The sequence below is a fragment of the Chaetodon trifascialis genome, chromosome 23 (assembly GCF_039877785.1).
Source record: "Chaetodon trifascialis isolate fChaTrf1 chromosome 23, fChaTrf1.hap1, whole genome shotgun sequence".
In the NCBI taxonomy this organism is placed as follows: Eukaryota; Metazoa; Chordata; class Actinopteri; order Chaetodontiformes; family Chaetodontidae; genus Chaetodon; species Chaetodon trifascialis.
The window spans coordinates 8,429,993-8,552,078 of record NC_092078.1 but is presented as its reverse complement, the minus strand read 5'-3'; the positions used below and the strand labels follow the sequence as shown (position 1 = coordinate 8,552,078).

The 122,086-nt window shown below is 46.0% G+C and overlaps 11 protein-coding genes across 20 annotated transcripts; 7 read left to right on the top strand and 4 right to left on the bottom strand.

The window, feature by feature from the left end:
* Nucleotides 1–2,504: 2,504 nt before the first annotated feature.
* zbtb4 (zinc finger and BTB domain containing 4) lies at nucleotides 2,505–24,657 on the top strand. Of its 5 annotated transcripts, none has more exons than XM_070993836.1 (2): nucleotides 2,505–2,669; nucleotides 17,846–24,657. In XM_070993836.1, exon 2 carries the CDS (start codon nucleotides 17,862–17,864, stop codon nucleotides 23,400–23,402), a length of 5,541 nt encoding a protein of 1,846 aa, XP_070849937.1. In that variant the 5' UTR covers nucleotides 2,505–2,669; nucleotides 17,846–17,861; the 3' UTR covers nucleotides 23,403–24,657. The 5 variants fall into 5 exon arrangements, with proteins under 5 accessions (XP_070849937.1, XP_070849936.1, XP_070849934.1 ...); XM_070993835.1 differs by lacking the exon at nucleotides 2,505–2,669 and adding an exon at nucleotides 7,726–7,856; XM_070993833.1 differs by lacking the exon at nucleotides 2,505–2,669 and adding an exon at nucleotides 11,786–12,024.
* Nucleotides 24,658–27,797: 3,140 nt separating this feature from the next.
* On the top strand, nucleotides 27,798–32,429 carry shbg (sex hormone-binding globulin). The gene is made up of 8 exons (XM_070993838.1): nucleotides 27,798–28,462; nucleotides 29,263–29,360; nucleotides 29,727–29,916; nucleotides 30,150–30,311; nucleotides 30,791–30,947; nucleotides 31,163–31,299; nucleotides 31,484–31,694; nucleotides 31,935–32,429. The coding sequence occupies exons 1-8, from the start codon at nucleotides 28,361–28,363 to the stop codon at nucleotides 32,066–32,068; spliced, it is 1,191 nt and encodes a 396-aa protein (XP_070849939.1). The 5' UTR covers nucleotides 27,798–28,360; the 3' UTR covers nucleotides 32,069–32,429.
* A 1,044-nt stretch (nucleotides 32,430–33,473) lies between these two features.
* neurl4 (neuralized E3 ubiquitin protein ligase 4) lies at nucleotides 33,474–50,488 on the top strand. Of its 2 annotated transcripts, none has more exons than XM_070992682.1 (29): nucleotides 33,474–33,659; nucleotides 38,566–39,070; nucleotides 39,167–39,232; nucleotides 39,315–39,811; nucleotides 40,060–40,171; nucleotides 40,263–40,351; nucleotides 40,443–40,515; nucleotides 40,824–41,097; nucleotides 41,287–41,468; nucleotides 41,558–41,643; nucleotides 41,744–41,906; nucleotides 42,006–42,216; nucleotides 42,867–42,943; nucleotides 43,062–43,140; nucleotides 43,433–43,602; nucleotides 43,714–43,842; nucleotides 44,473–44,618; nucleotides 44,780–44,998; nucleotides 45,530–45,628; nucleotides 45,729–45,881; nucleotides 45,965–46,132; nucleotides 46,278–46,436; nucleotides 46,596–46,775; nucleotides 47,010–47,103; nucleotides 47,187–47,294; nucleotides 47,391–47,535; nucleotides 47,893–48,005; nucleotides 48,120–48,279; nucleotides 48,400–50,488. In XM_070992682.1, exons 1-29 carry the CDS (start codon nucleotides 33,495–33,497, stop codon nucleotides 48,602–48,604), a joined length of 4,827 nt encoding a protein of 1,608 aa, XP_070848783.1. In that variant the 5' UTR covers nucleotides 33,474–33,494; the 3' UTR covers nucleotides 48,605–50,488. The 2 variants fall into 2 exon arrangements, with proteins under 2 accessions (XP_070848783.1, XP_070848784.1); XM_070992683.1 differs by having other exon boundaries at nucleotides 33,495–33,659; nucleotides 44,476–44,618.
* Nucleotides 50,489–50,491: 3 nt separating this feature from the next.
* hdlbpb (high density lipoprotein binding protein b) lies at nucleotides 50,492–67,845 on the bottom strand. The gene is made up of 28 exons (XM_070992684.1): nucleotides 67,748–67,845; nucleotides 65,638–65,717; nucleotides 63,909–64,010; nucleotides 63,487–63,638; nucleotides 63,148–63,363; nucleotides 61,304–61,510; nucleotides 60,889–61,104; nucleotides 59,706–59,912; nucleotides 59,064–59,171; nucleotides 58,681–58,785; nucleotides 58,155–58,233; nucleotides 57,745–57,884; nucleotides 57,561–57,665; nucleotides 57,341–57,454; nucleotides 57,174–57,260; nucleotides 56,904–57,035; nucleotides 56,453–56,671; nucleotides 56,109–56,330; nucleotides 55,791–56,009; nucleotides 55,331–55,472; nucleotides 55,079–55,206; nucleotides 54,887–54,991; nucleotides 54,651–54,785; nucleotides 54,404–54,547; nucleotides 54,119–54,298; nucleotides 53,911–54,027; nucleotides 53,521–53,679; nucleotides 50,492–53,417 (listed from the first exon to the last, which is right to left on the bottom strand). Exons 3-28 carry the CDS (start codon nucleotides 63,982–63,984, stop codon nucleotides 53,325–53,327), a joined length of 3,807 nt encoding a protein of 1,268 aa, XP_070848785.1. The 5' UTR covers nucleotides 63,985–64,010; nucleotides 65,638–65,717; nucleotides 67,748–67,845; the 3' UTR covers nucleotides 50,492–53,324.
* Nucleotides 67,846–70,642: 2,797 nt separating this feature from the next.
* arhgef15b (Rho guanine nucleotide exchange factor 15b) lies at nucleotides 70,643–84,211 on the top strand. The gene is made up of 16 exons (XM_070992953.1): nucleotides 70,643–70,934; nucleotides 74,790–75,302; nucleotides 76,707–77,696; nucleotides 77,806–77,854; nucleotides 78,248–78,300; nucleotides 78,862–79,136; nucleotides 79,664–79,824; nucleotides 80,065–80,217; nucleotides 81,061–81,190; nucleotides 81,807–81,881; nucleotides 82,137–82,229; nucleotides 82,312–82,466; nucleotides 82,750–82,920; nucleotides 83,049–83,134; nucleotides 83,218–83,322; nucleotides 83,693–84,211. Exons 2-16 carry the CDS (start codon nucleotides 74,891–74,893, stop codon nucleotides 83,854–83,856), a joined length of 3,072 nt encoding a protein of 1,023 aa, XP_070849054.1. The 5' UTR covers nucleotides 70,643–70,934; nucleotides 74,790–74,890; the 3' UTR covers nucleotides 83,857–84,211.
* Nucleotides 84,212–85,076: 865 nt separating this feature from the next.
* LOC139351795 (uncharacterized) lies at nucleotides 85,077–92,093 on the bottom strand. Its single transcript, XM_070993799.1, has 20 exons — nucleotides 92,015–92,093; nucleotides 91,698–91,825; nucleotides 91,466–91,606; nucleotides 91,328–91,396; nucleotides 91,068–91,238; nucleotides 90,896–90,992; nucleotides 90,601–90,809; nucleotides 90,134–90,284; nucleotides 89,858–90,066; nucleotides 89,641–89,761; nucleotides 89,351–89,556; nucleotides 89,148–89,265; nucleotides 88,871–89,043; nucleotides 88,634–88,728; nucleotides 88,435–88,553; nucleotides 88,271–88,347; nucleotides 86,951–87,071; nucleotides 86,782–86,870; nucleotides 85,562–85,949; nucleotides 85,077–85,210 (listed from the first exon to the last, which is right to left on the bottom strand). Exons 1-20 carry the CDS (start codon nucleotides 92,091–92,093, stop codon nucleotides 85,077–85,079), a joined length of 2,895 nt encoding a protein of 964 aa, XP_070849900.1.
* Nucleotides 92,094–92,908: 815 nt separating this feature from the next.
* Nucleotides 92,909–97,179, top strand: LOC139351794 (uncharacterized). The gene is made up of 17 exons (XM_070993798.1): nucleotides 92,909–92,958; nucleotides 93,037–93,126; nucleotides 93,436–93,563; nucleotides 93,692–93,832; nucleotides 93,903–94,244; nucleotides 94,377–94,473; nucleotides 94,561–94,786; nucleotides 94,935–95,137; nucleotides 95,206–95,414; nucleotides 95,527–95,644; nucleotides 95,723–95,928; nucleotides 96,033–96,150; nucleotides 96,232–96,404; nucleotides 96,487–96,584; nucleotides 96,662–96,780; nucleotides 96,858–97,013; nucleotides 97,087–97,179. Exons 1-17 carry the CDS (start codon nucleotides 92,922–92,924, stop codon nucleotides 97,140–97,142), a joined length of 2,517 nt encoding a protein of 838 aa, XP_070849899.1. The 5' UTR covers nucleotides 92,909–92,921; the 3' UTR covers nucleotides 97,143–97,179.
* Nucleotides 97,180–97,779: 600 nt separating this feature from the next.
* On the bottom strand, nucleotides 97,780–102,225 carry LOC139351793 (uncharacterized). The gene is made up of 17 exons (XM_070993797.1): nucleotides 102,142–102,225; nucleotides 101,930–102,054; nucleotides 101,707–101,850; nucleotides 101,434–101,484; nucleotides 101,143–101,307; nucleotides 100,952–101,048; nucleotides 100,649–100,866; nucleotides 100,319–100,472; nucleotides 99,762–99,988; nucleotides 99,570–99,687; nucleotides 99,169–99,383; nucleotides 98,773–98,890; nucleotides 98,510–98,679; nucleotides 98,334–98,431; nucleotides 98,145–98,257; nucleotides 98,020–98,067; nucleotides 97,780–97,869 (listed from the first exon to the last, which is right to left on the bottom strand). The coding sequence occupies exons 1-16, from the start codon at nucleotides 102,161–102,163 to the stop codon at nucleotides 98,042–98,044; spliced, it is 2,061 nt and encodes a 686-aa protein (XP_070849898.1). The 5' UTR covers nucleotides 102,164–102,225; the 3' UTR covers nucleotides 97,780–97,869; nucleotides 98,020–98,041.
* Nucleotides 102,226–105,070: 2,845 nt separating this feature from the next.
* Nucleotides 105,071–105,878, top strand: sst5 (somatostatin 5). Its single transcript, XM_070993492.1, has 2 exons — nucleotides 105,071–105,287; nucleotides 105,446–105,878. Exons 1-2 carry the CDS (start codon nucleotides 105,162–105,164, stop codon nucleotides 105,626–105,628), a joined length of 309 nt encoding a protein of 102 aa, XP_070849593.1. The 5' UTR covers nucleotides 105,071–105,161; the 3' UTR covers nucleotides 105,629–105,878.
* A 1,212-nt stretch (nucleotides 105,879–107,090) lies between these two features.
* On the bottom strand, nucleotides 107,091–113,783 carry trip6 (thyroid hormone receptor interactor 6). 4 transcript variants are annotated; one of them, XM_070993540.1, is made up of 11 exons: nucleotides 113,541–113,587; nucleotides 113,173–113,219; nucleotides 111,007–111,244; nucleotides 110,307–110,410; nucleotides 110,093–110,206; nucleotides 109,408–109,986; nucleotides 109,179–109,275; nucleotides 108,899–109,068; nucleotides 108,589–108,767; nucleotides 108,367–108,487; nucleotides 107,091–108,177 (listed from the first exon to the last, which is right to left on the bottom strand). In XM_070993540.1, exons 3-11 carry the CDS (start codon nucleotides 111,233–111,235, stop codon nucleotides 108,046–108,048), a joined length of 1,725 nt encoding a protein of 574 aa, XP_070849641.1. In that variant the 5' UTR covers nucleotides 111,236–111,244; nucleotides 113,173–113,219; nucleotides 113,541–113,587; the 3' UTR covers nucleotides 107,091–108,045. The 4 variants fall into 4 exon arrangements, with proteins under 4 accessions (XP_070849641.1, XP_070849640.1, XP_070849643.1 ...); XM_070993539.1 differs by lacking the exon at nucleotides 113,541–113,587 and adding an exon at nucleotides 113,707–113,783 and having other exon boundaries at nucleotides 107,097–108,177; XM_070993542.1 differs by lacking the exon at nucleotides 113,541–113,587 and adding an exon at nucleotides 113,707–113,783 and having other exon boundaries at nucleotides 107,097–108,177; nucleotides 109,179–109,272.
* Nucleotides 113,784–116,909: 3,126 nt separating this feature from the next.
* On the top strand, nucleotides 116,910–121,883 carry bcl6b (BCL6B transcription repressor). Of its 2 annotated transcripts, none has more exons than XM_070992850.1 (12): nucleotides 116,910–117,009; nucleotides 117,374–117,451; nucleotides 117,563–117,789; nucleotides 118,161–118,409; nucleotides 118,551–118,685; nucleotides 118,862–119,054; nucleotides 119,259–119,461; nucleotides 119,558–119,664; nucleotides 119,746–119,889; nucleotides 119,970–120,100; nucleotides 120,534–120,671; nucleotides 120,801–121,883. In XM_070992850.1, exons 3-12 carry the CDS (start codon nucleotides 117,569–117,571, stop codon nucleotides 120,939–120,941), a joined length of 1,662 nt encoding a protein of 553 aa, XP_070848951.1. In that variant the 5' UTR covers nucleotides 116,910–117,009; nucleotides 117,374–117,451; nucleotides 117,563–117,568; the 3' UTR covers nucleotides 120,942–121,883. The 2 variants fall into 2 exon arrangements, with proteins under 2 accessions (XP_070848951.1, XP_070848952.1); XM_070992851.1 differs by having other exon boundaries at nucleotides 116,934–117,009; nucleotides 119,791–119,889; nucleotides 120,801–121,075.
* Nucleotides 121,884–122,086: the final 203 nt, after the last annotated feature.

The following is a 122,086-nucleotide window of genomic DNA, read 5'->3' as shown; positions in this document are numbered from 1 at the left end:
TGTGAATTTCTTCCCTCAGAGCAAAAATAAAAAAAATCTCTGTTCTCCCGTTCGTCTCGCTCTTGATCAGCCTGGGCTCTAAGAAAAGAGGCTGAGGTCTGAGGCCTGTTAACACCTTTGATTAAACAGGGGGAAATTGTCGAAATACGTGATATTTTCATGTTGAAACACTGTATAAGGGATTATTTTCGAGCTATTTTAGAAAAAACATTGACTTCTAGGTTTTTCGCCGTCTGCATTTTTGGATCTCTGGGACTTTGTTGAGAACCTCGGACTCGCCTGCAAGGGATGGCCGGCAAGTGGACTGGATTTTCCGAAAGCCCAATAGGAAAGTGTGGGGGAAGCCTTCAGCGGTCATTTAATGCTCGTTTTTCAACAGTTTTGGACTATTTTTACATTTTCGTGTTATGTGTGTATTTTCTGTTTAGTGATACTGTTCAGCTGTTCTCACGATTTTTAGAATTTTCTTAAAATGTGAAATGTGTCGTAGGCCACGTTTCGAAAGGAGTCTGAAATGCGGCGGTTTTGGCGGTTAAGTACCATTAGTTCGCCGTTCATTTAATTGGTGTTTACCAGGAATTATTCTATAGTCTGATGATTACGAGTCTTTTACTAGCTATACGATTACATTTTTTAAACGCCGACGTACAAATTCGGCTTTCTTAGCGTTACAGTTGCTGACATGGCTAGCTTAACGAAGGAGTACTTAATCGACAGCGACGGTATGTTCCCTGCTGTTTGTATTATTTTACACGTCCTCAATATATATTGCGTGCAGTTAATGCTGAAAAATATGACAGTATAGAATGTGTTTAACTAGTATTACACTGTGAAGATGTCTTTACGTATAGTAGCCTGAAGGTTTAGTCTTGTACAGAGCATTACGGGACAAAACGTTCAGCTAGCTGCGTACGAGTTAATCATTAGCCAATTAAAGCTCTGGTTTAGCCAGCCAACTTCTGTCTTACTGTTAATGCGCTAGTATACGAGTGTTGTTACCAATGGTTACGGGATATGTATTGAACGGTATAAAATACTTTTGATAGCTGAAATTAAATGCTATTTTAGCTAGCATAACTGAATGCCATTAGCGCCCAACATGGCGGTGTTTGACGATATGCTTCTTGTTGTGAGCGAGAAAGATGGAGTCTGGAATATTCTTGTTGGCTAACTTGACCGGTGAAATAGCTGCGCATTTATAAAAAATAATGGCCTGCTTCGGGTGTAATGAAGGGATGGCTAAGTGAACGTTTCATCTCACTTGTTTTAATGTGATATGGTAGAAAGTGTTGAAAGTACTTGGAAGTTTGCTAGCCGGTATTTTAGTGGTCTTGACTCCTCGTCGGCGTCGAAGTTGAAGCCATTTTGCTAGCTAAGTACGTGCATATTAGTATGTTACTGGAAGGATAAGCTTGCTGTTTTATCAGTAACCTGTTCGTACGGCAGATTTAACTATGATTATGACAGTGGAGACCTTCCACCCTTTTACTCAGTCTTTTAATTACTTAAAGTTTAGGTGTGTTAGTTAAAGTGTTAATCCTGTCTTCAGAGACTAGGAAGTGCCATTAGCTTGTTACACAATAGATTTATCCGGTTAGCTCTTGTTAGTAGTACCCAAGGGAAGAGAACAAGCAACGTCTGGTTTGGTATTAATCTAAATGTCGAAAGGCAGCTTGTTACAGTGTTAATGTGCGGTCCTTTTTTAAGAGCTCACCATCGTCCCTTTCAAGCTCTGTTGTGGTTTTTGCATAAGGTGCTGTAATATGTTGCTGTTGACCCTTTATGGATATTTTTTCTTAATACGTTAAAAGAAGTGGAAGTAAAAGCTGGACAGTGGTTTGACCGCTTCTCAATATCTGAGAGTTATGATTGCATAATCTCAATTTGATGTAGTGTTTTGTACATGTAATGACTATGTAACAGTGCTCAATACTTCTTGTTAACCATTTTTGTATAAATAAAGACACTGAACCAATGTGATGGACTGTGGGATTGTTTTATTATTTTGTAATTAAACAAAGTCATTTTTACATTGAACATGTGAAGTCATCTTGAGATGTTACATTTATGTTAAGTGGGACATCTTGGTGTTAATGTGCTGCTACCATCATGAACATGCCCCTTTGCCATCATCTCTCTTGGCAGGTCCAGTAGAGGAAGGCATCATTGCAGCCCTGAAGCAAGGATATATGCCACATCTGCAGTATCCTTATGGAGTGAAACCCTGTTCCGTTTTGAACTTGCTCTGTTTTAACAAACCGAGGGCGAAAAAAAAAAACGTCCATGCCACGTTTGAAATGCACAGAAGAATGTGACAGTAAATCACTTTGTTCAGCATGTGCCATGCAATACCACGACTATACAAAGGATTCATTATTGACCAGCTGGCTCCCTCCTCTGGCTCATATTGGGAATGATCAGGGTTGCAGAGCCATTGCACAATCACATTTTCAATGCGGAAGTGAGTCCCACAAGGCTATCAGACGTGCTCCATCTACTGCTCCAAGGAGGTCAGTGCAACGAGGCCTGATGGTGTCAGCTCCGTGGTTTGATGGTAATCGTCCAAATGTATTTGACGATTGTTGCAGCACTGTTTTTAAGGCATCACCACAAAATGTTAGTGGTATCAACGAATTGCCCCCCGTTTCCTGACAATTGGAGGATTTCAAGTAAGATTTCTACTCATCGATATGGGGTCTGCCTGTAAATGTAGCACAGTGGCTAAAGTGGCTAAATTCTCTTAAACACCATAATGTATATATGTAATAATTACAGTTACGAAATACTTTGCAACTTTCAATTTTGCATGGAAAACGTTTTGTTTTTTGGATAACTTGGTATAAAGTTGCGCAAATTGGCTCCTTGACCAATTACAGGGTCCATCATTTTATGTCCTTGCTGGTGTGACATCCACTGTTGACTTACCTTCTGATATGTTTAGATAAGTCATATTTTAAATTCGAATTGATTCTAGATGATAAGGTTTTAAATCGAGGCTGATGAAGTACCCCGATGACGTCAGGTCTTGCTAAAGAACAGCTGATTGTTTTGGTACTTTCTGCATGGACTGTATGGGTGTCTAAAGGTTTTTCACAGTTGTTCTTTTAGAGTAGGCCTCACAATGACCTATGTTTGTTAAAAAGAGCATAATTGGCAATAACCTTTTGTTCCTAACTTAGACATGGATATATTCATATATACATGAAGCAGCATGTGTTTGCATTCATTCCCGGAAGGGGTGAGGATTCATGTATCTAGGGGGAGCTCTTGTCTGGTGCCTGACAGTGTTTTCAGGGGCTGGTGGGGAGTTGGGGAAGGGGGGAGCTTGGTAGCACAATAAAGTAGGCGAAAGAGGAGGGTGGGAGAGACAGGAGCAGATGCAAAGCATGGTGGGAGGAGCAGACTTTATTTTTGTTATTTATCTGATTTCCAATCAAAGCCTAAATTATAATTGTCCAATAGAAAAACCGCAACCTCATTAGGTGTTTCAGCCAGTGAGCCGTTACACCTGACGTTCAATTCACCCAAAAATTTCTAAAACAATTCTGTCACTGTGAATGTGGATAAGTTTGTCAAAAAAAAAAAAAAAAAACAACAACTGAGAACCAAGGCAACATGCTTGCAAGCTGTGACACTTCTTTGGATAAAATATCCCTGCAGACCATAAAATGGAGACATTGTGGACTTTAGCAATACCCATATCAGATTCTGGCCTCTCATTACTGTATAAATAACCAGTGCCGCTCTGCAGTATCCGCCTAATGTGCACCGTCATAAAATAGACAAAAACCTGCTTTGATATCGCTCTAATCATGGCAGATTTGTGTGTAGTTCTTGCAGGCAAAATGAGAGAGAATCAAGTCATTATCAGAATGAGAATTAATCGGTGTCAGGCTGTATTTCCCCTTAAGTTATGCACCAGGATGTTGTTTTGTAATAAAAATGGGTGACGCAGCGTTGGAGGCATGCTCTCTCTGAGAACCCTTTGGAACAGGCCGGCCCATTTCTGTCCGCTAGAGAATGTCCTGTTCTTTGGGTGTTTGTTTTGGCTCATGTCAGCCCCTGCCAAGCGTCTTCATCTTTCTTTTATCCTTCCTTTTATCATCCACACACCCTTTCAGACCTTCCAAATTCTCATCTCCTCTCTTTTACACAGGATTCTTTGTAGGCAGCTCATTTGTGGAGAGCAGACGGGAGTAGGAATGTTAAGTCAGCTAGTATTTGACTCAGAGGATACACCAGAGTTTTGCAGGAGATCTACGTTTTGTTAAGGTTCTTTCAGTCTCTTCCTGGAACTATCTGGGTGCTAAATTAATTGCTCTTGATCCCACCTCGCGTTGCAATCGGCTTAGTGCTAATCTGGGGTTCTCGTCAGCGCAGCCAAGTCTCGCCCGGGCAGTGCTGCTGCACCGAGCTGTCCACTGCTCTTTCTCCCAAGGTTTTGACCTCTGGCACAGTCTTTCAGGTTCCCCTTTTGCCATACGCCCTATTTTTTCCACTATCATTCGCCTCTCACTCATTGTCAAGCTGGCTGGAGGTTTCATCTTTTTCGTTGTGAATCAACTTTGCCTACCTCCTCTCTGTGTACAGTCTTCCCTTGTAGTCACATGATCGCTTTTGCTCCCTCACACGACCGTCTCCTAAATCGTCTGAACCTCCCACTTGCACTCAAACCTTCTCTTACATTTTCTCTCCCATCTTCCCTCCCTTGCTGCTGCATTTCCTCCAGCCGTCTCTCTTTTAGACTCGGAGATGGCCACATGCTGCCTGCAGTGGCTCTCTCCTGGCCCTACCGCTCGCCCTGCCTCTTTTCTTACTTTTTTGTGTTCAGTTTCTCTGCCGCGCTGCTGTTTTGTTTCCCCTGGCATGATGCCATTGCCTCTGACCATCTGCCTCACTTTCTTCTTTCTCTGTTCACTTTCTACTGCTCTCCTTTTCATTTTCTTCTGATGCCACTGCAGCCATTAGTGATTTATTATTTAAATATTTGATCACAGGATCGGTTTACCTCATGTTGTCATTGCTCAGGGACCCTTTGTATCGCTCTCTTTCTTTCTCTTTGCATGACTTTCTCAGCTCCCCGTCTTTCCGGGAGGCTGTGATTGAAGTGCCTGTGTGCTATTTAAAGAGGCGTGCAGAAAAGCAGGGTTGTTTACAGTGCCCTCAAAATACAGGCTGTCTAGAAACAGGAAGTACCATCGCCCCGAAGCGCAGCAGCACACAGCGTCAGCCAACATGCAGCCACTTCCTCCTCCTCCTCCTCATGGCTGAACGCAGGCTCCGGCAAAACAACCCTCACGCTTATCAGAGAATTATGCACCCCTCCCCTCCGCTGCCTGTCCTCCTGAATGGCGCACATACACAGCAGGCTTTTCACCCCTCCACCATGTCCTATCTTGCTTTCTTCCATTCTCTTGTGCCTACAGCCCCCCTCCCTCCCTCCGACCGTCTCTCTTCGCCAGTACAGCATGCCTGAGTAGCTGCCTGGAGATGAAGGAGCTAATTAATTTGATTTAGCCGTCCTCTCGCTCTGGCAGTGGAAAAACCAGCCGTCCGTCCGCCCCCCCCCTTCTCCTCCTCCACACCGTATCAGGCACCCCTCCCAGATGATTTTCCACCTATCCCTTCCAGTCTCCTTTGGCAATGTCCACACTCCGAAACCCTCTTCTCCTTTGCTTTTTTTCTTTCCTGTTACACAACCATATTCAGAGGTTTATATGCGTATCAAACTGATTGTAAATTGCGTGCCAACTGTAACGCTTGCGTGTGGCCTACACCCATCTAATTCCTGTTTTTAGTATTTTATCTCTTCTCTGTGCCCATGGACAGTTTGTGTGACTCAGCAGTGTTCCGCTGCTCACACAAACATGCTTGTTATAGCTCAGTGCGCCTGCTTCACGGATCTGAAGCAGGCCTGTCAGACTCCGGTTGATGAAACCCCATTTCTGTCATTTGATACTCTGATGAATCCGCCCATTGGGTTGTATTAGACAAATCTAGCATAACTATATAACTATCCAACATCACTTGTCAACGTAAGTCCATGAATCCTTTCTGTGCTTTCATCCTCTATATGGACATACTCTGAACTTAGCAGTGTGTAGGCTGTGGAAGTCTGCTCAGGATAGCCTCTATGCGATGTGTGTGTTTTAGACCTTTGGCGTTGTCTTGCAGGCAAGGGGTGGTGCAATGATGAACTCGCTAACCTCTCTTCTGAAACCGAAAAAGCTTCGCCTCTACTGTAACTCAAAAAGCGTTTGTGACGCGACAGCATTTTATAGAAGAGCTTGGTCCATTTGAATAATATTTATTACTGTAGAGGTAAAATGATCCAGTAACTCGCAAGAATGAAAGCAAAGACTTCGGTAATTCTGTAGATAAGCACAGCTTATTATAACAGAAATATGATTTGTGCTGCATGCTTTTAATCTGACAACCCCTCAGATTTGGGGGTCCCTAAAACGTGGTTGGCTGTCATTTGCCTTTCATAAAACTGTATCGAAACTGCTGTAAAAACACAAATCTTAGCAGCCTGTCAAGGTGTTAGAAAACGTTTAGTTTTACTTGCTTGGTTGCTACCGTTGAAGTTATTTAGCTTGGAGTATCAAATCTGATTTAGCTTGAAATAGTAATTGCGCGCTTCACTTTTTGGGACAGAAAGGCATTGTTGCAGTGACCTCTGGGTTGAAAGTTACAGCTCTGCTGCAGTTCTGATCATGTGATTTGACGTGTTTCCACAGAAGAAAGGATGTCCGGACAGAGCTCGAATATTTAAATTTTTATTACATTTTTACTGGCTCGGTCGAAATCCTCTTCATCTGGGCCAAGCCGAAGGCTGGTTGCCTCAAATCTCCTCTAGCGTTTTATTAGATGGGTTTTGTACACCCTGTGATGCATCAGGAAAAGATTTTGACCTTTTACTGGAAAAGTAAAAGTTGTGATTTTCTTAGAAAAATATATAAAAATGCAAGTTTGACATATCTGGCACGTAACACTACACAGTGGGGTAACACAGCAATACACCAGGGACCCAAGACAGGAACACAGAAACGCATGTCATCCAACTTTAAATGGAGCATATTTACTTAATAAATTTACTACATGACTCATCTGGCAGAGATGAGCATTGTTTCTGTTATCATGTAGAATTTTGATAGACAAGTGGTTATATAATAGGAATTTTACATTGCTCAAAAGATATATATTCGGGGATATCAACTTTTATTTTGGCCGGTCTTCTTAAAACATCACGTCTCTGCGCTAAGATATGTGAAAGAAGAGGAGGGTTTGTGAGTTTTCTATGGTTTATCGGCATTTAGCGCGGTGTTTTGCTGAAGGGCTCAATAGTCTGAGGAAGCACGATTTATTTGAAATGTCACTTCTGCTGTGAAAGTTCTTCATATGGGAGCTGTTTGCTGGATTTTCTGTTCCATAATGTTGGATCACTGCCCTGACATTTGTTTTTGTAAACAGCAGAGAAGTGTTAGCCGAGGACATGCTCCAACACGCTCATCTCTCCCTACTTCAAAGGAGGTATCATCAAATTACTCAGTGTACCACCCCTGTGTCTGTAAGACAATGCTGAGGGCTCAAGCACCCTGTCAGCTGTGTGCGTGTGCGGCCACAAATGTAAACATTTGTCATGCTTATCTGTACATGTGCTTGCAAAAGATTTATGTGCTGTGGTCTTATTCTACCTCTCCGTCCTCACATTTCTGTGCACAGGCCTCAGAAACAGGAATCGCTGTGTCGTCCTTGTGAAGCCACCGCTTCCTCTTTAAGAAACCACTGACATTTGAACTCCTCAAACGTTTGACTTCCCACTTTGATCTCAGCCCAAGTCAGCTGGAGAGCAGGTCAGTCATCCCTTGTTTGAGCTCACTGTGGATGTTTATGAACCCTTGAGCACGTCCCAGGTTATATTCACACACACGCATCAGCAGGAATTCAGCCGGGATTTAAGAATTATAAAGAGCTGACTCATGCGCTGTTACCAATCATGTCGCTGTTGTCTTTATACTGTATTTTTTATGAGCTCACAATCTAGCAAATGAAAGCCAAACTGAAGATCTGATACTTGATATGCATGGCAAACAGCGCTTGTATTGAATTTAACACACGCAGGACTCTACCAAGCCGCTGCAGGTGTGACTCTGCATTTTGGGAACTGACAGCGACAGTGAACTTTCGCCGCCTTGTCAGATAGAAGACCACTCAGTCAGCTTTTTCACTGAGGTTTATGTAGTAGGTCCATGTGGGGTCATTGAAATCGGAAATTAAAGTTTTAAAAGGATTTTTCATTGCATGCAAACATTTTTTTTTAATCTAAAAGGCATTGTGTGTCTCCTTATAGCGCCTATATTTTTATTTTTTAATATGCTGCCGTTGTATTCCTGGCTTGTTTCTGCTGCCCCACTGTGGACCAAAAAATCAATTCTTGCTGTTTTAAGGCCGGACAGACACGTTGAACGAATCACTACCTCATGAGACATCTGCAGAAAGATTACTTAAATGTTTTGAAATGTGCGCCGCTCACATCGGCCCGCCGTCGCCTTCTCCTCTTTTATTGGCGCTTCGCTACAGCACATTAACGCTGTCAACTGCCCTCCACAGACGGCAGAAATGTGTTTCACTTTACCCCCATCGTGTGTGCATATGTGTCCTCATGCACACGCAGTACAAGGGCGCACTTATGAAAACATCGCTCCGACAGCGCTGCCAGCGAGCAAACACTCCGTAGGGTATCTTTAACTGCACCAATTACTTAACGGTGTGTGTATGTGCGTGTGATTTATGTGATCGTTATGCGTGTTGTCCTTCCTTGAAAAGGTTTTGAGGAAATTTTTATTGTTTTGTTCTTTAAATAGTCGATTGTGCGCTTGAAAAAAAATTGTTTTAGTCTGCTGAGTAAAGATATTTACGCCAGAATGTTGATTAAATCCTCACAAAGGCCTCAGACTGGATTGAACACTGATCTGGACGCTCACTTTTTCTCTCGTTGGATCGCGGTTAAATATTGAAGGTCTTGGTGAGCTAATGGTTTAAATTTTCCACCAAGATGGCTTCCTTAGCTCCTCCATCTTTGTGTATTCAGATGTGTGTGTCGCTTGGCAGCACAGCATGAAAAGCTATGATCACGTTTGGCCAAACATCCATGAAAAGGGACGGCTGGACGGCGGGGGTGCCTCTGAATACAGAGTTTGTGGCCGGCTGCAGCCACGGGACAATGCCAGCACACATGTGTGGACCGAGCGGCCACACTCCTGACACACACACACACGCACACACTATTGTCTTTTCAAACGGGCAATCTGCTTCACAGACACGGCCCTCGTCTCTTTTGCTGCGTCTTTTCTCTCAGACATGTAACCTCTAGCTTCCATTTTGCCGTCCTGTCCCGAAGCCACTCGCAAACCGCTGTCATGTGTCTCGTCCTCAAACACCCAGCGCGCTTTGGAAACGTGCGAGAGAGAGGACGCGGGGGGAGAAAAAAAAAAGAAAAAAAAAAGTTCATCCAACTCCGAGAGCCAGAGAGGTCACAGGAACAACACCCAATCCCAGAGCGGTTCCCATGGAGACAAGTGTGGCAGCGTACAATGAGGGTGAGAGAGAGTGATGAAAGAGAGGGAGAGAGGGAAAGGGCAGGGGAAGAGTAGGAGGAGGGCGGGTTGTTGGCGTCAAGGTTCAGTTGGTGGGTACTGGGGGGAGTCAGGGGGGTAGCAGCTCCGCTCAAAAGGACAGTGGGAAGTATGATGTTGTTGTAGCATAACAGTCCTGGAACATTCTTCCACCCCTCCTCTCATTTTTTCTGCCCTCTTGTTCCAGCTGATAGAATCCTGATCTAAGGTGACCGAGTGGCTCATGGCCGACGCAGGGAGAACAGAGATATGTGGAATTTCCACTGACCGTGACGTGCGCGGCCGAGAGCAGCCATGACGAGCGGGGTCGCTGTTGTGAGGCATTGTGCGTGGATACGGGTGAATCAGAAGCGATTTCCAGCTGCGGGCCTCGATGGTGGGCGCCGTTGTTTTGGTCGGGAGGGGGAGGCGGCGTTTTAGTTGCGCCGCACAACAAAACAGGTGCTTGTCACCAGGAGTTTTAGTTTAGCCGCCTCTGTCAGACACCAATACACACGCTGACCCAAAAGCAGTTAATTGACATGACCGGCATCGCCGCCGATAGCGCTTGAACCCTTTTAGCTGAGGGCACGGACAATCGAAGAGTGTCCCTGCCGCAGTTTCTGTCCCCGTCTGTCCACCTTTACCCCCTTTTCTCTTTTAGAGAGGCACTCCACTGGTATTTCACATGAAGATCAGTTTACCCATCACGGGGAGTAGTACTCAGCCTTTGAAACCAGCGGTATAATGTCTGGAGGGAGCTTTCTGAAGTCCACGAAAATGAGATCCTGTTCTGGCTGCCGTTTTGGGACCAGTGGTAGAGGGCTCACGCGCAAAAGTTGATCCTCAGGTCCGTTTCACCACACAAGCTCAGATTTGTAGCATTAGGTAATGTACTCTCTTGAATTCTGACACCTTTCAAACGGCATACACCGCACCCATGCAAGAGCCCTGTGCGCCATCTGCAAGGGACACTCATTTGTGTAATGCGATGCCACCACCATTTGCGATATGTGTGGAGGCAGTTTTCCCAAATTACCTTCATGAAATGGGCCACTGGCTCAACTTTGTCCTGCAACCAAAGGCACGGCATTGAGCGAAGTGCCATGCTGGGTAATCAAATATGGTAGATAACTGTTTACTTTGCAATTGTCAAGATGATGAGTTGTAAAAACATTGTTTATAGTGCTATAAACCACTCTGGCCTTCCAAGGCATGGATTCATCGCTCAGACCAGGCGTCCCGACTCGTATTTGCTTCACCGGTACTTGAAGGAATACGCCTTCACCAACGCTGCCTGTTTCGTTGTTTTGGATCTGAACGCCCTTTAGGGTCATAGTACCAAGCAACTGGAGTTTGAAAGATATGGGCGTTTGACCGGCAGGGAGAGTGCAATGAAACATGCTATCAAGTTGCATCATGGGATGTAGGATCCAGTGTTTTTGGCGGTCGACCCATATTATCTCGGCCTGTCCTGCGTCGATTTTGACCATTCTTTTTTTAATCTGTCTCTCATAAGTCCCTGAAAACACATCGGACTGTGGCGCTAAATCGCTGGAGTACCCCTTTAATGCCTCCATTTTTCCCTCAACTTGTTTCACTGAGTGCTCCCATCCGCCATTTGACTAGCGCCAGTTTGTCCTCCTTCTGTCTCACTTTCTCGCTGTCTCCCTCGCTCCCTCGCCTCTCACTCCCTGTCCGTGCGTCTGTCCGTGCGTCCTTGTGCCCAGGTTTTTTGAGTTGGCGTGGTTCCTGTTTGTTTTCAGCCATTTTGGGGACTTGCAGTGCTCGTAACAAACTGCTTAAATGGCGTCCTCTTGCTTGCTCTCCCACTCTGTCTCCCTCTGCCTCTCCCTCCCTCTCCCTATCGCTCGGCTTTGTGTATATAAAGTAGTGTGAGTGTGTGTGTGCATGTGTGTGTGTGCATGTGTGTGTGTGCATGTGTGTGTGGAGAGAGAGAGAGAGGGAGAGAGGGAACAACCCTTCCAAATAAAAAGAAGATTGGATTCAGTGGGGGGGTTGATTTTGGGGGGGGGTGCATGCAGGGGGGGGGATTCACTTGCTGGAAAAAAAGAGCAAAAACACTAAGAATCGTGTGTCAGAAAACTGGAGAGAGAGAGGAGAGAGAGAGCAAGAAAGGGGGAGTGAGTGAGAGCAAGTTCGAGTGTGAGAATCGCTCCTGCCCTCTGTCTTCACACACTGCTGCCTGTATGTGTGTGTGTGTGTGTGTGTGCGCACCGCCTCTCCCTGCGCTCACTCTCTCTCTCTCCCTCTCTCTCTCTCTCTCACACACACTCAGACGTGCGCATACACAGACCAAGGGGGAGAGAGAGAGAGGGAGAGGGAGAGAGGGAGTGTGAGGGGAGAGAACACATCGCAGCAGAGATGCAGCAGGAGGTTTTCCGAGGTACGTTCTCTTGTATGCTTGCCTTCCTGAGAGACAGCCAGAGAGAATAAGAGGAAGAGAGGCTGAATTCTGTTGTTTCCCTGCTTGTTTTTCTGCTTCACTCCGCTGCTGTGGCGGCGGTCGCTCCGCGCGTGAAGAGGAGGAAAAGGTTTTTATTTTACTGTGCGTGTGCTGGGGCGTGAGTGTTGGTGGGTGTGCGCATTTATGCAGTGTGTGTGCGTGTGTTTGTGGAAGCATATTTATGTGTGTGTGTGTGTGTGTCTGTGCTGGGTCTGTGTATGTGTGTGCCTGTGTGTGTGTGTGTGTGTGTGTGTGTGTGCGTGTGCCAGTAACAGGCCTTGTCTCCCTCATCCTCCCCTCTGTTGCTGGCGCACCACGCAGTTCTTTTTCAAGAGCGATGACTCGTTTTGAGATTGTGATGAAACTTTTAATTTATCGAAGCCTCTTGCGTCTCTGTGATTCACCGCAGACTGGGGGGGGGGGGGGGGGGGGACGTCCAGCACACGTCAGAACAGATGTGAGCTTTGTTGTTGGGGTCTTAACGCGGTGGGCCAGTCTACCACCCCTTGCCCATCAACTTGCTACAAACACCAGAGGAAGTGTTTTGAGGGAAAAACTTGTACGTAGGCGACAGTAAACATCTCTAGTTCCAGCGACTGGTTCCGTCTCTTATTTCGGTTGTGGGCCGCCCAGTTTGTCCTCCATTTTACCAGCCTGTTGTTGTGCTGGAGCTTGGCTCTCGTAGAGCAGCAGAGGGCATATTGATGTCACCAACCCCGTTGTGGCTGCTCTAAGCCTTACTTTTTTTTTTTTCCAAAACAACAGAGCATCTGCTGCCAACTACTCCACATTCCTGCTTTTCATGGATGCCAAGCCAAGCCCCTGCACTCAATGTATGGAATATATGATCCACCCTGCCACAGGGGCAGGGGTCATAGGTCAGGCAATAGGAAGCGTAGGTTCTCGCTGCTCTGCAGTGTCTCACAGATGATGTTGTCATAGCTGTAGCAGCGGTTTTATTTTGGTCATTTGTGTTTTTGGGTCACACATGAGATAAATCCTGTCTGCTGTGTTTGTCTTCGGGCCTTTTTCTGCCCTGGGCGTAAAAGCGCTCGCGTGCAAGTTTTGCGGACTGCAAGTCAGGTGGATTTGTTGATTATGTCGTTTTTTTTTTTTAATGCCACAAACATAAAGGATGTGGACACGTTCAGGAAGCTGGTGCAGCACTTCATCTTCTCTAAGCCGACGTATACTTGCAGTTTATGGTGACTGTGGTAGCGTGCCGCTCTGCCTCGGCCGTGCTAATACTTTCAAATGCTTCTTGGTTGTTTGAGACTGAGAACTCCGATGGGCCTTTCACACCCCCTTCAACGGGGACTGCCTGTGAAATTGAAAATGATTTTGGGGAAATTACCTCAAAAAGGTCACCGGTGTAGTGTTACTGCTCTCCAGGGGTACTTTTTTGCCCTCACCGTTTCCTAATGCCTCCCGTGATTCTGTTGCAGCGAGCAGAATTATGGGAATTACGTGCTGGGCTGAGAGCTAACAGAGCGTGGAGAGTATGGCGTTTTAGACATGGGCAGGTTCGCTGGTGCGTGGAGCGGCATGCGAAAACACCACAATACGACAGTTTACGCGTGGGGAGGGGGAGACGAGGGGGCATGCAGTCAGTCATGCTGAGGGGGATCTGAAAGACAAGGAAACCATGAAATGTGAACATAGGAGAGACATGTTTGAAGTTACCCCCAGCTCCCCCCGCTCACACCACCACAACCACCTCCACTCAACCACTCCCCGACCCATACCGACTTCCCTTACCTCCTCCCTCCCTCTCTCTATCCCATCTGGCTGGCTCCACCACGCTCTCTTGGCCGGGGGGTTGTGGAGAGTTCAGTAGCTGCTCTTGCTAACGATGCCCCCCTCCCACCCACTCACACACACCCTCATATTCGCACACATACACCCCTCTCTTCACAGACCAACTGCTGCTCTGATAGTCGGGCCCCCCTGGCCCCTCACTAGGGAGAAAGCCCAACCGACACCTTCCTCTTCCCACATGCTCCTTGCCACTGGCTCACCGGCTGGAACACCGAGGCCCCCCACATTCTGCCTCGCAGCACTCCCCTTACCCCCCGATGCCGAAACATCACTGCTAAACATATTGCTAAGGATTATGGTTTAGAACTACCTCGTTCTTATTGTTGTAGTTATGGCTGCTATCCAATCAGTAATAATAACGTTGCCTACCTAATTGCTGAGATCTGCGAATGCGTGAAAAGAAAGCGCGAGGAAGAAGCACACCGAACAAAGACTAACTTCCTGGTTCAGCTTTGACCTGCGCTACTTAAGGCTCCAGTGTACTCCGTCAGGATGCTGTAGCTTTGTGCAAACATGGCTTTCCTGTGCAATCAGCGATTATCAACATCGCGGGTGTACGCAACGTCAGTTTCGTCTCAAAATAAAGTGATCTAGATCATCTGCGTTGTTCTACTGTCTCCAGATCTCAGAAACTACTTTGGTGAGCGCAGTGATGGCCAGAAGTATGAAAATAAGGCTCAAGCTGTAATCAACCAGAATGGTCCTTTAATGGTGAGAGCGCTGGATAAACAGAGATGACTTGATTTTAAGCTGTACTCTATTAAATGAATTTTAATGAGGCCTCAGTACAAATGCTAGCTGTTTACATCCATATTAAATTCTGAAAGTAATTTAAGTGGCACTAAAACGGTATTAAAAATGTAGTTTGCTATGATCAGACTTTTAATCGTCAATTAAAGGACATATTGGACCAAACAGCTAAAAACTGTTTATTGTAGTGCCAAATGGAGTTTCAGTACGCATGCATTTTCTCTTTGAAGCACACAGCATCGCAAGACTTGTGGTTCAATTTTTAGGAAATTCCTTTGAGATGGAAGATGGCAAAAAGAAAACAAAACAAACACGCATTGAATGCTAACGGTTATTTGTCTGTCAGCACAAGTGCCAGTTTCAGTAGGGAATAAACAGATTGCTCAACGGCTGGTTCAAGGTCTTGAGCTGGCGTACCAGCCAGTCTCCTCTGCCGTCGTGCCTTATGTTATGCAAGGCCACTTTAGCAGTAATGTTCCTAGTGACTGTCCAAATTCAGTGGATTACCAACTGATGGTTTCCAAGGTCATAAAGTCATCCATGTTTTGCAGATGCTAGTGGCAAAGTATCTCGGAGTCAAATAGTAAAACTTCTGCTCTTTTGAGTTGGGCCCAAAATTCAAGCAGACAGTATGTTAGAATTAATGAGCCAAATAGCACTTTTAAGCTATTAGTAATAAGTGAATTGGTTCTAAAAGTCAAACTGCGCTGTGAGAGGGAGAGCGATCTGCAAGTTTGTGCTGTTTCTAATGATTTAACGTTCAAGAATGCGAGAATTAAATTCCCCGAATCAAAAGCCAACAGTGTTTGCTTTCGCCTCACATTTGTCAGTCGATGTGGAATACGCTTTGAATCAGTGTGCAGCTTAAAGTGTGCCTCCGTTCCCTTCCCTCAGCGAAGAGCGCCTGTCATTATAAGAGAGCCAATGCGTTTCGTATCATGCATTTTATGTTAACGTGAGTCTAGTTAGTAATTTGTCCTGCACCAGCCGAGCGCCCGTTCGTGCTGTGCGGTTTTGTAGTGCCACAAGCGTAAATAGATGAACACTTCATAGGCTGACCAACATGTTTGTTTGTGCAGAACATCCTGTTGCAGAGAGGTGTGGGAACAGGGTTGCTGTTTATTTTGATTTTGCTTTAGGGTCCTGTTCACATTCATGGTCACATTTATTTGTGTACCCATAAGTTGTACAGAAGGATGTATGTGTGTTTAGGTACAATTAAGAAAAAGCTAAAAGTGTTTTTCTGCACGCCCTGTGCTTTTGCGCACACATCTCTGTGTGTATGCGTAAATCCGGTACATTTGAAGCGTGTTAAAAGCTGCCTGTCACAGTCAGACAGCGTGTCGTGCAGGCTCTGCTTGTGCAGCGGCTGTGTGCGTCACAGAGAGATAAAGAAAAAGAGCGAGGGGGCGTCATACGCATTTTCCTGTCCGCGGCGCAAGCATCAGATGAGATGGTGAAATTTTTAGCCTTAGCGCTGTCTCTCAGCGTGTCCGCCCACTTGTAGCAGACTGCCTCTCGCCATAAGGGATTTCCTGCACAACAGCTATCGCTCGGCAAATGTGAGTGACAATGACGGCCTGTTTCAATACAGAGCAGCAAAATATGACAAGCCTGGCGAGACGGTATTGTGCATCATGTTCTTAGACGTAGCTCATCATGAATAGGCACGAACTGGCTTGTTTTCCCCCAGACAACAAAAACCATGTGGACTAAATACGTCACGAAAAGACACTTGTGTTTTCCTTTTGTTGCCCGTACTTCATTCCACCTGTACCCTCAGCCTCGGTGCCGTGTTGCACTCAGATTCACCTTTTGGTTTTGAATGTCATTTACAAGTAGGCCCGTCCGTGTTGAACTACTTTGTTTACGCCTGTCTGTCCTGCCTGTGGCCATGTATGAGTGGACGTACAGTGCTGTGTACACATGCATGTTTGTTTGTGTGAGTGTATGTGCAGGATTATATGTTTGTCTATGTGCTGGTTGTTACTGTGCGTGTTAGTGTTTGCCTGGGCTCCTGTCTGTCTGACAGCGCAGTGTGTCTGACTGTTCCTGTTTCAGCCCCCCACCCCCTCCTCGTGTCTCCTTCTCTCTGTCTCTTGCTCTCTCACTAACCCTCACTCTCTTTCTCTCTCCCTTTTTCTATCACCCTTTCACTCTCCCTCATCCTCACCCTCTCTCTCTCTCTGTCTCTCCCTCCTCTTCCCTCTGCAATAACAGTGCTGACCTAGTTTCTGCCTGTTCAGGGCTGCCTGTGGAATTTTACAGCGGCCTGCCTTCCTGGCTGCTTTGCTGCTTGAAAACGCAGGCAGAAAAGCATGACTGAGGATTTTTCTTCTCGTCGCATCATTATGGCCGTATACTGTCTCCATTCTTCTCCCCCTTCTGCAGACCTAAACAAATGGCTCTGTTTTAAACAAGTGATAACCGCAAACTGTCTCTCACATGTGAATCTGCAGCTATCCTATGTATGGAGAAACGGCACAAGGACTGCGTCCGCCACCACGGCAGCCAAATTAGAATGGAAATGAGAATAGCCTGTCGCTCATCTCCTACAGCTTAGCTGAGATTGTACCGGATGCAGAGGGCGGAAAAACACCCCACTCTCTGCGCACATGCATACAATCTCCCTCCCTTCCCCTTCTTCCTTCCCTCCCTCCTTTGCCTTCACAAATAAATGGTTAGAGTCATGCCCGGCAAATACTAGCCACTGCCAGGAATGGCTAACAAGGCTCTCGCTCAAATAGCAAGAGAGTGGGACTATTTTTATGCGCTAGGGCCATGGATCTAAGTCAACACTATTCTGAATCTTGATTAAATCTGAACGCCCTCCAATTAGGCATAGGGAATGTTGTGTCACAGCCGAGAGAGATGGATCTCTGGAATGCCGTTCTGAAGGCTTGGTTGTGGCACGCTGAAATCTAAACCAGCACTGCCGCAGATTCATTCCTTCCCCCTACCCTCTCCCTCCTTTCACTCACCATTCCTGGCTGAGCTGTTGGAGTTCAGCATTGCTGGGGCATTTAGTTTTCTTTTCCGTTTCTCAAAAATGTTCCATAAGCGTCATGACTGCTACTGCAAAAGCTTTGGGTGTAATGTTAATTCTTTGCTTTACTTCAGTGTAAATGTGTGTGTTGTACAATTAACTGAAGGTGGGATAATGCTAATACATTCTTTCTGATTTCTCTCTCAGATTTCGGGGCCTGGTCATGGTGTCCAGTGAGAAGGTGTGGGACCCCCTCCATGCGGGCCTTATTCAGTCACGTCTGAGTGAACAACACCTGGCTGCTGGGCTAACTCCCCTCTGCAACCTCGCACGTAGTGCAACTAAGGACACCACGTGCCACCAGAGTCAGCGGCCATCACCTTTGTCTTCCCAGCAACTGTCATTAGTGGCTGTCGACACCCTTCACCCGGTTCAGGCCTCCTCGCGGTTACGCCTGCCTGTCAACTTCTGCAGCTCAAGCAAGATCCAAGGGCTACACAAATCGGTTCGCTGTCTTGGAGTGGCCTCTCAGCGTGAAGAAGAGGAGGAGGAAGGGGAGGCTAAGCGGTTGGAGATGAAGGGTAAAAGGCATGGAGGCCGGGGAGAGGCCATGATGGAGGACAGGCTCGAGGACATGGCTGATGGACCTAAAAATGCAAAAATCACCCTAAGCTTCCCACTTAGTGCGGCCCCCCTTCCAGCCTCTCTGACATCTCCGAACCATTGCCGTAGCGCCTCCTCATCCTCCCCTTCCCCCCACCAGCGGCGGCCATCCTCCAAGAGCTCAGACGAGGGGTCGCTGTGGAAACTGGATGCTACCATGGATGTAAAGCACAGACCTTTCAAGCCCCCGAGGCACGACAGCTCTCCGTCCTCGTCACCGTCCTCCTCCTCATCGCCTATGACTGTTCACGGACTTATCAGGAAAGATATAAAATCCCCTCCTCCTCTGAAGTGCTCCAAACTCAATCCAGAGACTCAGTTCCACAGATCGCCCCCGAGAATGTCCAGCGGGTCTTTAGGGGGCGGTTACGGTGGTGATGCATGGGATGAGCGGCACAGGTTGGCCAACGGCACAGCCTCACCTTCTCAGACTGCCCAGATCCTCTTCAGCCTGGGCACATCAGCTTATCAGAGAGGTGGGGATACAGAGAGGAGAGAGAAAATATCAGGAAGACCAGTTGGGAAAGTGGGAAGCCCTCATGGACCAAGTCTTCACCCACCCACCCTCCATCTCCCTCCCCCTTTACCACCACCCCCTCCTCCCCCATCTGAGGGCCTTACCGCACCCCCCCACTCATCCTCCTATTCCCCTACCGACAGCCTGAAGCCCGAGCTGATTTGTGGGGTGTGCCATCGGCTTTTCAGCTCGGCCTCCTCCTTAACAGTCCACATGCGGCTGCATCGTGGCAGCCGCGCCCTCAGTTGCCGTTATTGTGGCAAAGTCTTCATCCACAGCAAGAGACTGCAATCCCATGAGACCTCCTGCAGGGTGCCAAGCCTGCCCACCAACAGCCTGGGCCCTCCTTCTCTCACTATGCAGCCAAAGGAGGAGCCGCTGGAGGAGGGTGAGGTGAGAGTGGAGGGGGGAGTGATTGTGGGAGAAACAGACATCAGTAAGGCGCGGCCGGGGAAGAAAGCGCGGAGCCTCCTGGCACGTATCCAAGGTGATGATGCAGCAGCCACAGAGCTACTAGAGGGTGATGAGAACCATTTTGTGAAGGTGGTAGATGGCAATGTCATTTACTTCTGCTCTGTGTGCGAGCGTTCCTACATGACTTTATCCAGCCTGAAGCGTCATTCTAACGTACACTCATGGCGCCGCAGATATCCGTGCCATTACTGCGACAAGGTCTTTGCCCTGGCTGAGTACCGCACAAAGCACGAGGTGTGGCACACAGGAGAGCGGCGCTACCAGTGTATCTTCTGCTGGGATGCCTTCGCCACCTACTACAATCTCAAAACACACCAGAAGGCCATTCATGGGATTAATCCCAGTCTCATCTCCAGTGAGAAGACAGCTAATGGGGGTTATAAGCAGAAAGCTAATGCCCTCAAGCTCTACCGCCTTCTCCCCATGCGCTCCCAGAAGAGACCCTACAAGACCTACAGTGACAGTTTGCATAATGGCTTGCTACTGCCACCAACCGAAACACCTTCCCTCTCCCTGTCTGGCCTGGGCTGTACTCTGAGCCCCGGGGACCTACAAAGCCTCATCAGTGGGGCCCACCCTCAGAGTGTAAAGCCTGACCCAGATGCCTTCCCCGATGGCTTCCCTGTTTCTGTGGCTGCTGAGCACAGGACCCTCTCTGGACTAACACCCCTCCCCCAAATGGACATGCCCCAAGTTAGAAAACATGACAGTGAGGCCCTAGAGTTAGAGCAGAGGAGAGGTAGTGGCAGCTTCAAAATGTCCAGCAGCAGCAAAACCAAAACTCCCAAGACTGGCAGAGACACAGAGGCAAGCATGCCTTCTGTGATAACATATGGCCATACAAAACCCTCTGTTATAGTTCACGGAACAACAGTGTCATCCTCTGTCATCGTGCACAGCAACCAGGTCACCTCTGGAAGCGAAAAAAGCCCAGTGAACAGCCCATCCCCGGAAACCAGCAGCAGTCACACTTCACACAAGGGCAGCCCCAGGCCAATCAAAAAGCAGAAAGATAGCGCAGAGAGCCATAGAAAGAGGTCAAGAGACAGTTCAGACACCACAGAGGAGGGCTCAAGAGGTAGACATGATGCAGAGACAGGCAGATTATTTCACAAATCACGCAAGTCCCACAGCAAAAGTGACATCTCTAACTCAAAGCAGCTGTCAGCATCTGTAGGGTCACAGGTCAAAGAGGCAGGGCCGCTGTGCCAGATTACTGTACGTATTGGTGAGGAAGCAATAGTAAAGCGCAGCATCTCTGAAACAGACCTTAGGAGAGACAAGAGCCTTTCTCCCCCCAAAACCAAACGGAGTGAGACGTCATCTGTGCGGGAGGCCAAGGAGCCACGGCATTCTCACTCCCACCACCATCACCATAAACACCGCCTCCAGCGCAGAGCCAGCCTGCAAGCAGAGGGCGATAAGGATGGAGGAGAGTGTGAAGAGGAGGAGGAGGAGGAAGAGGAGGAGGAGGAGGAGGCGGTGCGGAAAAAGAGCTCCAAATCCCCTGATGAAGTGAGAGAGTACTACTTCCGTCAGGAGGTGCGTGAGCAGGACAGTGACCATGACACAGAGGATAACTTGTGGCGGCCTTACTACTCCTACAAGCCTAAGAGAAAGGCCCAAGCACACCTACAGAGGGTCAAGAGCTGGCAAAGAAAGCTGAAGTTCAAGCGCTCCATCCGGCTGAAGAGGAGGGCAGAGAGGCTCAAGAACCACGTAAACAAAGAAACAGATAAATCACAAGATGAGGAAGATGATGGGAAGATCGAGGAAGCTGAGAAACCACCAAAAGCTAACAGAGACAAGGGGGAGAGGAAAAAGAAAGATTGCCTCTCTGCCCCTTTAAAGGAGAAAAACAAAGAAGCAGAAGAACAAGTTAAAGAGGCCCGTCATGAGGTTTCCACTCCTCCTCTGCACTCTCCAAAGCCTCCTGTGTCTACCTCAGTGGCTCCTATGGGAATAAAGAGGCGGCCTTGGACTAATGGGAATGCAGCAGAGTGTGGTACATGTGGCCGCTGGTTCTCAAGCCCCAGGAAGCGAGACAAACACGAGCTGAGCCATCTGCTGGAGTTTGTATGCCTCTTCTGCCGAGCCACTTTCCCCTCAAGGGATAAATTGGAAGACCACCAGAGAGCCCAGCATCCGAAGCCTACTGAGACACCCTCTGCGCCCCCTAAAGTGGCACTCGGTGAACAAGCTGAAGGGGTCGGGGTTAAATCTGTGCCAGAGGTTGCAAAGTATGATGAAGAAAAAGGGGGGCAAGCAGGCTTAGCAGGGAGTAATACTTGTCCAAGTCGCCTGAGCAGAAGAGCATTATCACGACACACCTGTCCACAGTGTCATAAAGTGTGCAAGACCTCGTCAGCACTCACTCGCCATATCCGACGTCATGAGTTAAGCAGTTCCCCGGAGAGAGAAAAGGAAGATAAAGACTCAGAGCCAAAAACAGCAGAAACAGTTGTTAACACTGTTAGCAGAGACACAGAGACTGAAAAAGGACAGGTGCCCAGTGCTCTCTCTGTTTCAGTCATCAGCTATTCCACATCAGACCCGCCCAGCAGCGGTAACTGTTCGGCGTCACGGCAGCATGAAGACCATCTGAGTCAACTGACAGATGAACATCAGATGTCAGAATCCAGTGACAAACCTGAACTGACAGAGCTCACTCATCCAGCTCCAGAGAGAGAGCCTAGCCCACAGATTGCAGACCCTCCATTAGAAAACCCAGTTAACCTCACACCCACGAAACATGAATTCACGCCTGCCACACCCTCCGCTCTCCAGAGTGTACTAGTAATGAACGGACCTGAATGTCTGGACTACCGCACCCCCAGCAAAAAGAACCTAGACAGCCAGATCCACAGAATACCCAGCCCCGTTCACATCGCGGCATCCACCAACTCCTCTCCAAATGTGCCCATGACGTCACAGACCAGAATAACCACTGCTGCTCCTCCTGTTTCCATGACAACAGCTCTCATCTCTGAGGGGGGATTCATGAAACGGGATGGGGTCATTATGGACAGAGAGAGGCAGGCTGGGAGTGGTATATTTATACATGCAGGTTATGAGGAACCACCTCTGGTCCAAGATCTCAGAGTTCAATCCCTGTCCAGGAGTCCCTCTCCCAACGAAGCACAAGACCTGACCATGTCCTCTATTCTAGCAAGAGAGAGGGAGATAGAGAGGCAAAGAGAGAAAGAGAGGGAGCTTGAGAGACAGAGAGAAAAGGAGAGGGACAAAGAAATGGTGAAAGAGAGAGAAAAGGAGATAGAGAGGGTCCAGCAAATGAGTAGAGTTGCACACGACCCAGAGGAGCAGATTTCTCTGCTGGTCCCGAAAGAGGAGCCCTTGAGCCCTGTGCCGTCCCCCCAGCATATCCCCACTCAAACCACTATGAATGGACCCTCCTCACACAGGCACACTCCTAAGTCCCCCTGCCGGTCCCCCTCAACTATTGGACTGTTAGCTCAAGCCAACCGGCAGGTTCACTCCAGTTCACAAGGACTCGACAGGCTCACACTGCCCACTGGAGCAGCCGGTGCCGTTGACCGCCCCTCTGCCCATGCTCTGCTTCTACCCCGAGCCCCCCAACCACCTGAGCCAGAGCACCAGGACACTGTTTCTTCCAGAGATTCCCAGCAGGGGGATGCCACCCCAGTGGGCTACCCTGCCCAGAATTACCCCCTACCCCTTATTGTGCCGGACAGCTACCGCTCTGGTAAGAAGCAGGAGGAAAACCTGCTCATGTCCTCTTATCCCGCCGGAGCTCTTCCCTTTGGACCACTGGGAAAAATGATGGTCCCTAACGGCGGGGACCTGGCTAAGCTGCCATTTTATCCGGACCCTTACCAGCTGCTCTATGGGCCTCAGCTGCTGGCTTACCCTTACAACCTGGCGGCTCTTCCTGTGGCTCTGAATATGATGGCACCTGGAGGGGACAAGGTGGAGCCGCTGCCTTTCCTCCCCGCCATCTTCAACTACGCAGCCACAGCTGGACCCTACATGGGCGCAGCCCCTCACCCCCTTGTGGCAAATCCCAGCCTCTACAGCAGCAGCAGTGGCAGCAGCAAGAAGCAACGAGACAGCAGCGGCGGAAAACCGTAGGACACAGAAGCACTATAAGGAATATATTTCAACAGGGACGGCCTGGCCTGTTTAAGATGGGAGCGGGAGGGGTGCGTGCTCACTGGGTCACTGAGTACACCCGCACAGTACCCCTGCCTCTCTTGTATTCAGTAGAGATCAGAGCTAGGCATTAAATCAGGAGGTGATTGAAGGGAGAAGGAGCAAAGAAATGGGGAGAGAGGCCGTTATTACGGTGACGTATCATTGCTCCCCTCTCTTTACTCTTGCTCACCTTTCTCTGCGTCTCTCCTGTCTTGCTGTAGTGTGTCGTAGTTCTAGAGCTTGATTAATCTTCCTCTCTGACTCATTATATTATCTATAAGAATAAGAACTGCTAACAGGGTGTGTGTTGTGTGAAAAATTAGTCCAGTCTGCTTCCCTTTATAGTCACCGCATAACGAGGATAAACGCTCTTCAGGGAAGGCTTGTGTGGGCAAGAATAAGGGATGAGACAGAAGAGTCCTCACTCAACACAGTTGGAGGTGGCACAATGAGCAACTCAAACCTTTGCGTGTGTTTATATGAGCGAATGAGAATGCAGGTGTATCCTGTTGTCGAAACTGTCCATGAAAGTTATATATGAGCATGTACGTGCACATGTATGTAGGGATTTGTGCATGCTGAGGTGGGCTTAAGCAGGTATGACTGCATATGTGTGAAAGCGTGTGTGTGTGTGTGCGCGTTTGTGAGCGATGAAGAATGAGCGCGAATGGCTAGATCATTCCGTGTGAGACGCACACAGCATTCCTACTCTAGTTGGAAGAGCTACTGTAGGTCAATGTGTAGAAGTGCATTTAGAAGTGATTCCTCATATCCAAATCATTAAGAAGTCAAAGCTATGGCTGGACGCGAGTCTATGACAATGACAGATCATCTGAGCTTCTAATGTCTCAACTAACCTGGCGGCTTTGTGGCCAGATGACACTGTAGGATCTGTATAGCATTCACCATAGTTTATACCTTATGTGCACAAAATAGAAAAGTAGTGGTCACTTAAAGGGGACACTTGTAGCTGCTTTGGATATGTAGCTGGCCACTGGGTAAGAATTTAAGGCTGGTAGACCATTGCACTTCCGTTTTTTCATCTCATTTCCTTCACATTAAAAAAAAAAAAAAAGGAGAAGAATAAAAACCAGTCAGCCTTCATCTTGCGTAGCCATTTCCTCTTTAGTTGGAAGAGGAAAAGGCTCCATTTCCTAAGCCAGGAAGAAGAAAGCGATAGCAAGGAAGGAAGGAAGAAAAAATGGATTCAGGGTATTGAGTTATTTCTGGATAGGAAAAGAAATATATGGGCACAAAACTGTTGGACTCTGAGTCAGAAAGCCCCCACAAAAATGACCGTCGGGGACAAAAAAATGTCCTGCTCCCCGACCGAGGGGTGATTGGAAATAGCCTGAACTATTTCCCCCTCTGCCCTGTGTCATTCGCTAAGAGGTAGGAAACGGCTGAGCTTAGCAGCCAAAGTGGTGGCCGAAACTCCCCAGGTGCCCTCCTGGGGCCTTTTTGTTACGTGTAATGTTATCTCTATATGTTTGTTTTGTTAAACTATGTTGTTGTTTATGTTGTTTAGCCCTCTGACCAGATGGAAATGGCTTCAGTGAAAAGGGGGAGTAAACTTAAAAATATGAATGTAAATTTAGTCATGAGGTTAATGAAGTACAGCTGCATTAATGGTAGAGTTGGTTTCAGTTCCTTTTTGTTTCTGTTTTGACACAAATAACCTGTTAAAGAACCGTATAACGTCTGGTATGCATATATACAGTAGTCCTAGGAACATGTCAGTAAACTTGGGTTCTGTATCCACAAAGCATGAGCAACACTTGCTTCCTAACCGTTTATATCCTCAGCAAATCTGGCATTGTGCGCACAGCTTTTGTTTCCGTTTCCTTTTATATTTTCTGGCCTCCTCATCTTCCATACCTCTGTTAATATCTTTTTATTAATTATAGCCCGCAGTTAGGAAATATTCCACAAAACTAGCAGCCACATGTACGTCTCACAGTCACTATTTAGGAGCTGTTTAATTCTCCCTCTTCCCTCAAGCTTACACTCGCGCACCGCACCTCCTCTGACTGAAGTACATGTGTTTCAGCGCGTGTGTGTGCGTGTGTGATGGTACTGGGGCGCCTTTTTGGTTCAGGCAGGAGTGTCAAAACACAGTGTGACCAACTGCAGGGGCGCACAAGCATCCCCTTGGGTGTGGTTACAAGCCTTTTGCGTGCAGGCGTACGTGTTTTGTGTACGAGAAGCGAGCGACTGCGTGAATAAGAAAACCAAAATACTGTACATCTGCCTAAGCAGCGTACCCCCCTGGCAGCATATGGGCCACTTGTTTTGTTCTGTTCTCCAACACTTTTCTGTGGGTTAGTTTCAGTGTAAAAAAAGCCTCGCTGTCTCCAATACACTATCTCAAGCCATTCCCGTAGACGGACATGTTTGTGTTTTTGGACCATTTCTTATGCCATAGTTTGCCATCACGGTTATCATACAGACCAAAAGCATGCAAATCGACGTATTGTAGTGACTGGACTGGAATCTGGTGGTAATATACAACTATTTACTGTATGTTTTAGTTTAAATGAATGTGCCTCTGCTTTGATATTTAAATAATTATCTATAGTAAGAAGTGGATCTGCCAGATTTCAACTGTTAAGGTGCCTTGTTATGGCATAAGAAATTTGAATAGCAAAGGAGCATTTTCTTGAGAAATGACAGTATCATTTGGAGATAGAGTTCATGGCTTTGTTTGCTATGAAGCTGTTCATAGACGTAGGGGTGTGGCTAAACTGTTTTGGTATCGTGTACATGTCTAGGGTAATACTGTGCCATATAGAGCCCACAAAATATGTTAATGTTATTTTTAAAAGATGTTTTAATGTTGCCTGATGACTTTGTCTTTAGATTTGATACAAAGGCTTGTAGCCACAGCTCTCCCAAAGTCTGTAGTCTCCTTTTTCCGACATTCTTCTCGTCCTCTCTCTCTCTCTCTCTCTCTCTCTCTCTCTCTCTCTCTCTCTCCCCCCTTGTTTCCGTCTCCCTTTCTTCCTCTTTGCTGCAATCAAACAAAATAAAGTATTAACCTGATGACCCAATGAAATCAGCTCTCGTCTGGTCTCACGTTTTGTTTGAAGTGATGTATATTAATCTGTACAAGTTGATGTAGTTCTTAATGTGAACCATGTGCTTGAAGTTGGCAAATCCCTGTGAGTTCTCCAGCGAAATGTGCTTTAAAGTTGAGGGAATTGGTGAAAGCAGAACAAATTCAGGACATTCTTTGCACTTCTTTTAAACACATGGTCCATTGCTGTTGACTTCCATAACTCAGTGTTAATTTAATATCTTCTCTGTTTCCACTTGTGAATGTTTTTTAGTATCTTTGGTTATTCATTCCATATTTTTTTTCTCTTTTATGTAATATTAACCCCAGCTCACGCTCATGTTTCCTCCATTAGAATACGCTGCGTCCTGAAAGTTCGTTCCTGACGTTTAAACCAGAGGCTGATTACAGCTTCCTGTTGGCACAGTCACGAGCTAATTTCTTGCCGTCCCTGAATGAGCACTTTCCCACTAGTGACACTCAGTGGTTCAAACAGAAACAGTCGGCTTTGGTGACTCACTCGTCTTTGCACTCCCGAAAACATGATCTCTGGGCTGAATTTCCTCTGACAGAAATTGAATGTGAATGACGGAATTTCAGACATTTAACACGTTTCTCAAAACACTAGCGCTGAAATGCCACGAGTTTAAAAAAAATGGTGCATTCAAGGCTTCTGGTTTAAAGTCAGTCAGTTCAGTTTTTTAGCAGCAGAGCACCGAATCAGTTTATCCCAACAGGCCTTTTTAGCATTTTTGACTGGTTATAGCAGTCATTCATTCATTCAGTCATGCATCAGAATAGCGTTCAGTTCCGTCTCTCATGTCTGATTATGAACATTACAGTTTTTTTTATGTTACTGTTCAATTTTCTCTTTTAAAAGATAAATAGTCCACATCAGAGTGGTACCATTCAAATATAATACACAGCTTCCACGCTTTAATCTTTAAATGCTCAAAAAGAAATTGTACCTCCTGGGGTGTCTAATCAGATGTCAGGGGTGGCCAGAGCCAAGCTAGGTTTTGTCGTGGCTTGACATTTCAGATTAACTTCAAATGCTCCACAACTGAATAATAGGTTGTTCACTGATTATTCAGATGTGTGTGTTTTATTTATTTATTTGTTTTTAACTTTTCCTAGTATTCCCCAGCTATCGCGGCCTTCCTGGAGGGAGACTATCACGTGAATACAGCCAGCAGGAGAGAAAAAAGTTTTATGACTTGAAGCACAGTTCACCTCTCATCACTCCACACACACACACACACACACACACACACACACACACACACACACTGAGTCACAGCCAGCAGTGGTGAATCAAGGTCCCTGTGTAATGGGTAAACACACATCAGTGGTCTGGCTAAGGTTCATCCAGCCTGCAGACATGTCCACTCTACATGAATCAGCAGGAGATCGACAGACGGATGGAAAAATTTAATTAATTGAAAATTAACTTTGCTGAGTTTGGAATTATTGATAATATAACAGACGCTTACTGACGTCTTTTCTCTGCCTTTGACTCTGTGCTTCCTCTAATCTGTCTTCTGTTTGTCTGTTTGTCGCTCTTTGTCTTCCGCCCTCCTACATTTCCACAAAGATCCCATTAGTTACAACCACACGGTCATGAAGCACTCCCTCCTAGGGATCAATAACCTGCACTGGCCATGGAATATTTGCCCTGTGGACCCCAGGGCGGCGTGCCAGCACACACCTCCGCTCCAGACAGAGTCTCTCCGCTCCTCTTTCCACCCCTGACACCTCAGGGTAGCTGGGAGTCTGCAGACCACCCAAGGGCTCAGGGGACTACACACTGGGAGGCCTGGGTGTGTGGACGCACTGAAGGATGGCCGCGTTGTGGAAAGCGATGGCAGGTGGACTGCTGCTCACTTTCAGCCTCACTCTGCTGGGCTGGGGAGCTGAGGGCCAGGGGAACGGACGGGATAAGGTGTGTTCACATGCAATGCCACTATTATTAATGCCTGGAATGAATTTAAAAAGAGAAAATCCTTCTAGAAATTTGGTGTATGAATGATCTATGTGCATTTTGTAGCTTTGTTAAGTCTCCTGGATGTATGAATGGTTCATGCTGGTTGGTTTTTGCTCACTATTTGATTCAGAAAAGGTCACACAGTCCTCAAGCAGGTGGAAATACCTGTCTCTGAAGAGTAATGATGTATAAACATTTTTCTTCCGAAACAACTTCTGTATTGATTATGTTTAGAGGTTTTTCCGACATAGATAAAAAGCCATGTAAAAGCTTGATGAACTAGTCAAAAAATGATGAATCAAGACATACTGTGTGCAGTTCAGATGCTATCAGAGGCATGCCCTAATAATAATTTGTTTAGACTTAGAACTTTGCTCAGTTTGTGGGAGGACAAATACGCCACCAGCTGTCTGTTTTTTTTTATCTCAATGGATGATTTTTTTCCCCATTAGGTTACAGGAGAGCCTCTGTATACTAATACACTGTGGGTGGATGCCATGTGGCTCTCTTAACAATGACACCACACTGAGTTTGCACTTCATTACCAATTGAGAATTTGAGTGACGACCATCGCCTCTTAAACAGTAGTTAAAATCCCTCCATTAAACATTAAATCCCTACATTAAAGTTTTTTAAGTAAGTCAATAATTGAATGAAATCAAAAGAACAGGGTTTCATGAAGGTGAACCGTGCAGAGGGATGAGCTGAGTGAATGATTTGGTGTTAAAAGAGTACCTGATGGACACTGTGTCTTCCAGAAAGAAGTGTCAGGCGGGGCTACCGTCTACCTCGGCCAGGATAGAGACATCTGGAGGCCACTGATCCACACAGCAGTCAACCTCAGTGAGATCAACAGGTACATCAGCGGGAGCAGACCACTGCACCGTGAAGGCATCATCCACTGACAAATCTGTGCTTACGGAGGCAAAAAACAAACGGAAGTGTGTGGAAGCAAGAAGGAATTCTGGGTCCACTGGAGGACTGTCGATCCCCTTATTTTCAAGAACTTAAATATTAAATAACCTTTCATTACATTGTCTGCCTGCAACTGTAAGCCCCAAGAAGATCAGTGGCACCGTTCTGGGTGAAACCATAAGGATAAGCATTAAGATTTAAAAAGTCATCCTATAAGTGATCAAGAATGTGGACAGTCAGCGTCTTTACCCTCTATGGACCTGCATTCCCTTGAATGTAAGGCTGCTCTGTTCTTCTGTCTCTGCAGTATCAAGTCATCCTTTCAGTTTCGGACATTTGACCCGGAAGGCGCAGTTTTCTACGGAGACACCAAAAACGGGGAGGACTGGTTTGTTTTGTCCCTGAAAGACGGCATCCCTCTGATGCAGATCAGCAAAGGCGACATCCTCATCAGCGTGGCTGGTGGCACAAAACTCAACGACGGAAAATGGCACAAGGTGAGTTTCCAGTGTAGCTTTAGGAACTAAGTGACAATGTCTTGAAACAGCACCGATCTCATGAAACAAGTCATTTTGCACTGCAAGCAAGTCCAATTTGTGGCTAATTAGCAATTAGTTTGAAGAATTAAAGCTCAACATGATACTAGAAACGGCTCTTTGGACATAATGATTATCATACAGTACACCAGTGTGTGAGTCTGAATTCTTCTTGTGCTCCTGGTGCCACCAAGCTGGAGGTGAGCAACCATGAGAAGTTTGTGGTTCTGGAGGTGGACGGCTCCAATAAGCTTGTGGTGGGAATGCAGTCCAAGCAGACGGAGTTGGTCCTTTCAGGTGAACTCCGGCTGGCCGTTGGCGGTGTCCTGATCGACAAGGAAAAGATGATTGTTCAGGTATAGTGTGTTAATCCACCCTGGGATGAACTTCACTCCCACTTGTCATTCGGTGGCTGCATTGCATTCTGGTTTATCGAGGCTTTACTCAGCATCTCTGCCTCTTCTGTTTTGGATGTCAGCACAAACTTATGAGCCTAAAAAAAGAAGCTTTTGTTGCTCATCCTGTGGGACGAACACCAGAAAAAATACTTTTACTGTTGGTGGTTTAAAATTGAAAATTTATCACACTGCGCTGTAGCTGCAGCTTTGTGCCAGAAATACCTCTCCTACATTAGTGTCAACATTTGGTCAGCTATCCCTGGTAATAAAACATGCTACCATGAAATGGGCTTATAAATTACATTGTTTTGTACCAGTAAGGTGTAACAGGGGATTTTGGGCTGGATTTTGCTGTTTAAGCACTCTGAAACAGGGCTGTGACAGTTTTCGCACTGCAGTTCATTCCCCTAACTGCTTTGCGGCCTTCTTTGCTGTAGTTTGAGCCGCAGATGGACGGCTGCTTGCGGGAAGGCAACTGGTTAAACCTCAGCGTCCCCTGGGAGACAGAGGCGGAGGAGCTCTGGCCCTGCTATCAAAACGTGCAACCTGGCAGCTACTTCCCTGGCACCGGATTTGCCATTTTCAACACCTCAGGTGGGAACATTCTGCTCAATTATACAAGATATGGGCAAGTGCTAACACGCCTTCACAGACTAACAGGTCTGGATCATGCATTCTTTTATCAAATATCCTTTTATTAATAGTTTGCTATAATCATTTGTGACATGTTAATTGACAATAAGTGGACGTGCTTTTCACCCCAGCAGAAGTTCTATTCGTTTTATGAGTTATTCATTTGTCCTGTGCAGTTTTCCCCATTGAAGCAGATCATGAGGTCAAGGCTGAAGTGTGGGGAGATTTCACTAAGATGGATGGAACCATTCTGAGCATCAAGGCTCCTGGGCAATGGCGGATGCTCACTCTAGCGGCCAATAATAACACAAAGGTATGCACCTAAATCAGGCATGCAGTCAGAATGCATTTGCCAATAATTCCCTGCATAGTAGAAGCACGGGCGATTTCATAGCTTACATCAAGTCGTGCTTCATGCACACAAGCAGACACACAGATTGGAGACCACTGTGACTTCAGAGTTTTGTAAAGTTTCGTCTTCTGTCTCGGTCTTGCAGGAGGTGACGCTCACTTACGGGAAAGAAAAAATGAGTATGAAAAACACTATCAAAAGACTGGCGCTAACTGGCGACATAGATTCACTGTATGTGTTTGAAGATGAAGAAGAAGAAGACTCAGAGATCACGACGTCATCTCACAACATAGTGAGCTTCCCTGGATTTTTGACCATATGGAGAGAGGGGCGTCTTGCCATTGGAGGTCTCCTAGGTGAGATTAAACAGGAATACAATGTCTATTTAAAGTCCCATATTACTGCCAACAAAGCGGGATTTGATTTGCAGAGAGGCTTTGTACAAAAACCGCTCGATAGAAAAAGACAAAATATACCATAAGAAGACAACCACTGCATTAACATATATACGCACAGAAAATCCATTGATTAGGCCTGTCAAGGAGCTTGCTGGTACGATACAAGCTCACTCGTGTTTTCTTCGTCATCTTTTTCAGGTGAGGGTGAGGACAACACCGGCTCCCAGTTCTTGACAGGCTGTCTGGATAAGATCCAGGTCCAAGGGAAGGATTTGGACCTGGATTTAGCCCACAAACACATGTCAATCTCCTCTCACAGCTGCCCTGCGTAGACCATGAAAGCATTCAAATACAATACATGGACTACATATTCGCAGTGGATTCCTTTCGGTTCAGATGACATAAAAATACAATATGCAAAGTGGAAAATTGTCTACAAAATTATAGAGACAGAGAAGCCTCTACAGAGCATAACGAGTAACCATTACCACTAATGGTCAAATGTGGTATTTGTACCTGTTAACCTCTAGAATGTGGAGAATTTACAATAAAATATGAATATGTTGTGCAACAATTATCTCTCCTATTAGCCCCATTTGAACAGAATATGCTGATTAATCTGAGAAATGTAAGTGCTGCTGTGACCTTGGTACGTGCAACAGTATGTTTCTGAATAAAATATGATTCTCCCTGATATGGTTATCCATGAATGTGAATTTTACCGCTGCATTTAAGGCTAAATAAAGGCCAATAGTGCTTTGAGGAGATTTAAACAATGCAATTAAATGCTAACGATAGATGCTGAGTGGGGTATGAATGAGCCAGAGATTTAACACATGGATTTTGCTCCCTCTAGTGGATTCTTTAAGACACATTCACGTATAATCCAAAATATTGTTTACCATCTGAAAAATAGTACATAATTTTATGGAGCAAATACAAATGCAAATTAAGTTGAAATATACAACATGTCACAATCAGATTAATCCTAAAATACATTTTACTATTGTTTTTAGTAAGATTTTGAGGAATGCTTTATATATATATATATATATATATATATTCCTGTGAATTAAAAGGTCATCAGGGTATTATGTGTGTGTAATGTATTTAAAATTATAATAGGCTGAAGAGAATTAAGCTTAAATGTTCTCCTCTTTCTTGTCCAAATTTCAAGCAGAAACGTTTAATGCTTTATATGAATAATGCATTTGACTACACGTGTAGTCATGTTTGACAAAACAAAACACATTTAACCCATGACAGCAATATACATTAGCTAGGGGCGAATACCCTTCTTAATTAACACAAATGAGTTAAGTAAAATACATAAGATAAAATAAACCTGGAGGGGCTTAAGGTCCCGGTCATTCTCCCGCTTTGTCATTTGGTACATGAATAAAATGTTCACCCATTAAAATGAAATCTATTTACCATAAACTGACTTCACATTCAGGGGTTGCAACATTATTTAGTCTAAAGCCAGAAATAAAAACATTGATTTCAGTCAGAAATAGGCCCTAAAATAAAATAGAAATGCTTGATATTATAAAATACTTTAAAATCTAAGTTGAATTTCGTGTTCAAATCATATTGAAATCAATTTCTAAATATATGTCAAGCTTTAAAGTGAGTCATTTTATGTATTACAGAACTGGGTGCGGTGCGGCTCAGTCGCTCGGATTGCAGAAATGTACCGCCTGCCATACGTTACTGTCGCAAAGCCCGACTGTCGTGAATACTGGCCGCCCATTGAAGATGGCGGCGGAGCTGCATCCGCGGAGCGGAAAGCTGATCGGCCTGTCCAACTCAAACCGAACCGCCCGGCGCAACCAGCCAGTCCAGGAGTTCAATCATGGGCTGGTGCTTAGTAAGGAGCCGCTGAGGGACCGGGATGTCTTCACCGTCCGCATTGACAAGAAGGTAAACAACAACAGGCCCACCGCTGCTGCTTCTCCTTAGCGGGGGTGAGAGCAGCGGGAATGCGGGAGCAGCGCTGGTGGGACGGGCCGGTGGTCAGTCTCTGTCCGCAGTGAGGGGCTTCTCCTATGCTGGGCGGTTCACACTGCATGACAGCGGCCACAGTTGATGCAGTTGTTCAGGGGTGAATTACAGTCACGGTCAGAGATTTATCCGGGACAGGCGGATTTATTAAACACATTCCTCAGTGTAGAGATGTTTAACTCATCACTGAGCTAACGATAACCTGCTTGTGTTGCCTTGGTACCGTCAGTTAGCCATGCTAATGAGCCGCTAGCAGTAGCAAGTAGCAAGCGGCGTGAGCTCAGGCTAGCCGGGGTTAGCTTTTCTGGAAGGAGCTATTTGGGGGTCTGTCGTGCTTTGACAATGACTTGCTGTTGTTTATTGCACCGCGGGAGTCCAACTAAGCTGGTTAATGTGTCTCTGTTTAGTGTTATTTTGGAGGAGTGGATGACAGTTGTAGGTGCCTGTCAGAATCTCTGCCTGTCTGTGCCGATGGCTAATAATACTGCAGTGCTCATACCAGGCTGGGCTATCAAAGGGGCTCCAAGGCTATATGTGAACTTTAATACACACAATACGTACAATTAGTTACTGCTATCTGTTACTACTGTCATTAATGATACCCACAGTTAAAGGGCTTCTTTTAGGGTCTCCTTCACCAGTCATACACTTTATCCAAACGCAAAGCCCTGCCAGTGTAATGCATGAGGAGTCTGACCACTAAAACGTATAACTCATAAATGGCTGGTGTCTGTAAACACCTCCAGTATCACTCCAGGGACATTTGCGTTAACATTCTTTGCCATTTTATAGTCCTGTGTTATTTTATTTAAAAAGAAATCTGAATATGGGGAATCAAATGGAGCATACATTTGCTCCTCTGTTAAATGTATGTTCATATTGTCCTTTGATTTACCCAGATCGAGATATGATACTGATCACTGTTTCCAGAGAAGATCTATTTAGATCCGTTTCTCATTTTATCTGGGATATGTCTCTTATTCCTCAGTGAAAATGCCAGATTTCTCATCACAGGTGTATCCTTTGCTATATAGATCCCCTGTTTTAGGGGTTTCTTTTACACCAGCTTGTATTCATTACTTTTTTGCCAGCAACTTGTAACATTAGACCAAGATGCAGGTCGCTCACTCTTAGTACTTCTGTTCAAACCAAGGTTCAATATCTTGCTGTCCTTGAGGATCTCATAGTCTTCACTCTTCTGTTCAGTATGAAGTTGTTTAGGTTGAATATGGTTTGCAACGAAAGAGCAAATGAAATCCCCCATTTCCTTGAATTTGTCTTTTACATGAATGCTTATTCATGGCTTGTATGTGCTCTTGTGGCTCAGGTCTCTCTCATATCATATCAATGCCCGTGCACACATTTTGCCTGTTATCAGCACAGCAGCGCTTGTCTGTTGTAATGGCCTCTGCAGCTTGCAGCCCTACTGGGTTTGTCAACAACATGGCAGCTCTGAAGCCGGTGCCAGTGCCAACTGGGCCACATGCAGCATTCACCCTCTGAATAGCAGCGTGTTCGGCCAAGATGCGTAGTTATTCAGAAAATCTACCGCGATGCACAAGGGCCAGTGAAGCTAACGTAGTTCAATGGCACCTTACTGTACGCAAATGATTATCTGTCCCTTATGGTGCTCTCAGCCTGATAAGAGCTCTCGTAAACAGCCTCATGCTCTGTCATGACAAGCGTTGCCTGGATGAGAATCAATACTTTTCCATCGCAGAGCACCCAGACTGGTATGACTGCCCCATCCTCGTCTGCTGACATCCACTAAGCTACAGCGGGATGTTAGAAAATGAGCGCAAGAGGACGAGCAAATGAAATTATTTATTAGACAAACAGTTTGCTCAGACTGGGACTCTGTCAGCGGTTCAGGGTTTGTTTTTAAAGCTGTGGTCTGGAGGAATGATCCAGCTTTGTGACATACATCTCACATATTGTGCATATGAGTTGGAAACGTTGATTTGATGACATGCAGCATAGTGTTATCAGCATGGTATTAGTCACAGGCAGTAAGAGCTGAAACAATTAGTTGATGTGTTGATTTTTCAAGCATTTATGTCAAACATTCTGCAGCTCCAGTGTTTCATCTGTGAGGGTTTGCTGCTTTTTTCTCTCTTATATGACAGTGAACCATATATTTTCAGGTTTGAGGCTGGTGTTCAGATGGAATAAGCTATTTGAGGAGGTTGCCTGACAAATTGGGAGAAACAGTGTTTTACATACTTAACTATAAATTGATTAATTGAGGAAGAAATTGGCAGATTGATCAGGAATGGAAATAATTGTTAGTTTCAGTGCTAAAGCCAATGCAAGGCCTATAATGTCATCAATATTGAATATTCTGTTATTAGTTTTGTTGCAGATATCATGCACACTTTTGAAATGAGATTATTAGGATCTCGCATATGTTACTAAGATGATTGTCAAATGAGTACAAGGGTGACACAATGGTACAAGCATAAAAATCCAATTTTGTCATCATATCAATATTTTAAGCGGTAGTAAAACCCTCTTGTTGAAATGTTAATTTATGCCAAAATTGTGTCCATGTCTCACCTATAGAGAGCTCAGCTGTTACATTTCGTCCTTGTGTGTGGTTTGCGAGATGCAAAGCTTTCCCCTCTCTGTATAGTCTTAGCAGTGCTTCTCAGTCCCTGCTGTGGATGCAATTAATTTTTCATTCTTTTCAAAAGCTGTCTAGTGGTCGTACTCGGCACGTATGGTTATATCCTGTAGTTATTGGTCTTTTGAACACAGAGAGAGAGACGGAGAGCCTCTGAAAGGCAGACACCCACAGGCTGGCTGTTACATAAGTGAATGAGCAAGGGAAGGCGATGTCTGTCTCCTCCACACAGCGACCCGGTCAGACTGAGTTACTTCTAAATCTGTTAACCTAGATACCCGGGCTTTCGTAGCACACTGCCTTACATAGCACCTGCCACACAGCTGAGGAGGACACCATGGGAGGAAACAAAGGAGTGGAGGCAAACAGGACAGTGCTTTTGAAATGATTCTGATCTCGGAAGAATCTTTCTATTGTTTTTTCCTCGGTGCGGAGGTGAGCTGCAGAAAAACATCCCGGGAGCTGGTGGGACTTCAATGTTATGCTCAAGGTCACTTCATTGGGGTGGATTTCTGCCAACTTGCACTACAGTCCTGTGGAGAAGTACCAGGAGGGGAGACGGAAAAGGAGAGCAGTTGATGATTCATCTTAAAGTGTCGGAGTACTTTTGGCTCGATCGTCTTTTCTCAAGGAACGACCTGCATGGTTTTTGTTGGATGTCATTCTGCAGGGGGGGCAGCGGGTCAGGTGGAGCGCCGCGAGCCAGGAGGTCACTCCTCAGTGGGATGACGTGGGTTCGTGCCCCCGTGTGTCGGCAAGCATCTGCTGGGCTGAAGTGTCTCTAAACAGGACCCCCAATCTCCACCAGCTGCACCGACTCCGCTCCGTAGCTGACGGTGCACTCTGTTATCGACATCATGGAGGCAAAACCCATGAAAAAATAGAACTCAGCCCTGGAGATCAATAGAGTATCACATTATCGTGAGCTCACGCTGAGTTTCCTCTATCGGGGGAAGAAATGGAAGTCTTGGGCTGCATGTTACGCGATATGATTCCAATGTCATGCAAAGGCAAAAGGAGTTTTGCAGTGAAACATTTGTTTTGTTTTTCATGTCTGAAATCGTCCTCGGAAAGCAAGATCGTGGAGGTGAAGCTCGCTTAAATGTTGCTTGCTCTGTGTGCACAGGTTTAATCATCACAGCTGGACCGCGTTGACGTCTGTGTTTCCATGAGAGTTTGTTTCTGTGGCTGTACAGAAGAAAGAAGAAACACGATCAGGGAGGTGGGAGCGTTAGCTACGGCTGTCAGCTGGCAGAATCGAGCAGCTGAGGCATTATAATTCACTCCACTTTTAGTTGAATAACGCAGAAGTCGCCGCAGGTTTTCCAGCAAATTCCAAAAAGTAGGAAAGGAAAGAGAGTGGATGAAAGCTGCCCACACTTAATTGGACCGACAAAGGGATCTGATGAGGCTTCTGATTCAGCGGTCAGCTCATTACACAAAAATGTTCAACATAAGTGTGTTTTTTTGTGGGATTAGTTGACCATGAAGCCAGAAAGATGTCTATTTTCTCTCTGATCTGCTCTCCTGGACCTGGTCTAAATATAGCACAGGATGTGCCCTCTGCTGCCTTTCTGCATCAATATGTTTTAAAATCTTGGAAGTTGTATCCTGGCGCTACAGTCGTGTTTGAGGTTGCATCCCATTGGTTAAGGAGAGTACGGTGATGAGGAATTAATTTGTTTGACCCCTGGGTTAATTTTTTCCACACAGTGTTTGAGGTTAATAGTGGGGATTGTAGCGTACCGTCAGACGTACAACCGCTGCCTCTACATTTTGCTGTCCCGCAGCTCGGCTTGTTTCCGTCATGTCGCTGTGTGTTCACGCTGTCCTGTTTTATTTTCAAAGGAGCGCTCCCTGAGCCACGTTCTTCACTGACAGAGCGACTAAAAATAACAAGACGGATCATACAACAAGGCTCACTTTGTTTTCCATAGATATCTACCTGCAGTTTTTAGCACAGTGCTTCACTCTTTGAACATCACGGCAGAGTAACAGCTGCTGACAACTGTTTCCTTACTGCTTTCTCTCTCTGGGTCTGTTATTGTAGTTGCCGGTGTGTCTAAATTTCATAGTATCCGTAGAAAAATTTTGTATGAGTAAAAATAGAAACCTTTGAGTGTTTGGGTAGCTTGTGAAGGCCATGATGTGTCATTCTGTGAGTGCTGATAATGTAAATATCCATTAAATCTTTTCCCTCAGGTGAATTCGTGGAGCGGCTCCATTGAGATTGGCGTCACGGCTCTGGACCCCGCCGCGCTGGACTTCCCCAGCAGCGCCACAGGCCTTAAGGGCGGCTCCTGGATCGTGTCGGGCTGCTCGGTGCTGCGCGACGGTCGCTCGGTCCTGGAGGAATACGGCCGCGACCTCGACCAGCTCTCCGAGGGCGACCGGGTGGGCATTCAGCGCAGCTCTCGCGGGGAGCTCCACCTCTGGGTCAACGGGCAGGACTGCGGTGCAGCCGCGAGCGGCTTGCCGCCCAAGCTCTGGGCAGTGGTGGACCTATACGGCAAATGCACTCAAGTGACGGTGGTGAGCTGTGAGCCGCCGCCGCCCTCCGCTGAGAAAGAGACAATAGAGCGGGAGGAGGTGGAGGAGGATGAGGAAGAGGAGGAAGAAGTGGTGGTGTGCGGGGTTCGGGAGGATGTGGGGATCACGGCACTGATGAATGTGGCAGCAATGAATGGAATGATGAATGGAGATGAAGGTAGGGTTTGTTTTTTAATCAGTGTGGTTCTTTTTTACGAAGATGTATTCTGGGATTTGCTGTTCTCACCCATTCTCTCACCCTTCTCCCCACCAGTGCCTGAGCTTAGCTGCAGTCACAGCAGACCAGACAAGTTCCCCAACAACCTGGAGCCTGACACAGGTAAGAAAACCCTCCTCAGGTCAGTTGATGGATGCGGTGCAACACGACCAGTATTGACATCTTCTTCTCTCCCTCTCTTCAGTTCTAACTGAGCACCAGCTCTTTGACGTGTTCAACAACGCAATAGTCTCTTTCTATCGCTCTGAGGATGAGGGCGGAGGGGAAGATGGCGGAGGTGGAGGAGGAGCGGGCAGCGGCGGAGGAGGAGGAAATACCGGAACCGACTCCTCGTCCAGAAATGACAGGGGGAACAGCAGCAGCAGCAGCAGCAGCGGAGGAGGTGCTGTCAGCAGCGACAGTGGGACAGGGACAACAGGAGGGGGCGGAGGAGGAGGAGCTGGTGGTGCCGGAGAAGGTGGAAATACTAATAACAGTCCTGCGGGTAACGGAGGGGTTGGGCCAGGGGTCGTGACGGGCGGGATGACCACCAACGACGCGCTGCTCTTCCACGAGAAATGCGGCACACTGATCAAACTGAGCAACAACAACAAGACGGCGGAGCGGAGGAGACCGCTGGACGAGTTCAACAACGGCGTGGTGATGACCAACCGGCCGCTCCGACACAACGAGATGTTTGAGGTGTTTACAGTCACACAAACTCAGCCGGGATGCTTGTTCATACATGAATAATGGAGTGACGAGCAGGATGATGCTGAAACAAGGAAACATCACAGTGTGTTTGAGTCCACTGAAGAACTGATTTACAGCCTGATTTAAGCGATGAGAATTAGATAATAGGAGAGCTAGTAGTAATGGCGACATGTCAGCCAAGCAGGCAAAAAACAATCAGAAATGTCTGTTCTTCATACCTTCTGTTCTACTTTCAGATCCGCATCGATAAGCTAGTGGACAAGTGGTCAGGCTCAATAGAGATTGGCGTGACCACACACAATCCAAACAACCTGGACTATCCTGCAACTATGACCAATCTGCGCTCAGGTAACACACACACACACACAGAATAGAAATTGTGCTAAATAAAACAGCAGTCGTCCAGTCTTTATGACGTTATTGTGGCTGTTCATATCAGGTACAATCATGATGAGTGGCTGCGGGATTCTGACCAACGGGAAAGGAACCCGCAGGGAATACTGTGAATTCAGCCTCGATGAACTTCAGGTTCGTGATGACGCACGCACACATTTCACTCTGCCACCTGCTGCGCGTGTGTTTTGTATAATCTCCATGAACTCCTCTCATCCACGTGTAGGAGGGAGATCACATAGGGCTGATGCGCAAAGCCAGCGGAGCGCTCCATTTCTACATCAATGGCATCGACCAAGGTGAGACCCCTCGTGAGGGGAAAGGAGGGCGGGCTGGAAGTGGACGGTCGCGGTGATTTGATGGCGATGTTTAGCTCAGAAGAGAAAGATGAGAGCAAGTGAAAAATGAAATGAAATGAACATATGTTTGTTTTCAGTTCATGATGTATTGACCACAGCACTGATATTCTTATAATCAGTACTTAGACACACAAAAAATACTGTATGTGTGTATAAGTACTGCACTGTATAATACTGAGAATGTTGGCTGTGGAGCAACAGTGATAGAAGCCGGTCTTCACTCGTGACCACTCGCTGTCTGTCCTCAGGTGTTGCGGCAGCCCAGACCCCCAGCGTGGTCTACGGCGTGGTCGACCTCTACGGCATGGCCGTCAAAGTCACCATAGTCCACAACCACAACCACAGTGACCGCCTCAGACGCAACAACGCCATCATGAGGGCTCTATCGCCGGACGTCGGCCGGCCCAGGCCCACTCTCTCCCTCACCCCAGACACAGAGGGGCCCGACCGGCTGCTCTTCCACGCCAACTGTGGCCAGAAGGCCGCCATCATCAGTGAAGGCAGGACGGCGCTGCGGCCACAGTGAGTCCACCTCTTATTCTTCGCGTGCTTGGTGCTCAGAAGGCTTCAGAGTGTTTAGGAAATACTTAAAAATGCTTGTTGTTGTGAAATAATGTCAGAAAATAGCAACATTTGCTACAGAGGATGTGTAGAAACATTCTACGTGCAGCACAGTGATACACTCGTAAGTCGACAACACTGCTTCCACAGCGCGACTGATGACTTCAACCACGGCGTGGTCCTGAGCAGCCGGCCGCTGCGCTCCAACGAGGTGTTCCAGGTTCGCATCGACAAGATGGTGGACAAGTGGGCGGGCTCCATCGAAATCGGCGTCACAACGCACAACCCTGCATACCTGCAGCTGCCCTCCACCATGACCAACCTGCGCTCAGGTGAAACAGAAAATGCGGAGACACTGATGAACCCTGGACGATGAAGAAGAGAAGCTTCAAACAGAGAAATGAACGTTTTTGTTTTCCAGGGACGTGGATGATGACGGGGAACGGTGTAATGCACAACGGAACAACAATCCTGGACGAGTATGGACACAACCTGGACCGGCTCAAGGTGAGCGATTCTTCCTTTTTCTCTCTCAGCTTCACCCTCTTTCCTCCTCCTTCCTCAAATAGCACTAATTCCTTTCTAAACCCTTTTTCCCGTCTTGCAGGCTGGCGACACAGTAGGCGTCGTGCGAAAAGAAGATGGCAGCCTCCACTTCTTCGTGAACGGTGTGGCTCAGGGCCCAGCAGCCTGGAACGTCCCTCCCAGCGTCTACGCCGTGGTGGACCTCTACGGCCAGGCTGCTCAGGCCACCATCATGGACGACATGGGTGAGAGAGGGAGGAAGTGGATCAGGGCTGTTAGGATGCTAAAATAATGAGAATCTCCCTTAAAATCTGTGAACGTCTGTCTGTTCCCCCTCGTCTTAGTGGACCTTCCCCCTCTTCCAGAGGACAGCTCGGAGGGCCCCACAGCCATGTCCCCCGGGAGCCCCTGCTCAGTAGGTGGAGGCAGCACCACCAACGACCTGCGTTTCCACCAGCTGCACGGCACCAACGCCGTCATCACCAACGGGGGGCGCACCGCCCTGCGTCAGAACTGCCGCAGCGAGTTCAACGACGCCATTGTCATTTCCAACAGGTGATGAGACCAATGTCAAAGAACCTTTAGTGGTATCAAGACCGTAGATGCTGCCACTAATGTCTGCTCAAGCTACTAAGCAGCACATTTCCCTCCACATTTAGATTTTCATTACATCGAAGTCGATCAGCAGAATCGCAGCGTAACAGCTGGTGCGAGTCTTAACTTTTGCAGGGACTTAGTCTGAAAAACGAGCGGCTTCTGCCATCTGTGCTTTAGTTTCAACGCTCAGTGATCTGCAGCAGGTGACAGAAGGTGAGGAGGCACTTGAGGAGGTTTTCTCTTCATTAAAGCTAATTTGTGGGGCAGATTGACAACAGCCCAGCAGAGAGCAGATTATTTTAAGGTTTTAGTCGCATGTCTTTAGACATTTTTGGACACTGTTCTGAGTAAGTAGGACATATTGGAGGCATGCTTTGTTGAAGCCGACCACAACCGGCCATTGTTATTAGCGATCTGGTCAAGCAGTCACCAGATACAAAGAGGTTATGAGTCGCTTGACGTGGTATTTACAGGTGATGATGTAGACAAAGTTCTGAACAAATATTGAATTTGTAACAGTGAGTTCCTTCTCCTCTGAGCTGCCAGCAGAGATAAAGCAGCATTCACAGGCTGCGTTCTCGGGATTTGAACTTGTCGCCTCCTTCCAGGTGCCTTCGAGATGGAGAGCTGTTTGAAATCGTCATTCAGAAGATGGTGGACCGCTGGTCGGGTTCAATAGAAGCAGGTGAGCCGCTCCCATCGTGTCCTCCAGGAATCCGGCAGCTTGTTTTCTGTGACGAAACATTTCACACGTATTCGAATGCATTTCACCAGTAATCACCACTGACTTCCTGTGTGTCCAGGAGTGACGGCCATCAGGCCAGACGAGCTCGAGTTTCCCAACACGATGACTGATATCGACTATGACACCTGGATGCTCAGGTACAAGATGCACAAACTGTATATCTGTATTTTTTTTTTTACCGTTTTTTGAGTTTTTAAAACTTGCATCTAGCTGTTACTTGATGTTACTTGTAACTGGTTTCATTTTGTTCTTTCACCTGGAACATCTCAAATGTTAAAAGTTTTCTTTGATTATTGGAAAAAGTGCAAACCTCCATGAAAATAGAATCCCTTACCAAAGCTTCCTCCTCCCTCAAGTTTTGGTTGCATGGCAGCGTTTGTTTACATTCGGATCACAGATTTTACTTAAAACATCTTCCTTTTTCCACAGTGGAACGGCCATCATGCAGGACGGCAACACGATGCGCAACAACTACGGCTGTGACCTGGACTCCCTGACCACGGGCTCACGGATCGGCATGATGCGCTCAGCCAGCGGCGACCTCCACTACTACATCAACGGCGTGGACCAAGGCGTCGCCTGCTCCGGTCTGCCTCCAGGTAAAGGGTAGTTAATAGAAAGCAGAAATGTCGGCTGCAGCACAGCTATGGTTGCCCGCTGGCTTGGGTTAGGGGTGTATGTTTCATTCCATGTCTCGCTCTGACTCTCAGAGGTGTATGCTGTGATCGACCTGTACGGCCAGTGTGTTCAGGTGTCCATCACCAGCTCCTCAGGCCCGCTGGACAACAGCCTCTGCACCAGCAACATCACTGAGAAGAGCTTCCCCATCCACTCACCAGGTCAGGGTTCAGATGATGTTGAATTTGAATATATTTCCTGAAAAATGCTTCATTTTCAAAATAATCTGGGGTTTCAGCTGCACTCATGTAAACGAAAAATATTTGAATATTTGAAATGAAATGATCCCATCGTCATATTTGTTTGTCGTCCCCTGGTGTGGAAATCAAAGCAGTAATAATATGAACAGCAGGTAAAATAAGAAAGAGACAAATACGCGTTGATTGCTGTGGATATAAAGGAAACTTTATTTTTTGCATTTAATAGTAACAGTTAAGATGTGATGATAAATTGAAAGTGCTTGAATTGTACTTTTAAAAAGGTATACGAACCCTCCGCGCTACACGTCAGGGTTGACTCAGGTCTGCATGAAAAAGCATGAAAAGTCATTTTCAGATCAGATGAGCTGTATGAAAAGTCTGCAAAAGGTTTTTTTCTATAATTTTCCACCAAATTTTTATTTATTTTTTTAAGTTTAAAGTTTTCTGTACAATTGTATGGAATTCTAGAGTTGAAATTTTTTTAAAATCCTTTAATCGAGTTACATTTTTGTATCAATGTGTCTTTTGTGTGTGTGTGTGTGTGTGTGTGTGTGTGTGTGTGTGTGTGTGTGTGTGTGTGTGTGTGTGTAGTAGCAGGCGTTGCCCACCGGCTCCACAGTAAACACGGTAAGAACGTGGTGCTGCTCGGCGAGGGCTGCCAGGCCGTCAGGGTTGGCGGTTACGCTCACGGCATCGTGTTCAGCGCGAAGGAACTCAAAGCAGACGAGCTGTTCGAGGTAAACGAGGGCTCGAGGAAACGTCATTTTAGAAATAATGTGCACATTAACCTGATAGAAGAAGAATTTGCTTTAACAGAAATGACATGGCTTACGTTTTCCATTGGCTTCTACCGCTTGTGTTTCGGCTCTTTCCTGATTCCCCTCTCTGCCTTCTGCAGGTGAGGATTGATGAAGTGGATGAGCAGTGGTGCGGTTCGCTGCATATCGGTCTGACCACGCTGGCACCCCCCGAGCTGCCGTCCTGCCCGCTGTCAGGACTCTCCCCCTCCCTCCCGCAGCTTCGCACCAAGGTCACCTGGCTGCTCTGCGGCTCCGAGGTCCGTCGCAACGGCGTGCTGCAGCGCCAGAACTACTGCTGCTCACTGGACCGGCTGACGGTAAGCTGCGCCCCCCCCACCCCTGCCCCTGCTCTGTGAGGAAAATCACTCCGGGTCTGGCAGCTCCTCGTGGCTACCTGTTAGATTTACAGTCAGCTCAAAATGTTACGGATTGCGTAAAAGCAGTTGGATGTGGTTAGAGGTCGTGTGAAAGATACAAAACTGCTCTGCAGCTGTGGGATCGCTCCCTGTCCACGCCAATGCATCCATATTTAACACTGCACGAGGAGGAATGTGGCAGATCAGCAGCACAAAGCCGTTATTTAATGTTTACTTTAAGGTAACGAAGACCATGAATACACACATTAACATCAGTACCTGAATCCTGAATATCCTGATTATTCGTTATTCTTATTTTCTCCCGCAGTCGATGGTGGAGGGAGTTATGACATTCTGCTGCTGCTTAAAGTCGATGTAACGCAATTCAATTAGCAACAGCTCATTAATTTTAGATTGTTTGCTCTTCTTGATTAAAAACAAATCTGTGCTCGCCTGGACTCGTTATTGTTTTCGATCGATTGATCCTCACAGGTCGGGAACCGCGTGGGAGTGAAGAGGTACAGTGACGACACCATGCACATCTTCATCGACGGGGAAGACATGGGACCTGCAGCGACAGCAGTAGCCAAGGTACACACACACACACACACGCGCGCGCGCACACACATCTACAGCACACAGCTACTTGGCCCCACGCTGCCACTGAGCACCTCTCCGTGGCCCCTCGCAGAATGTGTATGCGGTGTTGGACCTGTACGGGCGGATAACAGCGGTGTCCATCGTGAGCTCCTCGTTGATGGAGGACATGGAAAGCGTGAAGGCGCCCTCGCTCTCCTCAGACAGCTGCAGCGAAGGCGAGGAGGACAGCACCCCCGTCAGAGAGGTAGGAGCCTAAAGAGAGGAGAGCGCCGGCAGTTTGCAGACCCTGAAAGTCAGACTCATCGTGCCACCTCTTCTCACCTCCAGGTCGAGGCGGAGCCGTGCGCCCTGGTGCCCACCGTCATGGCGTTCCTGGAAAACCACGGCAAGAACATCCAGCTGTCCAATCAGAACCTGACAGCAGCCAGAGTCTCCAGCTACAACCAGGGCCTGCTGGTCACCGCCCAGCCGCTGGCTCGCCAGCAGCTGTTCCAGGTATCTTTTAAGTACATTCTGGTCTCTATATGTGGTTCAGTTGGCCATGATTCAGGTTCACGTGAATTTACCTGTAGAAATCACTCCAAATACATCGAGAAGGTATTTCCGGCTCTGACTGCTCCAGCCTCTCTTTGGGTTCCAGTTTCAGATTGACCGTCTGAACCCGTCATGGACGTCGTCACTGTCGCTGGGGGTGATTGGTCACTCCCCCGACCGGCTCAACTTCCCCTCCACGGCGTGTTGTCTGAAACGCTCCGCCTGGCTGCTGCAGAGAGACTCCGTCTTCCACAACTCCCTCAAGGTAAACACGCAAAATCTGCCACGAATTGATTTTTGTCTTGTGTGACAAACGTCTCGCTGACATCAGCCCCGCTGACGGATTGATCGATCTCTTCTCATTTCTCTTCCTGCTCTCCTCTCACCGTCCTCTGTTCTTACTGCCGATCACTCTTTTCCTCAGATATGTGAGAACTACGGTCCTAATCTGGACACTTGTCCAGAGGGGACGGTGTTGGGTCTGCTGGTGGACGCCAACAGTTGTCTCCACCTCTACGTCAACGGCATGGACCAGGGCGTGGCGGCGCAGGACATCCCTTCGCCCTGCTACCCCTTCATCGACCTCTACGGCCAGTGCGAGCAGGTCAGCGCGACAGACGCTCATGTGCTCCACCACGCTCACTTTGTCCTGTTGCACTGTGGTTATTTTCACAAATCTTCAAATTGGAGATGCAGGAACCAACATGTTTTTGATTGATAAATGATTAATGAATGATCTCACCTGGTGATTAACTAATCAGTCAGTAATGATGTCATCATGACATCAGTATGTACTGAACCCCAAGATATGCTAATGAACGTTGTGTTGTCATTGCAGGTTACTATAGTAACAAACAACGTGCCAGCTGTGGGAGGAGAGAGCGGTGAGACCCGTTGTCAGGGCGACATGGAGAAGGCGGACATGGTTGACGGTAAGAAGCCAGTGTTTACTGACTGCGTCTCTTTTCATTCAGCTTCTGCTCAGTTTTGACTTTTTGCTGCCATGTTTTGACAGGAATCAAAGAGAGTGTGTGCTGGACGCCGCCTCCAGAGGTCAACCCCAACAAGACCTGTGAGTACCAGGCACTGTGCTCGCGCTTCAAGGACCTGCTCACGCTACCAGGTGAGTTTTACTCCAGCCTTCCCGCCACGAGCTCTGTCCCCGATCTCATATCTCATAACGATCGCCACCTCCGTCTCCTCTCCCACCGGCCGGCAGATGGTTATTTTAATGAAGACGCAAAGTACAACCTGTGCTACTGTGAGTCCTGCCACAAGCTCCGGGGTGACGAGGCTTATTACAAGAGAGGGGAGCCGCCCCGGGACTACGCCCTGCCCTTTGGGTGGTGCCGCTTTGCCCTCAGGTGAGAGGACGACTCAGTCAGCACAAACTATTGAACGAATCAGTCGTAGCTGCGTGCTTTAGCTCAGTGCCAGGGAGAGATCTGATAAAAATGGCTGTATACACCTTTAATTTCACCATGGACTGTAGGAGGTAATGAGTTCCAGTGAAATGAAATCTTGAAAAACTTTTTATTTTTGTGTGAACTTGTTAATATGTCAAGCTAATTTATTTATTCATACAACATAAAACAAAAGGGACAATAACATTAAGAATTACATCAGGGGGGCGAACACCTGTCTGCTGAGGCTGTGCGTCACTGATCGCGGCCCTCTCATCGCTGCATGTGTCTGTAAGCAAACGCGTCCTCTCTGTGCAGGATCAAGCCGCACTGTGAGGTTTCTAACGCGCTGAAGAAGTGGCACATCGCGTACCACGGCACCAGTGTAGGAGCCCTGCGACGCACGCTGGACCACAGCCAGCTGCTGCCTGGTAATCACTGCCTCCACACTCTGTGCCTCTGAGGTTCTTCTGTTAGAGCGTCTGAGCTCCTCACGTCCAAAGCTGCTCTTTTAAAGTGAAAATCTCGTCACTTTGTCGCCGCAGGGACGTCGTCCATCTTCTCGGTGTCCCCGGTGAAGGCAGAGGGGCCGAATGGCTACAGCGAGCCAGAGGAGAACTGCGCCCCCGGCAGGGAGGTTCCCAGAGTGCGGCTCTCCCCCACTATGCGCTACTCCGGCATGGAGATCTTTGCCCCCAAAGTGCAGTAAGTCCACCTGGTTCAGAAAGTCACTTTAAGTCTGCCTGCTTGTTTTTATGCGCATTAGAAAAATCAAGTTTTGAGCATTTGAAGCACTTACCGACCACTCTCCTTCTCCTCGTGCAGATTTCAGGACCCCCGCTCCCACCGCTGCCACCAGGCTCAGGTGGGATTCCAGGTGTGCGTGCGTCCCGGCTCCTACAAGGTGGGACCCCAGACGCTCGGCCACAGCGAGCCCCTGGACCCTCGCTTCAGCAACTCAGAGATCGAGTGGATCACCAAGGAGCAGGGCGGCACGCTCCTCTACGGACTGCTCATCCGGGTCGAGTGAACGGAGCGCCGGGGGAGGCATTCGGGTGGAAGCGGGGAGGGTCCGTGCGGCGCCCCCTCGTCCTTTTAATAAACTGACAACCAAATCCAACCCCTGCCTTGAGCGAGAGACTCCTCTGGAATCCAGCTGTTCCTACTGTGGATTGTTGACAATTCAGCATTATTGATTTGTTTTGTTTATTTTGGGGTTTTTTTTGGTTGTTTTCTCTTGGACTCTTTTAATGGCCGGGGGCTACGGCGGTTTCAAAGAACAGACACTGCCTGCACTTTATGTTTTGGACACTTGTGGGCGATTTTTAAACTAACTTCTCACGACACGTTAGTTCATTCGCTACTTTTAGGGGTTTTTTTGCTACGTTTTTTTTGTTCTTGTTATTTCTAACATTTTCTTCCACCCTCACAAACGGCTTTTTTTCCCCCCCGTCTTTTGGCACTTATTTTAACACTTACTCATCTCCGCTCCGGTCAGTGTTTTTATTTTGGGAGGAGCTGTCCCCTGCCAACCTGCACGTTAACGGACTGTCACAAAGACTTAAAGACGTGGGTCAAAAAAAAAGCAAAACAAAAAAAGAGTGACAATGTTTTCAAAAAATAGAGAAAAAAACAAAAAACAGACACTTGAATCTGAGAATGAACCCGAGAGTGTCTTGTGATTGTGACTTCTTTTGGGGGGGGGGGTTTGAAACTGGAGGAAGAAAAAATGTTTACACATGTACTGTATGTTGCTGTCCTCTTCGTGTCTCCACATTAGCAGTCCGGCTACTTCGTCAGTCCTGTTTGCGTTTGTGTTCTGGCCCAGCATCACCTCTGTCTGGCCTTTAAACTGTGGATGAAACTGGAAGGTGTGACAGTAAAACGGACCTGAAAACAAAAAAAAAAACGCGCACCTTTTTTGGAAGCTAAAAATTTCTTATCGAGGTAACGAAGAGCAAAATACGCTCCGGCCTTACAGCGGAGTGGATCCATCACTAGATCTTTAAAAATACATGTATTTACCTCTAGATTTGGTAGGTTTTGATGAACAAAAAGGAGAAGTTTGACATTCTGGGAAACTCGCTTTCCTGCGGAGAGGAAACCTCGTCAAGAAAACAAATTTCCCAAGCTGATTTTTTTCTAAATGTGGTTAAATGGACTGAAGCCGAAAGGTTTAAGTGGTTTTCCACATCACTCCCACTGTCTCGCTTCCCCACATCGTTTACTCTAGATCCACTCACGCTTCCACTCCGGTCTCGCCATCCGTCATGTCTGACTCTGTTTACCTGGCAGGACCTCCAGAGCCAACAGGGAGTTTTAAGGTCAGCAGGAGGACAAGTAGTCTCCATCCCACGACCTGCGCTGGTGTTTACATGTGAATGTTATTAATTAGGGCTCTTTTATTTTGACTAACATCACTGATTTACATTTGTCAAATGTTTATACGAGGGTTTTATTTTAATCCGAAACATCCGCCTAATTATTGATTGTATGTGAACAGCTTTCCAAAGCGCTTTCTTTGGTTTTCACCGTTCTCAATCGTGTTGCCAATTTGATAAAACCTGCTACAGAACATGAAACCCCGACATTTTTTGTTGTTGTTGTTTTCTTTTGAAGGCACAGTTTTGATGAGTCAAACTCAAAATTAAAGAAGCTCAGTCACCTTCTTAGAGCAGCTGTGATCTGACTGAAGGAAGATCTACAGGGTTTGGCAAAGGAAAAACTTCCAATCAAAAATGTGAAGAATATTATTATATGGGTTATTTATGGCCCAGTGCTGCTTTGTACAATTTAATTTGTATTTTCTTTTTTTTGTTTTTTTGTTTTCTGTATGTTGCGTTGTACAGGCTGTTACATAACAAATCATATCTTCCTGATTTATAAAAAATAAACTGACTGACAGTATGCACAGAAGGATGGTGGCAGTGTGTTTTTCTTTCAAATTTTATTTATAGTAGGAAAAAAAAAAAAAATCCGGTCACTGACATGTTATTGCAGTCTTGCATACTTCCTCAATCACACCTTTCCAAAATGCTGTAGACTAATTACTCATTAAGGCCAATAGTGGGTTTTTTCATAGCTTTTTACAGAAATAGTGGCTGCTCCCAAGTCAGCTCTGTCCTGCCATTAAAGAACAGACACACGAAGAAACTTTAAAATGCAGAGAGCTCAACAACTAAAAATAGACAATTACTAGTTTGTTGTCCCACAAACACATAATGATGCTTTAACTGTAGTTAAGTACAGTAAGTCCCGCTGACAGACAGCGATCTGCTGTGTGAGCCTCTCACGTTGCATAGACGCTTTTGTTACCTATCTATCGCCGTCTTAAAAGAGGGATTCTGCTCCAGCTTTGACTTTTGAGTTGGACCCTGAGATTTTAATTTTCTTTTTAAATTTATTTTAATGTCCTCTTACTTAGAGCTGTCAGTCTGGCTCCTTTAAAAAAAACGTTTATTTACTTTCTTAATAGTAATTAATGGAATAATATGGTTAGCTTAGCTTAGCATCTCGACTGAACGGAACACGTAGCTCCATCTGTGACTTCAGCACTCCGTGATCATATAGCGCCCCCTACCGTAACCCGAACGTCGAAACACAATTTTTACTTGTAATCCAGCAGCAGGTCGCATCTCCAGAGGTATTTTCATTATCTAACAGGTGTTTATTGTCTGCCGACTGACAAAAATGTTTGCTGGAACCGAAATCAAGGCTTGAGTCAAATATTTCGTCTGCCTCAGCCATAAGTTTGCGTAGGGAACGCTAGAAACCGAATCACGCAGGTACGTACCCGGTGCTAAGGTCACTACGTAAACGGCTGACTATCAGAGTCAGCAGTGTATCCATCCGCCCTGCACTTCGGTGCAGCGTCTCCGGTGGTTGCCCGGCAACGTAACTGGACAAGCGGAAGCCACCGTACTCAGCTGCTTGATGAGAAATAGTTACAGCAAATTAACTCCTCTTTAAACCACTACTCGTCCTTTTTGCCTTTCTGTTCTTGTGCAGATTAAATGGTCAAGATATAAATAGTTAATGAGCTAGTTTCAGAGGTGTAGGTGTGTTTTCCAGTCTTTATGCTAAGCTAAGCTGCACGGTGATACCAATCTTCAGAAAGAAAGCAAATAAGTGTATTTCTAGACTTCAAGCACGAGGAAGATTCTGGTTGAACTGACTGAAATCTGGGCCAATTGTACGAAATATTTTGCTTTAAGTCTCACAAGTGGAAAAAGGAAAAAGGGGAAACGAAGGTTTCTGCTACAAAATATCACTAAATACACGTGAAGCACTTGTTGAAATAAAACCAAAGTGCAGCTGCTGACAGTCTGTTTGTGGGAGTGAGGGCAGCTTGTAAGCAGCGTTTGTGTGCACACTGACAGTAAAAATCAAGTGTTCATGACGAGCTGAGAGGGGAAAAAACCTCTAAATGAGCTCTGAGAACAGCTCTGAGAAGTGAGACAAACGGACAAAGACCATGTAAAAGTTTGGTTCAGCTTCATTCAAATATACATCTTAACTTCCGCTCACACACGCACACACGCACACACACACACACACACACACACACACATACACACACACACACAGTCTTCCAAATATGCCAGAAACCAACAACAAAAAAAATCCCACACAGTTTTAAAAAAATAGCGAAAAGTTCTTTGTACACGTACACAACAACTGTTAACATGTGCCCAAACCCTGACGTACAGCATTCACTCCCAAACATAAGGTTGTAAGCATCGAGCTACAGTGGGTGCTTTTATAAAAACACATGATCACAGTTCAAATAAAATGGCTCCTTTTTTCAATAAATAAACAATTGTGACAAAACGACCTTCGTTACGAACAATCGGCGCAGGGCTTCGAACGGGACCTAAACAGAAAACCTCCAGTGAGTCGACTACAGCAGCTGTTTTTGCTCCCAGCTCCGACATAAATAAAGGGGGGGATCTACAAACACTTGTGGGTGAAAAGCCTCTCCTGAACCCACTCACACGCACACACACTCACACACACGCACACACAGCTCATTGCCTCACCTGCTGCACCATGTGTGACTGGAAAGGTGAGCCAACATCAAACCTCCTGGTAAAAACCACAGGAAAAGAACCTTAAAAGATGTCTCCGTTTACAAACTCATACGGTAAAACTCGCATCTTTTTTTTTTTTTTTAGCTTAAAAATCTGACTACCATTACTTGGCTACACCACCACCACCACCACCACCACCACCTCCCTGAAAGCGTCTTACTTCAGGTGTCCGACGATGCTCCCCGGTGCTCCCTGACCCCACTTCTCTGATTCAGCGGACTCTGAAAAGTTGAAACATTTCTGATGCACTGCAGTGATTCTGAGGGTGCGAGTCTGGCAGTCAGAGGTGAGGAAGGGGGACAGTTTTTGAAAGACTTCAGCGAGACCAGCAGGGGTGGTGCAATCGAGAGAGACAGAGCGGGACAATGAAGAGAGCGCTCCACGTTCTTTTTCTCTCTCTCTCAGGGGGGGAGGAGGAGGAGGTGGAGGTACTAAGAGGAAAGACAGATGAGGAAAAAAAGAAGGGATAGTTCTCCCAGAATTCATTGTGGCTGGTTGTGGGAGGGCGTTACAGGGGAGGTGTACAGAGAAAGAAAGAGACACTAACAAGAAGAGGAGGAGGGAGGAAGGCGAGCAGCAATTTGATTCGAGATTCCTTTTGTCTCTCATCATCTACTTTACAGAAGTTTTTTATTTTCCTTTTCCTCCAGGTGAGCGGTCTCAGAACTTCTTGGGACCCCAGGCGGACGCTTGCTTCGGGGCCACGCCCGTCCCAAACGTGGGAAAGTCCTCCGCGCTGCTCATGTCAGGAGCCTGAAACAAACAGACGCCATGCTCAGCGTACAAAATGTGAAACGCATCATCCCGACTCGTCTCCGCGCAAGTAAAAAAAAAATAAAAAATCAGTATGTCCAACCTTGTTCCCTGCTGCGTTCCAGGGGGCGTCCCGCACCACAAAGCCCTTAGCAGGACCCCCGCTGCTGTCGTCCACTCCTCCTGCTCCGCCTCCTCCTCCATAGCGAGATGGAGGCTTCATGTACGCCGCCAAGGTCTCCGTCTCTGTCACGCTGAGCATCTGAGAGAGGCGGAGAAAGAAAACTGCCCTTTAAACGACCCAGTCACCTTTTTTTTCTACAATGAAAGCAGAGTGACTTCTGAATATGACACTATCAGAGCGGTGTGCATTCAACAAAGAGCTTCGCCTGCCGAGATCATGAAACTTATCAGCTCGAGTGCCAGAGGACAAACGCTGAATTTCTATCCATCATGGGAAATGTACGTGACTGCCACGTCTGTGTGAACTCACATATTCCTCCTCCAGGTTGAGCAGGTGGTCGATGGCGTTGTCCACGGTCTCAGGAAGGCCCGTCACCGTCACTTTATCTGGCTCGTCTGAGCCTGGCTGAGGGAACCGGATATCCACCTGAAATCATGAAAACACGACGTTGGACAACGACAAAAAGATGAAATGATACAAAACAGAATCAGGACGCGCAGAGTGGAACACTCCTGACCTTGAACTCCTCCATCAGCTTGCGGATGGCTTTGCCACGAGCTCCGATGATGCGGGCGTGGGTCCTCGGGTCCAGGTGAACATCTTGGCTCACCATCTCCTGCAACTCGGCCACCAGCTGCTGGATGGCCTCACGCGCCTCCTCCACGTTCCGCTCGTACCCCGAGATCACGATCAGATCCTGGAGGACGGGAGAAAAACAGGAAGGAAGAGGGTGAGAGGAGGAAACAACTTGAACTGGACAGTCTTTATGGAAACATGATCCCAGTGTGTCGCAGTAACACACCTGCTGCTCGTCTCCTTTGTCGGGGAACTGGATGCTGACGTCGTGGTCTTTCCTGATCTGAGAGATGACGGCTCCCTTGCGGCCGATGATCTTGGGATGAAACTTTGGATCCACAGACATGGTCACCTTGAAACTGCGCAGGGCCTGAAAAGGAGACGGGGGGAGCAGATAGTTCACACATCTTCATGTCCTTCACTCGGTGGCAACAATCCAGATTTAAACCAGAAGACATTTTTCGTGCGCGTACCCTGTCCTCCTGCTCGGCCTGCAGTTCTTTGACCCTCTCAAGCAGACCCTGTTTGGCTCGCTCCACGTTGGCTACCAGGCCCGTCACCTTGATCACATCCAGCTGCTTCTCTGGCTGCGGCACCCAGATGTTCACCTGCAAGACCACACGCAGACGACGTGCGCGCAATCAAACGGACGTCGCTTTCTAACCAATTTAATGTTTCGCCAGAAGATGGCACCAGGGTGTAAACTAACCTCGTACTCCTCCATCATCTTCCTGATCCCACTGCCCTTCTGGCCGATGATGTAGCGATGCAGCTCGTAAGACACTTCGACGTCCTCCGTTATGGGCACCAGTGCCTGAAGGAGGAAGCGGCATTATTACTGAGGAAACGGGTGATGGGGAGAGAAGATCATGTCTGTAACTGAGGGGAAAATGGCGCCTACCAGCAAGGCGGCTTTAGCCAGTTCACACTTCTCTGCGCGCCCGGCGATGCTGATGATGTCACACTTGCGGGGGACGAACTCCGCCTCTGGACTGACTTCACCGTTTTCCTGTGGTGGAGCGTCCTGACCTGGAATTTTACCACAGATTGAAAAGGTGGTGTTTAATAAGAAACATGTCCATTAAAGGACAGTATTAACATACAGCTGCACCACAGCTGCAGGTGCTCTTCTCCTGTGTGTTATGCTTCTGACCCGCAGAGCTGTCGTCTCTCTCGGGGAACTTGATTTGGACCTCGTGCTCCCTGGTGATGTGCTGGATGCGGCAACCTTTAGGCCCCATGATGGCACGGTGGTAACGCTGAGGGATGGCCACCTCCGCGCTCACCTGGGACTCCTGCTCGAGGGAGGAGACAGCCGGGTAACAACAGTGCCGACCGGCGGCAAACACACGAGTCCAGCAGGATTACGTGTGGGTGTGAAATCACTGAGTGTAACATGACGTGTTTGATCCTGTCTAATGTTTAAAATGCAGCTGCTGTTGGCAACATTTCAGTGACATTCACAAAATGAAACTCCTTTGATTTAGCTTCAACCTGAACGCCAACATTGATCCAAACAGTTGTCTGGGCGACACTGATCAAAATGAAAACAAACACAAGTTTGTAATGACCTGAATTTCACTCTCCGTTTTGTCTTCTGTCTAACATCTTACCAGGTCCTCGATGATCTCCTGGATGCGTTTCTTGGCGGCCTCCACGCAGTCCTTGGCCCCCTTCAGGGTGACTCGCTGACTGTTGGCTCCCGTACGAGGGAAGCTAACCGCTACGCCGCCGTACTCCTCTGCCAGCTCCCGCAGCACTTGGCCTCTCCGACACACGAAGTGGCGGTGGTGGCGAACGTCTACTGCCATGCTGTCCTCCACCACGTCGTCCTGGACAGGGGGGCCAACAGGAATGTAGTATTTAAGAAGAGAAAGGGGATATTTAAGATTTAGAGCAGTTCTCAAACTCATTTGTTGCTTTGTAATTACCAGGTTTTTGACCAGACTCTCCAGCTCCTTCTGGGCCTGACGAACGGCTTCCTCTTTCCCTACGATGGTGATCAGTTCCTGCTCGGTGTCATCTGGCGACGGGAAGATGATGCGGGCCCCCGTCCTGTCCCGCACACGGCGAATATTGGCCCCGCCGCGGCCAATCAGGAATTTGTGGTACTCTGGTTTGGCCTGGAGCTCAGCTGTGAAGTTGTTGACTTGCTGGAAAGGACAAGAAGGAAGGAAGGAAAGGACGGAGGACAGGAAAGAAATGTCAGCGTCTGCGCTCTCCTTCTCTCTGTCGTATCCAGTCTTCAAACTTTCCCTTCCCCGCTCTCACCCACCTTCTCCTCAGCCAGCTGCAGCAGCTGTTTCTTGGCCTTCTCCACCTCACCGGCAGGCCCTCTGATGGTGACTTTGTCCGAGCCGGAGCCCTCGGAGGGGAAATGGATGTGGACGCCGCCGCAGTCTTCCATGATGGAGCGCACGAGGCAGCCCTTTGAGCCAATCAGAGAGTTGTGCAGCTTGGCGGGGATGGTGACCTCCGTCTCCTTAATGTTGGCCTGGAGTGATGAAGAGAGAAAGGAGAGCAGGTGGGTTGTAATTTTTGGTTATATTGGAATTAAACTTGAGTTCATTCATGACCTTGGAAACAGTGGTTTGATGAAAAAATCTTTACCCTTGGCCCACTTACAAGCTTTTTACAACATTTTTCTTTTAATTATTACCTTATTTTTGGCATTTTCTGTCTTTATGTTATCGGGTTATCTCGGCTCAGAAACCCTTTAAGCTCACCAGTTCTCTCTGGATGGCGAGGATTCGATCTCTGGCCGCCTCACAGTTGCTCTTCCTGCCCGTGATGACGATCATCTCGGAGTTACTGTTCTCTGTCGGCAGGTCGATCTTAGTGTTGGTCTCCTCACGGATCTGGTTGCACAAACAGCACCTCTTATTTTGTGCCTTTAACATAACGATATAGCTGATGTCCGCACTTAAGCTGTTGACTGTTCACTTTGTGAATTGAAATGAATGCATGAATCGAGCCGATCATTTTCAAAGTCTCACCTTTTTGATGTTGGCGCCGCCCTTACCGATTATGTTTTTGTGAAACTGCTTAAAGATGGGAACCGAGAGCGAGAAGCTATTCTCAATCTGCAAAAGAAAGAGAGCTGCTGTGAAGCGTGGAGAGACGTGGACAGATCCAGAGACAGAGAGGGAGCAGTGGGTCCTACCAGGTCAGCAATGATTTTCTGGAGGAACTTGGCACATTTCTCCACCTCGTTCTTCGGCCCTCTCAGCTGGACGATGTCGCTCTTCTGCGCCGGGTCGGGGAAATTGATGATGACCTGGAGGCAGATGAGATAATGCCCGTCAAATTAAATTAGAGCGGGATCAAAGCTAATTTACAGCAATGAGCAGGCGAGATAAGGCGCAGTGAGGAAGAACGTTCACCTCCGGGAACTTGTCTCGAACTTCTTTGATCTTCTCTCCCTTCTGGCCGATGATTGTCCGATGGAACTTCTGCTCCACGATCAGGTCTTTGGTGCGCTCGTTTTCCTGGAAATGGGAAAGAAGTGTGAGCGGAGACAGCGACACTGAATGACTGAAGCAGCCTAAAGTTTGACCCCACTCTCACCATCCTCTGGACCATCTCAATGAGCTCTCTGCGCGCCAGCTGGACGCCTTTGGGGTCTCCCTCGATCCGGACCAGGCCGCTTCGTTCGGAGTCCTGTGGGATTCGTACCGACACTTTGTACTGCTCCTTGATCCGATTGACTGCAGTGAGGGCGAAGAAAAGCAGGAAGGGATGGATGGTGGGACAGAATGGTGAAAAATGAAAGGGGGGTTTACATTTCCAAGTTTTATGTATACAAGATGTGATGATTCTGACTTACAGAGAATAAGAAAAAAGCGGCTAAAATCACGCGTCGGTGGATAACTTTCTTTCTACCCTTACATTTAAAGACCGCTGCTTCAGCTGCCACCTGAACTCTAAACCCCAGCAGCGTTTTTTGGTTGAGCTCAGCAGAACAGAGGTGTACTCACTGTTGGCTCCGTTCTTTCCGATGAGGTGTCTGTGGAAACGCTGGTCTATGATGACTTCAGTGTAGTCCATCCTCACCAGCTGCACAGAGGGAGATTAAAGACTTGAGTTTGCACCCGAGCTACAGCACAGAATCCCTCAGCTTTCCATGTGTCTTTATTAATGCTTAATTAGGGACACCAACAGTCTTATTGTAGTAAATATCCCATTTAGGGCTGCAACTAATACTTTTTTGCATTACCAACTAGATTTAATTTGAATTATTGCTTCAGCTTTGGTCTATAAAATGGTAAAAAAATGCTCAAGACGGCGTCTTCAAAACGGCTTCTCTTGTCTGACCCACAGTTCAGATCACAAAGATATTAAGTTTATAGAGATATAAAACTCACCCTCACAAATGAGCAGCTGGAGCCATCACTTGAAACATAACTCAGAGTATTAGCTCAGATATTAGTGCAGGTGGGTCTTTGCTTCATAAACTTTTTATTGTTGAGGAAGAGCCATGAGTTTAGGTCTGTGAGTACTCACGAGGTCCTTGATGATCTCTTGTATCTGAGCCTGAGCCTGCTCCACCTCCTCTGTTGGCCCCTCCAGACTGATGCGCTCCTCACCATCCGTAAACTCTATATGAACCTAAACACACACACACACACACACGCGAATAAGGACAAGGCAATCCAAGTCCTGCTGTCACTTGTCAATTTCCCCTCCTTCATCACCTCCTACATGACACACACTGTTCGCCGCTCTCGGTTTCACTTGTCCCACACACTGTCACTGCAATACACCCTTTATCCTACTTTCTCAAAGCATTCTGTCACACTGTGGGAAGGAGAAGATGAGGAATGTGTGTTTGATCTCTGGTTTCTAACTCGGCTCGTCACCCCCCTCCTCCATCCTTCTCCTCTTACCCGTGGTAGCTGCTGCGTGATCCGCCCGATGTTCTGTCCTTTCTTGCCGATGATGAAGCGATGCAGCCAGGCCGGAGCGGTCACCTCTACAACCATCACGCTCTTTGCCTGCACGAGCAGAAGGCTTAGAAGTTATAATCCGATTTACATTCACAAGCATTCACTGTAATCTCAGAACAAACACTGACAAACGGTTTCAGGCGGATTCACCTTTGGTAAATAATTGGCTGCAAATTGAAGCTGCTATAAAAAACATGTTGTCTGTAGCCTCAGCAGCCAGCTGTTTTTCACAGAGAAAGCTCTGATAAACCCACTGCACACCACCTGTTTGGTACCGAACAGTCAGACGCAGTTCATGGCTAGCTGGCGAACATAATGGAGCATTTAGCGCGCGCACATAAACACACAGCAACTGAATGCTAATGTTGCTCTGCGTCTGCTTGATGTGTAAACAGGGGACCGTTTGCTAACATGTGTGCAACATAAACCTCATGAGGTGAGAATATGTTGCATCTTGTGTCTTGTTTTCCTGCCCCAAAATGGGGAAATTATTTATATATTAAATCACAGAGTGCGACCCCAATTCCAAAATCCGCCTTGACTCTCCTCATCATCACTTTAAACCTCCCCTCTCCGCCTCACCTTTGCGTACACCTGCGTGAGCGCCGGTCCCAGCTTGTCGGGCTCTCCCCTGAGGATGATGGTCTCGGAGCCGGAGTCCAGAGGGGGCATCTCCACGGACACCCCCGTGGCCTCCAGGATCTCCTGCAGGGTGTTGCCCTTTGGACCTATGATGTACTTGTGCTGAGACTTCTTCACCTCCACGGAGATTGTGGTGGTCTTCCTCTTCTGCGAGGCGGAGAGGGGAGGACGTTGAGGAGCACGGAGCAGGAAGACAGAGAGAGGAATGAAAGACAGGAAACAGGAAGGAGAAAAGATGGCATGAGTTCGAGGAAAAGGAGGACTGAGCCACAGTCAGAAAAAAGCAGAAAATATATTTGTTTTTGCCTCTCATACATATGCACTAAACGACATTAGCATTCTCATCCTGTTGTTCTCTAGTGAAATCCAATTTTCTCCCCGCATTATCTCCGGCTTGCCTATCACCAGCACTCATCTGGTACACGCATACGAACGCACGCTTCCTCATCTACGTTTCATTCATCCATCTTTTATAGCTTCTTGTAAACTCCTCCTAGAGAATTTGTGTTTGGTGGAAAATAAAACGACCTTGTACGAAACCTCCTCCGGGTTTATTACAGATGAGCTTTGAGATTCAGCCGACCGGTTAAACAAGTGGCTAAAGGGAGACTGTGGTGAGGACAGAACCACCAAGTTTATGTCGTTTCTGCTTTTGCTTTTGTGGTTCTTGCCACCCTGATATTGTGTGCTCCCAATTTATTTATTAATGAATACACGGACAGGAAATGGAAGGAAAAAATAAGTTGGGAACAGCAATAAAACGCACGATATCATCATTTTAACAATTCAAGGTCATTAAGTAAGTTTGAGGGGTAAAGTTTAGCGGTCCTGAGCAGCAAACAAAGACAAGAGAGGTACATGCAGTGAAACCAAATTCCCCAACAGGAATCGAACAGTGAACACTAAAGTTTGATGATGTATGCCTTTACCATTAGTCCACCGGGACGCTCAAATCGATCACAGTTAGATTAAAGACAACATGGACGTGAAAGCTCTGTCGTTAAGGCTGCTGCTGAGCCACTAATCAATTTAAAAATGAATCAATTTAACTTAACAAATCAATTCTGAACTCAATCAGGAGCCCGGGTCAGTTAGTTAGTCAGGATCTGAGCTCTGCGAGCACCTTGTCGTCGTAGATGGCTCGGATGCGGCTGAGCGCCAGGGCGACGGCCTCCTTCTCCCCGGTGATGACGATCTCGTCCTTGGGCAGGCTCGGCGGGGGGATGCTGATGCGAGCGCCCGTCTCCTGGCTCAGCTCCTGCACCAGCCGGTTGTGGGCGCCGGCGATGAAGGGGTGGAAGGCCTTCTCCAGGGACAGACGCTCCACTGCCCGCTTGTCCTGGTGAGCGCGAGAAGGAGGAGGAGGAGGAGGAGGAGGAAGAGATCAAACAGTAGAATATGCTAATATTGGTTAACTGGCATGATTGGAGAGGCAACAAAGGTTAACTATCGTCTATCTTCAGTGCTTCCACTTATGAGCGTAGCGTTTATTCGCCCATCGCTCCCTCACGAGACACTTTCGAAGACCTCACACTGACCTGTTCAGCAGAGATCAGAAGTATTTCATGGCGAGCCTTCTCGATGCCCTCCTTGGTGCCGGTGATGCGGATGTTGGCGCTGGGGTCGTCGGGACGTGGAATAGCGATCTTGGTGGCGGTCTTCAGCTCCAGCTCCTGCAGCTTCTCGCCGTTCTTACCAATGACGAAGCGATGGTGCTCCTTGGGGATGGCGACCGTGGCTGAGGCCTGGGAGAGCGGGAGAAATTTCGAGGGAGAAAGTGAGATACATTTGCATTGTTGCGCAGCGGAAGACGTCAGGAAATCACTGGAGCAGGAGCACATTATCTTGCCTGAAGCGATTTCATTAGCATTATATAGATCTCTCTGAGGAGTCAAGGTTCAGATATATCCAGAAAAATACACATTTGATGCTGCGGCTTCACTTTCCAAATTCCTGTATTATACATTTGAGCGAGGAGAGTAATTGGAGAAAACTTAAAGAGCACCAGTGAAATAGTTTTCAGCAGGTAAACAACAACAAAAGCACTCGACCTTGCGAAGAGGACGGTGTGTTTTTCTGCACTGTTGTATCAATAACTGCAGCTCAGCTAAACAGGTGGAACTCAGCGCACCAATTGAGGTGGAAATCAGCATGTTTGCTGCTGAAGCTCAGGGAGGCCGCCCTCGGGGAGCTGACGGTCATTTTTCAGCTCAACTTTTTGTCCTGAGCTGGCCCGGCTGCGCTGATCGGGTTTTTCAAGGTGCAGCTAGAAGCGAGCGTCCCTGCGTATCTTTGGATTGGATTACGCTCTTAAATAAACCACAGTGATGTAGTTTTGTGAGAAAGGAAAAACAGCAAATAGCAATAAAAGAAACAGATCGTCTACATTAAAACTTCTGTGGTCCCATTCATCAGTTCAAGTTGTGATGAAGCGCTCTTCCTCAAAGGAACATCTGTTACCCTGTTTCAACGCGTTCAACGCAAAACTCATTTTTTACATTTCAGACACTTAAACACTGACTATGTGTGGGGCCAAAATACAGGAATGTGCAATCCACAGAACACAAATCATTCAACACCAGCACACAGCAAGAGAAAGAAGTTACAAAAGGCATTTTTAAACTGACGAAACTACAGTAAACTGTGCAGCAACGTTTACAAATTAAATGTCAACTTATTGCAACAGCAACAAAATGTATTTTTATATCAATTTTATTCTGAGTCCTTGGAAAATCAACTTGCTGCAATATTTAATTGTTATTTTATTTGCAGCAATGGTCTCGACTAACGCACTGGTGCTTTTGATTAATAATTACAGCTTTTACTGTTATTACGATCGCTCATGACCATTTTCTTTTATTACTGGTTATCTAACCCATTACTGTCATCAGTTAGCAAACCCTCTATTTTCAGCAGCACAGACGCTACTTCATGATCATAGAAATATTATAGGAATATTGTATTTTATAGCACCGAGGATTTATAGTCAAGAGTTTAGATAATATTATAGCTCCAAGATGAAACTGACTGAGAGAAAAAGGCACAATCACAAATCCGTCTGCTGCTTCAGCACCGCAGACAGCGGCATGGATTTATCAATACGCAGCAGTTATTTCAGAGCCATGGTCAGGACCAGGCCATAGCTTCTACCTGGAACAAAACTCAGTCAGATAAAGGATCAGTGAGACAGTCACTGACATATTCAACCACACAGCCACTCTGTGCCTGCACCTTCTCTGCTACGAGGCGATGGGGAGCGGGAGGGCAGGTTAACAAGCAAAGGGGCTGACATCCCCCCCTGAGACTATGCCTTTCTTTTATGATTTTTATTTTCTCCGCCATGCTCAGTATCCCACAAAGCAAACAACTCCGGTAAATGTACCTGCGTCTGCAGACGAGCTACGATTTCCTTGCGAGCCTTCATGACGGAGTCCAGTTTGCCGGTGACCATGATGGACAGGCCCTGGTCTTTGGCCAGGGACAGCTCAATGTGGGCCCCTGTCCGCTGCATGATGTCCAAGCAAACTTTGGCCTCCTCGCCCTCCCCGAACTGGCTGTTGTCCTTGTAGCGCCGCTCCTCCAGGGGCACGTGGAACACCTACACACAGAGCAGGTCAGAGGTGTCTCCTTTGGCTGGTTTTACCACAACCGGTGCATCTTATTGACAAGCTCTGCTGGAGCTGACGTGGAGGAGTGCTTATTTAAGTATTATATACTGTACCTGGGTGATGACAGAGGCTTTGATGGGCCTGATCTTGCTCCCCCACGCTGAAGCCGGCTCCCCGGCCTTCTCCCCTGGTGCCCCCTTCTCCGGCAGCGGAGGGAAGGCCTCCAGGTAGGTGGGGATGTAGGCCTCGTCCTCCGGGACACAGCCTGGCCCAGAGAGACAAAGATAAATAAGGCAAGGATGAAGACAAGGAAGAAAATAGTATGCATGTATGGATGGATAGAGGAGGGAGTGTCAAGATTAAGAAGAGACAGTAAATATACAGAGATGAGAAACACAAATCATCATAAGCATCATGTACAGTACAAGAAACAGAGAATGCGCGGCAAATGCAAACAAGAGAAATCTAAACGAATCTGGCGAACTAGCTCCTGAGGTAAAAAAGAGAAAACGAGTGGATGACAGGCAGACTTTACCTGCAATCTCCTGGTCCTTGAGGCCACTGCGATGCTCCGCAAAGCTCTCCGGGGTCAACACTGCCACTGAGCTCATGGTTCAAGACTTATTCCGCTATTCCACTGAGACAGAGATGTGGGGAAGGATGGAGTGCAAAAAGAAACAAATAAATAAATAAATCAAACGCTATAATCTCTCGGGAGGAAATTAGTGGCTGTATCTGCATGACAGTTCATATTCATAAACTACTAGCTAAGATACACAGAAGCCTGCTTGAAACTTTGTCTCTTCTTCCCTCCTCGATTGCACTGGTGGATATTCTCCAGGATCGCTTTCCACACGCCCCAGAAGATTGAGGCTGCCTCTGTGGCATTGCTACACTGCACCAACGCTGCATGTTACACCTGAGATGCTCCAATTAACACTTCACAAAGCTCAGACAAACACACGGCGGCACAAAGCCTGAGGGACGGGGTTATCACAAGTCATACAGGTCGAGCCGTCCTCGACTAAAAACAACTGCTGCTGACATTCCTTGTGATGCAGAATCACAGGATCTTGTCAACAGCGACTTCTGCATGTTTTGTGAACACAGCAACAGTCTTGTGGTTTAGGGAGGAAATTGCGTTTTTATGGCTACTAAGTGCTGGTGCAGCAATAAAATACAAATGATTAGAACGCTAAAAAAAGCAGACAGTTATGAGAACATGATGAAAAATCGTTCTCTAATTTACAGTGGATGGAGGAAGCAGGTCTTGTCTCTTATATCTCAGATAGAAGAGCGATAAAACCATGCTCCGAAATGACGGTTGAGCTGTCTAGGATTATGAGAATCACTCAGTTTGACGCGATGTTTTTGCTTCAATATCTTCGATGTTTTCCTCGCTCATAAACAAATCCGTCCCCTCGCTGTGTGACGCTTCTGGCTGAGCACAACAGTGACTTTGTGTTATTATCTAAGATCTGTGAAATGTTCCAGTAGGACTGTTCCTCTTGAAATATTACTATGTGCTCCCAGCGTGTATTCAGATCATAGCTGCCACGTGAAATCTGCTCCTGGTGGCGAAGACCCTGCTTCACCCCCTTTAAAGAGCCCTGAATTGCATTAAAAAGAGTACAAGACGTATCTAAAGGAGTAAGAAGAGAGTCTTGTGGAAAATATTGAAGGATACAGCGGCACTAAGTGAAAGCTGTGGAAGATCCGATCAAGCAGAAGTAGCTTAAGCCCTATTCGCACGGGACAAGTATTATCAGAGGACCTCATGTGATTTAGAAATTACCCCCCACCCCCCAAACAACAAACACACAGCTGTGTTTCATGTGGCGCATTCGCACAGGATAAATCTGTGTTTTATTCCAATTTACTGCCATTATCCCTCAGATGTGATGTCAAGGCTCTGCGTAACATCCGCTCCCTCAACAACGATGAGCCTCCTGAATTTGCACCCAAAGTGCTGACAGAACATTCATTCATAATTGCCAACGCAATGCAGAGGCAGAGAAAACAAAAAAACTTTCACAAAGACGCAAAAAAAAAAAAAAAACTCTTAGATGCCGAATGCACAGGACTGCTATCATCACATGTGGTATGGTCGGAAATTTGGGGGTGGAAAATTTAGTTTGCAAATTACAGACAAGGTAGGTTTGCACAGGATTAGATGACAGACGACCCCGGGTCTCCAGGTAACACAAGCCCCGCGCGAATAGGCTTTAGGCTAACCGTATTGCACAAAGCGAGGTCAGGCTTACCTGCAAAAGGTCAATTGCCAGAGAGTCCGTCCAGTTAGCGGCTACCGTAGGCGCTTCAGTGTGACTGTGTGTTTCAGCTCCTGGGTGAAGAGAAAAAGAGACCGAAAGTGAACACTGTAAACCAGAAAGCTCCACAGCACGGAGGCTGGGTTTAATACTGTAAACACCCACACTGCACTGCACCTTAAACTGTCTGGATCTGATTCACTCTCCTCCTTTCTCTTCCCCTCCCCTTTCCACATCTCTGAGCCCATCGTCCCCCCATCTGAGTTTATAGCAAATTCAATGGCCGAGGAAATTCGAGAGCGAATGTAACCAAAAAATACGAGTCTGTGGTGCACTGCAAAAAACATGATGCCCCTCGCTTATTCCCTTAGTTGTTTGCAAATTCAGCCCCTGGTGTCTCATGCTGAAATCACAGGGGGAGAAACCTCCAGCAGTCAGCTGGTCAGACATGACAAATTCATACTTTGCAGCCAAAGACTGTTTGTTACCAAAAGTTCCAGATGTGCATAAAATGAAATGGGATAAAAATGTGGAATGTTTCAATTTGGTGGAACGGTTCAGCCAAAAAAATAGTCTGGATTTAATAGTTTTAGGTTTAAATATTTCACTGAGAGAAGACATCAAACAGCTTCAGTGAAAAGCTGGAACAAGCCGAGAGAGAAGATGGAAGATGAGTTTAGCAACATTAAAGCGACTTTAGAGGAACCGAGGACGATAACTGAAGAGGTGGAAGTATGTTTCCTGTGCATGTATTTCTATTTTAAGTTACTTTAGATTGTAATCCACTACATTTCAGAGCAGGGCTGCAGCAAACAAATATTTTCATTGTCAATTAATCTGTCGATTAATCGATTAGTTGTTTGGTCTTTACAATGTCAGACAACAGTGAAAACTGTTGATCAGAGTTTCCCAAAGCCCAAATGTCTTGTTTTGTCCACAACACAAAAATATTCAGTTTCCTGTCATAGAGGAATAAAGAACGAGGAAATATTCACATTTGGAATCAGAGAGTTTGAACTTTTTTATTTTTCAAAAAATGACTCAAACTGATTAGCGATTATCAAAATAGTTGCAGATTAATTTCATTGTTGACAACCAATCGATTAATCGTTTAATTGCTGCAGATCTATTTCAGAAGCAAATATTGAAATTGTTACTTAACTTATAACCCTATCTACATGTATTTCACAGCAAATGTTAATGCGCAGATACAAGTACGCAAAAACTATAATGATCTTAAACAATACCAGCAAAGAGAGCAGCCAAAGTTATCTCCACCTAAACCAAGTACTCCAGTAAAGGACTACTTATACCTAACTGCTGCAGTACTACTTACTGCATTTGTAACCCACATAATGTCTACTTCCTTTTGAGTATATTTTGCTGTTAATGCTTATATTAACACTGGGGTGTTGTTACTGTTACTTCAGGAATTTATCTCCTATCGCCCCAGTGACTCTCACTGTGGATCTTCACCTGCTACCACGATGTTAGTTTGCTAACAATTACATTAAAACGCAGTGAAGCGAGGACATTACAACTAAATGTATGACACAAAGAGCACTGTGGACACAGTTTAATGCTCACAGTCCACTTGGCAGCAGCAGTGACTATCAATACCGGTGTGTTTCCAAGTCACAACAGAAGAAATGCAGACGGTGAAATTAATCTAATCGTGCACCATGCTAGCTAACAACTCCGCTAATCGCATCTCTCCCTCAACGTCTTTCTTGCTAGCTTGAGGATGCACTGCATGGCTGGTCGTGCTAGCTTGAATGCTATGTCAACCTCTGCTGCCGAACAAATGCTAGGAGTTTCAAACATTAGTTAGCCGGGTCCGCTAAGCTAACACACATCGCTGTGCTCCGACCTCAGCCGGGGATGATTAGGCGCAAGGACTTTCTGATAATCGGCTAAAAAACAAGCCAGGCGGACAGATAACCAGCTCCAGCTCGCTAGCTCCGGGGGCGCTAACCTCGCTAACCCTGGCCGCTTCTCGTTCTTGTCGAACCGGCTTTCTCACAACCATGCCTAGACTCTGCTTTCATCCGCGGCGTTCTTATTTAAGTAGAAAGTGAAAATGAAATAAATACAGTAACCCTACCTTTCAGAGAGAAAATATAGCTGAGGGTGTATGTTTGACAGGTGATGGTGTAAACACAGATGTGATTGGTCTAGGAGCATTTCCTCTGCCTGCGGAGTGATACGAGCATGCACTGTGACTCACTGAGTATAAAGGAAATGCCGCAGTATCTTTACGCAACAGGAGCATCCAAGTTAAATAGACCCACGAGATTTTTAATTTCCTCCAACTCACTCTGTTGTTATATTCCATAGTTAAATAGAACAAACTGACTAACGTGGCGTCGTGAATGTTAATCGATAAATGAAAGAATGTCTCAAGTCATCAGCTCCCGCATCGTCTCACGGCCATCAAACTGACCGGATCTACTTCTCATTCATAATGGCCTGTATGCTCCACAGGAGTGAGCGCGTCAGACTTTCCTGAAGTTACACGCAGCTTTGAGATCATAGAAGATCAATTCACGAGGAAAGGAAAAAGTAGAGAATGAATTATGAATTACAAAAATAAAACTACCCCATTACTTATAATATTGTGAAATTGTACGTCAAAATTTTGTTTTTTTAAGACAGATATTTTACCATGTTATGAAATAATACATCTAAATTTTCAGGCGTGAAGTAGAAAAGATGATGAGATAGGAATAAGATAAGATAAAAGCTGAGATAATAAGTAAAAAAAAGTTAGTTACTAAGTAAAAGTCAACTGATAGTAAGGGAAATTCTGAGGTAGAGACTCAAAACTGTGATGAATAAATAATAAGGATAATCAATAATTGGATTATTCAATTAAAACCATTAAAGTTAAAACTTTTAAGTTGAATTTTGAGACACTAAGTCAAACTTACGAGATGAGTCAAAATTTTGACTTATGAACTCAAAAGCAAGTTAAGAAATATGACAGCAAGTCAGAACAATAAATGGAAAGTTTGATTTTGGAGATTTATGAGATAATTAAAACATTCTATGTCTTTTTTTTTATTATTTTATTTCATTTTGGACACTGAATCAAAATTCTGAGATAATGCATCGAACTTTTGAGTGGCAAAGATAATAAAATAGCAGGTTAATACTATGAGTCAACATTTTGAGTTACTCAGTCAAAGCTTTCAAACAGCTCGAAGTCAAAATGACGAGATAGCAAATCAAAAATATTGACTTACTCTGATTATATTATATTTGTCATGTCTTACTTTTCATCTTTATTTTTATTTTCCTCCTCGCACAAATGTGCTTTCAGAAATTGCTGCTCTGCAGAAACTATTAACACCTCACGGAACCATTTATACTAAAACATCTAAAATGAACAGTGATCTCTGAAGAGCGCAGTTTCTCCAACGGACTCCTCGAGTCTGTTCCGACCTGAGGCGCTAGGTGGAAGCAGGATACGAAAATAAAACCCAGAGGTGAGGGGAGGGACGTCTGCAGCGGCCAAGCGCCCACGGCTGTGCACCTGCTCCTGCAAGCATAGGCTGTTTTAATACTGAATCATGTGATATGCATTTACAGGCTGTGGTCCCATAGCATTACATGCCACTGCTTCATTAACAAGAGTGAAATTACTCTACTGGAGGAGAGTCGACCTTTCAGATTGAATAAGTCGCAAAAAATATATAAATAAAATATAAGTAAAAAATAAAAAAAATATTTTTTTGTTTAACTAGTGGTTGTATCTCAATTTGAAACAAACTTGTTAAGTGTTTATTACTGACGTATGTACGCGAGCTGAGCTGGAAGAACTGTCCAAATAAAACATAACCGAATGTTTATATGGGACTAACCATGAAACACAAATATTTAAAGATTTGTTATAGTTTCGGGTTTTTCGTCGGTTCAAAGTCCAGAGATACGTGAAGTTTACGATAAACAGTCGGGAAATGCCAGGATTGTGACGCGTTGGCCTTCAAAATAAGAGCAGTAACCTAAAAATCATTACGGCAAGATTTCAAGTTTAGAATATAGGATTCAGAAACATTATTATGATATGGGCTAAATTGAATTGAACTCAATAGTGAATTGTAAAATTTTTCAGTTAATTGTGAATGTCATGGTGATAATATATGGTAAAACATGGTGAGAGAATTCATAATTTTACTGTTTCTCTGTAACGCTAATATATTCTTAGTCTTTTCCTTTTGAACTCATTCTTATTTATTATTTTAAATTGGCTTTGATTACTTTTTGCCTATTGCTATCATGTTTTAACAGCTAGGATGTGTTACTTTTTTAAATCATTTTGCTGTTGAAAGAGTCTGCTTTGAATAGAAACATGTTGTAGTTTCATCCAACTTAACTGAACTTTAACTTTATTTTCCTATGGGGAAATTTGTCTTGCAGTCAGGTGAAACCCAGAACACACAGAGACCTCTTGTCTCTGTGTCTCCCTGACCATCCTAAAATGCATAAGACATACAATTAAGTGTATAAAACAAATGCTAAAATCTGGCCATTAAATTGTATACATCATGAGGACATACAAGCATGAATACATCCAGCCATAACCATCTACTTCAACCATTAATTGTTAAAAAGCTATAATAACATACACGAGTCATCCATCAGTTCTTCTGTGGATAAATCATCATTAGCCAACTCATCATGACAATTTAACAGTGTGATGGTATGGCAGATAAAAGTGCTACTTTCAGCATTAATTGTCTCAAAGAGTTCAATAAAGCTATAGTTATAAAATAGATATAAATTTGCTTGTGTGTATTTTTAACACACATATCCATCCATCAATTTTTCAGACACCAGAAATATTTTAAACCTGTCAAAGCACAGATTTTATTTTGAAACCCCGGACCGGAACCTGTAAACATTACTGCGTGTGGCAGGGCGGTTTTTGGCCTCGGGGGGGTTGTTGCACTCCTACCTCCCGTCTTCTTCCCTCATACATGCTGCTGGTAACAAAGGAGACAACAACAGGGGATGATGGGTGCTCAGACTACAAGCCTGTCAGAGAAACAATAAGAAACTGAACCTTTTCGCTTATACGTTGTGGACAATTTGTTTTAGCAGTTTATTTAACGACCTTTATTTTTTTTTCTCCGCGCGACGAGTTAAGTTTAAAGTGCATTAACGTTGCTGCTTCCCGGACCGATTTTAACCATAAAGCCTCTTCTCTCGCTGAAGCTAACTATGATGGACTGCCAAAACTAGAGCCGAATGACAGAAGAGAAAGAGCCAGACATGTGTGAATAACACTGGTGAGTTATCTTTCCTTTCATTTGTGTTTTTAGAGAGAATAGTCCACTATTTGTTGTTTAGCAGGTGCAGTTTGGTTTACTTTCGACGGTGGCGGCTGTCGGCACCTGTTCCCATTTGGAAAGCAGGGGTCGTCTGATATTACAGTGACGTTGCCATGCTGAGAAGTAGGTAACAGAAACCTATTCACACATTTGACAATTAAGGGATAGAAATAAGAATATTGCAGGAGGACTTTGATTTTGAATATTTTATGAATACTCTGCCCTTGGTACTTAATTCGTCTGCATTCATTTTTTTTATGTTGTGAAACGCGTTTTCTTATCATAAAAAAGAAAGACGCATATTATTAACACTAATGGCAGCTTCCCTGTTACCATCTTACGAGATCTAAACATTGTATTTACATTTCCATATCCATCACTCATGTCATCAAACCAACTCTACATTTTTATTCCTGTTTCCAGTACTCCCACCCCTTGTGTGTGTGTGTGTGTGTGTGTGTGTGTGTGTGTGTGTGTGTGTGTGTGTGTGTGTGTGTGTGTGTGTGTGTGTGTGTGTGTGTGTTTTCCTTTCCGTCACACCTTTTCCGTCCCCTCTTCCTGTCCAACGTGGAGCTTCCATGCACATCACATGTATTACAATGGTAGCTCTCTTAAAGCCCCCCTACCCATTTTATATACACACTGACCCATTAGTCTCCAGAGCAGATGGCCTACTGTACACACACACACACACACACACACACACACACACTCACACTCAGAGAGAGCATTGTGTTAATAGACTCCCACTTGAAGCACTTAAGGATTGTTCTCAAGCTGGTCTGATTAGGGCATCGCACCATATCTGGTGTGTATTGGATTTGCCTGGACAAATACTGGAATGAATGACTGGCCCACTGACCCAGCCTGAGTGTGTGTCAGCTCCAGTAGATTGGAGGGAGCAGCTATTGAACTAACCAGGTCAATAGAGCAAAGGGGAACAATAAGACGAGTGAAGTCTGGGATGGGCTAATTGAAAGAAAAGTCAGTGAGGGATCGTATCCTCCAGTCTGCTCTCACTTGGTCTTGAGTGTGTCACCCCGGCTGTCTAGATGAGTGCTTTGCGGGGGAACACACCCTCCTGTTTTGTGTCACCCCGTGGACAATGATAATATCCAGAGGGCCTAAACTGAAACCTGGAAGGACCTCCATTCCCCCCCACACACATGTACTTTGCCGTGGTGACGTCATCTCTCCTGATGTCAGAGATTATCAATGTTTCTGAGAGCTGCGCACCTCGAAAATCACAAACCAAAATGAGAGAAAATGAAAGCGTGTGCAGGTTGGTGGCTTTGAAAGTATTTCTCTTTCTCATTAACCCCCTGAAAGCTTTCCATTCCTTCCATTCCTGCTGTCATTTTGCAGGTATTTAATGTATGACTCTTAGTCAGCCCGGAAACATTTTTCTTGTCAGACTGAAACATGAAACGCCGTCTGTCTCTTTATTATAAGCTCACTGGCTGTGCAGCATGCACACCCCAATCCGAACTGGTCTGACTAGCTGGTGCGCTTTCCTTATAACAGCCAGCTACTGCTTGTATTGACTTTAGTGAGCTGTGTGGAAACGACTGTCAGGTCCAGAGCCCCCAGTAGTCCACTGTCATCTGTGATGCTTTCACTTACCTGCTGGCATTAGGCACTACTGTTGATGAATTTCTTTAAAAAGTCACAGCTTCATATGAAATTACTGGCACTTTACACAAAATGAACAGCCTCTAATCTTCCCCACAGCAAAACAGTGCGAGTGCGCCGTGAAAGTGGCAGATTATTTGGTAACGCTGTTGCATAAAGTTGGGGGACTTACAAGAGGCCGATTTAATAAGCAAAGGTCAAAGTCGGTGCAGCAGAGGCCGAAATATCCCAGCTTTCCTGCCTGCAGTGTGCTTCATGCTCCTACATTTCCCATAATGCACCTCAGAATTGTCTTAAATTCTTGACAGCTGCTATCAGAATCAAGATATCATGCAACTGCTTACTCAAGCGTAGCAGCGCTTGTTGTAATTGTTCACTGACCTTGATTTGTAAAATCCTTTTAAGAATCTGCTAAATATATCTGTGGTGATAATCAACTGCTTTTTATGTTTATATTCCTTATCAGCTGTGCTGAAGAGGACGGGAACTAGTAATTATTTCCGTTATTTAATGCACATTGTACTTCCGGATGGTGTGTTCAAATGCCAAAAACGTTTTAATTTCTGTCACCAGTGAAGGGATCAAAGTGGTGGGCCGGCTGACGGGCTGACGTCCAGAGGGAAAAGCTGCTGGCGTGGCTAAAATATAGATACTTGGGTTTCGTATGACTGCCAGCTGCAGACTGCTCTCTGTGACTCTGTCTGACAGGCTTTAATGATCAATCTAAAGCACAATCACGACATTCATTGTTTAGTTTTTTGTTGCAGCTTTCCAATGATGTGCATGTAATCCTGAATGCGAGCAGCGACAGGCTAAATGTATTAATCACGAAGCGGCACAAAGCAGCGCTTTCTGCCGCACTGCTCCCTCTTCTGCATGACTCAGAAGATGACTAACTCTGGTTGGGTTCGGTGTTGCATCAGCTGTTGCACACGCGTCCAAAAAAACCCGGTGAGAAGAATCTGCAGCATGGCCGTTTGGTCGCCCTGAATGGAAACTGAATTTCACTTAATTGGCGTCATGTTTCTTTTTATGGAAGCTTACAGGGGGGAATTCAGATTTTTTGTGACACTTAGGGCAATATTTCTAAAGCGTGGACGTCTGTGTAAAGACCCCAGACGATGTAGCTCAAGCAAATATTAACATGAACATGTAAATGAGCTGAAAGGAAGCGAGCTTGAGGCTTTCTGACCTGCCAGGGCCACAGTGGGCAGGGCGGGGTGATCATAGACGTCCATATGTATTGAAAGAGTGGTTAACTATTAATTGAATTACACATACATCACTCATTACTTGACAGCACACCATGAAGTCTTTGCTGCTTTCACACAGATTGAAAGCAATCGAAACGGAAACCTTCTGTCTGATCGGCGTCCCTGCTCTGATGCTGCTGACACCCTCCAGCCATGAAAGCGGTGCATGAGTAAACAGCGCTGTGCTTCTCAGCTGTGAGTCATTAATAAATAAGAATTTCAGAAGCGGCACGCTGATGTGAAGGAACTTTACGGCGGAGAAATCAATGATCCTGTAGCTGGATTTCCCTTTCGCTGCGTCAGCGTGTGGTGCAGTGAACACACTTGTCTTTACGTTATGGCTTGTTTGTGGGAGTGTGCTGTGCAGCGGGGGATTTGTGGCACAGAGTTCAAAGTCTGATCTTAGGATTGTGCTGCAGTGGAAGTGCTGAATTATGCAGCGTTTATTGCGTCGTGTAAATGTTTAGTTCAGCGACGGAGAACGACTGTTGTTACGGTGAATAATTTCTCTTTTTAAGGGGTCAGAAGCCAAAAAGAGAGAAAAGCCGAGAAGCACTAACCTGTGGGTTTAAGGCTCATTATGCAATCGCAGCTTCTCGAGCTCGAGTCTAACCAGGGATCTTTATTGCTCTCTGCTGACTAAGGCCTGAAATCCCCCAGTACAAGCAGCCGTATCACAGGTTATGTCCTTATTGTGGCGCCTGAGGAGGTGAAAGTATGAGCAAAAAGTCTAAGAGTTTAATTTTCTTGTGGTCCTTCAGCGTTGTCTCGGGACAATCCTTGGGACCACTGCCCTGTGGCCCAGGATGCCCCCCGTCGTGTCACTTTAAAGAGTGTTAATGAGGATCTGGGAGGAGTGAGGAGTGTAATGCTAAATCTGTGAAGCGCTCCTCTAATAACTTTCTTTTCCTTTCTCTTTACTCCTCAGGTGACGATGACATGCTCACATTGACCTTCACCCTCAAAGCCTGACCTCTGATTGGTCAGAGCTGGCAGTGAATCGCACCTTAAGAGAACACTCCAGCTACCATGTCCGTCCAAGAGGCATCCCAAAAAGCCACGTCGCCCCCCGAGGCCAAACCGAGGCCTGAGATCCCTCCAAAGCCGTCACCTCAGGCCGGCTCCCCTCCTCTGGGGGACCAAGGCAGCACTCAGACCCTTCCTGCAGGGAAGGTCAAGAGGATTGTGAGCAAGTTCAGCAGACAGGAGAGCGTGGCGAACGAGCCGGCGGAGCAGCCCACCAATGGCACTGCAGAGGTCACGACAAGTAAACGGTTCAGACGCCCGCCCACCGTAAAGCCCAAACCGGGCCGCGCCAGGCTGCAGCTTCAGATAAGGGGAGAGCAGGCGCCGCCGCTGCCTGTGAAGAGGAGCCGAAAGCCCAAAGAGGGTGAGCGAGGAGAGGAGGGGGACAGCATCAGCATGGAGGGAGGACGATCAGGTACAGTAGATTTCACTCGGGTCCGAAGGCGTTTGGCTTTCAACCTGATATGGTAAACATGAGGAAGCTGTGCGACGTGGTTTCTGGTTTTGACCTTTTAACCTGCCATTCAGAGCTGCATATGAGCGTGTGTGCGCATTGATTGGTTCGAAAGCACACCTGCAGTGCACTCTGGGTGTTGTTCTGACTGACAGGTGCGCTGCCGCTGGCTAGTCTAAACCAGCAGCCATAAACGGGTTCAGTCAGTCTGTTAATCACCGGCGTGTGCATGCCTGCTGTTGAGTAATGTGAAAGCAGGAAGTGACGCTGACACCAGCAGTAAAGATAACGCACAATCTTTTATATCCATCACCTGCTATCAGCGTCCTGTCTGCTGGTTGTTTCATGGCAGTTTCTCAGCAAAACGCGATGAAACTTTGGACATTCGTTCCAGTTTTAATTTGCTGTGTCAGGATGCTCAGCTTTGTCCTGACTCAACAAAAGAGGAACCCAAAGAAGTGACATTTTATTGTCTGATTATCTGATCACTTCCTCGTTTTTGTTCCCCGTCAGCAACACGAAGCCTTTAATCAGGACATCAGTTGCAGCTAACGATTACCGTCAGCGTCCATTTATCTGTCAGTTATTTTCTGATGAATGCAATATCAGAACATAGGAAAAGATAACTTCTAAAATCTTTAAATTCCTTTTTTTTCTGACCAGCAGCACACAAATATTACATATACAATGATATAAACTGGTAAAATCAGCAAATGCTCATATTTGAGAGGCAGAATCCAGAGAAAATGTGGCACGTGTGTCTGAAAAATAAATTAAACAATGAATCCAGCATCAAAATAGATGCTAATTAATTTTCTGTAGATTGACTAATCGATGAATCAACTAATCGTTTCAGCTTGATATTGATATTTGAGCAATTATGCTTTAACTGTTCCGTTAGTGTAATTAAATTATCTTTATTTAACTGCATTTCCAAACAGACCTTGTATTGGCTGATATGGAGAACATTGAGTTTGACTTTTTTTTGCATGCGTCATATCTTCACTCACTGACCCGCTCAGCCTCCATCCTGCCTCCTCTCTCTCTTTCCTCCACCTTTTCCATTTCCTTTTGTCAATATTGAATTTTTTTTCCCCACTTCAGACTTTCCATGAATATTTGAACACACCACTTGCAGATGCATTTGCATAGCGATGAACTGCTGACTTGGCGGTCCAGCGTTTGCCACATGAAGCTGTTCCAGATTGTTGGGGGGGGGGGGGCTCTAATGAAAGTGAGCCGTCCTATCAGGGGATGCACATGCAGGATGGAAGCGGACAGGAAACGGCTCATTCACACCCATTAGCTCAGTGTTTTAGCCTGGCATTTTAAAGCTTTTAATCTGTTTTGCTTCTTTTGACGCAGCACCTGATGGAAAAGAGGTGGAGATTAATCTGATTGGAGGAGGTGAGGTGGAGGCGGAGCACAGTCCACAAGCGCCCCTCAGTCCCTGCTGCGACCCGAGCTGCAGCTGCGCGTGTCACCTCCAGTGGCCCGGCATGAAACTGATATGGGTGCCCGTGGATGTGGATGGTGATGAGGGTGGAGACGAGGATGGGACTGATGAAGAGCAGAAGGGGGAGGATGGGGAGGATGGGGAGGAGTGGGAGGAGTATGAGGAGGTGGAGAGAGGAGGGGAAGGGGACAGTGAGGCGGGGGATGAGGTGGACAGGACTTCACTGGCTGATGGGAGTGTGTTGAAACAGAAAATGACAAAGTTCCACCAGTCTTTGAATGTTTTGATCGCGGACGGCCACAGGAGACGTTCGGACCCGGGCCCTCACTCCGTTCTCAGCCTTGCTGTCTCTCGCTCTCAGTCTCCCCCTGTCCCCCCAAAACATGCTCAGTCAGCACAAATCCACAACACGCCCACCCAGAACGAAGAAGAGAACATTTACGAGGCCACTCTTCCGGTGGTCGACCCCACTCCCAGGAAGCCTCCCACTGCATGTAAGGAGCTGGACATCCCTCTAATCAAGGTGCGCAAACCAGCCCGTCGCTCCAAACTGTCCTACAGCACCTCAGACCCGACATCCGACTTTCAGGATAACACAGAATCCACCTCCAGCCCAGACAACGTGCCGCCAGCCATCCCGCCGAGGATGCCCGTGACTCAGGACAGCCGCAGCCTCACTCCGGTGCACCGGGCCGGCATTCCTCTCCCCCAGCCCACGATGGAGGAGTGGCGCACCCTGCGGCCCTCGTCCCCCAGCAGCTCCACCGCCAGCGGGCTGAGCCCCCAACGGGCCATCACTCCACCCCCAGCCAGCCCCCACAGACCCCCTCCTCCACCGCCAAAGACAGATACCAGGAGGCTGAGCAGTGCCTCGCTGCAGTCCCTCACACTGAAAAAAGGTTTGTACCGAACAAACATAATTATGTTTGCCTGAGATGAGCTATGAATGATGCACAAGTCGTTCATTTTCTCTGTGACCGAAAAGATGACATTTACTCGTCCTTATAGACGGAGAGGAGAGTGGAGGGAATGAAGGAGAGGACACAACGGAAGAAACGTGAGTTATCTCACTTCATTTTTTGCTGAAGTTTTTAAAGGGTGAAGTGAGTTTTTCTATCAAAAATTCCAAACCATCAATGAATTGATCCTATATTATTACAAAAGCCCCCACTGTTGTCCAAAGACTACTACAGACACATCAGTGGGCCACACTGTTGCACTGGCTGACATGTTTCTTATTACCATGAACAGAGTTGCCGGTCCTGCTGCTGCAAAAGCTCATCAACACACCAAAATGTGTACTAATCCACAGCTGAAAATAGTCCCCAGCAAATTCACTGCTTACTCTTATTTGAGTAACGTTTGCATATTCAGACAGACTCGCGCATTGCTGGTGTTCACCCAGACACCAAACCAGTCACCCTGGTTTGACCCCTCTCTCCTCTTTCAGGCACCCAGTCAGGAGGGATTTTTCGTTGAACTGGGAGTCTCGGCTGCAGGATGGTAAGACACCTGTAACAGACATAAAAAGACAAAAATGAGTTTGGCTGCTGAATATTTGCCCTGATCTGTAATGTTTGCTTGTAAAATGTCTGTCTGTATGTGTGTAAACCTCACGCTAACTATATATAATATGCACTACATTTGTCATAGTTCACTGTTTTCATTATTATTATAGGAAAAAGCAACAAGCTTTAACATATTTTTGTGGCAAAAAATGTGACAATATGTGCGTCTTTTCTAGATATTTCTATAGCTTCTCCATTTCCATTAGCATACAGCTTTTTTTGTGTGTGCTGTGACTGCTCACACTTTCTTTTTTCTCCTTTCCTGTGTGAAAACACTCCACGTTCACAGCTGGCTCAGAATTAGCATTGAAACAGGACACAGCTTCAGACTATTCTGCTCTCATTTTGACAGATCACGCTGGTTGAGTTAGCGGAGGCACGATCATTTACCAGTTACCACTTTGTTAGGTACACTGGGGCAACCTAATGCAATCCAACACAGCAGCTTTTCAGTTGATCCTAACTTCAGGTGTCTTTGTGTCTTGTTTCCCCTCAGAGCCTCTGTACCAGACGTACCGTGCCACCGTCATCACCAAGGAGATCCGACGCCAGACAGTTTGCCGTAACATCAGTAAAACTAGCGTGGACTATGCCATGGACTGGGCTGCCCGTCGGACCGGGACTGGGACTGGGACGGCGACTGGAAACGGAGCCCCCAGGGGCAGCCCGGTGCCCACACCGAGCCAGAGCACCCTGTGGCAGGACCTCCCAGCTGTTCGGGACAGCGGAGTGCTGGAGCAGCTCAGCCCCGAGCGCTGCAAGTACCAGGAGGTGAGGCATCGACCTGAACCAAGGAGGGATTACAGAAAGAGAAATCGATGATGCGAGGAGAAGAGAAACGGGAGATGCTGGCTCAAGTTTTAAATCCCATCTTAAAGTAATAACGCGATGTTTTTCTATGAATTATGGCCCACTCTGCCTCGCTGCATCACTCACTGCTGGAATAACATATTGATCCACTCTATCCCCAGTTCATGAAAGCTTTTCCAGTCACTCGTCTAACTTTCCAAACTCGGGCAGGACTTTTCAAGGGGAAAAATCCTTTAAAGAGCAGGAAGTGATACATCTTAGGAAGACAGCGAGAGCCTGCAGATAGACCGAGCCATTTTTTTGATTCAGCTGAACAAAAAGAAGAAGAAATAAGGGCGATACACCAACATACGCCAAAAAATATCCTAAATAAAACGTATCAGTGAACATCTAAATGGATATTATTCACAGAGACAAATACAAAACAGTGTTGATTCCCTTTTCCTGATCTTAATATCCTAAAATCCTTTATGTGTTCTCCCTGGCAGAGCATGTTTGAGGTTTTGACATCTGAGACCTCGTACCTTCGATCCCTGCGAGTTCTGACCGAACACTTCTTGGACAGCCGGGACCTGCAGGAGACGATGATCATCAGAGACAGGAAGACCCTCTTCTCCAACATCCTGAGGGTCCGGGAGGTCAGCGAGAGGTGAGAAACGGCAGAAGGAAGGATGGAGGGAGATAAAGGGAAATAGGGAGGTGATTTATGAGTTGAACTGCCGTGAGGTCACTTGGCGCTCGGGACAAAGACACCAAGAGATAGGAAGGAAAAGGAAAGATGGAATGAGTTATTTCCTGACTTGAGGTCCAAAGCTTTGGAAGTCTTTGTCTAGTTGTTCTTTAGGGTTCAAAAAGCTTTGAAGTTTTCATGAAATCTTTGACTCCACAGGTTCTTGAAAGACCTGGAGGACCGCATATTTGAGGAGCTGGTCTTCCCTGACATCTGTGACATAATCCACTACCACGCCCAGCACAACTTCCCCGCCTACATCGACTACGTCCGCAACCAGATCTACCAGGAAAAGACCTACACGTTGCTCATGTGAGGAACCGCAATCTGTCCTCTCCGTCTGAACCAGTTCCAGGTTTCCTACAGCTCAGCACCATCAGGAATGTAGACTGGTGGAGTCACAATTGGGCTTCCTCCATTTTTTTTATTGGCTGTGGCCACAAGCTGTAATTCTGAGAAAGGAATATATGATAATAATGATCACTTTATTTTAAAGTGCCTTTCTTTACAACAAAGAAATGACTTGCACCAAGTGCTTCACATTAAACAGACACAGAATTAACATAAAAGTGGGAAAACAAAACAGCAAAGCAGGCACTGATTGTCAAATAGGAATTCTGGAAATTTTGCGCAATTTCATTATAAAAAATGCACATAAGAAAGCCATATGAGGCCATATGACATGTTCAGGGTTAAAGTATGCTCATTTAATTGAATTGCGACCATGCGCTGCATTCAGGAGCGCACCCTCTGCATTCACAGTGCATTCTTCTGTCACATGTGCAGCCACAGTACTGCCAACACAGCTGCACTGTCTGAGCCAAAGGCCTACATGCTTTTAATCAAAACTATTCACCTATTTAACACATTTCCAGTCACTCTTCTTAACTGACTCAACCCAGTTCATTTAAGTTCAACTCAGCCAGATTGCTAATTTTTTTCATTTCTATTAGCCTGGTTTTAAGTTGGAAAAAGGTTTGTGTGTGTCCGCATATGACGTGATTAATGCAGCCTGAGCAAATAACCCCTATAGTTTCCCATGGAAAGTTTCCATGTTGAATATTCCTGGAATTTGCAACCCTCAGTAGGAAGATTGGATTTTATGGAACATTACAGCTGTATTACACGTGTGTGTGCATTTCTGTGTGTGTGCAGGAAGAACAACGTGCAGTTCGCTGCGGTCATCTCTCGCCTCCAAGAGTCGCCTCAGTGCCAGCGGCTGCCCTTCATGTCCTTCTTGCTGCTGCCCTTCCAGCGAATAACCCGCATCAAAATGCTCATTGAGGTGAGCGGCATCATGGGAATTGTAAAATCCCACCACACCTGTGTTGCTGCTTTTAACAAATAAAGAATAAATACAATAGTTCAGCCAATACAGCCAAGGGGTGATTAGCTTAGCTTAGCATAAAGACTGGAAGCAGGGGGAAACAGCTAGCCCGGCTCTGAGTCCAGCTCTGAGTCTTTGGAAGGTAAAAATGACCAAATAATCAGACTGAGGATGGAATGTTTGTGGTTTTGAGTCCAGAAGTAGAAACGTGTCTGTTTGCTTTTGGTTTTTCTTCCCCCGTGAGGACAAAGCTCAGGAGGTCGGCGTCATAGCTACGTTACTGGAGCGTGACTACAATGCAGTGAGCGTTTCCATTAGTTCAGGTGTCTAAACACTGTGTGACTGACCCTTCTCCTCTGCTGCTACAAGCCATTGGAAATCAATAGTCTTGAGCTCATCGCGGTGCGTTGCTTTGTGGAATATCCTCGTTCCAGCGTTATCTCCCCCGCTCTGCCTCTTGAGCCATAAGCAAACACGGGGGCGCACCTCATGATCTTGTTTGCATTTAAATGGAAAAAATGTATCCCACCGCTTGTCCGCTGCAGAAATAGAAAGTTGTTGTTTGTCCTTTCAGAACATCCTGAAGAGAACAAAGGAGGGGACGAAAGAGGAGCAGACGGCCTCCAAGGCTTTGGCTTCGGTGTCGAAGGTAAACGCCCCTCGCTCTTCATCGCCGTCTCCTCTGCCTACAAATCCATATCACTTGACTCTCGAGTGCTTCACATGCCTCTGGACATTTGACGTCAGCCATTGTTTGAAGGATTTCCTATTGATTGAGTCACAGTGATAGTGAGTCATACGTGGCACTGAGGACAAAGGCAGTGTTTATGTAATGAGGTGGAAATAAAAACATGGGCTTATTTCATAATCTTGTGTCTTTTTCCACTCTCATAATCGCACGCAGATTATGGACGAGTGCAACACACAGGTGGGAAAGATGAGACAGATGGAGGAGTTGATCCGTGTCTCTCAAACGCTGGAGTTTGACAAGCTGAAGGTAACGACAAGTGTGCATGCATGGTGTTTATTTAGCCGGACATTTATTTTGAAAAGCAGCTGAACGTTTCGCTGTCCTCCAGGCCATCCCGATCATCTCCCAGACGCGATATTTGGAGAAGAAGGGAGAGCTGCAGGAAATGTCCAAAGGAGGGACTCTCTTCAACATGAGGGCCAAGTTTACCCCCATCTACCTCTTCCTCTTCAACGATCTGCTCGTCATCACCGCCAAGAAAGGGTGAGGCGGGATGGATGTTGATACAGAGCTATCAATTGGATTGACATGGCATTAGTACAGACATTCACAATGCCCAGAAGAAGATCACCTTGATTAAACGGTGCACCCAACTACACACCTGCTAGTAAAGTGTTAGCAAACCTTGTTCAAGAAGCTGCTGCAAATCAATCGATCAGTGGCTCAAATGCAGCAGGAAGTTGTGTTAAAGGAGAACTGACAGCAGATGCCAAACACAATGGAAATGCAACGGGATGTGACACGAATTCTCCTTTTTCTTGAGCAGGGTGGAGCGCTTTGTTGTACTTGACCACGCCCATCGCTCTCTGGTGCAGGTGCAGCCAGTAGAGGAAGGCGGCGGCGGCGGCGGCGGCCCCTACGAGCACTGCTTCAACCTCACCCTGCTGGAAAACCACCAGGGACGCGAGATGGAGAGGCTGCTCAAAGCTCCCTCGCAGTGAGTGCTTTAGTTCAGACTGACCAATAAGAAGAGTGCGTCTGTCCTTATAATCTACATATAGTGAAATACAACTTCGCGACACATAGCACTTCAAAACACGTCATTGAGATTTTTTCTGTCGACAGGTCAGACATGCACAGGTGGATGGCGGCTTTCCCCAACCCCACCAACCCAGACAGAGATGAAGATGAAGTGATTTATGAGGACTGGGGTGAGGACTCGGTGATGATACCGCAGCACGCGTTTGCCTGTGTTTCATATCCACGGTTTCTCATGTGTGCGTGTGCGTGTCAGACTGTCCTCAGATGCAGTGTGTGGAGCAGTACATTGCCCAGCAGGCAGACGAGCTCACCCTGGAGCCCACTGAGATCATCAACGTCATCCGCAAAACCAACGAGGGTAAGAGCGACATGGAGGGAACCCCGGGCTGAAGAGTTATTGATCAGACTGTCACGGAGAGCTTTTACCATTTGGCATTACGAGTGTGTGTGGATCTAGACTAAGAATCAGATTAAGGTTTCAGATGTGGTGCACGTTTCCTATAAAAACACTCATATGTGCTGACATGCATCATTAACACGCCCCTTCCTTTGACTCTGCTTGTTTATGCACCCTGATCCTCATAACTCAATCCTCAACCCTCCACTTTAGCAGTTTATTGATTTGTTTCAACTTTCTTGCATGAACGATACAGAAGCCTCCAATCTGCCCCTGTTTGTTCTCCTCCCACCTCCCTCCTCTCCTCCCACCTCTCTCCTCCTTGTGCCAGGCTGCTGCGAAGGCGTCCGCCTGTCCGACGGTCAGAAGGGCTGGTTCCCCGCGGCAAACGTCATAGAGATCACCAACGAGCACGTGAGGCGGCGAAACCTCAGAGAGCGCTACAGAGTGATGCAGGCTGCGAGCATGGTGGCCAAGGCCAACGCCGTCCATTAGGATGGACGGATCGCGGGTGTTTACATTCAGTTGTTTTTAAAAGGACGATAAAGGGAGACGAACTCTTTAAGAGTGAACTCTGTACAGAGTTGAAGTGTCAGTTTCTAATAACCAGGAAGTGAAAGACAAAAGGAGAAGGGTGACGATCACGAGAGGTCATAACATAACCTGCAGTCGTCACCTTTCTTTTTTTTTTTTTTACTACTGGAGTACATGAGCGTGCAGCTGGGAGCTGGAGGTGGATCATTTACTACTGATGCTGAAAGAAACTATTTGAATATGCATGCATGTGTTTCGTAACAGATCGGCACATCGCGGCTGTACAGTTCACCTCTTCTCTGTCTGTGAGCATGCAGCCCCTCATGCACTGAAACTGCAGGTTTGAAATGCCAAACGTTCTAGCTACCGCTCGACCAGGTTGTACAAAAGTCAGACCGGCTGCGGGGAAAAGAGCTGGGCGTTCCCGTAAACACCTCTCATGTCACAGTCGTCACACACACAGACAAGTTAAATCCTCTCTCATTCCAGTTATGCACAACAAGCCGTCGTGTCAGAGTACAGGATATGACACGTTTTATAATACAACAGTCTTTTTTTTTTGAAGTGTTAACATTTAAAGAGGAATTTATCTCACCACAACCTGTAAGAAATCAGGAAGTGCCTTTGACACAAAGACTTCTGTCAGGATTGTATCGAGCACAAGAGCTTTGAGATGTAAATGTGGGCTGAGCTGCACTGCCATCATGACGTTACAGTGGTTGTGCTCTCTGTTAGCTTGTTAGCTCGTTATACATTGTTGAATAATACTGTAGCTCCCCCTGCAGCTTGTTGTCAGTGAAGACTGGATATTATTTGTGGATACGCTGTAAATGAGCAATATGTTGTACATACTGATGGGGGGGGGTTCTCCTTCAAAATGGTAGTTGTGCTTTTAATAAAAATGTGTGTCTTTTTAGACCTGTGTTTGTTTCTCAGTAACAGACTCAACTGTTGATCGTTTTTATTGAACACTGATGCGGAACTACAGTAACAATAGTGTTCTCATTTTCTGAAATAAATTCAACAAAAACAAAGGGTTTTTTGGGGGGAACATTTGGATCAAAATTCCAAATTTTCAAAGCAACAAGTGCAAAAAACCCTTAACTACTTGGTACCATGATTAGAACAAGGTAGAAAAAAACAGGCACACAGGGACAAGAAGACTCTCAGGTTTCAGATAATCACTGCACATTGTCCAACACTCCCATGTCTCCGAGGCTGAGGAGGACACGCAGAGCGTCTCCCTCAGAGTCTGAGAGCATTCGTTCCTTCACCTCTGAAAAACCTCCGCAGACACTGGATCTGCTCTCCGAGTCTGAGAACAACGAAGGCCGCCTCAGGGTTAAATCTGATGCCAAGTTTTGCTCACAGACTGGTAGGTGAACATGATCAGCATTCCCCCCCTCCACTGACACAAAGTCCCCCCAGCCTGGCTCTCCGGATTCCCAGACACGGCTAAAGCTGACGTCATTTCGGGTACAGTAAGTGGTTACTGCTGCAGGCAAAGTCTCAGATCCTTGATGCTGGCATGGCAGGGGATCAGGAGGAGTTGCTCCTGATTTATTGTGGTTTTGGCCCCAGATTTGGTCCTCGTCCATCAGGCTCAATAGGGTATTAGCTGCCTCAAGCTCAGCATCTGATTGACATCTTTCCTGCTGCAACTGACCTTGTGAACTGGCCTCTCTTGGATCCTCCACATCACCACAGAGGGGCTTGTGTACATCTGGAGCTGAGGTGGAGTCTGTAGGTTCAGGGTGGCTGAGGAGGAGGATGTGTTTCAAGTCCATTTGTGGAACAAGAGTCATGTCATGCTGTACAGGCTCTTGGTGGTGCAGTTTAAGGAGGTTAGTAATGGCCTGGTCCTCCTCCTGGGTAAGCTGGAGGATAACCTGGCTTGGTCCCACTGGAGGCTGGAGGGTTTTCATGTCAAAGGTGAGGCTGCCCAGATCCCTCATGGGGTGTGGTCCAGCTCTGAATGGATCTTGGGGGGCTGGTGGGGCCAGGCAGGCGGACATAACCGGTGGCGGAGTGTTGAGCTGGAAGCAATCAATGACCTGATGGAAAGGAAAAAAAAGATTTTAATAGAGGCGGTAATGAGAAGATGGAGCAGATAATGAGGTCTAATTGTGAGGATTTACACACATATCCATCATCATGACACTACAAGCTCAAACAACTCGAGCTGTCAGTGTTCACTTTCACAGGAATAACATTTTGTTATTATTTTTCCTCCCAGTGTTCCCTTACTATCCGACCTCTTGTTTCATGTTCTTTCCTCATCTGCGCTGCTGTCCAATGAATTTGACTTTTTGATGCGTTAGCAAAATACAATCATCACAGGTCTCCCGGGAAAGTCTGCCCGAAAATGAAAGGCTGATGGCTGATACTTTGTCTTGACTGTCAAAACAAAGCGCCTCCTCCTTCGCTCTTGGTCTCAATTTCCTCGCAGCCCCCCTGGTCAGGGTCTGAGCTCTGTCTGACAGGACTGAGCCAATCTTATTAAATGTCCTCTTCTGTCTGAGCCCCTCCATAAGCTCTCCCTCCACAAACCCCACCACTGTGTCCTGTGCCTATTCAATATACATGTACTAGTAATTTTTGCATTAATTTTCCTCTTCATCTGCATTAGTAGCAATCAACACTGATAGTTTCTAATAACAGGAAACAATCCTCTTGTACCATAACTGAAGATATCATTTTCAATATTGGTTAAAATAGTACTTTAAAAAATAAGGAACAATTGGCAACTTTGGCCTTAAACAGCCCACAATCTTGACCCTGACACTGTTTATCAGTGTGTTTATCTTGTCTTGCAGGGACTCAAGCCCATGGTTAGTGGGATATGAATGACTGGGCTTATGAAGCCTCAGCACTGTGCAACCTCACCATCAACTCACTCCCAGCGTTGTGGATCCTCCACCCTGGGCTCATGGTGGGGTCAGAGTAGAAAAACTCTGCGGGGCTGATGGCATCGACTGGAAGGAGGACAATGAGGCGTCAGTGAGTGTGCACGGCCAGGTGAAGCTCTGAACCTGATGGGGCGGAGCTGACTCACCTGGCTGGTTGTAGCGGTCCTTGTGATGGTGCGTAAAGTCTGCAGCCATGTACAGAGGCAGGAAAGAAGGGTGGTGCAGGGTCCTGTTGGAGATGGGAGCCAGGGTCGGCTGCCTGGACCTCTGTTTGAGGAGACATATTGAAACACGGATACTAGAGAAATGAGAAAATCCGTGTTGACTGCTTTGCTTACAACTTGTGTCGCAGTAAGTAAATTTGGGGTAAGAGCGAAAGTGACAAAACTCACGACACAGCGTCCTTCTTTGGAGCTCATGGTTGACTTTTCTGTTGTTCAAAGACAGTCAGAAGTGGCATCCAGCTGTTTACCTCATGTGCTCATGTCAGAAGAGGCTAAAAGTCACAAATAAACAGTCGCGATTATGTCTATGCTAGCTGCTGGCTAGCGCCCCCTGCTGGCTCGCTAAAGAGACCCCGTGCTTTTCACTTATAAGCATCGATGAAACTAATAAAGTTTGTTTTGTTTTGTTTTTTAATAGACAAAGCAAACCACATATGAAATCATTTTTTTCACGCACCGGTCGATTTTGGGCATTTTTTCCTAACATGTTTTCCAACAGCATCTTTAAGATTAGTGGAAAACATCCAACATTTAAGTGTTAATTGTAGTTCAAATAAACTCATATGTACTGTGTCATTTGCATATTTAAACAATTTCAGAAACCTTTTTCCAAACAGGCCAAGGTGAATAAACATTCCAGCTGCTGGCAGTAAATCTTCTGGTTTTGTCATCTTGGGTTCATTTCAGCGTGTGCTCTATTTCAAGCTCAAGGCCATGGTGACCCAGGCTTATGGCCAAGGTGTCCATTTGTCTGGCAGCACTTGTGCTACACCATCAGTGTTCAAATTTCAGTGAATATACAAAATGAAACTTGATGACTAAGACAATTATGACATTCAATGTTTGTAAAATATATATTACAATGCAGTTCAGTTCTATCCTCACCCCCTTTAGCATGTGCCTTTCAGCCCTAATACAGTTTTTCCATCTCCATATTGGTATTAAACAGTTCAGTACATGTTGGAACTTTTAAGAAACAGCTTTATTAAATTCAAAATTTTCTTTAAAAATTATTTCCTTCAACTGTGGGCTGCATCTACTTTTGCTTGTGATGATCCTGCCGCTCCTGAGAAGAGAAGTGGGGGAAAAAAAGAAAGAAATTAGCAAAGTGAGACTTTACGTCTTACAAATGAATCTTAAACTTTAAAAATCCTCACCTCTTCTTATGCCACTGAAAAGATTATGAGATTTAGAGACTTTAATGTAGCGAGCGGGTGGGTGGGCAGCAGGCAGGAATGGGACTTGCATTCCAGCTGGTCTTCTGGTAGCAGGTCTGGTTTGAAGCGCTGCAGTGGGCTTGATGGTGGGACTCTGCGGACCTACAGTGCAGAGACAGCAGACATGCTAAAAATCCAATATGCTGAGTGAGAACTGATCATATCCTGCGGGTGAATGAACTGCTGTACCTGCTGTGAGCTGCGTCGTGTGGACGATGCTGCCGAAACCAACTGTGTCAGACTCAAACCTGTACACTGAGAAGAGGCGATGGAGACCAGCCAGGGAATATGTACACTGCACTAACACCCTGCAAGGCAAGAGGGCCTCTTGAAGATACGGCACTGGAGGACTGATAGCTGCAGTAATGGCAAAAAATTCGATACATACCTCTCAGTGGCATCATTAGAAACTGCTTTGTTCATATTGAGGTACTTCTTGCTGTAGAAAATCTCATTTTGATAGGTCACATTTTCCTTGCCAAGCTAAAATGGTGAAAGCAAGGACACATTTATACAACAGTTAACAGTCATAGTTAAGTCAGTAATTAATGTGAGGCTAAATACAGAAAGGATTCAAGGCCTCTGCTGCCAGTGTTGATACTTTCACATTAGTAAGCAGTAGTACCATGACTGTGGATCCACAGCTGTTCAGTGGAAAAGAAAAGAAAGCCCTGGTGCCGTCCGCCTCTTTGGGTCCACAGTATTTGTCTCTCAGGTTGGTTCTAGCAGGAAGTCCTCCACTTGGGATGGCCAGAGACAAGTCCGCCACCACTGTCATCCTCCCATCAGTTGAACACACTGTAGAGAAACACATTTAGCACATGTCACTATACAAGACCCCACCTGCTCTTAACAGTAAAAAAAAAAAAACAAACAAAAAAAACAAAACAGGATGTTCTTACTAATGAGTTCAGTTGTAGTGAATGGACAAGTCTTCACAGCGGAGCGCTGGACCTCTGATGTTTCACGATCCCGCACAAGGATCTCAAAAGTGCCAAAGAATCCCTTCAAAGTCACATCCTGTAAAACACATGCAGTGTTGAGCTCCATCTTTAAGGAAAAAAAACAAGAGTTAATGGTTCCAATAAGTCATTTCTCATGTCACCTTGTACTCGTAGCCATCAGTGAAGAGCGGCACATCCAGCAGCAGACTCTGGCTGTCATTGCTCATGATGTAGCCGTGCTGGGCTGCCAGCTCTGAGGTCAGCGGGTGTGAGCCGATGTTGATCTCCCACAGGTAATCGAAAGGCCGGTGGTCCAGTTTGAAGGTGATCCCAGACTCCGAACAGACGGCGTCAAAGGTTGGAGGAGCTGTAAATATAAGATAAGTCACTCTGCTCACCATTTATACAAATAGAAACCACAATGTTTTCTTTTTTAAATTTAATGACTTACAGACATCTGTGAACAATGCTGCAATAGATGCCAGGTGGTCATAGGACTTGTTTTCAGGCAAAACAGTTAGCGTATAGTTGATGTCCAGCCTATACTGAAGAACTGCATCTTCTTTAGAGAACTAGGAGACAAAATACAACCATGACTGAGCTCAGACAGTTTAAAAAGGAGCAAAATGTAGTTGGCTTAAATCAGCTTACTTCAAAATACCTTTTACCTGATGTATGACAACTGGGTCATCAAAAGGCACCTTCAGAGTGTAGCCAAGAGTGTTGTTGGGATGCACAATTTTTGTCATCGTATGAATGCTTGTATTTGAAAAGGGCAGTGTACATTCATGTTCATTCAAATGAAGAGCAGTCAACTCGACGTCTTCAGGGACATCTCCGAGGTAGACGATGAACACGTGTTCCTCGAGAACTGTTCCTGAAATGAGGAGCCATTCAGATTACGGTTTGCATCAACTTCACAAGTGTGTCGTCGTTAGACTTACGGTTTTCAGTGAAAACAGGTCGTGGCAGCAGGGGAGTGGCCAGTGTCCTGTGGAATCGGATCCTGGTCTCGACATGATCCTCATCCACCAGGATTTGCTCCACGTAGAGATGAAAGACATAAAATTCATAGAGATCGCCAGACACGAAGCTCTGCAACAGACAGTTTATGAAGGTATACAGTTCAGATATGCTGCCAGGCAGCTTTTCCTAACATGTTTCTTGTTCGCTCTTAATACATCATGCTGCCAGATGAAAAGAAATCAGTGCACCATGTACTAAAATTGTACTCCTAGAGAGAGAGTTGCATTTTATACCTGCTAAAAATATGTTTAATGCAGCAGCAGCAGCGGGGATGTCAATTTGAAAGTCTTTGAACATCCCTTCATCGCCAAATTTATTTTATAGTGACCAAGATTAGCTGGGCAAGAGTTACTGTCCTGATTTATGGATCTTGAATGGATCTGACCTTCCTGTATCCTCCATCAGCATTTTGGGGGATGCTGAGCTGGACTGTGGTGTTGTGCGTCTCCACAATGCAGCCTCTCTCCTCTGCAACTGCCTGCTCCACAAGTTCGCCATCGAGTCCTATATTGAGTTGTGAGCCGTCTAGACCTGGGTACAGCACCTCTGGAGTCTCCCACAACATGTAGCCACTGTCATCATATGACGCTTCATCTGTTGAAAAGACACCAATATTGCATTTTAAACTGTAAATTCTTGTGTGAACAGCAGCTACAGCAAGTACGGACTGTCATACTGACACATGGAGCAAGCAACCACCAGGTCCATCATCAGGACAACCCAGCCTTGTCTGGAGAACACTGTTGCATGGACCACCTCTACTGGAACACCATTCACCTAGAGAGAGACTCAATCAAAACCTGCTTTAGACTGAATGTTTTACAACAGAGACATTATACATCGGTGGCGTACCTCGCTGCTGAATGAGTCAGGTTGTCCATATGGAGTACGAAACACAAGCCTTCCATCTGTCAAGTCAAACGCGTAACCTTGCTTACGAGCTTCAGAGAGGTTCATGGGCGGCAGCTGCTCCTCTGCTCTCTGAAACATCACCTGCCAGTCTGAAGTGGTGGAGCTATGTGCCTGGAAGGAGATTTAAAGTCTTCTTAAGAAGAAAGTGGCACTTAACACAGTGAGAAAATAATTAAACAGGGACTTGAAAAAAAATGTACAGGTTTGAGGGCATTCCAGTCATCCATCTTTGTCCCAGACGAACAGGTGACTTCACTCTTCACAGACACCTGGAAAGAAACCAGAATTACTTAATGTGAAATGATCTTATGAGTAAAGAAATAATCAACCAAGCTTACTTCCATGTAGTTGGCCTCACAGGTAACCTCTCTGGGGGACCAGGGGAGAGTTGGAGAACAGGTCTTGTTCAAGGCGTACGTAGCCTCCTTTCCTTCATGTGTTGCAATCAGGTTGAAGTTGAATGTGAACACTTCATCATCCTGAAAGACACCGTAACATAAGCAATGTAAAAACGCTCAACCTCGTTATTCTAATTAATAAAAAACTGATTTCTATGCCATTTGTACATACTTTGTTGCCAGTGTGAGAGCTGAAATAAGATGCTCGGAGCTCCACGTGGCCCTGCAGAGGGACAACACTGATAGCGTAGCCAGACTTTGCTGCATACTCCTCAGTGATGGCGTACACACCTGTCTCATCTGAAAGAGAAAGTTTTCTGCAACTAAATACATGAAGGAAATCCATTGTTTAGTTTAGATATGTGGACTATAGGTACATAAAACACCTAGATTATTTCCCTCATAGCACATATCCGCAGAGCCCTGTTTTAGATAGTGACAATCCAAAAGCGTTTACGCAACAGGATGATAAAGCTGTGCATAACTTACCAACAGCCTCAAAGCGAGGGTCCTCTCCAGTGAAGGAGAGATCAACAGCTATCATGAAGTAACGATCTAGACACGCCATTTCAAGTACATCTGTGTGCACAAAGAAGTTAAGGTCAAAATATTGACACCCTATTAGCGATTGCAGGTCTATAAGCCAGTATTTTAATTACCACTGGGAATGCCTGTGCATTTTCCAGTTGACCACATAGACAGGATGAAGGCCACGCTGTAAGAGAAAAGAATGTGTCTCTTGCTTGCAAAAATATCAGCGCAAATAAAAAATTAATAGCTTGTAAAATGCCTTTAAAACAACTTACCCAAGGCAAAACCTAAAAGCCATAACCACTGATGTGTTGGCAGTGTCTAAAACTAGTCTAGCTGCTAGCAAACTACACCTGCTAGCCAACACAAGGTAAAGTGAAACACTTGCTTGGTATATCCTGGCCAAACCATGTGGCTCTGTCTTCCACACCAGCTTTTATAAACCCTTTTCTTGACCCATGAGGCTGAAAGGAGGGCAACTCTAATCTCATCAGCTGCAACTGATTCAAAGTCAGCTTTGATTGCTAATGAGCTACACATGTGGCTGTAATGACGGAGGGCCTCTGGTTGGTTGGTGAAGTCACAGACTTAAAAAGCTGGTGTAGCAGACACCACCACATGCTGCAAGTTTGGCCAAGAAATACAACAAGCATTGGTTCACTTTAGCTTGTGTTGGTTAGCAGGTGTAGTTTGCTAGTGGCTAGGCTAGCTTTAGACCCTGCCAGCACTCAGTGACTATGGCCTTTGGGTTTTGCATTTGGTAAGAGATTTTCAGTGTCCTTTACGTACTGCCAGTTGTTTAGCACACCTGTATGTTTGTAATTTATATATGCCCTTGTCTTACAGTCTGGCCTTGCTCCTGTCTATGTGGAAAACTGCAAAGTGTGATCAGATTCCTGAAGGTAAGAATTAAAATGTCTGCTACAACACATGCCTGTACTCATTAGCACACTAAGAACTGAGCTTGTTTGTTCACACAGGAGTGGTTCATAAGGAGTGTCGTGATCGCTTCCTCATGATAGCTGTTGATCTCTCCTTCACCGGGGCTGAACCTCACTTTGAGGCTGTTGGTAAGTCCTGCACAGCTTCATTACTAACAACAAAAGGGCTCAGCAACCTTTTGCCATGTGTAACTAAGAATATCAGTTATTTCCAGCCCATTTCTTATTACACTGATAACTGGAGAGGTGGGGAAATTGCCAGGTGTGTTCAGTTGAAAGCGCTTGCTCTTGAGTCACAGTGGCTCTTGAACCTTGCTGTCTTCTACCATGTTTCAACGTCGGTTATATTTAAGTACATTACTCAAGTAAAGCTGATACTGAATCAAAAGTGCAAGAACAGTTTTGGTGCACACCAAGACTAATATGATTGTCCTCCAGATGAGACAGGTGTGTACCCCATCTCTGAGCATTATGCTGCAACGTGTGGCTACAGTATCAGCATTCATCCAGTGCTGGGCCATGTGGAACTACGAGCCTCTTACTTCAGCTGTCACACTGACAACAAAGTATGTATAAATGGCAGAAACAATGTCTTTTATTCGCAAAAACCTAACTAGAGATGAAGTGCTTTACAGCCCATAGGAGTTACAATTCTGACACCCTTTATACAACCTTATTTCATGGTGTCTTTTAGGATGATGAAGTTTTCACGTTCAACTTCAACCTGATTGCAACACATGAAGAAAATCAGGTTGCCTATGCTTTGAACGAAACCTGTTCTCCCACTCTCCCGTGGTCTGCCAGAGAGGTTACCTGTGAGGCCAACTATATGGAAGTAAGATTAATTTTATTGTAACATTTACTAAAGACAATTCAGGTGCTTGATAAACCTGATTTCTCTGCAGGTATCTGTGAGGAGTGACGTGGCCTGTCCAACTGGCACGAAGAAAGACGACTGGGATGCTGCAGTCCAAACGGCATGTTTGATATTATCTTTTGGGAAATTTGGAATTTGTCATATGTGGTTGGAATACCGTAACATGCAATTTAATAAGCACATTAAATTCTCTTTCCAGGCCTATACCTCAGCCATCTCAGATTGGCAGTTGATGTTTCAGAGGGCAGAGCAGGAGATGGTGCCCATGAGCTTTAATGAAGCTAGGAAGCAGGGCTATGCATTTGACTTGACAGATGGAAGGCTTGTATTTCGAACGCCGTATGGACAACCTGACTCACTCAGCATCAAGGTGAACCAATAAAGCCAAATTTCATGCACTTCATATTTGAAATTCCTAAACTTTAAAATGACCAATTTACCAGCAATGCCTGTGTTGCGAAGCTTAGTCCAAAACAGGCTTTGATCCTGAGTCTGTCTCCAGGTGAATGGTGTTCCAGTAGAGGTGGTCCATGTAATACTGTTCTCCAGACAGAGCTGGGTTGTCCTCATGGTGGACCTGGTGGCTGCTTGTTCCATATGTCAGTATTACAATCTTTTGCTGTAGTTTCTTTTTTTCATCGCTATTGACATGATCTTAAGCTGTAACATTGGTGTCATGCCCACAGATGAGGGATCATATGATGAAAGCGGCTACATGATGTGGGAGACTCCCATGGTGCTGCACCCACTGGTGTCAAGTCTACATGAGACACAGCTCAACATTGGAGTCAATGGTGAACTTGTAGAGCAGCCAGTTGCACAGGAGAGAGGCTACATTGTGGAGAAGCACAACACCACAGTCCAGATCAGCATCCCTTACAATGCTGAAGGAGGATACAGGAAGGTCAGAAGGCACAGACGATATAGTCTTGGCAGTCAATCAGGATCAAATTTATGGCGCACTGGAGAACTTGTGTAGAGGAGCGATGCGCTGACATGCATTAATGCACTTTTGGTCTTCAGGAAATGTTTATCTAGCAGCATATGGTATTCACTTAAGGAGGCATGTTAAACCTGATGGTACTGCTTCACAATTCCTGTATCTTTTGCAGAGTTTGGTATCTGGTGACCTCTACGAGTTCTACATCTTTAATCTCTACTTGGAGCAAATCTTGGTGGATAAGGATGGCGTAGACACCAGACTTCGCTTTGACAGGACACTGGCCACTCCCCTGCTGCCACGCCTTGTTTTCACTGAAAACAGTAAGTCTCTAAGGACGAGACATTTGTTACATTTATGCAACCATAATCTGAATGGCTCTTCATTTCAGGAACAGTTCATGAAGAACACGTGTTCACGGTTTACCTCGGAGATGTCCCTGCAGACGTCGAGTTGGCTGCTCTTCATTTAAATGATCATGAATGTACACTGCCTTCTACAAATACAAGCAGCCACACGATCACAAACATCGTTCATCCCAACAACACTCATGGCTACACTCTGAAGGTGCCTTTTGATGACCCAGTTGTCATAAAGCAGGTAAAAGGTCTTTGAATTTTGACCAGTGGCATCTTCAGATGTGATGCTGGTTTATATTATGTAACCTTCAACCTGCTTGGCTCATTTACAACTTCTATTTTCTGTGTCCTAGTTCTCCAAAGAAGACGCAGCAATGCATCTCAGGCTGGACATCAACTACACACTGATCGTTGTACCTGAAAATGAGGCTTTTCTCCAGCTGACATCAGTAGAGGCATTAACAGATGTCTGTAAGTCACCAACCTTATTTTAGACTTGGTCAATCCTACTTGTGCATGAAGCAGTTACCCATTATCTTGTATTTATAGCTCCTCCAACCTTTGACGCCGTCTGTTCCGAGTCTGGGATCACCTTCAAATTGGACCACCGGCCTTTCGACTACCTCTGGGAGATCGGTATTGGATCAGACCCGCTGACCTCAGAGCTGGCAGCCCAGCACGGCTACATCATGAGCAATGACAGCCAGAGTCTACTGCTGGATGTGCCGCTCTTTGCTCATGGCTACGAGTACAAGGTGACATGAGAAATGACTTATTGGAACCATTAACTCTTACGTATAATGTGCGAGAGTTTCCTTTAAAGATGGGGCTCAATGACAACGCTGCATGTGTCTTACAGGATGTGACTTTGAAGGGATTCTTTGGCACTTTTGAGATCCTTGTGCGGGATCGTGAAACATCAGAGGTCCAGAGCTCCGCTGTGAAGACTTGTCCATTCACTACAACTGAACTCATTAGTAAGAACAGCCTGTTTTTTCTACTGTTAAGAGCGGGTGGGGTCTTGTATAGTGACATGTGCTAAATGTGTTTCTCTACAGTGTGTTCAACTGATGGGAGGATGACAGTGGTGGCGGACTTGTCTCTGGCCGTCCCAAGTGGAGGACTTCCTGCTAGAACCAACCTGAGAGACAAATACTGTGGACCCAAAGAGGCGGACGACACCAGGGCTTTCTTTTCTTTTCCACTGAACAGCTGTGGATCCAAAGTCATGGTACTACTGCTTACTAATATTAAATGTTAAACAGTTGCACTCATTCCAGAAATTAAATCTACTTTTGCTTTTATTTGTCCAGCTCAATAAGGACCATGTGACCTATGAAAACGAGATTTTCTTCAGCCAGAGTTTGTCTGCTCTGAGAAATCCAGCAGGATCCAGTAATGATATTGCCAGGTGGATCTTCAACCCCAGCTTTTGTCAGTTACCCCTCCTTAACTAGTCATAAGACTATTATCTCTCTTGTCTTGCAGGGTGACATTGCAGTGTACATATCCTCTGGCCGGTCTCCATCGCCTCTTCTCAGTGTACAAGTTCGACTCTGACACAGCTGGTGTTGGCCGCATTGTGCATTCTGCGCACTCCACTGAAGGTAGGTGGTTCAATCAAACTACACTATCACCCTATATTTCCATTCCATGCTGACATTTGTTTGGTCCTGTATTCTAGGTCTACAGAGTCCCACTGTGGAGCCCACTACAATGCTTCAACCACTAGTGCCCACTACCAGGCGTACCAGAAGGCCGGTCTCAGTACGACCTGGCTACCAATCCCCTGCTCAGTACATCAAAGTATCCAGCTTTTTACAGAATCATTCTAAGAAAGGTCAGTACTTGAGTAAAAAGCTTTGATCAAAACTGGAAGTTTTAAGTTTCTAAATCTCTAATTCTCTTCACAGGATCTAGAAGATCTTCACAAGTCAAAGTAAACACTCCTGGATTTTTGAATGACTGAACATGTCTTAACTGAAACTCAATAAATTTGTATTTATGGAAAAAACAAAAACAAATGTGCAGGCTGTCATTTGGGTCTTGAATTAACACTACTGTACATTAAAAGGACAAACCAAGCTGTGTTGGTAGCTGGACGGAAGTGTTGCACTGCATAGTTTCTGAGTTACAGGTCTTCCTCAGTACAGATACAGATCTAAGTTTTAGTATATAAACTTGTTTGACTTGAACAAGTTCAAAATTGCTCATCTCTGAAATATGTAGCATGATTCCACATTTAGCTCTACTGGGATGGTGCTCAATGTGAAGAAATTATTAGTATAAATATCCTCCATGCACCATTACTAAAAAGTTTACATTGTGATTGATAGTGATCCAGCTTTGGGTTGCCCCTCCACCCTTAAGAGGGAGCTGCCCCTGGACTATAAGGTTTACCAATGCTATTAACCAACATGCTTATTTTCTTACCATTACTGGCCTTGACATTTAAGTAAATGCATAAAAAGCACCAAAGCTCCCTGTTTCAGCAGTAGACCATGCCAGCAATTTTAAATACTCTATAATTAACAAAATCACAGGATAAACACTAAAGACTAAACAATTCACAACAAAGACCTGATTAAAAATGTAAAATTGTGTTTATTTATCCAGTTTGCAGGTCAGGTATACACAAGGCCATGTGCAGAGCACAAGGAGCAGCAGCATTGGGACAAGTGTCCATGTGATCCTCACTGTAACTCCAGAAAAGAGACGACGAGAGGTTAATCATCTTGTTCCTTACACAACAGTAAAATTATGATTTCCTCCAGTTCAGTCTCAATACAAATAAGATTCAAACATTGAGCACAGAGGTCACATTTAAAGTTTCACAGCAACACTACCTTGATGATGGCTTTGCTGTCTTTATAAATTCACCCATTTTCTTTGATCTGTGGTGTGGAAAAAAAAAGAAGTCACATTTACATAATGTTAAATTCTAACTGAAGTCAGTTTTACACACACACACCTGTGTTTTCAGCCTCCCTGCGCGTGCGTTTGACTGGCAGTGAGGAGTTCAAAGGGTGATGGATAGCTACAGTGCTGGTCTCGTTTGCTGGGTATCGACACTGAACTGTCAGCCTGAAACAGACAAGACTGACATCAACACCATCATCCGGTTTAAAGACAGACTGAGCTCAGTGTGTAGCCTCCTCACCTGTACGGAGAATCTCTGTGTATGAGAGGATCGTCAAAAGGCAGAAAATCTTGAGGGTAACTGATCTGATTTTCATAAACGAGGAAATTTCCTTCAGTCTGAGGAAATATGAGGTCAGGACAGAGGCCAAGACGCTTTATTTTCATCGTGAAGTTCAAGTAATTGATGGATCTCACCGTTACAGTTGTCCCACAGGAGTCCAGGCTGAAGCTGAACAGGGCTCTAGCACTGTCCGTCTCCATGGGAACACAGCTGGGGTCCAATAGGGTGGTGCGGTTGGGCTGAGTGGGCGGGATGGTGTGGGTGGTGTCGACTACTGCCACCATCCTCCCCTCTGGCAAACACACTGTCAGGAAAAAGGCTGCGAGCGTCAAGCTTTTCAAAAGCTAAGACCAGAATGCTAACTTTTTGTGCCTCAGTCTGAGATTGCAGTGGGTACCTAGTAGCTCTCTAACAGGAAAGGTGCATTTATGGACAAGACTGTCCTCCACTTTCAGAGACTCTGCGTCCACAATGGACACTTCCACTCCAGAGACAAGACCCTGCAATGTCAGCTCCTGCATGGGGGAAAAAACAAGCTGGCAGAAGCGAGCAAAGGAGCATGAAATACTCTAAACAAGCACGAACGCTGCAGATCTTTTTTGAAGCACTGGGCTTGTTTTGTCAAAGTATCCATGACGTGTTAGATGGCTTTAAGAATGAAGCCTGAGGAGTGTTTCTAATCCTTAAATTCATTTACTGAATTGCACTCAGACGCTATTCTTGTGGCACTGGGCAAGAAAAAACAAAATTAGTGAAAATAAGCTAACGTAAAGCAGAAGCTACAGTTGATCACCTCATAGTGCATCACAGGGCTGTTGAAGGGGATCTCCACAGTCAAGTAGTCATCCTCCGCCTCCACCACGAACCCACCCATCTCCACCAGGTCCCAGTCCAGCCTGCGGGCTCCGAGGAAGAGCTCCCACTGCAGCTCGGCCCGGGCCCCGTGGTGCAGCAGCAGCAGCAGGCTGCTCTCGGTGCACTTCCCCTCCAGCTTGGGGGAACTTGGAGCTGCAGCGGGACAGACGGGGAGTTCGTGAGGCAGGAGAAGAGTTTAATATTTGATTATCAAATTAATACAAACAGCTTGGCAATGATATAAATAATAAATGTTGTTCTAATTATGGGTACAAACATAAAACCATCAATTCATTAATTTAAACTGCACCAACTGGTCTGAATCAACGTGATACTCACCTGTGTATTCAACACTGTGCTCCATAGAGGCTTGATGATAAAACACCTCTCCGCTGGTCAAGATGTTAAGAATGAAGGTGAAAGAGAGGCCGTACCTCTCATAGCCACCACCGATATGCTGGGATTAGACAGCAGGCTGTTTCAGACATTTTTGATCTTGTGCACATAATAAAACTGCTCAGTGAGGCTCACCTCTGGGATTATTTTCGGGTGTGACACTGGAAAATGAAGCTGGTAGGAGTGGCTCCCGTTGGAGTGGGAGATCCTGGAGACGTTGAGGTCTGCGTCGCCCTGTGTTTGGTGGCTCTGGGTCCAGGTTAAAAGGTCGCCGCCACCGTCGACTGTCACCTTCTGGAGGGAAACGTCAGCTGCGAAGAGGCCTAAAGTGACGGAAAACAATCCCTCAGATGGGACTGTGTCTGTGGTGAGAGAGGGTGATGTTCAATACACTGGAGGGAGGGGTCTAAATCATGGCATAAAGTATCAACTACATGCAAAATCCCATTTAAAATAATGACATTGACACCCAGGGAAATTATATGTGTTCCACTGTTATGCTTTACAGACAATAATCCTTCAAATGTGTGACATAAAACCTACAATAACTACTTTTTTTTGTAGTTTTCACAGAAATTTTGCATTAACTCCACACACAATACCAGCCCGACTGCACAATCTGTATTTTTATTACTCTTTATCACTTCATTATGCATCAATAAATAAGCCAACATGACCTAAGAAAGCCTTACTGTTGGTGAAGACTGGGATTTGTGGGACGAGAGCAGTCTTGAGGCGCCTGAAGGAGCGATGCTGTGTGAGAGGCCAGCGCTCGTCCTCCCACTGCCTCGTGAGGAACAGAGGCGCTGACATGGACTGGCTGTACTGCCCCCTCACAACACCGCTCTGGAAGAATGAGACAGGCTGAACCCAGATCAGCCACTCAAAAAAATGCAGTTGTTTTTGCAGCTTTACATCTGATTTCTCTTTCTTTCTGTCCACATTTTAACTTATCAACAAGTAGACTGAAAATTCACACCACTGTGGGAACCATTGTCCTTTAGTACGTCTTATTTGTATACCTGAACGTGTCCACCGTAAGCTCCTACAGGTATCCTGACCTCCAGCCTCCCTTCCCGCAGGCCCATCTTGAATCCCCTCTCTTTAATCTCAGACTCGCTCAGAGCCTGGCCGCTCGCTCCGACCCTCACGCCTCTGTCCCTGAACTGACCGTGGACTAGCGGGGACAGAATATAAGGGACAGTCCACAGCAGGTCAGACCCATCTGCTGTAGCCTCATCTGGGGGTGAGAGTGGGGAGAGGAAAGAGGCATTTCACTCTGGTCTCTCGCAGTTTTCAATATGAAACTGATGAACCGTACTAACTGAGAGCGCAGGCGACGGTGGCGTCAACAGCCAGGAAGCTGCTCTGGAGCCGGAACAAGATGGTCGCTCTGACAATCTCTAAATCCACTCCCCTCTCCTGTGGAAAAACACACACCCACACACAACATCCACTGAACAACTGAGCGATGCAGGCCCAGTAATCCCCAGTAAACAATACTGTCTCCGAGTACCTTGACGAAGTATGAGAGAGAGGCGGAGTAGGGACAGCGGAGGGTGAGGTGTGAGCCACGGAGTGAGATGTGGTAGCCCAGAGCAGCAGCCTCGATCAGGGGCAGGACGCTCGCTTCCTGGTCGTCTCTGTGGAACATCACAGCCACGTCTGCTCCGTCAGCTCCCTGCTCAGTGACAAAGAGGCGTCTAAGCGACTTATCTGACGTGAATGAGCGTCATTTATGAGGCCATTGGTTAAAACATCCAAAAATGAAAGCAAATAAATCTCTGGGAATATTCCACACACAAACCTTGCCCTCATGTTTGGATGCAATGGGCAGGATGGACTGCTGAATGGACACCTAGAGGGGGAAAGACGAGCCTTGATACACCTTCACAAACTGCCCAAATTGACTGTTTGTCAGTCATGTGACTTATAAACTACCATAGATAGGAAGCGTAAAACAATCATCTTTTTAAGATTTGATTCAATCTCAATTTTTCCACCTCGTCTTGGGCTTTCATCCTGATGAGTCACAGCATAAGTGTGGATGTGATGACATAATGCAGGTTTAGTTACTCACCTCCATGTAGTTCTCCTCACAGACCATCTCTCTGGTGCTCCACCGGCTCTGGAGTGAGCAGTGGAGCTGGAGGGGATATGCCGCCACCCTCCCATCTGCCTGCAGGTTCACAAACCATAGACCCAGGCGATAGTCTGTGCCCCTCTGCAAAGGAGACATGCAGATGTTGTGTGTTATTAAGAACGCAACATATCAAAGCATAAAAATCCCAGAAAAAATCTACCTTGCTGTGAACATGACAGGCCAGGAAGGACGCACGAAACACCAGGTCTCCAACGTCATTGATCAGGACGGTGTAACCACAGAGCGCGGCCTCCTGATCGGACCAGAGGTGGACTCCATACTGGTCTGGTGGTTTACAGTAAAATGTCATCAACAAATGAACCCGAACATTTCTCTGATACACATTTTCTCAAGGAGGACGAAGAAACACACCTTCGAAGTCAAAACGGATCATCACGCCAAGGAAGCTGGACCTGACAGAGAGCCAAAAGTGACGCTCGAGACACCTGGTCTGAAACATTCCTGAAAACATCAAGAATGTGCTCAGTTCACACCTGACTCAAAAACAAGTCTATCATTAGTAATACTGTATTCATCTCAGCCATGTCACCATACACAATGTGAGGAACTCCTGTAGAGTTAAGAGAGGCAATAAAAGAAAAATAGCAAACTATTTGCTATATCCTGTATATGATTTCCAACAGGTGCTCTGTAACAGCAATATTTCCCCTGTGGACAGACATTTAATAGTCCTGGCTTGTAGGACTGTGTGCATGAGAAGGTAATATAGGAAACCATTTTATTAGCATGGCTGAAGTAATATCCACTCCTTCTCTGGACATCCCAGAGTTCACTGCTCCTCATTCCTGGGTGATGTTATGAAACAGGCATTTCTTGGCTTTAAGGTCACTGAACTGGTCTTACCTGTCGGCAATGGACTGGTGACACAGAAAGGTGAAGCGAGGAGCAGCAGCACGCTGAAATAACACAAATCATGAGTCTCTGCATGAGGCTGCATTTAAAATGCGCTTTGACCTCTCATTTTGCAACTCACCCACACAAAATATGGAGAAACAGCTTCATTTTCAGAGCGCATGCACGACGATAGACTCATTTGAGTGAATACGTCTCGATTTTGAAAGCTGTCCGTCGTGTTTACCTGCGGAAAGGTCGCCATTTTGACCGACTCACCTGTCAATGGAGAGGCTAATTGGCGTACTTTTTTTTTTTTTTTAGACAAATGTGATAAATATCTTAGAATTAAAAGTGGGCTAATATAGCAAAATACATTTCGTGATGTCAAATGTTGCGTTTGAGGCTCTGAGGAAAAATGTGATCTTACAGCGACACCCAGTGGACAGAGATGATGGTTACAATATAAACAGGCTGAATGAGATCATTCACCATTGATGGCAGAGGTGGAGTAGATGACTGGTTAAAGCAGTGCTGCCAAAAGAGTATGCTAAGCTGATCTTCATAACCTCAGTACAATTCTGATTTAGGTGTACTTTACCATTTTATGCTACTTTCTGCTTCCACTCCACCTCATTTTGGAGGGATTTATCATACTTTTTACCCCAACACGGTTATTTATTTGATGAGCAGATTCAAATTATGAATGCAAATTATTATCGACATGTAAAGTAAATTTTATTTTTCATAGATTAAGGTGGCCATTAAGGTAAGATTTTGGATCCAGGACTTTCACTTGTAATTCTTCCAGGAAGTTTATTTCAGTTGATTTTACTTGGTCGGGTGATAGGCAGGCATGCTGTATCTTTTAACCTTGAAGCATTGGAGTACAGCAGTGTTTGCTTTAAATCTTATGAGGTCAACAGTGCACAGTGGTGATTGTTCTCCATGAACAGCTCAACATTTTTATCTCCATATAAACAGTATATTCCTCTCTGACTTCTTTACCCCTCTTCCTGTCCGCTGGCTGTTTTATGATTGAGTTTAAAATACTAATAATTCTTGTTGAAGTCCAGCAGACTGATGGCTCAGCTCTTGCTCACACAGAGCGCACATCAACAGTTACATAATCAAAGGTTGTGATTGCCATGCATCCACTGTCATTTTATGAGTAAGTGAAAATCACGATTTGAACATCACAAAACACACAAGACAAACTGAGAACAGAAAAAAGGCAGGGAGGACTCAACATCTTAAATATGACATACAAGTTATGTACAAACCAGCAGGATGAACTGCTTGTTAGCAGTGGGTGAGGATGTTTGATTAACCCCGCTGACTATTTTATGTAATGTAGCAGCAGGTGTGGAGCCAGTGGAGGTGTGATTTGTGTGATCGTCACACCGCTGGTGCGCCTGCGGTCACGACATCCTCACTACTCGGAGAACATTACGTAAAGTCAAGTCGTGTCGTGATTAAAGACTGAGTAATTGGACTTAAAGTCCTGTGGTGGGAAAAAGGTCAGTGGTTGTCAAACTGAGAGGCTCGCCTTTAATTAGACCAACCACACTCTCTCTGGAGGCTTCGTACAGCTTTGTTAACACATCACTCACTAAAACCTGTAAACTGACTTTCATGTGTAAAATCAGCAAAGCCCTTTAATTTTCTCCCGTGACCACTCAGGTTGATCATGTGACCTTCTGGGTGGTCCCAAACCTCAGGTTGACAGCCTCTGAGCTGAGTTAGCTGTGGCCTTCCCACTCTTTTGAAATCGTGTTTCGAGGCAGTCAAACCATAAATTATTGCCAAATGTCCCTGTAAGGAGAAATTTAAATAATACTTAATGGAAGAACTGCCAGTTTTCACCTTTTGCTCAAACTCTGTAATCATCTCCTCGTTTTTGCCCAAACTGCAAACAAAACACTTAACATCAAGTGTTTTGTTTTGTTTGCAGCCTGACATTTAGATGTTCTCTGTGTTTATTTTCCTGTGACTCAAAGTGACGGCGGTGACGCGTCGGGCTGGTCAGCAGCATCCAGGCGGCCTCATTAACATTTGAGTCACATTGTGTCATTAGCACCGCACGCAGGACTCGTGTTGAGTTCAGGACACCTGCACAGCCGGTGTGGCTAATCATGACCGACAGAAGTAAAGTCATATGTTACCATCAGTTAATGCGTTCTGCAGCTAATATTTCACATGTGAAGTTATTGCAACAGCAAACGTCAGGAGCAGTCATGTCATCACGGCTAATGATGACCTTATCCTGTCCGGTGACACCTCTCTTCACAACCTCCACCCTCTCGCCGCCATCCCTCTCCACCAATCACATCCTTTGGTTGGCTTGAGGAAGAGGAGGATTTGAAGATGAAGAGGCCTATTTATCAGCTCAGCACACCCTACGCGGACAGTGATAAGTTTCTGATTGGCTGGGGATTTGTTGTGTTTTTTGGACTTTGGCAGCACTGCACATCATCAGTGTTCAAAGAGAGTCGGGGAGTATCAGAGTTGGATTGTTGCGTCCGCTGTTTGAGGTGGAGATGCTTCACCCTGTGCAGGTGCTTCTTGGGGTTTTGCTTTCCTCTGTGCTGCTGGTGGAGGTCAGCGGCTCCCCACGCAGAGACATGCTGACAGAAACACTGAGAGCAGACCTCGCCAGCGACAAGGTGAGTGACTCATAAATCAACCAGTGCAAAGATTTAAATAGCTGAAATGAGCGACGTGGCCTTTAAGAGCTGGTTTCTTTCACGGAGAGCTACTTTAAATATGCAAATGGTGCCTGAAGTACTTTTTCAGCCTCTTTTCATTTGCTGTCATCCTTCAGGATCTGGCTCACTTGCTCTTGCTGAAGTTTGTTCCTGAGCTGATGGCTGTGAGAGAAGACGAGATGCTCCCCAGGCTGGAGGAGGAGGAGGAGGAGGTGATGCGGCGACATCTTCCCCTCTCCCAAAGAGAGCGCAAGGCAGGCTGCCGCAACTTCTTCTGGAAGACGTTCACCTCGTGCTAACACAAGACAGGAGCGTTTTTGTTCTTTATGAGGGTGGAGTAATCCATGTTTGCTCACTTTGTTGTAACTGGAAGATGCCGAATATGCTCGGCAACTGGAAACAGTGATCAGGTTGTGTGTTTTGAGGTTGGCAGGGACGTACGCGGTGTTGAAAATAAAAATTTCTGATTTAAAAGGGCATGTTTGTCAGGCGATTTTATCTTAAAGGGGCATTCCACTTAAACATTTAAACAAGACAATTAGGTCCTGATTATAAGCCTCAAATATGGGTAAAGCCCCCCCCCCATAACTCTAGATCCTACATTTCCCACAACACATTTTGTCAAGACATTTTTTTGTAAAAAGTGACAATCACACCAATGCACTTGTTGACATTTTAATAATCAATTATGTTACTACAACCTGTATTAGGAGAAACTCCACTCATGTGTTCTCATGCTCTCCCGTTTCTGTAACCAACTTCAACTGTGCTCAAACAACCTGTCCATTCGACGCAGACCCTCCTCCTCCTCCTCCTCCTCCTCCTCCTCCTCCTGCTGCAGTACCGCAGGGTTTGATCGAGAAGCTCCAATTCACAGCATTTCAAACTGAACACACAGTCAGTAACAAAGACAACGCGAAGCGATTCACGGAGTATGACACAAGAGATGGGACGGGTGCGGATTTTAGAAATGACGCATCCGAGCGTGAATGAAATGACAACCTTGATGACAGAAAGCAGATTAGTGCTGACAAAGTATGTACAACATGAGATAAATTAACAAGAGATGAACAATGCAACTCTGAACCGTTTGAGCATGATCAAGTTCTGTAACCAGAAAAAAAAAAAAAAAAAGCAGAATTCACAGACAAACCCAGTTGCAATGACATCCTTGAGGTAAGGCTTTGAAACTTCTAGCCCTTTAAGTTACACGCATACAAAAACCAGGACGGAAAAGACGAGAGAGGTTAAACACAATCATCACAAATACTGTAGCTCCAAAGTCTCAGAATGACAACTCACACAAGCGCAAAGATGAGCAAAAATCAAACCCGCTTGTGAAGAGCTGCATTACAAAATCACAATCAGCTTTTCTGGGTAACGACATATCGTGAATTCCACTTTTATTTCGTCTAGTGTTAACATTAAACATTAAAGTAAAGTCAAGTAAATCAATATAACTCCAGAATTATTTGTTTCCAACTTTCCCCAAGTGGTACAAACTCTTCACATGGGGCTCAAGCTTCACATGATGGGATGTTTCCGAGCCCCCTTTAGGGGCGAACACCCTGTTTTCCTTAGAACAGAAGAAAGCGTTTGACTTCATTGCACCATCATCTTCAATGTAACAGTCAAGTATCAACCAACACATGTTAAACAAAACAAAACAAAACAAAACAAAACAAAAACAAAGCAAGATTGTGTTTTGTAGACATTCAAAAATGTTATTCTGGATGATTTTTTTTTTTTTTTTTTTTTTTTTAAATGGCAAAAATCCTGTTACGAGCTCCAATTTTAATGAAGCGACACAATATTGTCATGTTTGAGCGTTGACGTACGAGAGATTCGTTCTAGCAAATATTGTACTAGCGTTTAATCAAAAGCTAAAGAAAGAAACATCTGGGTCGCAACGTTAACTACACATTCCTTTCGTCTACATTTCTCGTGCTATGAGGCTACTTCTCTGCAAAGATTCACTGCACTAAAGGCTACATGCTTTCCAAAACAGTTGGCAACAGTTTCATTGTCAAACCAGCCCGTTATGTACAGTCACAGTTGCTGCATTATGTGCTTTTAATATGCTTGTTTTGAGGCAGTTCTGCACCTTGATAGTTAGTGTTTTACAAATGTACAGGTCCCATTGTTCAGACGGATTTACATCTCATCCTAATTAGCATTTATGCTGCTTCTCTGCAAGAACGCCCTCATTTTCAGCTCTAAATCTATGACATCCTTCCGTACTTTCATTGTCTTTGAGAGTGATAATAATGTGCAAGCTAACAGCCGAGCAGTACCGGTGTGAATAAATGGGAAGTGGAGCCCAAACTGCCTGCAGGTCAGGCCACTGTCGAATACTGAGCTAAACATGAAAAGTGGGACAGCTGAGTACCAAAAAGGAAAGAAAATGTGGTCGGACATTTGAATGAAGGAAACAAGGGAGGTGGCTGCTCCATCAGAACTCCATCTCTAAACGGAATCAGTAACAGTAACAACAGAAAATGTTCCTCTCCAAATGAAATTGCAGCTAGATGCCAACAGAGGGAACTATAGCACAGTCAAAGTCAACTCATAGTCAGAGCAACCAAGACAACGGGAAAAAAAAGGAAAACCAGCTCACACATCTGAACAAAGCAGGGGCATCTCCTTCCTGCGCTGACGGTCCGAGGGTTCGTGAGAGTGAGAGGGCTTCAAAGGTGGCACGGTCACAGCGGGTTCGTTAGCAGTCGGTGGAGATTTTGGCTGAGAGGTCCTGGATGCGGCGAGCGCTGCAGCTCTTACACAAGATGTGGCCGTCCAGCGGGTAACAGCCTCGACCCTCCCCTTCAGAGGACAGCAGGAGCCCACATTCCTGATGGACAGACACTTCATCAGCACAGATTCACTCTCTCACATGGACTCATCCCTTAAATACATTTAAAACATTTATACTTACTTAAACAACTCTCAAATGAGAAGCTCAAAATCAACACATCCTGCTGTTTGGGGTATTTTGTGTGATATAAACCCGTCCTGTCCAGTTGCAAAACAGCTGACTCACCTCACAAACATAGCAGTTAACATGGAAGCTGCGGTCCAGAGCAACTATCCTCACTGTCTCCTCCTGGCCCAGTTCGGGCATGATGGGCTCTCCACACACTGAACAGCGAGGTGCATACTTCCTGTCGGGTGGAACAAGCAACAGAATTTACAGTTGGTGGAGACATCCGTCACACAAAATGATGCATGACTTCATCAGCGTGCCATTTGAATGTCTTCATACCGATGAAAGTCATCTATGCAGTGTATCTGAGAGGTCGCGTCCACAGTGAAGGGCACTCCGTCCAGGCAGCAGTTACAAACCACACATGTGAAACAGCGAGGGTGGTAGGCCTTCCCCATGGCCCGCAGGATGCGGTCCAGGATGGGCTTAGAGCACTTTGAACAGCGCTCTAACGTGCTCTGAAAGCAGGTGACAGAGCAGGATGAGGACAAGAGGCTGGAGAAGACCACCCTACCCACCAAACCTTCACCGCAAACATCACAAATGAGGCAGTGCTGGACCTTTGTCCTACTGACGCTCCTTTACTCACAATGTAACAGCTCTCGCAGTAACTCTTCTTGTCTAGGGCGTAGAAGGGCTGCCCCCGGAGGCGGGCGTGGCAGGTGATGCATGTGAAACACTCCACATGGAACACCTGTTCCATGGCGATACAGCCGCTGCCATCGCCGACCACGTTGTCGCCGCAGCGGGCGCAGCGACCTGAAAGAGGAAGGTGGACACCGGAAGTCAAAATATTGTATGTATGTTTTCATTGAAATGCCACGACGCAGCTTCTGCTGTGTCACAAGTCATTAACGTAATGAGTGTACCAAAATAGTCCTCTGAAGGGGGGTGGTTCATGTCATACACCAACTTCTTGGTGAGTCGCTCCAACTCCTCCTCAGGCCTGGTTATTACTGCCCCCTGCTGGAAGAAAAGAGGAGACATGAGTTTGCTCATTTTGTTACCAGTTATTTAATATTTATGATATTAGGGACTGGGTATTGAACCTTTACTTCTTTGTTTATCAGACATGATTAAATTTAATTTTTTTTCTACCTTGTTGGATTGATATGCAGGACTTTGTGCAGCCCCTGATCCGGTTTGGTTATTTTCCATCCCTCTCTTGGACAGTGGAAGCTGGTTAACTCTTCCTCCAGATCCTGAGCCGCTCCCCTTGTACCCCGCCTCAGAGTGCATCTCCTGAGCTTGATGTGGAGGGTACCAGCCCTGCGGACTTGTCTGAGTCTGGGGAGGGGGGCGTGACACGTGCTGGCGAGGAGGGGGTGGGGTGTAGGCCTGTTCAGCCTGTCTCCCCGTCTGAGAGTAGGTAACAGGCTGTGCCGTCTTGACCTGAACGCTGAACCTGGGTCCGGTGGGTGTCGAGGCAGTGGTGTAGGAGGCTGGGACGGGCTGGGGGTAGGGCTTAGGGGTGGAGGAGTAGTAGTCCTGCTGGTGGGAGGTGGAGTACTGAGGTGACTGGTGCTCGCTGGGGTAAGGGGGCGCTGGGTGGTACTGACTCTGGGGATGAGGGGGGTAACCCATGGATGGCCGACCCTGAGGAGGAGCTGCGTTCTGGTGTGCAGGCTTGTAATGATCCCCTGAGAGGTATTTGTTGTAAGGCACGTTGTCGTACAGCTGCGAGGAGTCCGAAAAATGAAAGCGAAGAGACAAATGTTTAAGGTCAACTATGCAGTATCTCAAAAATCTATCCATTTAGCTTCAATCATTTAGTTTGTCCTACTTGTGCGCTGGCGTCCTGTGGGTGGCTGTCCAGATCAGCGAGCATACTGGTGAGGGAGTCGATATCCGCATCGATTTTGGAGTGATAGCTCGCTGGCTTTTCAGGACCACGGTGCTATCGACAGAACAGCATAGGAAACGTGTGCATTTAAGATTAGAAACTGGTCCAAAAGACGTTTTTAATGATCGGCAAGAGCTGCAGAAAATGCGCTAACCATCAGCTCGTAGCTGTCCATGTGAGGGCTCCAGGTGCGGTCTTCTTTGGGACCATGGTGAGGGGAGTAATAGTGATCGCCAGATGAATGATGAATGGACCCACCTTTAGGTTCGAGAACAGATGTGAAAAAACAAACTCATCTCTGTTTTTAAGTTTGTTTCCATGAAAATAATCCCTTTATGTCTTAAAATGACTTAGATGTAACTCCACACTTTGCCTTCATAAGCTAAACATGGATCTACTATTAGGCAAACAGCTCCCTCCCTCCTTAGTTCTCCACCCACCCCTCCGCCGCTTGCCTGCAGCTCGACTATGCCTGCTCTCCAAACACACAAAGCTCTGCTTGTTTTCTGTTTTTCTTGCTACAGTATGCTACAAATTGGCAAGTGGTGATACTGGAGTAATTCAGCCATACATGTTCGAACTGGAAGCCGAGGAGAGTGAATTGCTTAAGAAAACCTTGCTGTCATTGATCCACTGCACAAAGAAATGTGTCTTTTTGTATGTTTTGGATGTTGACATGTATGTAATCTGATGTTTGAAATATCTATTTTGATATTCATCTATGATAAAGTAAATGAAGTGATGCCATTAATGTATTAATTTGGATCTGATTAGTGTAAGTTCATGTAAAGGTGCATTTTTGTTTTGCATGGCTGCCATCCCTGAATCCAGCGCATGTCTCGTGGTCGTCTTACCTGTGGGTCCAGTAGCAATGTACCTGTTGGCCATCCCTCCACCTCCTCCTCCTCCTCCTCCTCCTCCTCCTCCGTTCTGGTCATAGGGGCCATATTTTGGCCGGAAGTCGGACATCCCCTTCTTGTTGGGGGCTCGGTAGATCGCTGACCCGGCAGAGTGGGACATCTGAGGGACGGCTCGCTCTGGGCTGTCCAGAGTTCTCGGAGGAAGCCAGGTGGGACCGGACATAGCAGGCTTCTGAGATCCAAAAGAGAAAGAAAAACGTTCAGCTTTATGCTGTAATATGACCACAACTTGCCTCCTGAACACAATAATTCCTGACATCAGGTCAGCCCGTATGCACGATTATTATTATTATTCAGCTTGTAGCCATAATTTGCATGAGCACAACCATGGCTCTTGTGTGTACTTTATGTAAGAGGTAACCAATGGAAACTAAAGGATGCTTCAGACTTTTGTTTACTATGGCAACGGGGACACACAGATCGAACAATAGGCTTTTAGTTGAGAAGCAGGAAGAGAGCAGCCATTCTGAAGGGCTCGGGGATTTCCAGCAGGCTCGCACATTGCCCTGAAACGTGTGTGCAAGCGCGTGTTTGTGCACTTCGAGACAAACACTCGCGCAAAAAATCTCTCCGGCCCGCTCGCACACAAACTCGTACACAGACAGACAAACAGGTGCAAATCTGTGGCTAGCCCTCGCCTGTTATCTGCCACAATGGTTATTGTCTTTGGGTGTTTACACGCTGGTATTATTGATTTCCAAATGAAGCAGAGACAAAAACAGGGCAGGAAATGTTGTGTAATGATATGTGTACATGTGAACACCTGGCTCATAACAATATATTGCGTATCCTCTGTGGGATAAATAACAACACTGACAGCTGAGCCGACAAAGCCCTGACTCGCACCTGAAGGCCTTCATTAAGATACAGATCTTTATCACAGAAAGGGAGAAAGAGTCACAAATGACATAGGAGGGAAATAAAATCCTTACAGAAAGCAAGCAAAGCGGTTAGGGTTCACGAGTTAGCGCTGATTAGTCAATGACACAGAACGAACCAGCCTTGATAATGGATTCATCATTTCACAAACAAACATTGCTCAGCTCTCAGACTCCACGCTCAAGCATGAACGCACTGTTATAACCTTTTTGGAAAGCCCCCGTGTGCTTGACACGATGCCTAAATGGATTGCGAACACAGGGACAAGCCAAAGCAAATCACTATTGTCACAGTGGAGAAATTAGTAGCCCACTCAGACTGATTGTATGCCGGTGTTGTGGCCGTCATAAGTCCTTCTTGGTAAGAGGATTATAATGATGGGTGAGAGGATGATGTAGAAATGCACGAATACAGTGCACTGCATGTAACCTTTGTTTGTTTTTTATTTTTATTCTATTATTATTTCTATTCATGGGATTGTTATATTTGCCATGCAGCAGCCCATCAGCATGGGCTTCAGCTGACATTACACAGCGGCCACGTGGAGGAAAGTGTGACAACCGCCTCCACAATCGACCTGATTTAAGCCCCTGTCTGAATCCGGATGAGCACACACTCAAATCCGCGGATGGCTGGGCCAGGAAATTAATCCCAACGTTTAAATCACTCTGTGTTTAAAAGCCAGTTGTTTTATTTTCATGCGATTTAAAACACGCAGCTCGTCCATTTGTCCATCAATTAGTTCGGCTGGACCCGTCGTTGGATGCATGGAGGCGTAGCAGCTCGTGAAATGTCAAAGTTGGTGACAGTCACAAGAGTAAAGCAAGGGGGAGCGAACACAGACGACATCCGGCGTTTTTAAAATTCAGAATAAAATGTCTCTACTTTGAGCATTTCAGCCACACAGAAAACTGACTCCATATGAAGACAGTAAGCTATAATAACTGGCAGCAAATGCAAACTTAATCTTGTCGGATTTATAACTGTTTTTCCTTCTGTGACAGTAAGTGCATTTTCACGCTTTTATTTTGAAGGCAAGAGACTGGTTAGCGTAAGACGTTTGACACAATGTAGCTCAATATAGCGAGATGTCCTCGTTAAATTGAGCAAAATAACAGAAAGACAACGTGACTTCAGACAATACGAGTCATGAAAAGGATAAAAACTAAATCCGCAAACAGCATCTCCAAGCAAAATTAGCAACCTATTAGCATTTCCTACCTTTTACAGTACCTTTACAGTGACTCTCCTCTTCCCGTCAGTCTCATCTAAAAATCAAGAACAATATAAAACTGGTGAATCAAAACAAGAGCCGACATATTAAAGACACATTAAGGATATTTTCTTGTTTTTAATGTTAACGTTGGCTCCGCGCAGCGACATTAACGTCTGTTCCCGATGAATAGAGACACTAACTGCACAGTTGTTCGTCCAAATATGTCCGTTGTACGTCACATATGTGTTAAACATACCACTTAAGTAATATAAGAACCCATAATGAAGGATAATTAGCAATACTTAACTTTAATAACAGGCTTGTTTACTTGTTTGCTGGCCTGTTTTGAACTCGAGCAAAGCTCGTGCCTTACCTCCAGGCTAACTTCAGCACAACCGAAGAGGAAACAATGAAATAGCCGACACCTACCGCCCGAAACGAGCCGCACAAACACAATCTACGCCCCCGCTGAAACGATCAAAGGTCAGTGAAAGTTACCCCTAAATAACTTTCTTTTAGCTTCGGCGTCGTTAACCTACTTTGTGACGGATCCTGAGGCCTTTAGCAGCAGCAGCAGCAGCAGCTCCTCTCTGCATTCCCGATGTGTGACGTAGCTGTGGCTGCTGCGCGCGCGCGCGCGTGTGTGCACGTGCGTGTGCATGTGTGTGTATGTGGAGAGATGTGGGGGGTCTGCCACATACATTTTTGAAAATACAAAAACTATTATTTACATTATATTAAAGATACTAGTCTATTAAGCTTTTCCAGGAAAATCCATTCACTACTCATCATGAGCAATAAATGAAAAGCACATTTCTGAACAAGAAACCCGGGCAGCGATAACGTCTGAGCTTATTTTATTTTGGGTTTTGATGGTAAATGTAATACAGAGCGCACAGACTTTGGTCTGAACTGACATGTTTTCTCAATATTGTACCCAGTTGTTTACCACCCTGAAGCAGCATTGAACATGAAGGTCATGGGCTTAATCTATTATTTTGTGGTTCAGAAGATTTGGGTCAACTGTCTGTCTCCCCGTTACCCCCCACCCTCTTTCTTCTTCCCCCTCCCTCTCCATGTTGGAGGCCCACTCCTTCAAAGAAGGGGTTTCATAACTTTCTGATTTATTTTTGATTTCCCAGTCTGCCTCTGCCAATAAGCGGACAAACAACCCGGGCTGCTCCCTGGGATATCCCCGCTTCCTCCTCCTGCTCCTCCTTCCAGCAGATCCGTGCCGTTTGCCCTTATATGTCCAGGCTGTTCTGCAGCCACAGGAAGAGGCAGTTCAAGCAGATCTGTTATTGTTGCAAGAGCGATCAAAACCTTTGGCACCAACCGGGGATTTGAAGTCAAAGTATGGCATCAGCTCATACATTAAACAAATGTAGTTCTGTCCAGGCAACCAGGAAGCCGCAAAGCGAGGGGAATCCCTGCTTTTTGTTCTGGTCGAGGACTGACAGGTAAACACAAGCTGAAAATGTTATTGGCTCATGAAAATTCACAAAACTGTGTTTGTTCCTTGTTTGAGAAAAGCAGAAAGTTCACGAGTCATCAGTTTGATGCTCAATAGTAGCAGTTGTGCATTTTGTCAAGAACTGAAGGGTCACTGGGTCGGTGATGGGCACTGACAGAAGCAGGAAGTCACTGTGAGCGTTGCCAAGCCTTGCCAACGGGATGGACTCAATGGCTTCCGCCCATTGGTGAACCTGTTTAGTAATGTTCTCACTTTTCCTCAACCGCCCCCCTCATCCGTTCCTCTCACAATGCCTGGAAGTAGCCGAGACCTACATCTCCCTCTCTGTTTTCTTAATCGTTGTTTTCCTTTATGTTTTTTTTTTCCTCTTACAAAGCGCACAATTGATCCGACCTCCATCCAAACAAATAAAAGCACAAGGACACGCACACGAGCTCTACACCCCGTGCAAACACTTTGCTTCCGATTCACATTTTCATAGGATTTATATCCAAATGTGGTCATGTTGTCTGATTTTATTTAGTGCTTGACACATTTGATTTATGGAAGACATATCTATGAAAGATATTTTGCTATTTTACAAGTTGCAGCTCAAAATTGTTTTAGACCTGCATGAAGGTAAACTGGGTCCAAGCACCCAATGCCAAACATCTCCTGGTTTACTACTGTAACACCTAAAAGGCAAAAATACAAATTAATGCAGTTGGCTTTTGCAAAGAAACATCTGAGCTGCAGCTCAAAATTCAATAAAGAATTCAGTGTTTCTTCAGCTGAATTGGGTGCAGTAATCCTGTCAGTGGAAACAAAAATAATCTTCTCTTTATTAATCAAGTGACCACTTGCGTCATCCTGCAATCGCTTTTTGTGCAAGGCGGGTTTATCTACCCGAAGCCAACCTTGAGGATTTCTCTTCTATGTCTCCTTCTGAAAAATACTTTGATGTGAAGGAAATACAGTTCATAGTTCACTCTTGTGGTGCCTCAATTAACTGTCCTGTGGTCGGTTTTCTGTGAACCCAAGGCTACCCTGAGGGTGAGGTAACTTTCCGCTTGTTTTTTAGTTATTCGCGACCTCTGAGGCCCTGTCCTCCTCGCTCCATCACCCCCCCCCATCTCCATTTCTCCTCCCTTGTCTCCTGCTCACTTTATTATTGACGGATGTCCTGCGCAGGCGTTTTCATCCATGCTCTGAGCAGCTTTGCAGGATGCACTCAGAAGTTTGTGTGTGTGTGTGTGTGTGTGTGTGTGTGTGTGTGTGTGTGTGTGTGTGTGTGTATGTGTGTGTGGGTGGGTGGGTGTGTAGGGCAGTTCCTGCACATCTGTCGGGTGCATTTCTCTCAGGCAGGGCGGAGTAAAGGTTGTTTTTCACCACCAGGAGAAGGTGTCTCCCATCTAGAGCGATGGATTTGGTCTTGCTTCCTTCCTTTTGGTCCTCATAACATAACGCCTCTGCTCTCAGGCATCAGGCCAGAGGCTTCCGGACGCTGTGGAGCACTCACCAATGCCCATTCAGCCAAACCGGTCAACTCAGCAATGACACAGTTTCCCTTTGAGTGCCACTGGTTCTTACGTTTGAGTAGCATCCTGAGACCTCAGGAAGAAATAACGTACAACTCCGAAAGGCTCAGTCGTTCACAAGCAAGGATGGAGCGAGTTTCACCACTTTGTGAACACATGATTGTATAAGTATATCATTACTACATGGGCTGTTTTTGCAAACACAGATGTTTTCAGATGATCACGCTCATGTTTTACACAGCGTCCCAACTTTTTCAGAGCAAAATATGAGTGAAACTTGACCAACAAAAAAAAATCTTCCCTTGATAAGATCTCGATAATGAGGGCACAGCTTGTTTACCTAACAATAAGTTGGTCTTCCAGCTTCCTGTCAGATAGTTTCCTCTGTCCTGGAGAGGGGTGCAGGGTAGGAAAGCGTTGGTGGGGGGAAGGCCGATGCTCTCTGGCTTACCCCTGGACAGCACACGCACGTACCGCATCTCCCCGAGGGTCCTCATATATATTTTTTCAAAGTGGCACAAAAACACACTATGCTTTCCTGCCATTACTTCGCTCAGAGCTATGGGGGTTTAGAAAAACTAATAGGCCACTAAAAATACTCAGAGCCCAGGGTCTAGGCCACGCAGGGCTCTTCCTGCGTTGCTTCCAGTGTACGCGTGGGCCATTGAGGAAAGAGGAAACGAGCAGGCTCTGGTTGTATGGGGGCTTCCTGCACGACATTATAAAGAGCTCCCTCCCTCCGCCTCCCCTCGCAGTGCTGATCAGAGCCAGCGGAGGCTGCAGACTCAACACTGAGCCGAAGGGTTTGACGTCAGTGCGGGACACCTCAGTTCTCGTCCCTGCTGGTCGGGGTGAGTTGGAAATTGATTTTCTCAGCATATTCACATGTTTACTGAGCTGTGTGATAACTGCTTGCTTGGATTGATTATTAGCTGTTAATGGCTGTTAATTATTTTGCCTTTTCTTGATTAATTCTTAAGAGTTTACAGTTAAATGTAGATCTTTTTGATTTAAATTGTGTTTAGGTAACTGAAAAGTCAATTTAGGACTTAAAAACAGTCGAATTTTAGATTTTTCACAACATTAAATCTCTTGATGAGCTCTTGGCGATTACAACTTTGCTGCCTTTTGCAACTTCCTTGATATCTACAATAAGTATTCATGATAAAGATCAAATGGATCAAGTAGATGTTTCGTCTTTTTTTCCTCATGCAGGTACGAGTAGGGAGCTGGTCTCACCTAACAGATGTGTCTGGGACACTCCAGTCTATTTATTCTATCAGCGACACATAGGTGGGTCATTATTGTGCATAATCATTTGAGAAAAAAAAACCTCACACATGTTCACTGTAAATGTTGTGCTTTGCTTGCTTGCTTGCTTCATTGCTAATGCCTTCTCTTCAGATCCAGATGAACACGATGGACGTGCCGGAGGGACGCAGGGTCGACAGGGTGCAGGAGGTGAGGGCTGCTGCCCCGGCTGAAGGGTACGTGAAGGAGTTCACCCGCCACTGCAACGACGTGCTGCTGAACCTGAACGAACTGCGGCACCGCAGCATCCTGACTGACACCACCCTGGTTGTTGGCAACATACACCTGCGGGCGCACTGTGCTGTGCTCGTGGCCTGCAGGTTGGTGCAAAGGCCAATGCATCCGTATAAAATAGCCCCCCTGCAGTCTTATACTACGCCATTTTCTCTGGTTGGTGTAGTTTTCAATCGAGTTTGGGTGAAACAAACAATAATTTCTTCCTTTTGTTTTCATTTTGAAACACAATCCATTGAATGTTAAGTCTTTCCTCTTGACTCATGCTTGTTTTTTGCTCTCACTTTGTGTTTTCTCCTCACTTCTTCCTGCCTTTCACACATGACACATCTATTGTCCTCTTCTTCCCATCTCTCCTCAACCGTTTCTACCTCATGCCCCCTTATTTAAAACACTGCAACTGAGCCAAATTCCGATCCCGCATTAAGTATTTCTGTCTTTCCCCGTCTCCTCACAGTGGGTTCTTTTACTCGCTGTACTCCCACCGTGTGCTGCTTCAGGGGCGCGGTGGCAGCGGGGAGCAGCTCATGACCGTATCTCTCCCCGACACCTTGGACCCATCCAGCATCTCCCTGCTGCTCGACTTCATGTACACCTCCCGCCTCCCCCTGACACCAAGCATCGTCCCCGGGGTGCTCGCTGCTGCAACCTACCTGCAGATGGACCATGTGGCCGATACCTGCAGGGATTTCATGCAGCTGCACTGGTGAGGGCCTGGAGAGAACATCTGTTAGGACAGGACAGAGTGTGTGGATGAAAAGATACTTGAGATTAAAATTGGATTGAGTTTATTGTGCGATCTTGCACATTTTTTACTTTGTAGGTTGACAGATTCTTTGTTTTTCAGCAGGGAGAATAGGAGTGCAAGACTCCCACAACTGGAGCTGGACTCCAGGGTGTCTGTAGCCTCTGTAGTCCCCAAAGGAGGGGACCTGCCCACGCCAGGACCCCAGAGAATCCTCCCAACAGCAGTTGCAACGAGGTAGGACAATTAAATGTGTAAACTATAAGCAGAGATTGGCAGAAATTGCTCTGTGGGTGTGACTCTGACATTTCCTTCTTGCTTATCACTTTGGGTTTGTGTTTACAGATTGACACAAGCGCCGCTCTGCTGTCAGTGTTTAGCTCATTGCAGCACTTCCTCTGTTTCTCCTGCAGGGTCCCTGCGGAGGTCAGGGGCTCTCTCAAGCCAGGGGCTTTCCCGATCTGCCAGCCCGGTTCAAAGGCAATGAAAGAAGAGCCTGAGTCGCCCCTCATGGGCACCCCGACTCCATCTCCAGACAGCCCCGCCCGCTCCAGCTGCCAACCGAACTCTCCAGCAGAATCCAACACCTGCATCAAAAACCTTGTGGTGAGATTAAAGAAGCTTAAGCAGATTAAAAATGTAAAAGCTGTTCATCTTGGTAATGAAAACCAACAGCATTTGCCAACCCAAGGAGACCTAACAGGAAAAATTCTCACTAAGTGGTGCTAAAGATTCTCTATATCACCACTGGGATGTTTTATTTTACATTGAAATTGAAGTAATTAAACCAGTTTTTGTTTAATTCTCCAGAGTGATGTCAAAGCTTCACCAGATCCTAAGGCTTGCAATTGGAAAAAATACAAGTACATCGTCCTCAACCCTCTCTGCTCAGCCACCACGGTGAAGGAAGAAGAACTGGAGGAACCGCAAAGTCACACATCACCCATGGCCGACAGGATGGGCTCGACACCAACAGAGGCGTGGTCTGGAGAAGTGCCTGGTCAGATTGATAGGTAAGCTGGAAATATGAGAAATGTGAGATGAGAGAGGAAAAAATAGGACTTTTTTGAGTTTTTGCAATTATGTAATCATGGACCTCTCTTCCTCAGACAGGGGCAGGCCTCCTGCTACGAGGGTTCTGGCCGAGCCCCTCCCCTGGGGCCACCCCCCTCTGTGGACCACCCAACAGTGCCTCCCACTCACAAGGAGGGAACAGGTAACAAAAAACCTCCTTCATAACGCAGAAAGTTGAAAAGTTTAAACACATTATTACATTGTATTTTGTCTGCTTCCTCAGTCTCACCCAGCAACATTTTCCCAAACCTGCACCCCACTCATCCAGAAGCTGCCCACCACAACCAACACGCAATCAAGCGGGAGAACTACTTTGCGCCCTACTGCTACTCTGGCAACCTTCAAGGAACCAAGACTGTCTGCTCAGGTGAGGCTAAGGAAAACCTCTTTCCCATTCATTGTCTGTATTTAAAGCCAACACCTGACGCTGACCTTCGTCTCCGGCAGGCGACAAGCCGTATCGCTGTAATGTGTGCGGCGCCCAGTTCAACCGACCGGCCAACCTGAAGACTCACTCCCGCATTCACTCAGGAGAGAAGCCTTACCGCTGTGACACCTGCGGCGCTCGATTTGTTCAGGTGAGGGTCAACTGTCTGTATGTGTGTGTGTGTGAACGCTTTAGGGGAAAGTGCACTACTTCATAAATCATGCGTCAGTCACGCAAACACATATTAGAACTTCCTCTCAGAGACCATTTCCTCTTTTTCTCATGAAAACTTTTCTCATAAAAAGTTAGCCGTGCAAGATTTCATTCAAAAGAGCCAAATAACAATAGCTCTTTCCAAAAAAAAGAAGAGCAGGCCGATAACCTTTTGCATTTAAACTCCAAGATCATGATGTAGTTGGAAATCAGGTGACTCTTGAAGGCTTCAATCCAGCTGCACAGAGGAAAAAACTAATATTAGAGAGTGCATTATGAAAGAGACAGCTTCTTGTGGTCTGGACACGTGTCTTCCATTTAAATCTTGTCACACTTCTCACTTCTGTTTGTGTGGTTTGTCCTTGTGTCAGGTCGCCCATCTGAGGGCCCACGTTCTGATCCACACGGGGGAGAAGCCGTACCCCTGCCACACCTGTGGCACCCGCTTCCGCCACCTGCAGACCCTGAAGAGCCATCTGCGCATCCACACCGGAGAGAAGCCGTACACTGTGAGTCAGAAACACGCAGCCCGTTTGACCGATGAAACGCAGCGTGCAGCAGTCAGAAATCACAGGATATCTGTGCTGCTTCCCAAGCGTATCTCCACTTGTTTAATCTGTTCACGCCTCGTTTCGCAGTGTGAGAAGTGTGACCTTCACTTCCGCCACAAGAGTCAGCTGCGTCTCCACCTGCGCCAGAAGCACGGGGCCGTCACCAACACCAAGATCCGCTACAAGGTGCTGACCGAGCCCTACCAGCCTATTCTGCAGGCCTGCTGAGGAGGTCTGACCTTCGACCCAGCGATGACAACCAGCACGTTGGCCAGAACAATAGCTGAATATCTAAATCTGTCAGGAAATGTGAAATTAGGTGAAAGGTTTTTTTCTTTAAATTATGAGCACCTGGTTTTTAATATGAGGCGGTAATTTATAACAGATTGGTTGGAGATGGAGAGACATTTCCGAGTAACTTTTAGCATTAGCAGGTTGTTGGGTGAGTTCAGAGCTGATATAAAACACTAAAGATTTATTAGTGTGACTCTGTAAGGTTCACTGGACGTCCTGGGTAGCTTTTGTGAGATGAGACGATGTTAAGAAAAGTGTTTTTGAAGGTCTGTGAAGGGATAGGAAGAAGGCAAGAGGACTTTTGGGATGTGAAGAAGCATGAGCATGTGAATGATTTGAAGGAAAGATAAAGCAAGTTTTTGGAAGGAGATGTTTTGGAGTACGTGAATTAAATTCTAATATTCATTGAGAAGCACTTAATCAGTGTTGTTACTGAAATTTTCTTCTAAATGTGTATTTAACTCAGATTTATCTTAATCTTGAGGCCTGGGGCCTATTTGCTCTTTAAGAAAAAGCAAAACTATGCAGAGAGATCTGCTTTTATAGTCCAAGCAGGCAAAGGACTCAGTTGTCTTGTAGTGAGCATAAAATGAAATGATAGATTGTTTTCTGACGTGAACGATTAAATAAGACAACTGCTAACAACTGGATGATTGATAATATTACATTTGTATGTGTATGAGTTCATTTGCTGGACAAAGATAGTTTTGTACAATTTAAATTAAATAATTTTCTATCGATTGGAGCTCTGGTGCTCAGCGTCTCTTTTAATATCATAATGTCACATATGTAACGTCGTGTATGATGTGCAACCAAAAGGTGAACGTGTAAAATCTGAAACATCTCTGGAATTAAAGATAATTCACATGAATTCACAAGCTGACCGGACCAGATATTTTCGAGCTCTTTTCAAGCTGTAAACCCTGCTCTCTCGGCCACCTCCCTGGACTTCCTTCCTCTCATTAACACACTTTTTCTACCCATGAATCATGTCTTCTGTTAACTCAAATCTGTCCCGCCATTTTCCAGATTTTGTTTTGTTTATTTCTTGGCGCTTTTGTGGAAACAATGAAGCCGAG

Excerpts from the sequence above, each read along its gene's own strand:
- zbtb4 (XM_070993836.1), top strand. The coding sequence starts at position 17,862 with ATGGTGTCCAGTGAGAAGGTGTGGGACCCCCTCCATGCGGGCCTTATT.
- shbg (XM_070993838.1), top strand. The coding sequence starts at position 28,361 with ATGGCCGCGTTGTGGAAAGCGATGGCAGGTGGACTGCTGCTCACTTTC. Across the intron at positions 29,917-30,149 it reads ACGACGGAAAATGGCACAAG|CTGGAGGTGAGCAACCATGA; the intron begins GTGAGTTTCCAG and ends GGTGCCACCAAG. Across the intron at positions 30,948-31,162 it reads TGCCATTTTCAACACCTCAG|TTTTCCCCATTGAAGCAGAT; the intron begins GTGGGAACATTC and ends TGTCCTGTGCAG.
- neurl4 (XM_070992682.1), top strand. The coding sequence starts at position 33,495 with ATGGCGGCGGAGCTGCATCCGCGGAGCGGAAAGCTGATCGGCCTGTCC. Across the intron at positions 39,233-39,314 it reads CAACCTGGAGCCTGACACAG|TTCTAACTGAGCACCAGCTC; the intron begins GTAAGAAAACCC and ends CCCTCTCTTCAG. Across the intron at positions 40,352-40,442 it reads TCAGCCTCGATGAACTTCAG|GAGGGAGATCACATAGGGCT; the intron begins GTTCGTGATGAC and ends ATCCACGTGTAG.
- hdlbpb (XM_070992684.1), bottom strand. The coding sequence starts at position 63,984 with ATGAGCTCAGTGGCAGTGTTGACCCCGGAGAGCTTTGCGGAGCATCGC. Across the intron at positions 54,299-54,403 it reads ACAAAGGAGACGAGCAGCAG|GATCTGATCGTGATCTCGGG; the intron begins GTGTGTTACTGC and ends CCCGTCCTCCAG. Across the intron at positions 53,680-53,910 it reads TCAACCTGGAGGAGGAATAT|ATGCTCAGCGTGACAGAGAC; the intron begins GTGAGTTCACAC and ends CGCCTCTCTCAG.
- arhgef15b (XM_070992953.1), top strand. The coding sequence starts at position 74,891 with ATGTCCGTCCAAGAGGCATCCCAAAAAGCCACGTCGCCCCCCGAGGCC. Across the intron at positions 78,301-78,861 it reads GGAGTCTCGGCTGCAGGATG|AGCCTCTGTACCAGACGTAC; the intron begins GTAAGACACCTG and ends GTTTCCCCTCAG. Across the intron at positions 81,191-81,806 it reads GCATCAAAATGCTCATTGAG|AACATCCTGAAGAGAACAAA; the intron begins GTGAGCGGCATC and ends TTGTCCTTTCAG.
- LOC139351795 (XM_070993799.1), bottom strand. The coding sequence starts at position 92,093 with ATGGCGTGTCTAGATCGTTACTTCATGATAGCTGTTGATCTCTCCTTC. Across the intron at positions 91,397-91,465 it reads GTGAGGCCAACTACATGGAA|GTGTCTGTGAAGAGTGAAGT; the intron begins GTAAGCTTGGTT and ends GTTTCTTTCCAG. Across the intron at positions 88,348-88,434 it reads CACGACGCAGCTCACAGCAG|GTCCGCAGAGTCCCACCATC; the intron begins GTACAGCAGTTC and ends TCTGCACTGTAG.
- LOC139351794 (XM_070993798.1), top strand. The coding sequence starts at position 92,922 with ATGTGGAAAACTGCAAAGTGTGATCAGATTCCTGAAG. Across the intron at positions 93,564-93,691 it reads GCTGTCACACTGACAACAAA|GATGATGAAGTTTTCACGTT; the intron begins GTATGTATAAAT and ends GGTGTCTTTTAG. Across the intron at positions 96,151-96,231 it reads CACTACAACTGAACTCATTA|TGTGTTCAACTGATGGGAGG; the intron begins GTAAGAACAGCC and ends GTTTCTCTACAG.
- LOC139351793 (XM_070993797.1), bottom strand. The coding sequence starts at position 102,163 with ATGATCCGTTTTGACTTCGAAG. Across the intron at positions 101,049-101,142 it reads CTCTCTCATACTTCGTCAAG|GAGAGGGGAGTGGATTTAGA; the intron begins GTACTCGGAGAC and ends GTTTTTCCACAG. Across the intron at positions 100,473-100,648 it reads CTTACGGTGGACACGTTCAG|AGCGGTGTTGTGAGGGGGCA; the intron begins GTATACAAATAA and ends TCATTCTTCCAG.
- sst5 (XM_070993492.1), top strand. The coding sequence starts at position 105,162 with ATGCTTCACCCTGTGCAGGTGCTTCTTGGGGTTTTGCTTTCCTCTGTG. Across the intron at positions 105,288-105,445 it reads CAGACCTCGCCAGCGACAAG|GATCTGGCTCACTTGCTCTT; the intron begins GTGAGTGACTCA and ends GTCATCCTTCAG.
- trip6 (XM_070993539.1), bottom strand. The coding sequence starts at position 111,235 with ATGTCCGGTCCCACCTGGCTTCCTCCGAGAACTCTGGACAGCCCAGAG. Across the intron at positions 110,411-111,006 it reads CATTGCTACTGGACCCACAG|GTGGGTCCATTCATCATTCA; the intron begins GTAAGACGACCA and ends TCGAACCTAAAG. Across the intron at positions 109,069-109,178 it reads CCCTTCAGAGGACTATTTTG|GTCGCTGCGCCCGCTGCGGC; the intron begins GTACACTCATTA and ends TTCCTCTTTCAG.
- bcl6b (XM_070992850.1), top strand. The coding sequence starts at position 117,569 with ATGAACACGATGGACGTGCCGGAGGGACGCAGGGTCGACAGGGTGCAG. Across the intron at positions 119,055-119,258 it reads CCTGCATCAAAAACCTTGTG|AGTGATGTCAAAGCTTCACC; the intron begins GTGAGATTAAAG and ends TTAATTCTCCAG. Across the intron at positions 120,672-120,800 it reads CCGGAGAGAAGCCGTACACT|TGTGAGAAGTGTGACCTTCA; the intron begins GTGAGTCAGAAA and ends CTCGTTTCGCAG.